This window comes from Dipodomys spectabilis, unplaced genomic scaffold, assembly GCF_019054845.1.
Source record: "Dipodomys spectabilis isolate Male_0828 unplaced genomic scaffold, ASM1905484v1 ptg000262l, whole genome shotgun sequence".
In the NCBI taxonomy this organism is placed as follows: domain Eukaryota; kingdom Metazoa; phylum Chordata; class Mammalia; order Rodentia; family Heteromyidae; genus Dipodomys; species Dipodomys spectabilis.
Genome location: NW_024870939.1, coordinates 459913 through 586511, shown reverse-complemented (window position 1 = coordinate 586511; position 126599 = coordinate 459913). Strand labels below are relative to the sequence as shown.

At 45.9% G+C, this 126599-nt stretch overlaps 4 protein-coding genes across 4 annotated transcripts; 1 reads left to right on the top strand and 3 right to left on the bottom strand.

Annotated features, from left to right (window-relative positions):
- The first annotated feature begins 29059 nt into the window (after positions 1-29059).
- Tex261 (testis expressed 261) lies at positions 29060-37271 on the top strand. The gene is made up of 6 exons (XM_042699740.1): positions 29060-29235; positions 30163-30242; positions 31491-31644; positions 33448-33515; positions 34326-34428; positions 34598-37271. Exons 1-6 carry the CDS (start codon positions 29166-29168, stop codon positions 34711-34713), a joined length of 591 nt encoding a protein of 196 aa, XP_042555674.1. The 5' UTR covers positions 29060-29165; the 3' UTR covers positions 34714-37271.
- Positions 37272-37485: 214 nt separating this feature from the next.
- On the bottom strand, positions 37486-43861 carry Ankrd53 (ankyrin repeat domain 53). Its single transcript, XM_042699717.1, has 7 exons — positions 43638-43861; positions 43326-43455; positions 42870-43069; positions 42601-42608; positions 40966-41221; positions 40423-40543; positions 37486-38506 (listed from the first exon to the last, which is right to left on the bottom strand). Exons 1-7 carry the CDS (start codon positions 43859-43861, stop codon positions 37835-37837), a joined length of 1611 nt encoding a protein of 536 aa, XP_042555651.1. The 3' UTR covers positions 37486-37834.
- A 4664-nt stretch (positions 43862-48525) lies between these two features.
- Atp6v1b1 (ATPase H+ transporting V1 subunit B1) lies at positions 48526-76825 on the bottom strand. The gene is made up of 14 exons (XM_042699752.1): positions 76615-76825; positions 70097-70152; positions 56898-56996; positions 56609-56702; positions 56003-56080; positions 54987-55126; positions 54016-54117; positions 53359-53456; positions 52191-52314; positions 51845-51995; positions 51554-51636; positions 49884-49988; positions 49567-49696; positions 48526-49492 (listed from the first exon to the last, which is right to left on the bottom strand). Exons 1-14 carry the CDS (start codon positions 76730-76732, stop codon positions 49329-49331), a joined length of 1542 nt encoding a protein of 513 aa, XP_042555686.1. The 5' UTR covers positions 76733-76825; the 3' UTR covers positions 48526-49328.
- Positions 76826-81692: 4867 nt separating this feature from the next.
- Vax2 (ventral anterior homeobox 2) lies at positions 81693-104250 on the bottom strand. Its single transcript, XM_042699791.1, has 3 exons — positions 104004-104250; positions 85394-85581; positions 81693-82171 (listed from the first exon to the last, which is right to left on the bottom strand). The coding sequence occupies exons 1-3, from the start codon at positions 104248-104250 to the stop codon at positions 81731-81733; spliced, it is 876 nt and encodes a 291-aa protein (XP_042555725.1). The 3' UTR covers positions 81693-81730.
- Between the last annotated feature and the right edge of the window lie 22349 nt (positions 104251-126599).

The following is a 126599-nucleotide window of genomic DNA, read 5'->3' as shown; positions in this document are numbered from 1 at the left end:
TGGTCCTAACTCACCTCCTTAGGGAAGAAGTTCCCTTGACTTAAGGAAAAATTGTATACCACCATCTGATTGTTGCTCTCAGTGCCACCCAGTCCCAGAGGAGGTTCTTATTCTTCCAGTTTAGACAAAAGGAAATCCCTGGGTCTAAATCGTTAGACATTTCCTTCAATGTTCTTTTCATCCAGACATTGACAGAATGCCAAAGGGTAGACTACCACAGATCTGCTCCAGCTTCCCTAACTCTGACCTAGAGCCTGACCCACTGGAATTAGTACCCGTTGGACTTACTGCTAGAACTACATCCTGGACTGATAAATCAAAGGGATCATAGTGGTCCTGACTATGAAGGCTGGAGAAAATAAGGGCCTACAGGACACATATGATATCTAGGACAAGGCAGATGGACCAAAGAGATAAGTTCCACCGGAAAGATATAATCTTGAGGGAATGTATATTTTTTTAACTCTTTTAAGAAGCCCTATTTCAGGTATAGGCATAACAACTGGATCAGGACATGAAGAAATCAGTAAAGGGTCTCATTGTCACCATTTAGGGAACTCAAAAAATATGAGGATGAGTTCTGTGATACTACTGCTCACCTAACCCTCCCAGGTATGGGTGTGAGGTGCTTACACATCCATGAATTCAAATTAGTCAAGGGACACTTTGAACTTACAAGAGATGGAGAAACTAGTAAAGGGATGGCTTTCTTTTCCCCTGTCTTTTCAGATGGTTAACCATCATCTATGGCCTACATTCTACTGGGGTAACTAGCTATTTCTCTACTTGAGAAACAAGGATTCCTTTGACTGAACCCCTAATATTGCTCTGTACCAGAGCGTGGCCTGAATACTAAACTGGAGGATAGAGAAGTTTGTCCCCTGAAGGAAGCATAATATTATAATACCAACCTACAATTAAATTTATTTTGTCACAGGAGGGGAACAGGTCTGAAGTTCTATATGTACAGGTCTTTTTGTCTTAAGGGATAACCCTAGTTTCTGCCAAGAGTATAAACCTGATCTAGCCCTTTTGGCAATAGTGTCTGGCACCCCAGACACCAGACCAAGGATCTCTTCACCTGAGAGAAACCAAAAAGGAGGAAGCTTCAAATGGCTACTCCTCCTGAACCTTTATAGCCACACTACCAGAATCCCTGACAGAAATAAAACTAAAGGTACTACCATATAAACTTGATGTTAATAGGCATAGGTATTAGAAGAAATCTATTCCCTCCTCTTGCCAAGACCTTCAAACAATTGGGAGGGTTCTTTGGCATAACAAAATTCTGCAGGTTATAGATTTGGATATAAGCAGATAACCCCTCCCCTATATCAATTAGTGAAAACTCATGACAGGAGCTTGCTTCCTGGAATGGGAGCCTGACACCTAATAGACATTTACCAAACTTAAATAGGCTGTAATCCATACCACTGTTCTGAGTCTCTTGTTAGGAAAATCCTTTAATCTGTATGTCACTGAAAGAAAGGAAAGGCTCTGGATATGTTTACTCAAGCTGGAGGCCCCACTCAACAATTACTGAGTATCTAAGTAGAGAACTTGATGTATTTGGTAAAAGATAGCCCAGTCTTCAAGCAGTAGCAGTAGTAGCCACTCTGAATTCCCAAGCAACTAAATTTAGTCCGGGAGGGGACATAACAATATTTATTCCTTACAAAGTGATAGGACTACTTTCCTACAAAAGAGATCTATGGCTCTCAGACAACTGTCTCCTCAAATATCAGGCATTATTTCTAGGACCAGCCATCCAGCTAAATATATGCCCTTCTTTAAGTCCTGCTAGCTTCCTCTCTGAAGTGGGAATAGAAACAGCATAATGGCAAACAGGTGATAAAGGATACTCCTTTGGGGGACCTCAACCTGAACCTCTTCATAGACAGTAGCTCCTTTAGGAAACAGAATCCTTTAGAAACAGGATTCATCATGATTACTTTAGAGGCAACCACTGAGAGCTCATCCCACCCCTTCTCTCCTCAAATATGCCTTTTTGGTTCTTCATGCTCATAATGTCATTTGGAGGGACAGATGTTTTCTGACAGCTAATGGATCCTCTTCTAATACCACAGGAGATTGCTCAGTGCTCTTCTTTCCTCCCAAGGTAGAAGTCATACATTGTAAGGGTTGTCAAAAGAGACAGATGAGCCATATACTGTTGACTTACACTTACAATCCTAATTACTCAGCGGCTTCAAATCTGAGAATAACAATTTAAAGTCAGCAGGACAAACTAATCCAAAAACTGCTCCAATTAACCAGAAAAACGCTGAAAGAAGAGGCATGGATCAAGTGGTAGAGTATGAGCAAAAAAGTCCAAGTAAGGGTGCTGGGATTTCAAGCCCCAATACACACACACACATACACACACCATTTCAGAAGGCAACAAATTATCAAACCTGGCCTAGGAGCCAAGGATTCCTTGATGTCTGAAGCAATAGAAGCCTTCCTAATTTGGAACAATTCCTTCAGGGAGATATGACCCTAATTTACTCCAGCCCAAAAGGAATAGATTCTCTCATGAAGAGATATCCCTCACTCCTTGGATGGCTGCAAACAGAAGAAGGAAAGTTATTCACACCAGTACTTAGCCAAAGGAAGGTCATCAGCACTACATCACTTAGGAAAGGATAAAATATAATAAATAATTCAGAATATTCATGGAGAAAGCAATTTGGAAACCATCAAATAGATTAAATTCGCCAGAAAAAAATCTGCTTCATAAGAAAAGTTTTTCCCTGTCATCCAAATTTTGGCAAATAGACTTCACCCACTTGCAAAGGCTAACACCATGCAATATCTCCTAGCATAGGTGGGCACACTTACTAATTGAAATGGAAGCCTTTCCCTGTTGAACTGAAATTACCCCAAAATTTGGATTTCTTAGTAACCTACAAGTGATGATAATCCCTTCGTCAAAGCTGCAGATATCCAAGGAGTGTCCAAGACATTGGAAAATACAATATCAATTGCATTGTGTTTGGCAGAAACACTCTCCAGAAAGGGAGAATAGACAAAAAATTATCCTCAAGAGACACCTTAGAAAACTCAAGAAACTCATCTCCCTTGCCCACTCTTTTCTCCATAAATTTGCTAAAGATTAGAAACACTGCCAGATCTGCCAGATGCCTGTAATCCTAACTACTCAGGAGGCTGAAATCTGAGGATTGAGGTTCAAAGCCAGCTAAGATAGGAAAGTCTGTGAGATTCTTTTTTTTTTTGGGAGGGGGGGGGTCCGGTCCTGGGGCCTGGACGCTGTCCCTCCACTCTTCAGCTCACGGCTAGCGCTCTACCACTTGAGCCACAGCACCACTTCTGGCTTTTTTCTTTTTGCTTATGTGGTGCTGAGGAATCGAACCCAGGGCCTCAGGCATGCAAGGCAAGCGCTCTACCACTGAGCCACCTTCCCAGCCCTGTGAGATTCTTATCTCCTGCTAGCCACCAAAAATCAGGAAGTGGAGCTGTGGCTTGTGTGGTAGAATGATAGCCTTGAATAAAAAAAAAAAATAGCTAAAAGACAATGTCCAGGCCTTGAGTTCGAGCTCTGGAACTGGCACACACATACATACAAAGCAGTCAATGGGGGCTGGGAAGGTGGCTAAGTGGTAGAGAGCTTGCCTTGCATTCATGAGGCCCTGGGTTTGATTCCTCAGCACCACATAAACAAAAAGAAAAACAGCCAGAAGTGGTGCTGTGGCTCAAGTGGTAGAACGCTAGCATTGAGCTGAAGAGCTGAGGGACAGCGCCCAGGCCCAGAGTTCAGGCCCCACGACTGGACCAAAAAAAAAAAAAAAGAAGTCAATGGGTAGTTTTATTCAGGCATAGCTACTGTATTAGTTTAGGAATACAGGGACCTAAAGGCACGTATATATGTGTATATATATATATATATATATATATATATATATGTATTTGTATTTGTATTTGTATATGTATATGTATATGTGACTCATGTTGTGTTTCTGTTGCACTACATTGTTCTGTTTTGTCTCCTATCTATCCAGACCAGAGTATTTAAAAGTCAGAGTCCCACATCCGAAATAAATATTGGCTGTATGACTGATTTAAAGAAAAAATTAGCACAGAATAAAAGACCAATAATAACATATATGTTTGTGTTGCTTATTCTTTAAAGCTTTCTGTACCTTTATCACTAAAAACTTGGTAACAATGACAGATTTCTAATTACACATTACAAGACTGAGTCTCTGAAATCAAAGCAATTAGCCAAGACTTGGACACATAATAGATGTTGCTTATTATGGGTATGGGTAGTTACTGGGAAGAGAAGGAAATAAAGATGTAGTAATACAGGAGGTGTTCATGATTTCTAAATTGCTTTGTAGACATTTAATGCCCGTTTGCACTGGGCTTGCAATGTCCTAGCAGCTGTTCCCATGATATTCACGAGGTAGGTAATGTTCTGTAAGAATCTGCTAGCCCAGGTTGTTTTTTCTGCCTTCCTTGCTTTGCCCTCTGGCCTCATGGAAGCCATAGTGGTAGAGGAGGCAGGATGAGAGTGGTAGGAGAAACAGTAGAAAAATATCTCCCATGCCAAAGTTACTTAGGGGTTTGGGACACAACTTGTGGCCTCAAGGTTTCAAAAATGTATATTGATTTAGATCATAGAACAGACACATCTATTTTTTTTTCTCACCACTGTATTTCCTGAGGTAACCTCGGGACCAGACAAGTGGTAGGAGCTTTTAAAACCGGTGTGTGTGTGTGTGTGTGTGTGTGTGTGTGTGTGTGTGTGTGTGTGTGTGTGTGTGTGTGTGTGTGTGTGTGTGTGTGTGTGTGTGTGTGTGTGTGTGTGTGTGTGTGTGTGTGTGTGTGTGTGTGTTACACAAAGTCTCTATCCTGTATAGCCTAGGCTGATCTCAAATCCACAATCTTTCTACCTCTGTTTTCTGAATACTGTGATTATAAGTGTCTATCACACTCTCAACTTCTTTTGAGGTGCTGATAGCTGAAGTCAAACCATAAAGCACTGTGCTACAGACACAAGGAGTGCCACATGCCCCACTGTGATCTAAAGGGGAGAGCAAGCAAACTTCATGGCAGAGACAATTTGCAGAACAGACTGGAGCAAGGAAGACATGGAATATGTAAAATTATGAATTGAGGGGGCAAGAGTTGGACAGGTAGTCAGGAGGACCTCAAAGGGATCTAGCCCTAAAAGTTATACTGACATCCAGACATAGTTGCTCATGCTATAAACCCAGGCACTTGGGAGTCAGAAGTTCCAGGCCCTAAACTTAAATTCAATTTTCACAACCAAAAAAAAGCAGGGGCAGGGTGGGGTGGGGTGGGGGGGAAATGGGCACAGGCACTGATGGCTCATGCCTATAATCTTAACTACTCAGGAGGCTGAGATCTGAGGATCACGGTTCAAAGCCAGCCCAGGCAGGAAAGTTCGTGAGACTCTTATCTCCAATAAATCACCAGAAAACCAGAAGTGGTGCTATGGCTTAAGTGGTAGAGCGCTGGCCTTTAGCTAAAGAATTGAGGGTCAGCACCCAGGCCCAGAGTTCAAACCCCATGACTAACAAAAAAGCCGGGGGTGGAGGGCGGCTGGGAAGGTGGCTTAGTGGTAGAATGCTTGCCTAGCATGCCTGAAGCCATGGGTTCAATTCCTCAGCACCACAGAAAAGGCCGGAAGTGGCGTTGTGGCTCAAATAGTAGAATGCTCACTTTGAGCAAAAGTAGCTCAGGGACAGTGCCCAGTCCCTGAGTTTAAACCCCAGGACTAGCAGGGGGAAAAAAGAAAAGAAAGAGAATGGAAGACAGAAAGAAAAGGAAGAAAGAGAGAGAAAAAAGTTGCCAGTACAAGTATGACATTAGCAATATGCTTTAGAAAATTAATCTGGCAGATTCCTTATTATCGGTACACTTGCTCACTTGGAACTGAAAAACAGAAGACTGGGAAATGACCCCAGGCTAGAGCTGAACAGAAATGATAAAGGCTCTGAGCACCTGTGGCTCACATCTGTAATTCTAACCACTGGGAAGGCTGAGATCTGAGGATCCCCGCTAGAAGCCAGCCTAGGCAGCAAAGTCCATGAGACTCTTATCTCCAATTAACCACCCCCAAACCAGAATGGGCTCTGTGGCTCAAAGTGGTAGAGCCCTGAGCAAAAAAAAAACTCAGGGATAGCGCCCAGGCCCTGAGTTCAAGCTCTACAACTGACAAAAAAAAGGAAGGAAGGAAGGAAGGAAGGAAGGAAGGAAGGAAGGAAGGAAGGAAGGAAGGAAAAGAAAGAGAGAGAAATAAAGAAGAAAAAAAGAAAGAAAAGGAAGGAAGGGAGGGAGGGAAGGGAAGGAGGGAGGGAGGGAAGAGAGGAAGGAAGGAAGGAAGGAAGAGCGGAGGAAGGAAGGAAGGAAGGAAGGAAGGAAGGAAGGAAGGAAGGAAGGAAGGAAGGAAGGGAGGGAGGGAAGGAAGGAAGGCTAGCTGTGGCTCAAAGTGGTAGAGTGCCAGTCTTGAGCCTTGAGTGAAAAGCTCAGGACAGTGCCAAGACCCTGTATTGTTCAAGCTCCAGGAAGGAAGGAAGGAAGGGAAGGAGGGATGGAGGGAGGGAGGGAGGGAGGGAGGGAGGGAGGGAAGGCTAGCTGTGGCTCAAAGTGGTAGAGTGCCAGCCTTGAGCCTTAAGTGAAAAGTTCAGGAATAGTGCCAAGACCCTGTATTGTTCAAGCTCCAGGAAGGAAGGGAGGGAGGGAGGGAAAGAGGGAGGAAGAAAGAAAAGAAAAAGAAAAGGCAGAACTGGAGCCGCTGAGAGGAATGAAAGTGGGAATCATGCTGACATCGGATCTGGGATATGTGATCATTACTGATCTTGGAAGACAAGAATGAAGAGAGAGGGGTAAGCTGCTGCCTTACTGAAGGTAGTTATGGACCTTGAACTGGTAACTGTGAAATAAAAGAAGAGCTATTCAGAAAAAAAAATGGAAAGGGGTGCGGTCTATATGTGCAAGAGGCAACTTAAAAGATGCTTTCACTGGGTTCTATGAATTAACTAAAAGGTTCCCAACTTTATATCTGTGCCCTTTGGTCTGCTGCCATCCCTTTGCAATAATCTTGGGTAGCAAGAAAGAAAATTCACTGATAAGCTTCTTGTGGGGAAGGCAATCTTTCCCTCAAAGAGGCCAGGCCTTCTTATCATCTAAAGGAAACCACTGAAACTAGAGAGTCTACCTGCCAAGCAATTTGTTCCTGTTCCCATTCCAAGGTCAAACTGATAACAATTCTCCAAAAGCCCTCCCAGAACAAAGATTGAGATAACTGTCAACCATACCTGTAATTTGGAATCATTTTAACTATGCCTATCCTTCTAACTCCCTGCCCCCATTCTCCTTGTTTAATTTGAAGCCAATGTCTGCACCCCTGAAGATGACTGAAGATGTACTAAAGTGCTGGCTTCCCATGGTTTCCATGTAATAAATATCCTTTCTCTGCCTTTCACTATATTTCTTTATTTGGCATGTGGGAGCAACTGGCCAGACTAACTTGAGACTCCTGGATTTGGGGCCTAGGGTATAAAACTCTGGTTTCATAGGGATGCTAGAGTGCAGATCCATGTGGAACCAAGTGGCATAAATATTCTGCCCTTCAAGTCTCCTTGAAGAAGAAAAAGAAAAGGGGGCATTTGATGCTTTGATCTGAAGTTGTTCTGAAAAGTGTGGGCCCCAGACCTGGGCATCAACCATAGAAAATCAAATCGATTTCTTTCTTTTTTTTTTTTTTTCCTGAGCATGTGTGAGTTCATATGGGTGTCTTTGTCTATGTCAATCGATATGTAGTTGTGCACATCTTTTTTATGTATATTTGAATTTGTCTTTGTTTCTAAGTGACTGAATATGTCCACAGATGTATCTACAGGTTATCTACAGATAATATCATTATGTAACTTATGTACTAACATGACTATGGAATTAGAATTACCATTCCAATTCTTGAGGGAATCTAAAAATCCCTGTACATCTGCTTACCTTTGGGCAGGTGCATAATTTGTACAGACATGACTTGGGTTGAAGCTTCAGTGCAGTGATAGAACTGACTCACATTACCTTATAAAAACCCAATTTCACCGTATCTTTTCTACCTCCCATTCAGACATCATACCAGTAGCTACTCATCAATGTGGGGCATATATATATATATATATATATATATATATATATATATATATATATCATAAATAGACAAATAATATATTTGCTGTGTATGTTTTCAAGAAAGCTGGCTGTTAAACATTAGCCAACATACTACCGCATGTGTTGTTTTGAGATTATTTATTTATTTACAAGTGTCTTACTATGTCAGTTAGACTTGCTTTGAACTCCCAGACTGAAGCAATCATACTCTCTCAGCCTCCTGAGCATCTGGGACTATAGTCACATATCACTGTGTTCAATGTAAAGAGCTTTTGTGTCCATGAGAATCTCAGTGGTTTGTGTCTACATATACCAATGCATAGTACTCATATGAAAGAGTATGCCTAGGTATTATTGGTGGAACAGATCATAGGAATTCACCTTTCCCTGGGGTACTGAGAAAGAGCTGAGCCCTTTTAAGTACTGTTAAATAGCATAAGTATGGTTTAGTGCTATTAGAATTGTAGTTCTCTGTTGTGCTTTTTAAACATCTTTGCTGTGAATTCTCATTGAATCCTTTCTGTGAATTATTACAAAGACTAAGACTAAGCTATCTAACAACCTTGAGTGAAGAAATGTAAGTCAAGCAGCATTTCTTTGTTAGCTGTCTAGTCTGCACTCAGGGCAACGCTGATGCTTTGAACACTATAATGCCTCAGGGAAGCTACACTGCAACCACAGCAGCTTGCCACCAAAAGCACAATTCCCTCTTCAGAAGTACTAGGCAGGTCATCATCGCCTCAGACATCTGGGCCAGACTTTCTGCTATCACAAGCTTCTGTGAACTCTAGTAGCTACTTTCACCCAGGCCAAAGGAGAAGCATTTTCTCCTGGTAGCCCAGCAAAAGGCCTGTGACTAGTGCTAACACAACCCTTTATTCTCATGAGGGGCTGTGATTGGCACAAACAACCTTTCCACACCCCCTCTAGCTATATAAGCAGGCTGTTGTTCATCTCTTTGTTGGATTAGCTCTTGTTGTGCTACCTGCTTTTGCAAGATTGGACCCATTAAAAGTTTCTCTCGTGCTTATTTTGCAACACATGTACTGAAAAGTTTCTCTCCAGCTGGATACCAGGTGGCCCATCTGTAATCCTAACGACTCAGGAGGCTGAGATCTGAGGATAGAAGTTCCAAGCCAGCCTGAGCAGGAAAGTCCAAGAGACTCTTATCTCTAACCACCAAAAAGCTACAAGTGGAGCTGTGGCTCAAGTGGTAGAATGCTCACCTAGAGAAAAAAAGCCCAGCCACAGCACCCAGATCCTGAGGTCAAATCCACACACGCGCACGCACACGTGCGCTCGCACACACCCACACCCACCCACACACGCACACAGTTTTCTCTCCAATGTTTGTTATTTACTTTTGCTCATCATTACAGTAAGCTAAGCTAGTAACAAGAAGGGGAGACAGTAGCACAACAGTGGGAGCAGCAGCATGGCAATGGGAGTGATGACTGCAATAGCTGCAAGAGTGTGACTAAAGATTCTCAAAGAGTAGCTGGAGGTGGAAATGATTGTCCAGCAAGGACACCAGGGAGAGAGAAGTCTAGGAGAGGTGAGAGAGGGCAGAGGAAGGAAAGGCAAGAGAGGCAAGACTTAATGGCTAGCCACTAGAAGAGTTCCAGGAGCAGTCAGCCTTATGTACCAGGGATTCTGATACCCTAGGTCTGAGAGTTCTATACTAGCTTCTGAAGAGCAGAGGTCCTAACACCTTATGCTCAAGAGCTGGAACATCAACCACTATTGCAGCGGAGAGTCCCAACACCCAAGGAAGGCCTGCCCAGGAGCTATATCACTAGCAGCCACTGCTGCTGGTTTCTCATAGCTACTAGAAGCCAAATGCCCACCCCACTCAGGTTAAAGCTCAGAGTAATGGGCCTTCAACACAAGTACCTATAGCCATAAACCTCTGGCTTTGAAAGCCTGGAGCAATAGGCTCTTCAATGTTAGAGCCTGGAGGTTGGGTCAATTTTTTTTTAAATACTTTACAAACTCAGGCTGCAGAGATGTAGCTATTTTCCTACCACTAACCTTGATTTCTGTCTCAGTATTTCATTATCCCTAGCAAAAGAATGCTTAATCTAATCTCAGGTAAACGTGGGACATTTCCGTTGCAATTTAAGGTTGTATGGCCGGGTGTGTCTCCTTCCTCCTGAGCTCCTGGCCTCTCCCTCCAGGTATCAGAAAAAAGAAAGCAACATTATATCACCTGGCTATAAAATACTCAATAAGCTGTATGCCCATTTTACAAAGGCAGACCTCTTCAGAGGTTAATAAAGATTTAATAAAGGGAAATGCTAAGGGCTTAATTCAGTTCTCTCTTTGCCATGTCACCAGACTACCACAATTTGCTATAGATTGTGGTCATGTATGATGCACTTTTAATTGTGATGGATTAGGACTAGTGCTCAAATAATTATAGAAGTTCCAATTCTGTGGGGGGGGGGGGGAGCTTGATCTTAGCACCTAGGCACTCCAGGCTGGTGCTCTACCACTTGAGTCACAGCTCTACTTTCAGCTTTTTTGTGGTTAATTGAAGAGAAGAGTCTCATGGATTTTCCTGCCTGGGTTGGATTCAAACCCTGACCCTCAGCTCTCAGCTTCCTGAGTAGCTAGGATAATTATATTTGTGAGCCAGGAGCACTTGGCTTAGAACCTCCAATTCTATCACTGGAACCCACAACAAATATCTCTCCTGATACTGTGGTATAACAGGAAACTCAACTAAAAGTGTACATGGATCAAAGGCTATGAGGTTGAACAGAATGATTTCTATGTAAAGCCAGTGAGATAAATTTCACAGAGTTGCACTCCCTAGCCTGTTCCATTCTTTTATCAAGATTTAGCTCTCTGGCCATAGCCTGGATACACAACTTTCTAAATTATGATATGAACATTGTGTCTTCTGGAAGAGGAAGGCAAATATATGCCGAAAGTAAGGTGCATTCTCTTAGAACAAACCTCTTCTGGAACAGTCCCAGGGAAAGAGGGGCCAGAAGAGGGTGAGAGAGGAAGTGCTCTATCTCTCCTAATCTCCTACTTTGTTCACTAAGAAACCACAGTCCTTTAAAAAAAATGTTTTTCCTGTGGCATTAAGATTTGAACTCAGGGGCTGGGAAGTTGGCTCAGTGGTAGAGCGCTTGCCTTGCATGCCTGAGGCCCTGGGTTCGATTCCTCAGCACCACATAAGCAAAAAGAAAAAAGCCGGAAGTGGCACTGTGGCTCAAGTGGTAGAGCACTAGCCTTGAGCTGAAGAGCTGAGGGACAGCGCCCAGGCCCAGAGTTCAGGTCCCATGACCGGACCCAAAAAAAAAAAAAAAAAAGATTTGAACTCAGGACCTTAGGCCTGGTAGACAGGTATCCTACCACTTGAGCCACCCTCCAGAACCATAGTCCCTTTATATAAAATTGCATTTTATTTTTGCTAGAGTCTGAACTGAGAGCTTTGTGCATAATGGGAAAGTGTTCTTACTCCAGAACTACATACTTGGCCCTTAGTTTTATTTGGTGGTTCTGGAGTTGGAACTAGGGCTTTATGCTTGCTAAGCAGGTATTCTACCACTTGAACCAAGCCTCCAGACCTTCTTGCTTTATATATTAATTAATTTATTTTCTGAAATAGGTTCTTACTTTTTGTCTCAGCTGGCCTGGTCCTCAAGCCTCCTATTTATGCTTCTTGCTGTAGCTGTAGAGAGGCATGCTGCAACACCCAGTTTTTTTCTGTTGATTATGAGGTCTTTCAAACTTTTTACTAGGGCTGGTCTCAACCATGCTTCTCCTGATCTCAGCCTCCTGAGTAGCTAGGATTATCTGGAAAATGAGGAGAAACTTGTTAGGTAAATTAAAGTTAGGTAGGTTTTATTAAGTAGCGGACAAAGAGAACACCACATGATATTCAGGCAGGAAGAGTTTGCCCCCATCATGTATGGTGAGACCACTTGGTCAAAAGGATAACCCATCCCTGGGCCAGAACTTATCTAGGCCAGCGATGGGAAGAGGTGTAGCCAAGTGGGAGAAAGGATCCAGATGTGATCCCTGGTCCCAAGGGAAGCATGGAGGGGGGTAGGGATGGTCCAGGATGTGACCTTGGATGAGGCTGGGGTGTGACTGCCTCCAGGTGTGCCAGTTACCTAGGTAACACAGGTACTGTGCAAAGATTGATGTAGGAGGTGGGGAGGCCAGGTCCCACATGGCCCAGGGCAGACCTAACAAAACTGTTTGGTATCAACTCCTGAGCTTTGTGGGTGAGGATCCCTCTGCCATGAGAGAGGGTCTACTGAGAAAAGAGCTCTAGGTTTCTGTGGTGTGACCTGGTGGTGGAGGGAAGAGATAAACTGGGCTGACAGCAGACTCATGTTGTCTGGAGCATCTCTTAGGCTCAGGCATGTGGTGGGGGAAGACAAGCAGACACTCTTGGAGGAGGCTAGGCAGAGAGACCCTTTTGGGGTTGCCACCTCTCTCTACACCAATTCAACAATCACAAAAACAAAACAAAGGCCATAAGTCTTTCTAAGTTGCCAGGTACCTTACACTGAGGCCCCAGGATTGGACTTTGTTTCCTTCTGGATTGAACCACAGCAGGTAAGGATCCATTTCTGAAAACAGCACATTGCTGTTGGTGGCCCAAGGCCTGATAGCAGCAGAGAATGAGATGGACACCCCTGCACCATTACTTCCAGAATCCTACCCCAGTTCCTGTTTCAGTAAGACTTTGGCTTGCCTCCACTTTTTCTGTCCCTTAAGGAGGAGGAGAAAAGTAACCCAGAACAAGAACACCAGACAAGGCCTAGGTTCCATCATAGCCTCTAATGTGAGTCCTCTAGCAGATATCAAGGAAGACACAATTGGTTTGTTTTCTGCTTATTTGTTTGGTTTTGTTTTTCTCATGATGCCCAGTAGGCATGCTGTGGGGTAGAAGCATGCAAAAGAAGCAAAGGACAGCTGGCCGCTCTTGCCTGCAATCCTAGCTACTCAGGAGACTGAGCTCTGAGGATTGCTGTTCAAAGCCAGCCTGGTCTAGGAAATTCTAAGAGCCTCTTATCTCCAATTAATCACCAGAAAGCCAGAAATGGAGCTGTGGCTCAAAGTGGTAGCCTTGAGCAAAGGACTCAGGGACAGTGTCCAGGGCCTGAGTTCAACCCCATGACCACACACACACACACACACACACACACACACACAAAAGCAAGCTACAGTACAGTCTAGATCTTCCCTGGGCTCTGCAGTGCTTTGATTGGGGTAGACATAATTTTCAAGATGAGGCAAGGATGAACTTGAAAACTTACTTCTCTGGGTGATGTCATGTTCTAGCACCTAGTTGCCAGAATGTTGTACCCACCCAGTTGTAAGAATGTGACCTACTGGGGTTGTTGCTGGAATGTGGGGTGGGAGCAGACTAGGTGGGGCCATCTGAAGCAATTGTGGGAATTACACAGGCATTTTCTTTATTTTTATTTTATTGTAAAGATGCTGCACAGAGGGGTTACAGTTACACGAGTAAGGTAATGAGTACAATTCTTGTCAAACGTTGTTACACAAGGCCTTATTTTAAAAAATAACAATACAGGGGCTGGGAAGGTGTCTCAGTGGTAGAGTGCTTGCCTTGCATGCATAAGGCCCTGTGTTCTATTCCCAGCACCACATAAGCAGAAAAAGCCAAAAGTGGCGCTGTGGCTCAAGTGGTAGAACGCTAGCCTTGAGCTGAGGGACAGTGCCCAGGCCCAGAGTTCAGGCCCCAGGACTGACAAAAAAAATATAAAATAATAAAAAATAATATATAAAGAGTAGTAACAAGATGGTGTGGTTTCTGGACAACTAGAAAGGAACTGATCACCCTTCCAGAAGCTGATATCATTCAGCCTGATCTTTTGTATGTGTGATTAATGCCTATTTTGTGTAACCTATATAAAATCCAGGGTTTCCCCTCCCTCAGAATCTTTTTAGTGCTAGCATATTTAGGGTCTCCTTTATCCTTGCTAAAAAGTGTTCATGATCTTTGCTGGTCTGCAATGCCGTAACAAGGACAGCAGGAAGGAGACTGCCAGAAGGAGGCAGGCTTTCAGGATGGCTTGGAAAACATGCACTCTTTTTTCTAGTCTTAGACAAGAAGAGGATTTTGGGTCCTTAAAATTCTTGGACTCTGGCCAGGAGCTGGTGGCTCACACCTGTAATCCTAGTTACTCAGGAGGCTGAGATCTGAGGATTTGGGGTATTAGCCAGCCTGGGCAGGAAAGTCCTTAAGACTCTTATCTCCAATTAACCACCAGAAAACTGGAAGTGGCGCTATGGCTCAAGTGGTAGAATGCTTGCCTTGAGCTGAAGAGCTGAGGGACAGTGCCCAGGCCCAGAGTTCAAGCCCCACGACCGACCAAAAAAAAAAAAAAAATTCTTGGACTCTGATAAGATTGGAATGGAAACAAGAGAAGTGGGAATAGGATGCTCAACACTCTACAAGCAACTAAGCCTTGAACTTTCTCATGGTTCAGGCTTTGGGTACTCTCCAACCCCATTGGAACGTCAGATAAACCAGTCTCATCAGAGGTCAACAGAATCTGAGGCCTGACTGAAGAAAAGCCATTTTACCTTCCCTGCAACTAGTTCTCAGAGATACAGTGCAATGGCAGAGACACAGAGGCAGCTGCTTTCTACTCTGGAAGCAATCCACTGATAACTTGTGGCCTCTGGAGTTGAGAGGTACCACAGAATCAAACTTACAGACCTGACAGACAGATAACCATAAGGAAAGTCAATTGTAAGAGTCCAGTTACTAATGTTTCCTCTTCCTGCCCTTCAGAACTCTACCCTCTCTTGTCCTGCTCCCCCAGTTGGTGATGGTGGGTGCCCTTTAAGAGAAACTCTGAGAGTCAAGACCAATCCTTCTAAAAGTGGTAAGTCAGGCACTGGGTGGTAAGTCAGACACTGGGTGAGTTTCTGTGCAGATTTGGGCCTACCTCAGACTCACACCACAGTTAAGGCAACTGCTAGATTGAGGCCAGTCCTATTTGCTGATTTATCTCTGCTGTCTTAGTGGGGCGGGGACCACCATCAGGAGGGCTCACTGGCTCAGTTGGTCCCACGTGGCCAGGCATGTACGGTTCAGCGGCCCGTTGAAGCCTAAGCAGAAGGGACAGTAGTGCCTTTCCTGAGACAAGTGGGAAGAAGGTATCAGCTATGGCTGACCGAGCGGTGACCCATGGCCCAACACAGAGCCAATTAGCAGCCACCACAATGGTGGTGGGCTTGCCTTAGCTTCCACAGGAGGCCCTATGTGCAAGCAGCATGTCAGGCCAAGTTAGCACCAGGAGGGCTGAGTGGAGTCCAGCTGGAGGCTGCTTGGATGGGGGAATGTGGGTGATAGCAGTTCTCCTGGGCTCTGGAGACCTGAGCTATGTGAGGCATGTGACTACACACGTGCCTGCTCACGAGTGCATGTGGGAATATGTGCTGAGTGTATGCTTGTGCATACAATTGTTGCTTTGGTAGGACATGTGTTTAGTTAGCACAGTTAGTACATGCCTGCTGTGTGCACTATGAAATCTGGGACTGAACAGACCAAAGTCACTGCCCTGTTGGAGCTTTCAGCCTTGTGGGACAGATAGGAAATACGCACACATCGGTTCTTGGAAGAAATGTAATACTGGAGATGGAGGGGGGAGGGAGGGAGGTAGTTATTTAGCTAGTGTAATTGGGAGACCCTCATGGCCAGAACTGGATATCTGGAGATGCAAGGCTTAGGACAAGGCCAAAGAGAGAGGATCCAGAATTGCATTCTTTTGTTGGGGTGTACTGTAGACTAGAAGGAAAGGAAGATGCCAAAGCATCATTGTGGTTTCTGACAGCCAGAAGGGACATTCCTTAGTAAGAACTTACCCAGCTTACAAGCCGGGCGCTGGTGGCTCACGCCTGTAATCCTAGCTACTCAGGAGGCTGAGATCTGAGGATCGCGGTTCAAAGCCAGCCCAGGCAGGAGAGACCGTGAGACTCCTATCTCCAATAAACCACCAGAAAACCGGAAGTGGCGCTGTAGCTCAAGTGGTAGAGCACTCGCCTTGAGCTGAAGAGCTGAGGGACAGCACCCAGGCCCAGAGTTCAAGCCCCACAACCAACAAAAAAAAAAAAAAGAACTTACCCAGCTCTATTCTGAGGGTGAGCTCTCACCCTATCCAAAAACCTAGCCCTACTACCCAGCTTATGTGGAGAGCACCTGCACTGTCCCCAGCGGGTACCCTCCATTGTGTGGATCCAGTTGCATGCACACAGCACACAGCGACAATGGACACCCATTGGAACCATCAGAACTTTCACAGGTAGCCAGAAGTGCCCTGACTGATAGGAGCCACTGACAATGGTGGGATAGGTTACCCATACTTATGAAAGGGATTCTAGAGACCCTTAACCAGGCTGGCTGGCTTGTTTGCTTGCTTTCCTTCTTTCCTTCTTTCTTTCTTCCTTTCTTTCTTTCTTCCCTTTTCCTTCCTTCCTTCCTTCCTTCCTTCCTTCCTTCCTTCCTTCCTTCCTTCCTTCCTTCCTTCCTTCCTTCCTTCCTTCCTTCCTTTCTTTCTTCCTTTCTTTCTTTCTTTCTTTCTTTCTTTCTTTCTTTCTTTCTTTCTTTCTTTCTTTCTTTCTTTCTTTCTTTCATCGGTTGTGGGGCCCCTGAACTCTGGGCCTGGGCTCTGTCCTTCAGCTCTTCAGCTCAAGGCTAGCACTCTACCACTTGAGCCACAGAGCCACTTCCGGCTTTTTCTGCTTATGTGGCACTGGGGAATCGAACCCAGGGTCTTGTGCATGTAAAGCAAGCACTCTACCACTGAGCCACCTTCCCAGCCCTAACCATGCTTTCTCAACCCAGATTTCCCCTCAAGAGCTAGAGCCCTGACATGGTGTCTACTCCCAGGAAATTCAACAATCAGAGTTAGGCCTTTGGAAAGCTGGGAGGCTTTACCTGCCCTCATGTACACTTTCCCTATGCATGGAAGGCCCTGTTCCAGCCCCTAGCAAAAGCATGGAAAATTAGCTTCTGATTTTGACCTGTTTCCCAAGTTTTATAGCTATGGACAAAGAGCCTCTTTTTTTCTCTCTCATGATCTTGCTTGAGTTTTTTTTTTTTTCAAGGCTGGCACTCTACCACTTGAGCCATACTTCCAGTTCTGGCTTTTGGAGATAAGATTCTCATGGACTTTCCTGCCCAAGTTGGCTTTGAGCAGCGATTCTCAAATCTCAGCCTCCTGAGAAGCTAGGATTACTAGTGTGAGTCACAATGCCTGGCAAAAGAGAGCTTTTTAAGTCCAAGGAAGGACTAGAGAAAGAGAGAGAGAGAGAGAGAGAGAGAGAGAGAGAGAGAGAGAGAGAGAGAGAGAGAGAGAGAGTAGGCTAGCCCCATCTCAGGTGGTCTCCAGGAAAGGTGGAGAGCTGCAAGGAAAGGCAGGTGGCATAGGGTGGGAAACTGATGACACTGTGCCAAGCAAGACAAAGACTTCCTTTGACTAGAGCTTGATTTGAATGACTCACTTTACATTTCAGGTGAAAAGCCCTGCCTATGAGACTGGCTGGGTCCTGTGTCTGCCAGGATGGTCCAGCAGCATCTTCATGGATTCTAAGTCTATGAGCAAGTCCCATGTGCCTCTGCATCTGTGGCTCCCAGAGAATCCTTGTGGCCCTTGGATTGTCAGCTGCGGGATGGGGGAGGGCTGGCTCTCTGTGTACGTGCCTTTCTGGGGAACCATGTACATGAATGTCTTGAAGTTTGTCACCTGTCAGCCTATGAAGTCTGTAATACCCTCTTCCCTAGCTGGCCCGCAGGCTCTTGGGGGAGAAGCTGCCGGCTCTACTCTTGTCAGGGCTTCAGATGGCCACAGCAAGGAGACATGAGCAGCTCTCAGGAGATGCTATTTTGTGCTGTTGGTTAGCAGCTTTGCACTTAGCTTTGCCTTTGCACACACACATACATACACACTGCCATACAGCATACAGCTAGACAGACCAAGGCTCTAAAACCACTCACACATTGCCCCTGGCCTCCTAGTGACCTCTGACTGTGGCTTCAAACTCACATCCCTGTTGTCCACGCTGAGGGTACAGGAAGGACAGGCCAACCAATAGGCTGGAATAGGTGTGTTGTGCCCAGAAATATCAGATTTCAGTGGAATTAAGAGATCGTCTAGGTCTGAAGATGTGGCTTAAGTGAAAAGAGTACCCACCTAGCAAGCAAGCATGAGGCTCTGTGTTCAAACCCAACTACTGTCTCCCCACCCCAATATTAAGAGGACTTGACTAAGCAGGCACCAGTGGCTCACACCTTAATCCTAGTTAGTCAGGGGGGCTCAAATCTGAGGACCAAGGTTTGAAGCCAGCCTGTGCAGAGAGGTCTATGAGACTCTTATCTCCAATTAACCAGCAAAAAGTCAGAATGGAGATGTGGATCAAGTGGCAGAGTCCTAGCCTTGATCTAAAAAAAAGCCAAGCATTTGTGTGAAACCCTGGGTGTAACCCCAGAACCACCAGCACACACACACACACACACACACACACACACACACACACACACACACACACACACACACACACACCCCGGTAATCTAATCACATTCCCCATCAGTGCACTGACTTCTCAGATAGCTCTTGAGCTGTCTGGCCAGGGTGAGGGTAAGGTGACATGGGGCCTCCCGCACTGGCTGGTGATGCAAGAGAATCACAAGGAGACCACAAGTGAGGACAGTGAGGACAGTGGGCCTGGTATAAAGAGGAAACCAGGGAAGGAAGGGATTCAAATGGATTGGAACAACCAGGAGGACTTCCTGGAGGCAGAGATGGTAACTGAATACTGAAAGACTGGCAAGAGAGCTCAGCAGTAGAGTGCTTCTCTAGCATAAAAAAAGGCCTGGGTTCAATCCCCAGAAAATGAAAATTGGTAAAAATTGGATAAGCAAAAACAAAAGATGAAGGGCCCTTTGAGTGAAGTAAATATGTGGGTAGAAGAGGGGCAGATGAGGGTAGATGAAGGTAGAGGCAGAGTCTGAGCTGGACAGGGTGCTTTAGGCTTCAGAGCTATGATTCAGAGTGTCTTGCATGGGATTAGGAAGCTCCAGGGGCTGCCTTAGCTGGGTGGAGGCTAGCAGGAAGAGACAGAAGTGCAGGGCTGGGCAGGGATTTCATGCATGTAAACTCCTCCACCAAGAACATATCTGCAGCTCTTCCCGAGAGGAGCAGTTATATGCAAGGCTCAGGATCCCAGTGGCCTCTTGCATTCTCTCTCCCAAGGTGAGAGAGAATGGTTTCCATCCTGGTTGTCCTATGGGAAAGGGAACCTGAGCACCTGCAAATGCTGGACCTCATCTCAGAGAGTCTGCTCAGTTGGTTGATTATAGCAAGGCTAGCAGTTGGACATGAGTTGATACATGTAGGCATGGCCCACATTTCAGGCCAGTATTTGTTAAGTCCTGGAGTGTCCTCCTCTAGGGCAGTTAGAACTCATGTGTTGCAAGAAACAGTCATTCTGGGTTGCCCCTTAGCATCAAAGATGGGAAACAGGAAGAACAGAAACTGTGATCAGGAAGGCAAGGACCACAGTCACACTCTACTCACTAGTGTATTAGTATACACTAATAATCTAAGGAGGTTTATTATGATGGTGCCATCTAAACATGCAATATACTTGGAACAAGCTCACTCTAGTGTGTTCTCTTTAGCCTCCTTCCCTCTCTTTTTTGACCAGTGTGATATCTTTATGTACCTGTAACATACTTGGATTTTCTTCACCTGCCAGGACCCTCTTTCCCCCCTCTATCTTCCCACTGACTCCCAACCCCAAAAGATCCTGAAAACAACATAATCTCATTTTTAAGTACATGCATCCAATTTTATATGAACTTAGCATACTTTTATTGTTATGATAAAGGTTATATACAGAGGGGTTACAGTAACATAAATCAGGTACAGAGAACATTTCTTTTTGGACAAGGTCACCATTTTGTTCTTTTTTATGACTGAATAATACCTTCTTGCTTATATATACCATATCTTCTTTATCCATTGATCCGTTGTTCAGTGCCTTGACTGAATCAGTAGGTTGGCTATTTTGATTAGCGCTACATTAAACATAAATGTGCAAATGTCTCTCCTTTTTATTTTTTAGCTGGAATGAGATTTGAACTTAGGGCCTTGAGGTTGCTGGGTAGGTGCTATTACCACCTGCAACTCTACTTTTTTAACCTTCTTTTTTATCCTTCACCTTTCTATATTTTTTAGAAATACTTATTTTTTGAGTAGTGTTACAAAGGGGTTTCCATTTCTTGTAAGTACAATGCATCCTGATCAACGCCATCCATTTTTCTCCCCTAGCTCCCCCATCCCATCCCTACCCTCAAGTTATATAGCTCAATTTTTACATAGTGCACATGAAAAATAATGACTGCATTTGTGCACCCTTCATCCCTCCATTTGTACATCGCCCTCTTTCACTGCCCTTTCTGAACACATTTCATCCAAAATGAACATTATATTCATTTTGCTAAATGGTTCATTAAGTTTGCTCAAAGGAATTATACCATTGTACTCCTTCACTAGGCATACTGCTTTTTACTCAATTTGTTTGTGTACACAAGCATATAATCCTTACATGTTTTCATGTATGGTTGTATTTTAGATCTAACTTCTATTTTCTAGGCATTTTTGAAATAAGTCGGACTTCCTGCCTATGTTGTAGCTAGGATAACAGGTGTGTGCCACCACATCCAGCTCTTCATTGAGAAGAGGTCTCGTTGCCTTTTCTGCCAGGGCTGACTCAAATGGACATCCTTCTAACCTCAGCCTCCCAAGGTAGGATGACAGGTATAAGTCACTGGCACCTAACCAGATGTCACTCTTATATGCTGATTTATGCTACTTCAGATATATATATTAGGTTCTAGAATTTTGATTTAACAATATGCCAGGGTCTTAATCCCTCCTCCTAGTTCTTTTTTTTTGGGGGGGGGGGGGTGTCCGGTCATGGGGCCTGAACTCTGGGCCTAGGCGCTGTCCCTCAGCTCTTCAGCTCAAGGCTAGCGCCACAGCGCCACTTCCTGCTTTTTTTTCTTTTTTTGCTTATGTGGTGCTGAGGAATCGAACCCAGGGCCTCAGGCATGCAAGGCAAGCGCTCTACCACTGAGCCACCTTCCCAGCCCCTCCTCCTAGTTCTTTCTTGTCACCTTTATCCCCACATTTCACCTTATGGAGTTTTGTCAGGCCTAGCAATTTAGCTGAAGACAATTCTGGGACAATGAATAGAACCTTTGAGGATGTGTCACTAGAAAGCTCTTAGCTCAGGCACCTGAGCTAGGGCCCCAAACATGTGACAGAGACAGGGGAAGGATTCCAGGAACAGCATCAGAGCAGCTTCTTGGACAGGGCAGAAGTGTAGAGTAGACACAGAGCCTGGAAGGGGGTTAGACTAACAAAAAGGGTGAATGAGGAAGAATAGCATAGTTTTCATGAATAAAAATAGAACAATGAAGCCAGTTGACATCATTTTAGGAAAGAGGAAAGAGAGAAAGGAAGAAGGAAGGAGGAGGTGAGGTTGCTAGGAATACATTGTATATATGAGTGGAAATGTCACAGAGAATCACCTTGAACTTAGGGCTTTGAGGCTGATAGGCAGGTGCTATTACCACCTCCAGCTCTGCTTTTTTTTAACCTTCTTCTTTTTTAATCCTTCACCTTTCTATATTTTTTAGAAATACTTGTTTTTGAGTAGTTGTACATGAACTAATGCATACTAATTTTTAAAAGGAAGACAGAAACAGTTTAGAAGCTATATATACAGATCATGTGGGCATAGAAGCAGGGTTCCTCATGGTTTGTGCTTTGTTTCTTACTAGGTCTTGCTCTGGCTAACTTGCTAGAGGATACTGGACAATAAACTTGCAGACTAGTGCACTGTTATGAACCCCCACCTGCCAGACTGTAGGGACTTTACAGTGGAGTGGAATGGGTGGGAACATGGCTCTTTAAGTCTTCCTATTTCAACACTGCTTCTATGAGGCCTGGGGAACTGTCAGGGAAAGGAGATCAAATTGAGACACCCATTCTCGCAAGGGGAGAGAAACCTGATCTAGGCGTTCATGATGACTTTCCTGCAAGAACTGTTGTTTGCAGCATGTCCCACCAGGGGGCAACAAAGACCCAGAGGCTGAGGTGAAGCCTCTGCAATTTGATTGTGATGGGTGTGATGTGGGGTTTGTGTGTGTGTGTGTGCATGCGCACACACACACTTTCTCTAGTTGGTCCTCACTGTAAGACTGGGATAAGGCCCTCAAGTATGTCTCCTTTCAAGTGTCTTTCTGGATATTTCCTTATGTGTATGTCTGTCTCTCTCTCTCTGGTCTATCTCTGAGTGTGTGTGTGTGTGTGTGTGTGTGTGTGTGTGTGTGTGTGTGTGTGTGCGTGCACGCACACGCGCTCATGTTTGTCTCTCTGTGTTTCTATCTCCCTATGAGAGCCCACACACTCTGCTAGAGTGTGCCTCTACCCTTCTGTTTGTCTCCTTTTTTGTCTGTTTGCCTGCTTCTTTACTTATTCCATAAAGCTCTGCCAAGTTTTCTTTTAAAAAGGGTCTTATTTCACACACTGGGCATCTTCCTGCCCCCAAATAACCCACAGTCCCCAAGCAGGGTGTGCCACTGGAGTTGCAAATTCCAATAACTTCCTGTCCCCACTATGGGCACCATGAATGTGTTACGTCTATGATAAGGCGAGTTAGTGAGGACATGGCAGAGGTCCAGAGTTGACCAAAGCCAGAACCTTAAGCTGTATTCAATAATCCATACAAGGATAACTATAGAAGGTGATGAGAAAAAGTCCACAAAATTGACTGAAAGAGACCAGAGCAAACCTTATGGTTTCTATTGCCAGGCAGGCTGACCCAATTCAAAATGGAGCTTTTCCAAGTATTAGCTGTGTGGTTCTGAACAAAATATTAAGCCTTTCTGTGCCTTGGATTCTTATCAGAGATTTAGACAGTAATAGTTCTGCTCCAACACTAGATGTGTTAAATGGGTCAATTCATCCAAATCCCTTAAAGCAGTGTCTTGTACAGACATAACATTTAATGTCTTCTGTCGTTGATCTTAGCTAAAAGGCCAAGAAAACGTTCAGTCATTGATTTCTGAGGAAGAACTCCCCATGATGTTGAAATAGCTACTAGCTTTCCACCGACTTCCCTTATGAGACACTTGGAAATTATTCCCCATATACAGAGGCATTAAATGAAATCATATCAATGTGTGTCTGAGTACAAGTTAAAGGACTATGTGTAATGTTGAAATGAGATGTAGTTTCCCATGTCTGCTAATACTTAAGTCAACAATCTGACCAGCCAGCCATCTTTGCCTCCATAAACCCTTTCACTCTTTATTTTTTGTCAGCTGTGAGGCTTGAACTTAGACCCTGGGCACTGTCCCTAAACTCCTTTGCTCAAAGCTAGCATTCTACCATTTTGATCCATAGCACCACTTCCCAAATCCTTTCATTTTTTCTCTCTCCTTCTCTCTTTCTTTTCTATCTGGTTGGTCATGGGCTTGAGTTCAAAGCCTGAGCACTGTCCCTAAACTTTTCTGCTCAAGGATTAGCACTCTACCACTTCGAGCCACAACACCACTTCTGGCTTTCTGGTGGTGAATTGGAGATAAGAGTCTCATGGACTTTGCTGCCTGGGCTGGCTTCAAACAGCAATCCTCAGATCTCAGCCTCCTGAGTAGCTAGGATTACAGGTGCAAGCCATCAGTACCCGGCCCTTTCACTTTTGAAATTATATACTCAGACTGAGTGCAGGACCCTTGTGTTCCCTCTCACATCTCTTTCAAGGTTGGCCTAGGATTGCCCTTGCCCTCCCTGGCCCCCTGCTAGGCATGGTACCAAGGAGCATCTATCTGGTGCCTTGTTCTGTCCTTGGCTGGGTGGAGTAGACTGGAGCCAGTGCCTGTCACCTCTTCTAGCTACTGGTTTCTCATGGCTCTCAGGAAATTGTAGCTTTCCCTATCTGCTGTTGGGAATTTCAGATCCTCAGCTTTGGCTCTCCAGGGCACTAACCCTGTGGGGAGGTGACATTATGCTCAGCTACAGATAACAACACTGGCTGATCAAAAGTAAAAGTGCAAGTCAGGTGCCAGTGGCTCATGCCTGTAACCCTAACTGCTCTGGAGGCTGAGATCCGAGGATCAAAGTTTGAAGCCAGCCTGGGGAATGAAGGTCTGTGAAACTCTTATCTCCAATTATCCACCAAAAGCTGGAAGTAGGGCTATGGCTCATGTGGCAGAGTATTAGCCTTGATCAAAAAGCTAAGGGACTATGCCTAAGCCCTGAATTCAAGCCCCAGTACTGGCGCAAAAAAAGAGGGGGTGTGCTTAGCCTTCAGGGGAGCTCGTCTCCCTTACTTCAATTCTGGAGATAGGTGTGGATACTTAGATTTTCTCCATTTCTAGGACTGAACCCAGATTTTCTCACATGTAAACACATGTTCTACCACCCAGCTATACTCCCAGGCCTCTACATATGTAAGAAAAAGACTAATTAGCCACGCGCCGGTGGCTCACATCTGTAATCCTAGCTACTCAGAAGACTGAGATCTGAGGATCACAGTTCAAAGCCAGCCCCGGCAAGAAAAAAAGAAAGAAAATTGTTCTATTCTACTCTTGAACCCCATCTTCTTAGGAAGCAAGCAGTTACTATTTTCTAATGTATCCTGCCAGGGATATTCTATATAAAGAAATATATACATATGGTTTTTTTTTTGGGTCCGGTCGTGGGGCCTGAACTCTGGGCCTGGGCCCTGTCCCTCAGCTCTTCAGCTCAAGGCTAGTGCTCTATCACTTGACCCACAGCGCCACTTCCGGCTTTTTTTTTTCTTTTTGCTTATGTGGTGCTGAGGAATCGAACTCGGGGCCTCGAGCATGCAAGACAAGCGCTCTACCACTGAGCCACCTTCCCAGCCCTATACATAAGTTTTTTAACCCTGTCCCTTTGCTCTCTTTAAAAAAATAGTCCTCCATGGGTACATAAAAATATCCTCATTTATTTTTGTTTGTGTGACATGCCAGGCAGATGCTACACTGAACTACACCTCCAGTCTCTCATCCTTTTTTTTTTTTTTTTCTGGTTGTGGGCTTTGAACTCCAGGCCTGGGCACTGTCCATGAGCTCTTTTGCTCAAGGCTGTCACTCTACCACATTTTTTTTGAGTACCTATCCCTTTTATTTTTTATTATGTATATTTTTATTGTAAAGATATTGTACAGAGGGGTTACCATTACCTTAGCAAGGTAATGAGTCCATTTCCTACCGTCACTCTACCACTTTGAGCCACAGAACCACTTCTGGTTTTCTGGTTGTTAATTGGAAATAAGAGTCTTATGGACTTTCCTGCCTAGGCTGGCTTTGAGATCCTCAAATCTCAGCTGCTTGAGTAGATATAGGCATGAGCACCCAGCTCTCACTCATTTTTATTGTTTCTTATTAATATATATGTAGGTTGTTTTCAGTCTCTCATGGTGTTGAAGTTATGTAAATGAGCATATGGTCAATTTCAAGTCCTTCTTGATCTTATAGAATTTTTCCCTTTGTTTGAGATGATTTATTGATTCTTTTTTAGGCTCTTAGAGATGCTATTGGAAGACAATTTGGAAGTTACTTTTAATACTGTTTCAGACAGTATTGATGAGCATCCATAGATCTACTGTCCAGTTTGATACATAGATAGTCAGCCTAAGAGTGAAAACTAGGGTGCCTCTCCCCAACTTCATTTGCCTCACTTTCTGCCCAAGTCCCTAAACAATTGTTGTATTGAACATGGTTTTATCATTCCGTATTTGCATTTCTTTTTCTTTTTGTTTCCATTTCCTGGAGCTCATTTCAATAATATTATTTTATATGATCAGAAGTACATAAGCATTGTGCTTTTGTGTTCCTCTCCTAAGAATATCCTCCCAAGTCTCACTGTGTGTGAACGCCTAGAGTCCTGTATAAGTTATCATGTCCTGATGTATTTAAAACATTTTTTTTTGCCAGTCCTGGGGCTTGAACTCAGGGCCTGGGCACTGTTCCTGAGCTTATTTTGCTCAAGGCTAGCACTCTATTACTTGAACCACAGCACCATTTCTGGCTTTTTCTGTTTATGTGGTACTAAGGAATCAAACCCAGGGCTTCATGCACACTAGGCAAGCATTCTACCACTAAGCCACATTCCCAGTCCATCCTGGTGTATTTTAGATCTAGTTTGTCTCTCTGAGTTTGGCTTACCTCATTTAACATAATTTGTTCTAGGTCCATGCATTTCTCCACAAATGACATAATATTATTCTGTTTAAATTCCATGTGTATAGGTACCACATTTTCTTGATCTACTCATCTGTTGTAGGCACCAGAACCCAGAATACCTCTTAGAAATCAGCAAAATTCAGGAAAATAGACTCAAATCAAGATGCCTGGAAACCTGGAAAGGGTAAAGTTTTCATTTTTATTTGCACTAGCTTCTAATTGGATTTATTTTTTGGGGGGGGGGTCCAGTCATGGGGCCTGAACTCTGGACCTGGGCGCTGTCCCTCAGCTCTTCACCTCAAGGCTAGCGCTCTACCACTTGAGCCACAGCGCCACTTCCGGCTTTTTGCTTTTTGCTTATGTGGTGCTGAGGATCGAACCCAGGGCCTCATGCATGCAAGGCAAGCGTTCTACTACTGAGCCACCTTCCCAGCCCTTAACATTTCTTTTACTATGAACTCACAGCAATCTGCATTTTCTGTAACCCTTTCATCTCAGATGATGTAAGGCATTTTGCAGTTTCATTACACTCATCCTCATTTGTCATTATGGAAGGTAGTTATTAGATTTTTCACTAAATCTGGTTATATTATATATTAATAAAGATTCATACATTATTATAGTACACATTTAGCTCACTAAAATATGTAGATACTAGCATTTCAATGTGATTGCTTTGTAATTATATATGTGTGTGTGAAAGTATATATAACACATACTTTTATTGTCTGAATGGACCTTAGGTTTATAGAATAGTGACATTAAGTACATTCCCAACCATCTGTTAAGTTTTTAATCTTCTGGAACTGAAAACTTCTGCATCCATTAAATTATAACAGTTCCCCATAAGCGGCTGCTTCCGTTACACCTAGCAACCATCATCCTACTTCTGTCCCTATAATTTTGTGTACCAGATACCTACCTTGTGATTGGAACCATACGGTATTATTTCGCTTAGCATAGTCTTTTCAAAGTTCACCGTTCAAGTAATTGGTTCTTGCCATTTAACGTCAATGGTTTAGCATTGTCACAGTTTTCTTTTTAACAATAAGTAAGATTGGTTGTATTTATTTGCCAAATTTTGCTTATACTTTCATTCACTGATGGATTTTTGGTTGTTTCCAATTTTTGCTTAGTATGAATCTTGTTGCTATGAACATTACGGTGCAAATATCTCTGCTCTCTCCATTATGTGTGTGCATGTTGGTCCTGGGGCTTGAACTCAGGCCCTCAGACTCTTGCTTTGCTTTTTCACTCAAGGCTGGTGCTCTACCACATGAACCAAACCTCCACTCCTGACTTTTGGTGTTAACTGGAGAAAAGAGTCTCACAGATTTGTATGTCTGGGCTGGTTTTTGAACCCAAATCCTTATATCTCAGTCTCTTTAATAGCTAGGATTACAGTGTGAACCACCAGCACCTCCCAGGTAGCCTACTTCAACCTCCTGAGTGCTGGGCTACAGTTGTAAACCACTACCCTGGCTTACTTTCTCATCTCTTTCAGTTATATAGTCAGGAGATGAATTACTGGATCACATGGTATTTCTATGCTTGTTTTGGAGGAATATTAATTTATTTTTATTCATAAAAAATATGATTCTGGCCAGTCATGATGAAGCACACCTCATATCCTAGCACTCAGGAGGCTGAGGCAGGATGATCTAGAGGTCAAGGTCAGGCTGGGTTACATACACTACTGTAACCTGCGCTAAACAAAACAAACTAGGATTTGAAATAAGCCTGTTAGAATCCTGTTGTGCGTACTTTTTTGTCTACTAACTTTGGCCACTAGATGGGGGACTTCTCAACAAGAAGTGGGTCTTTCCTTGTACTTCCTCAGTAACTCTTAGGGGTGCTGTCTGCGCCTAAGGCACTCCCTAACTGAACTCAGGCCAGGACTGAGACAAGGCTAATAATTAAAGGCACTTTGGCCGGTTGCTGGTGGCTCACGATTGTAATCCTAGTTACTCAGAAGGCTGCTAGCCAAGGATCACAGTTCGAAGCCAGTGCAGACAGGAAAGTCCATGAGATTCTCATTTCCAATTAACCACCCCAAAACCGGGAGTAGAGTAAGTGGCTCAACAACACTCAGTGGCAGCCCTGAGTTCAAGCCCCAGGAATGGGAAAGAAAGAAAGGAAGAAAGAGAGAGAGAAAGAAAGAAAGAGAGAGAGAGGGAGGGAGGGAGGAAGGAAGAAGAGATGTCAACTATCCCTTGGTGCCAACTTTCCCACGCAGAACAATATTCGCATCGTCGAATCGATTTCCTTTATGCACTTAAGAGTATGATCTTTAGCAGGGATGGTTACCAGTGATGGCAATAGGAAGGCCAGCGCGCAGCCTGCACTCGGAGCCTGCGTAACAGAGCCCCGGGAGGAGGCCGGGGGTGGAGCGCCTCTCTCCTCGGCGGGGACCGCCCCTCGTTCAGGACACCGCAGCTGCAGACACCCTTTGTGCCCCGGGTGGTGGGGGGGGCGGGGGGGGGGGGAATTTGGCGAAGGCCCGGTAGCAGCGCTTGGTCCTCCGGGCCGGACGGCGGCGCTAGGGCGAGCCCGACCGAGGGCGGCGCTCGGGCCGGGCTCCTCTCGGCGGCGGCGCACGGCCGGCGCCCGTCCGTGGGGCGGGGACGCGGTGGCGGCAGTGGCGGCTCCGTGTCGCCGGAGCCCGAGCGCGCAGGCCCGTCCCGGCGGCCAGGGGGCGGGCGGGGCAGGGGCGCCATGTGGTTCATGTACGTGCTGAGCTGGCTGTCGCTCTTCATCCAGGTGGCCTTCATCACGCTGGCCGTCGGTGAGCGTTCGCGACCCGGGCCCTCGCGGGATCCCGCCCCGGCAGGCATCTGTGTTTCCCGGGGGTCGCGCCGCGGGCGATCGAGAGCGAGTCGGGACCCCCGGCCGGCGCTCGGGTCTCTGCGCACCCCACCCGGTGCTGCCCCCGCTGCAGAGCCCAGCAGCCTGGCCGGAGCGCGCCTCCTGCCTCCTGTCACAAAGTCCTCCTGGCAGAGCCCGGGGGAGGCTGACTTCAGTGTCCGCCGGTGCCCGCGAACCGCCAACCGCTCCCACTCTCGGGGGCCCCCGCGCCTCGCTTTTCCCTGACACCTCCGGCCGCCCCGTCCCCCTGATGCTTCGTACTCGGGCTCGCTGCCTTAGACACCCTTCCCCGATTCAACCGCAGCTGAGCTCCCACCTCGGGGAAGCCCTTCGTAGGAGTTTGGTGGCCGAGCAGTTTCTTCCTCTCGTCGCGGGGTAGCATTGTCTCCTCTGGGATTGCCCGACTCCCCTTCCTGCTGGTTCCCACCACCCATCCTGGGGGGGGGGGGGGGAACAGGGCCCTTGTCTGTCTTGTTCTGCTGCACTGTCAAGCCACTTGGCCCATACTAAGTGCCCTACAGGTATTGATTGAATAAGTGAATGAGATCGCGCTTTCTAGACCAGACGCGCTTTCTAGACCAGAGGTTAGCTTTGTGTGGAGAAGTGAAAAGCTTGACTTCCATTCATTTCTATAGTTTTTTTTTTTTTCTCTGTAGGTGCCCTGACCAAGTTCTGCCTTTCCACATTTGGAAAGGCAATGCAGAGATTGTTTGGTTTCTTGTTGACTTTCTGGAGTCTGTGAACAGTTGATGGGGATCCAGCTCCCTAGGAGGGAAGGGCAGGATGAAAGGAGTGACCCTGACTGATGTTCCTTCCCATCCTCCCATTCCCCCCCCCCCCCCAACAGCTGCTGGACTCTACTACCTGGCAGAACTGATAGAAGAATACACAGTGATCACCAGCAGAATCATAAAGTACATGATCTGGGTAAGTGGCAGCTTTCCTCAGGATCATCCTCACTCTTTTGTACTGCCTCAAGCAGGAATTGGATGCAGTTTGGCCTGGATGATGAGAACCTTTTCTGGGCTGTTTCCTCCTGCTATGGACCAGGGCTTCCCTGTCCTGAGCCCTGGCCCAGATCTTCCCTGCCTCCTTACCCAAGCGGCACTGCTTCACTGCAGACCTTATGCTGTTACTTAAGATGCAGCTAAGTGTACATTCTCTGTTAACAGGACCATGGCTTTGCCTTTGCTTGCTTGTCTCCCACATTCTATGCTCCTAGCCCTTAGAGGAACCATGAGCACAGTTCTGAATGCTTGTTCATCACCCTCTTTCTAATAGGGTTTATTGACTCCTTCCTAAAGGGAACCTCGTCTCTGGCCCTGCTCTCCTTCAGCCTCATGAGCAGCTTCTCTTCCTGCATACAGCACTTGCAGTTGTTGTCAAGGCCATGGGATTGATTGCTGGAAACCTGTCTAGATTTCCACCAGCTTCAGGGAGGGGTGAGGGTTGGGTGAAAGTGAGTATGGACAGAAGGAGTCCATTACCCCTCAATGCACATAATATCTGCAGCTACTTTAACTCTGGCCTGCGTTTGGATATTAATAGTGAGACAAGATAGTAGCTCCAAGTCTGGGGTTTTGTTGGAAAAGGAATTTGATCTTCCTTCCATGTTAAGTGCTGATGACCATAGGTCCTTCGGAAGTATTTTCCAAACTGTAGGCACGATTTATTATTGATATATAATTGATTCAGTAAGTCATATTCAGCTTTTTTTTTTTTTTTTAGTGGAACAGGGTGTAGGGTGCAGCTCTGCAGTAGAGCTTCTGCTTAGCTTAGCATTAGTATGCATATGGCCCTGGGTTTGATCCTCAGTACCCAAAACAAAAAAAAATTTTAAAAGACTAGAATTGAATTTGAATTCTGATCACATATGTATATGAGTGTTGTATGTTGGGATCATTATGCAAAATATTTTCCAAAACTATGGGTTGCTGTCAAAAATCCTTGACAAAATGATGTTCAGAGATGATGCCCTTACTTGCCTAGCCAGTACAAGGTCCTGTGTTCAAACCCTAGTACTAGGGGGGAGAAAGATATTTCCCTTAGGTTATTGAAAGTCTAGCTGAAATGAGAAGACAGAAGTATGAACTTAGTGCTGCTGAGAGAGGGAGGGGCAGGGAGTCTAGGCAGGTTCCCAGAAGTTCACGGCACCTTTGCCTCTGGTTGTTTCAGTTCTCCACAGCTGTGCTGATTGGCCTGTATGTCTTTGAGCGCTTTCCCACCAGCATGATTGGCGTGGGCCTCTTCACCAACCTCGTCTACTTTGGCCTTCTCCAGACGTTCCCCTTCATCATGCTGACCTCACCAAACTTCATCCTGTCCTGCGGTGAGAGGGGCAGGGTTGGGGAGGAGGGGTGGGGAGGCAGCTGACATGGATGTGTCAGCTCATCCTGGGCACTGAAGGGGATACAGAGGCGGCAGCAAAGCCAGGAGGTTCTCCAGCCTGACAGGCTGGTGGGGATGATGGACTTTCTGACTCTTTAGGATCCTAGCACCTGCCTAGAACTTGTTGGGATGAGAGACTCAGGCTGGAAAGCCAGTTTTAAGGAGGGCTTGGGAAGGGAAAAGAGGTTGTGGGTTGATGAAGCAGGGTCTCTGGCTGATTAGTTCTAGTCTGTAGGAAACCACTTGACTCATGATATCTGAAGTCCTTTGGCTTCTCATCCAGTCTTTTGGTTCAAAGTCATAGTCAAAAGTAGAGCCTAAGGGGACTGTGAGGCCCCTGCAGACACTGACTGGCACAAACACCTTCTGGCTGGCTTTTTCTAGTGAGTTCTCAGCACTCACAGCTCCCTCAGGGATCAATCCAAGCCTTCTTTAGCCCATTTTCTGACACCATTTCCCCTTTCTAGGCCTTAGCTACTCCAGAAATATCAGAGAAGTTGTTTCTGACAGGATTATAGATATTTGCAGATATAGTGAAGGTTTCAGAAAGCTTTTAGTCACAACATTGCCTTTTCTCTTGGTTAATAGCCAACCTATCGGTGCAGGATACAGATGGAGTAAGGGTGTTTTAGAGATACTTTTCTATATCTGGGGATGGGGAAAACCAAAAAAAAAAAAAAAAAGAGATTATGGGTAGGAGGCTATAGTTGAAAGTTTGGCTGGCCTCTTTCCCTGAGGGCCTGGCGTGATTTCATCTTGTGTAGGATTTGCATTTGTGTAGGATTTCCTCCCATGGAAACTAGACTCCTTCTGTGTCCTTCCAGGAAGGACCCCCCTGTATTCTCCTCCAAGCTCCTCTCTCTAGCTCTCTTGTCACTCAACCCTTTAGATGCCTAAGGAAGTTTTTCAGAAAGATCTTGTGGGCATCATTCACCAACATGGCTTCAGTATCCTTTACCCTTAGTATGTGGCTAGGTATAGCAGGGCTGTAGTGTTCATTTAAAGAGTTGAGTCACGTGGGAGAAAGCCATGGAGTTGCTGTGAGGGGTCAGATGCAGTGAATGCATTCTTCCCAGTGCCTGCTCTCATCCAACTTGGAGAATGAGCAGAGCTGACTCCCTCTGTGCTGCCTGTTCCCAAAATCTGCACACTTGTTCCTTTTTGTAAATGTACACACTGAGGAGGAGCATGTGGGACCAGAACATACCAATTCAGAGCCTCGCTCTGGGTACAATGTGGAAGGTCTTCCACAGTATTTTGAGGAACCCTAGGACTGGACTTTCTATTCCCAGGGTATGAGAGTCCCTTTATTTGATGAGGCCTTCTTCCTGCTGCCCAGTTTTGAGTAAAGTCCTATAAGAGGTTGTGGGGGAGGGAGGAGGGAGTGGAGTCTAGTCAGCTTACCTGTGACTTTCCTCCATCTACTGCCCATGAGTGAACTTTACATCCAATAAAAAGTAGGCTCATTATCACAACACTTTGAATTATGTAGCAAGGAAATTTCACTTTATAACATGCCAAAGCTTTCTTACCTCCCATCTAATTTTACTCATAATGCCCTCTGCAGTAGGCAGGTTAAGGCTGATTCTTTCATCTTGACAGCTGGGGAACTAAGTTGTAGATAGTTCTGTACTTGACTAGAACCATACTCTGATTTGGTTCCAGCTCCCCAGGGCCTTTTGAAATTTAAATGGCCAACTTTGCATTGAATCCTCCAAACTGACTGCCTCTATTCTCTCCACAGGCCTAGTGGTGGTGAATCATTACTTAGCATTTCAGTTTTTTGCAGAAGAATATTATCCTTTCTCAGAGGTAAGGTGTGGGGTTTACCTTGAGAACTTAGCTATGATCTGAAACTCAAGCCATTTGAAGATGATATATAGTATATTTATATATGTGTGTATACATATGTATGTTTGTGTGTATATTATATATATACATATATACGTTTTATATATATATATATAAAATGTATGTGCATGCCAGTCCTAGGGCTTCAACTCAGGGGTCTGGGTACTATCCTTGAGCTTTTTTAACCGTTAATTGGAGATAAGAGTCTCATGGACTTTCCTGTCTGGGCTGGCTGACTTAAAACCATGATCCTCAGATCTCATCCTCCTGAGAAACTAGGATTATAATCATGAGCCCCTGGTGCCCAGATAAGAATCATATTTTTAAAAACATGGAACATAATACAAATGATTTCTGAAAGCAGTGTGGCTGATAGGGGGAAGACATTGCTTCCATTATCCCAGTAAGTCCTTTGAGTCCCCTCAAAGGGTTACAGGGCTGGTCTCACAGAGCAGGGTGGGCTGTGGTCCTGAGCCTCAGCACCCCTCAGTGGACTGCCAAGGTTTCTTTTGTTTACTACACCTTATTATTCCAGTTTGAAGCCTCAGGGAAGAACAGTTTCCCTTCTTTTGGGAATGTGGTCACATTCATTCATCCTTATTGTCCATCTTTTTCCATTGAATTATCTGCATCTGAAAACGTCCTGTTTCCTATGTTCCAGTCCCTGTAGAGATGGGGCAGACACATGAGCACCATTCACCATCTCTAAACCCATAGTGACATCCCCAGCCCACCCCTGGCACCTTCAGGACACTCTTCTCTTGTTGCCAGGTCCTGGCCTATTTCACTTTCTGCCTGTGGATAATCCCGTTTGCATTCTTTGTGTCACTTTCGGCTGGAGAGAATGTCCTGCCCTCCACCATGCAGCCAGGCGGTAAGAAGGGGTTCCACATTGGGGAATAACAAGGCCCAAGTCAGTTGGGGGAAGCAGAGCCTAGCCCTATGATGAAACACTGGGACTCAAGAAAGGGTAAACAGTGTTTATGTGTATAAACACACACACACACACACTCTCACTCATCTTCCTGCCTGTGTCTCCACAGATGACGTGGTCTCCAATTACTTCACCAAAGGCAAGCGGGGCAAACGCTTAGGGATCCTCGTTGTCTTCTCCTTCATCAAAGAGGCTATTCTACCCAGTCGTCAGAAGATATACTGACCCCCTTGGGGAGGGTATGTGGGGACAAGATCAGGAGAGTTGGGCCCCTGGGCCTCTGTGCCAGTAGTGGCCAGGAGTCTGGAGGGCACTACTGCAAGCCAGGGCTTCCCTCCCCTCAGTTCTGAAGCCCCATCCCCACCCTCCTTGGGGCTCAGCTTGGCTCGGATCCGATGCTGCCAGGGGCTGCCAAAGGGCACCTGGAGGGTGGCAGAGCCTACTTAGCCAGGAGGCCATGTCCCTGGCCCTTCTCTCCCCCTCCAGTAGGGGCAGCAGGGCAGGGTCTATGAAGCTGGAGAAGGCTGATGATAACTTCTCTGGACAGATGGCCATAGGGACAGCCATGGCTTGGCATTTCCAAGAGAAATGGTTTTTTGCTGTTGAACTGTGATTTTTGTCTAATTGCTGGTTCCCATTTGAATAAAGATTCTAGGTGGCATTGTTTGCCTTAATACCCCAAAAGTTCATCTTCTTTTCTTCCCGCTAACCTTCTGCCTGGACTGGACCAGCTTTATACTGCAGGGTCTCCTCTTCTGGGCCTGGGCTCCCCCTTCCAAAGAAGCCCTTCTTGTAGCCCTTAGTGAGAAGGGAGCAGAGCTAAGCAGCAGAGCCTGGGTGCGGAGTGGGGTGGAGGTAAAGGCAGGCTTTCTCATGCACCTCCCCCTTCTTTCAGCTCTTCTTTCCCCAAGGCTCTGTGATTATCACACGCTGGGAATAGGAAAGGAGTCAGTTTAGGACTGGGCCTTCAGATGTACATGTACAGTATTCTATTTATGTCTTTATTTGAGGAAAGGGAGTGGTTTCTGGTAAAATTCTCTCTCAGGCTTCAAGAAAAATTAAAATTGGCTTTCAGGCAGCCTGGGCTATAGCCTGGTTTTTAAGACATGGAATTGTTGGGCTAGGCTGTTTGTCACTCTGAGCACACAAAGTCTCTGTTGTGTGTGCTCCTGGCTCCTGATATGAGAGCCTGTGCCACCTAAAAAGGCAGGCTACAGCATTTGTTGACCTTGCACTTACAACTACAGTGCCTTGTAAGTACTTAACAAACACATTAGAATGAAGTCTCCATGACAGCCGTCATCTGCCGTGTCCTATACCTCACAGTAAGGCTGGTAGGAACAGAGATGGACTGCACACACATGGCACCTTTAAGCCACTGGAAAGATGCGTGTGCTTGAAGATCTTCTGTGTCATGCCTGAAGTCCCTCCATGGCCCTTCAACTTTTCCAATTCTGTTCCCTTAACGGTTCCAGCCATCCCCTTTCCCTGGGAGGACTGGCACATTTTGGTCTTACAATGGGAGTGAGATTGCCAAGCCCTTTTCTGCTATGCAGAAAGGAGTGGAGAAGGTAGAGGGCACAAAACGATGGTGACAGTGGGCTGACAGTTCTCCTTTGCTGTCCTTTTCTTTGTTCTTCTCTCTGGTGGTGTGGTTTCACCCCTTACCTTCACTCTACCACCAGTCAGTGCTCCCCCATGACTTTCTAGAGACTTTTGTGGGCTAAATCCAGTGGAGTCCTACCCTAACCCTACCTGATCCCAACATCAGATGACATGTCTTATTACTGCCTGCTTCTTGAATCGTACTTTCCTGGTACTTCTGTGGCTGGCTGGCCCTCTACCTCTGGCTGTCCTTACAGTCTCTTGTGCAGGCTTCTCTCCTTGCCCCAGACATACTGGGGCCTCTCAGGGTTCTGTTTTGGGTCCCTGGGGAAGACCATCAATGTTGATGGCTTCAGGGACTCTGGAGGAACACAGCATTGACCTCCAACCCCAGCGTCCTTCCTGTCTTTTGAATCATAGTTCTGTCTCCTGAGTACACAGATAGCTCTCATCCATGGCCCAGACAGCATCTGCTGCTGTCCTCTACAACCTTGCCCTTTGGGGTACCTACCTTGACCCTACTATCACTCAAGAGCCAGATGGAGCATTTGCTTTCTATCCTCACATTCTGTTTCATACAGCCAGTTTCTGAAAACTGCCAAGTCTATCTTGCTAACATCTCTTGATTTGAGCCATTCCTACAGTCATCAACTTTTACCTGGTTTATTGAGGTACCCTCCTGTACTTATCCCATGGCCAGCTGGAGTTATCTTTCTAAAATGTACACTGACCAAGTCACTCCTAGTCTAAAACCTTCTATGGCTCCCACTGCAGGATAAAGTCCCAGACCCCTTAGCATGGCTTGAGACACATAGCAGCAACCCTGCTTACCTCTGGCCTTATCAATTGCCTTTTTTGCTTTGTGGGTCATCTTCTGGAATATAGATATACCATGGTTCTCTCTTGCAACTTTGGTTCTCCTTTCTACTAATCACATTGGTACTTTCTCAAGTTATGACTTAGATTTTACTTCCTCCAAGAAGCTTTGAATATCTCCTATCCCCACCTCAGTGCACCCCACAGATCATTCCAGGCTCACTTGCCTGCTTTATGGTCTGTCTCCCATTAGACTGTAAGCTCCTTGAGGGCAGGAACTATCCTTGGATTTTTTTGTATCAACAGTGCCTAGTTTGTCACTTGGCGCATGAAAAGCACTCAATAAATGTTTGTTTAATGAATGATCAATGATGTGTACAAGGGGACTACAGTTATCAAGGATGACTTCCTGGAGGAAGTTTAAGTCACTTTCATCTTTTCCTCAAATATACATGTTCTTCCGCCCTCTCCCCCAGATATGATGCCCATGCTTCCCTAACCTGCTGACCCCCCCCCCCCATGGCAGCTAGGAGCAAGGGATGGCACCCATAGTAGCAGGGGTGCTCATGCCAGGGTGACAATAGCTGTCCTTCATGCTGTATGGATATGTAGATGAAGAATGAGGCTTTGAGCCTACAGAAGGACATCCTGAACACAGGGCAGAATTTTCCCTTGGTGCCTTGATCCTGGAAGCCTTATCCCCATTGGGCTGGGAGAGGGGTGGAGGATAGCGTGCTGTGTAAATGTGGGAGCGCTGCCCTAATTTGTGAAGGAGGGAGGCCTGGAATCTGGGTTTGGGGGCGAAGGTTTCCTGTCCTTGAGCTTAGAAGGGAAGTCAATGGACACTGGAGCCTATTGTTTTTTTCCCTACACAACATGAATTACCACATTTCCACTGCCTCAGGTAGAGGCTACCAGTATAACTTTATGAGGACTGTGGAGGAGAGGGCAGCATTTGAGCTTGCAGTGCTAGCAGGAAGGCTTCGTCAAATGTCTCACGCAGGTTCATAGTCACACTGTCAATCCAGGTATCTTGGCCCACCTGCCGCTTCTGTGTCAGGTTCAGTACGCTTATAGGATGTAAGCCCTCGGGCACCTTCATCCTGTATGGCTGAGACTTTGGGAACAGCGAGTCAACTATCACCTTGAAAGGCAGCTGGGGCAGGGGTGCCACCCAGTGGCCATCCACAGTGTGCAGACTCATAAGGCCATGGGCATCCTGAATCACCTCTAGGAAGCTGCTGAAGTCGTGTTCCCTGTGAGGGTCTGGATGCACACCCAGGCGGATGCCCTGTGGGCAGCTGATGTCAGTGGGAGGGTGTGTAGCAGGGTTACTGCTATGATTCCATGACTTGGGCCGCTGATGGATGAGGAGTGGATTAAAGAGCTTAGGCAATATCTTAGGCTGCAGCAGTAAACTTTGCAGGCGTGCCTCCACAGTGTGGCGGACCCCCTTGGTTCCTGAGGTTGTTGAGAGAGCAAAGAATTGAGGTTGGGCACGAGCCTGTTGCATGGAGCTGGAGATCGGGGGTTGGCATTGTTTCTTGGAATGGAGCCACTTGCTGAACTCAGTGTCTCTCTGAATGCTTTGTTCTTTCTGCATCAACAGAAGGGGTAGAGGGCTGTTCTTGTACTTGTGTGAAGGAGGCCCTGTGGCTATAGAGAACCCTGAATTTGATGAGGGAAATGTCTGCCTTGTGGGAGCCTTGGAGGAAAAAGCCCTTGCTCTGAGGAAGCTGCTGGGCCAATGGGGGAGACAAAGCTTCACACCCTAATGAGGTGTGACCTCTATTGTCCTTGAAGAGGAGGGAGAAGCCCTTCCTGCCTAGGAATATACCAAGCTTTGTGAGACATCAAATCTTCTCCCCACAAAGGGATTCCTAGTCTGGTAATGAAGACATGTCCTGAAACAAGAGATTCTGGTTTGATGTGGGCAAGTAAATGAGAAGTACAAACTATTCCTTGACCCCAGAAGGAGAAAGTAAAAAGTTTGGAAGGCCTGGAGTTGGGGGAAGTGATGATCCTTGAGATATCTGGTGTGGGAGGATCCAATCAGTACTGCTCCCAGGCTGGGTGGTAGGTAATGACAGAGTTCTATCCTTGCTTCTACCTCAGTGAAACTTCCACCTGCCCCCAAATCTCTTCACCCTACTGTCTCAAAGTGTCTCACTTCCAGACTGTTGCTAAGCAATCAGGCTTTGGAGAGATTGACCCAGCTTCAGGAGCAGTTTCTGATTAGGCTAAGCCAATCATCCTAATTCCATCAGCCTTGCCCTAGACATGAGTAAATCAACATATGGCTTTCCAGTCATTGGAATAGAGTGGACACATTGGATACAATTGAGGCCATCGGAGATTCCCTAGCCAACAAGAGATTGAGTAGGTATCTGCAAGGGGCTTCTGAGAAGGGTTAGGGCCACAGGAAACAGATGGGCTTTGCCTCTTCTGGACATGTGTGTGACTATTAGTTTTGTGACAGAGTCATGGAATCCATGCAGAGAAATGCAGCTAGAATACAGCTGGAGTTGGGGAATAGTCACACAGTCCTAGAGCCCTCTCCACATTGAGACCCACTTAAAGATTGCAAGTATCTGTCTGGGTTTTCTGGTTGTTTTAGTTTGCATCCTGTGTAATTGTACTTGCTTAAAATCCATCCCAGTTCTAGTCAGTCTTTCATTAATATGAATCCCTGTCCATCTCTTAACTCACATCTGTGTGTGAGTGCTGGTGCTGGAGCTTGAACTCAGGCCTGAACACTGTCCCTTAGCTTTTTTTTTTTTTCTCAAGCTTGGCACTCTACTACTTGAAGCACAGCTCTATTTCCAGCTTTTTGGTGGTTAATTAGATGTAAGAGTCTCACAGACTTTCTTGCCTGGGCTCGCTTTCATCCATAGTCCTCAGATCTCAGCCTCCTGAGTAGCTAGGATTACAGATGAGAGGCACCAGTGCCCAGCTTCCAACTTCCATATGATCCCCAAGTTTGCTGTTTTCACTGCACATTGTGTTCCCATGTTCTCCTATGCCTTTCCACATGGCTTTTACTTCCATCAGGCCTTCCCTACTTTGTATTGCCAACCCACGAGGCTGCCGATACTCAAAGACCTGTAAGCATCCCTTCCATCAGAAGAGGGATCATGTCTTACTTTCTCCCTTGCCTCTAAGCTTCTTGAGTTTAGAGTGAGTGCTAAGTGTCTGTGGAGACATGAGTTCTAATAATAGGCAGGGCCCTGGCCTTATTAGAGGCTCTCATCCTGAGTGGGCAGTATCATCAGAAAGGCCTCATGAATACTTACTAATTTAGGCTGCTTTTGCTTTCTAATGCTACACAAGACCTTTGACCTAAAGAAGGAAGGAATTTCAGCAGAATAGAAGGGTGGGGTTCGGTGGAGGAGAGAGCTCCCACTCTGGGCATGAGTGCTAACCACTCTTGTCACTAGAGCAGGTAGGTCCCTACCTCTATGCCCACATGCCTGCATAGCAGCAGTGCCTGGCCCTGCCCGGCTTCCCTCTTACTTGGTGTTTTATCAGGTAGTTTTGCTCCATGGACATCAACTTGTTCTTGAGGTACTTCAGTTTCTCCATCTCACGGGCAAAATCCTTCTTATCATGTTTCCACATGGCATCTTTCAAGAACCTGGCACCAGGGTGAGGACATGTCACCACACAGGTATAGAGCTTCTACGCTGGTTAGGAGGACTGGTGGCTGCTGAAGGTATGGATGGTATGGGAGGAGCTACCAGAGTAGGGAAGAGCAAGATGACCCACTGACCAGAGGCCCCCTGGCATATTATATCCTTTGGAGAGAAAGAGGAAAGTGTCTCATGGTCTGATCATGACCCTCTGAAGGAGAAGCCTTAAGAATAGGACAGAGGGTGATGTTCAACCTCAAGAGTTAAAGCCTGGCAAAAGTCCTGCCAATATCTTGGGTGTAGAGCTTCCTCCACATGTGGTTCTCCAGACCTTCCTCATAAAAGGCTCAGCCTTGGGTGGGGTCTGGGGGGAGAGGGAAGCGGGTGGGGAGGGTTGGCAGGCTGCTGGTGTTTCCCACACCCTCACCGGGCACAGGAACGGTGGTTCCATATTTTGCAGTAGTCGATGGGCTTGCAGCCTGTGGCATCTCGGGCATGGACATCAGCACCATTCTGCACCAGGACCTTCATGCATGTCAGCATGCCATCACAGGCTGCCAGGTGCAAGGGTGTGGAACGGTTGTGTGTCACACTGTGGAGGGTCCCACCATGAGGAGAGAGGGCAGAAAGAAGGACAAAGGTACCTGGCTCATCAGATAGGCGGGTGAGCAAGCTTCTAAGGGCTCACTCCAGCACCACCTATTAGATGACCCTGGCCATGTCCCTTTACTTCTCTGGACTTCAAGTTGCTCTATGGTAGGAAGGATTAGACTAAATGAACAGGGAACATCTTTCTTTAGGAGGCATGTGACAGTTCAGAACTGCTGGAAGGAGACCTGGGTCAGTTCAGAGCTACCAACCTCATCTAGTCAAATAAGTCTGCCACATCTGCCCCTTCCCCTGGCTCTCAGGCTCTGCAGACCTGGGCCAGCTTCTTCCTCCAACTCATCCTCTGATCATGCCCCACTCACTCCCAACACATAGCCTTTGACTTGATTTTCCCTCTGCCTGGAACACTTTCCCCAGGTTCTTTGCATGTCTGGCTTACTCAGACTTTAAATTAAAATTTAAACACCTTCTTAGAGGTGATTAACTCTTCCAAAATAGATCCTCCCCACTCCATCATCCTTTTTATGCCTTTCACTGACCACATCTCATGTTGTATGAGAATTCTGTCCCATTACTTGTTGCTAATTTTCTGTTTCTGCACTTAGAATGTCAAGTCCCTTCATGAGAGAAGGGACCAGTACTGTGTATTAACTGCTAACCCGCAATTCTGAAATAGTATTTATTAGCTCATAGTACATAGTGTATACTCCATTTTTGATAATTTTAAAGGGATAGAACAGTTTATTAGGAATACTTGTTGACCCCCTCATCCCAAGTTTGAACTTGGCCTGGGCACTGTCCTTGCACTTTTTTGCTCAAGGCTTCCTGAGTACCTAGGGTTACAGGTGTGAATTACCAGCACCTGGCCCCAAAATGCACTTTTAATAGATAGCAGTGGGTCATTTCCATGGTGAGAATGACCTTTTTGATAAATATTTTAAATGAACACAGTCCATTATATGTCATGTATTTTCTCAGTTATCCTAAGAATTTATGCAATAGGTAAATTTAGTTGGGGACAGTTAACTGGGAATTAGAAACACCTGGGTTTCTTTTAAGAGTTCCAAAGCCCAGGACAGGAAGATGCCAAAAACATTAAGTCACAACCTTTGGAATGAAACACTAGCATTGATTTTGTTGTTGTTGTTGTTGTTGTTGTTTTGTGTGTGTCCGTGTGTGTGCACATGCACACATACTTGCCAGTACTGGAGCTTGAACTCAGCACCTCACAGTCTCACTTGGCTTTTTCACTTAAGGCTGGAGCTCTACCACTTGAGCCACACTTGCTTCTAGCTTTTAGTGCTGGAAATTTTAAATTTGAGATAATCTCATGGACTTTTTCTGCCCAGGGTAGCTTTGAACCTTGATCCTCAGATCTCCACCTTTTGAGTACCTAGGATTGCAGGTGTAAGCCACCAGCATCTAGCTAGCCCTCAAGGTGATTCCAATGTACGCATAGGCCTGGAAAGAGCAGTGAGGTTGACAGGTTGGGTGATTTGGCTAATGTCTTACTGTATGCTAGTAAATGGCAAAGCTGGAGATATAAACTGGGTATTTCTACTCCCAAAGCCCAGGATCCTAACCATGATACGACTGTGGGCTCCACTGCATTATATGGAACCAAATCCCTGTTCCCTTCCCCACTCCCCATCTTCCATGAACCTGCCGCTGGCCTGCCTGCCCAGGCTCCCAAACCTCCCTCCTGAAGCAGGCTGGACTCACGAATTGATGGCTGCCCCTTTCTGGAGCAGGTAGTCAATGCAGGGGACAGCCATGGTCTTGTTGTCCTTATGGATGACGAGGTGCAGGGGGGTCCGGCAATCGTCGGTGGGTAGATCGACAGGAAACTTGTATTCCTCTACCAAGACCTGTATACATGACAGCCTGGCACGCTGGGCCGCCAAATGGATGGCTGTGAAGCCCTGTGGGATTCGGGTTGGGCAGGAGAAGGCTGAGCGGGACGGGGGCCCGAAGGCCCACAGCCTGTGCCCGAATAGCTCATGCTCCTTTCCCACTCCTGCTGGGTGTCGGAGCACCCACCCCCTAATGGGCTTCCTACTCAAGGTGAATCGGAGCTCCACGCGTGCCCCATCTTTGTCCGGCGACCACAGTAGGAGGAACTCTTTTCGGGGTGTGCGGGAGGGACTTGGTTCCTGCTTCCACACTTCAAGGCGTTACCTTGTCATCGGCCAAGATTTCCTGGCGGTCCGGATTGATACAGAACCGCAGCCATTCTACGTTGCCCACCGCGGCGGCGAACAGCTCGGAGTACTTTCCAAAGGTGTGGTAGTCGGACAGCTCGCCGGGGCTGAGGGCGGCGCGGGGCGGGAGTGAGCGGGGCCAGGCCCGGCGGCCGGAGGAGGGGAGTCCGCGCGGCGAGGGCGGTCACCCGGCCGCAGCCCCGGAGGTGAGCTCGGGCCGGGCCGCCCCGGGGCGCAGCACCTGCCCCACCCCTTCCAGGGGCGCCACGCCGGGGGCCGGCCCGCCCACCTGCGCTGCTGGCTCGTGGAAGTACTCTGGCTCCACGTGAGCCTTCGCGGCAGCGAGACGTGCCGAGTCAGCCGCCCCTCCCTGCCCGCGAAGACAGACCCATCCCAGGGCCACGCCGAGGCCCGGCGGCTGAAGCTCCTGCCGTGCGCCCCCGACTCGGAAGGCAGCCGAGCGCGTGCGGCCGCATCCCCGGGGGGCGCTCCGCCGCCGCCCGCCTTCTCCATGGCGCGGACTCGGGGCCTCCGAAGGGGCTCGCTCGGCTCGCGGCGGGATGGAACCCGGCGCGCCCCGCGCCCCTGCCCGCCTCCGCGTGGCTCCGCGGGCCCTCTGCCCCGGAAACCGCAACGGCGCAGCCGGCGGCACGGCGTTTATTCGGATCGCCTAAGTAGAAAACAGAAAAGTTCAATGCGGAAATCACAATCACCGCGTCGCCGCCCACAGCAACCGGGGTCTATTGCGAGGCCACACGCATCGCACACATTTTCGGATCTCTTGGTCCTTTAGCGTTGTGTTACGAGCTAGCTCTCACTGCCATTCTATGTACCAAACATGCATTATGACGTAGCGACAGCCCAGCGTCACACAGCCCATCCAGGCTGCCGTGACCCGTGCTGGAGAGAGCAAAACGGCTCGGCTCAGGTTATCTTCCTGGAATGGATTTCTGCAGATAGTAGATGGTGGAGGTAAGAGAAGGCATGCGGGACTGTACTCCCAGCGGAAGCAGGAGGACCACAGGGTAGAGGCCAGCCTGAGCTGCATAGGAAGACCTTGTCTCAAAAAAAAACAAAATATTATTCGATGAAAGGGAACGAATATTTTTGGCTATTGATTTACATTTCCAACCATATTCCAGAAGAGGTTTTTTACATGCATTTTCACTAGAAATGAAGCAGGCACGCCACCCAGTAGAAGCCGTGGCTGTGGGACAGTCACTCGACCTCTGCCTGTTAGGTTTCTGTTCCTTAACAAGATGCGGAGCTTTGGAGCAAACAGATAAGCGCTCTCTCTGCATTCACTATTGAAGAGAGAACTAGTTAAACCTTTGCTAGCATTTGGATATGATGATTTTAAATGTTTGCTAATCTGATCGTGGAAATCATATTCTAATGTGGCTCTTTGATTCACAAAGGTTATATATTTAATTATCATTTAATTCCCTTCTGGAAATCATTGATTTATTCACGATGTTTTTTAAGGGTCTCATTGTGTTTCTTATTGATATATAAAACTTATTAACTCAGTGCCTTTTTTTGTCTGGTGGTAGAAATGGGGTTTGAACCCAGGGGATCTATGTTGCTGGACAAGAGCTTTACCACTGTGCCACATCTACAGTCCTAGGAGAAAAAGTAACAGTACAGAGGAATTACGCCAGCATTCAAATGAGTCCATCTGGTTTAGGGCCCAGACATAGTTTACAAAATCTCCTAGGTAGTTGGTTCTCTTAGGCTGCTAAGATTTAGAACTACATTAAATATTCCTGCCAGTCTTCTTTCTAGGGAGGTAAGAGGCTGCAGGTGATCCTGAGAGAGGAGGTTCAGGACAGTGAGTTAGGAATGCAAGGGTTTTCAGGACCCTTGATATCTAGAATAATTTGCTATCAAATCTTTATGCCCAACCTCCATGTCTGGAATGAAAGCACCTATCTACCCAATCCCCACAAAACAACCATAATGCATGGAAACTACTTTTTTTGTTCTTGTTGGTCGTGGGTCTTGAACTCTGGACCTGGGTGCTATCCCTCAGCTCTTCAACTCAAGGCTAGCACTCTACCACTTGAGCCACAGAACCACTTCCAGCTTTTTCTGCTTATGTGGTGCTGAGGAATTGAACCCAGGACCTCATGCATTCGAGGCAAGCCTCTCTACCATTGAACAATCTTCCCAGCCCGGAAACTACTTTTTTTTTTTTTTTTGTAATTGACTGTTTTGGTGTTTTTTATTTTTTAATGTTTTTGTCCTTATGGCACACACATACACACACACTACATAGAGAGAATAAATCTACTAAATCTCCTTAATAACAGAATCTGTGGCATCTGAGCTACCACCCACTCTTTCCCTCTATCTTCAAATCATAGCAATAGCCAAAGCTCTCCAATATGAGTAATTGGCTGAGAAATTGACACATCCTCTTCAGCTCCTGAGAGAATATTTTATTGGGAGAAACAAGCTGCTTCTCTTTCTTGTGCTTTACAGGCTAAATTCCTGCTGAGCATAGCTAAAAGATTGAGGGATCCCTTTCTTTATCCCCTAATAAAAAGGCATGCAAGGCATGACATATTAAGAATATTGGGGCCCCAATCACTTGCCACTTTACTCATAGGAACTATATTAGGAGAGGCAAATCAACAGGACCAGAGGCTACCACCCCTGCCCAGAGCTCTCCCCATAAGAGGGTTATCCTGTCTTCAGCTCTACAGCAGGTACTCAAAGGTTATGCCCCATCAATTCATTAGAGCTCCAAGCCATGTGGTACAAGTCTATAATCCCAGCAGTCAGGAGGCTGAGGCAAGAGAATCACAAGTTCTAGGCCAGTTTGGACCATACAGTAAGTTCCAGGTTAGCCTGGGCTGCATAGTTACATTCTGTCTCCAAACAAAAACAAAACAGTCTCCAAGGATTTCCATCAAAGACTGATTTATTTGTAATAGTGTGGGGACATAGAGAAGGGGGGGGTCTAATGTTATTCTCAAAATGGAGATTGTTGTAGAAAGCAATTAAAAAATCTAAACTGTAGGTGAGCTAGTTTGCTACAGGGAACCAGGGAAAGCTTAGAAGATCCCTGATAGTATCACAACAAACCTTAACGACTAGCTATAAAAATAACCTTGCAAGATCAGTCTAGGGAGCAGTTGATTCCTTGGGGAATCAGAAAATAGAGCAATAAGCAGGCAATTAGTGGAGACTAAAAGCTGCGGCAAGGGCAGACAATTTAACCACCAGGGAGTCACCAGGGAGAGATAGTCCAAGAAGATCCTGCTTAAAGCACAGCCATTTAGAGTGACTATAGAATATGGCCAAGGCTACACCCTGTAGTGGTCATTCAGTGCTCATTATGGGGGTGGGGGAGGCTTCACCAAAAACAATCCATCAGTAGAACAAAGTCCCAGAGAGAAGCAAGAAAATAAAAATGTAGTTGCCAAAACATATTACCTAAAAAAATCCAGTTACCAACAAAAACTAGGAGATATGCAAAGAAGCAGGAAACTGTAACCCATAAGCAAACAATAAAACCAGGCAACAGAAACTGCCCAGGAAAAGTCAGATATCAGACTTTTAGAACAATACTTGAAAGTAGTATTCTAAGCATGTTCCAAAAACTAGAGGAGGGGCTGGGAAGGTGGCTCAGTGGTAGAGTGCTTGCCTTGCATGTTCGATTCCTCAGCACTACATAAGCAGAAAAAGCTAGAAGTGGTGCTGTGGCTCAAGTGGTAGAGCACTAGCCTTGACTAAAGAGCTGAGGGACAACTCTCAGGCCCAGAGTTCAGGCCCCATGACCAACAACAACAAAAAAAAAAACTAGAGGAAACCCTGTTTAAAAAAAAAGTAAAAGAAATGCTAGGGTTGTAGCTCGGTAGTAGAGTGCTTAACTAGCATGTGAAAGGTCTTGAATTGGAGCCTTAGCACTATAAAAAAATAAGTTCATCTTCCTCACTCTTTCCACTTTCAAGAAGCATTCAGAGTTGGCACCAGTGGCTCAGGCCTGTAATCCTAGGTACTCAGGAGACTGAGATCTGAGGATCACAGTTCAAAGCTAGCTGTGGCAGGAAAGTCCATAAGACTCTTATTTCCTATTAACCACCAGAAAACTGGAAGTAGTGCTATGGCTCAAGCGGTAGAGCACTCACCTTGAACTGAGGAGCTGAGGGATAATGCCCAGGCCCAGAGCTCAAGCCCCATGACTGACAGAAGAAGAAGAAGAAGAAGAAGAAGAAGAAGAAGAAGAAGAAGAAGAAGAAGAAGAAGAAGAAGAAGAAGAAGAAGAAGAAGAAGAAGAAGAAGAAGAAGAAGAAGAAGAAGAAGAAGAAGGAAGAAGAAGAAAGAAGGAAGAAGGAAGAAGGAAGAAAGAAGAAGAAGAAGCAGCAGCAGCAGCATTCAGGATATCCTTATAGATAGGGGGACATCACAGCCTTCATGAGCAGCAGACCTTCTGGATTTCTGGATGCCTATTGGTTGCTTTTTTCTTTTTTCTTTTTTTCATTTGTACCAGTCCTGAGGACTGAATTCAGGGTCTGGGAGCTCTCCCTGAGCTGTTTTTCTCAAGGCTAACTCTCACTTTACCACTTGAGCCAGAGCTCTACTTCCAGCTTTGTGTGTGTGTGTGTGTGTGTGTGTGTGTGTGTGTGTGTGTGTGTGTGTGTGTGTGTGTGTGTGTGTGTGTGTGTGATTAATTGGAAAGTCTTACAGACTTTCCTGTCCTGTTGGGCTTCCAGACAAGATCCTCAAATCTCAGTCTCCTGAATAGGATTACAGGCATGAGCCACCAGTGTCTGCCTTACCTATTTCTTTTCTTTTTCTTTTCTCTTCTTTTTTTTTTTTTTTTTTTGTCAGCCGTGAAGCTTGAACTCTGGGCCTGGGCACTATCCCTCAGCTCTTCAGCTCAAGGCTAGTACTCTAGCCGGTGCCGGTGGCTCACACCTATAATCCTAACTACTCAGGAGGCTGAGATCTGAGGATCTCGGTTCAAAGCCAGCCTGGGCTTATCTCCAATAAAACATTAGAAAACCGGAAGTGGCAGAGCGCTCGCCTTTAGCTGAAGAGCACAGGGACAGCACCCAAGCCCAGAGTTCAGGTCTCACGACCACCAAAAAAATAAAAAAGGCTAGTACTCTAGCAGTTGAGCCACAGAACCACTTCCGGCTTTTTCTGTTTATGTGGTGCTGAGGAATTGAACCCAGGGTCTCAAACATGCAAGGCAAGCGCTCTACCACTGAGCCACCTTCCCAGCCCTGCCTCACCTATTTCTTAACTAGGGAACTTTTATTCGCCTTCTGCGCCCATATCCTCAGCCCATATCCTCAGGTCCCTTCCAGAAGCCAGGCCATCTCCCCCCCCCCCTCCCCCGCCCTGTCTGCAGCATCTCGTGGCAGAGCCGTTTAAAGTCAAACACATTCTTTGTGGAAAGTTGTCCCTTCCGTGGCCTTGAGCTCCATGCAAGTTTATCAAGAAATCGGGAATTCTGTTATCAACTCTTTTAAGACACAAAGAGAAAATAGTAGAATCTGCTCCACCATCTGCACCTTCAACAATTATTATTATTATTATTTGCCAATCTCTTTTTCACCTAAGATAAAATTCACCTCAGTTCTTGGGGTGCATCTTTTTTGTGAGGGGTGCATCTTTTAAAATAAAAGTACAGGGTTCGGGGGTGGGGGTTAGCTCAGTAATAGATCGATTACTTAGCATGAAGGAGAACTTGAGTTCCATCTCCACCACCTCCTCAAACAGGAAAAAGGTCCCTAACCCCCAAATCAAATAAAAAACATGATGCCACCGGCTTAGTAACTTCTCCTTCGTTCTCTGTGTTGAAGGGTGGAGCTTGGGCTCCCCGGTCGCCTTCAGGGGGCCGAGGGGACGCAGAAGAGGTGAACTGGGGTGCGTGCGGGAGATGGGGAGGTGGAGGATCCGGCGGCGGGTACCGGAGGGCTGGGAGAGCTCCGGTCCTGGACCTCGCGGAGGAGCACCGCGCCGGCTAGAGCGCCGTGTCGGCCGCGGGGTCCTGCGCAGGCCCCTCGCGGGAGTAGAACTCTTCGATCACGCTCTGCGGGATGCGCTTCAGCATCTCCTTGGGGAAGATGCGCAGCAGCTTCCAGCCCAGATCCAGAGATTCGAACACCGAGCGGTTCTCGTAGGAACCTGGGGGCCGAGCGGGAGTGTCAGGGGTGGGTGGGGCGGCTGGAAGGAAGGCGGGGCGGGGACGCGCGGCTCACCCTGGTTGATGAAGTTCCTCTCGAACTTCTGCAGGAATTCCAGGTAGAGCAGGTCTTCGGAGGTGAGCGCTTCCTCCCCAACCACGGCCTTCATGGCCTGCACGTCCTTCCCGATGGCGTAGCAGGCGTACTGAGGGACGGGGTACGGGGACAAGGGGGACCGGTGGGGCCATCGGAGGGGCTGATCGGGAAGCGGGTGCCCCCTTCTCCCACCCCCTCGCGCAGGCTGTGCTAGCGAGCTCCTTTGAGTAGTTTCGTCAGAATCGGGTCCACCTGGGACTCATCTCTATCTTCTGAAAACCCGACCCGCTCCTCACCAACTGGTTAGAGACATCGCCGTGGTCCTTCCTCGTCATGCCCTCCCCAATGGCGGACTTCATCAGCCTTGACAGCGACGGGAGCACGTTGATGGGCGGGTAGATCTGGAGCGCGGGAGGAGCGTGGTGGACAGCGGGCCCCAAGCTGTGCTGTCCCGGCCTTTGGCTCGTCATCCCCACCCTCGCCCCGTGCCTGGTTCTGGGGAGACTCCTAGAAGAATCTGGGAAGAGATGAGGGATCCCACTCCCCTCTCCTTTATTTCCCACGGGTTCTAGGGCTTGAAGTCTCCACGTGGTAGCCTTAGGCAGGACTGTAGATGGGGTGAACATTAGTGAAAGACTATTTCAAACCATTTGATTATGTGGACAAAGCAGATTGATGTTTCATAGCGGTAAAGAAAGAATCTGCTGTTCGAGGGTAAAGTTGTAGCTTTCTTTTTTTATTTTCTGGCAGTATGGGGGTGTTCAAGTCACGGTTTTATATTTGCTAGGCACTCTACCACTTGAGCCACATGTTAATCCTTTTTGTTTTAATCTTCCAGATACAGTCTCTTGATTTTGCTCTGGTTAGCTCTTACTTAATCTTACATATGCTTCCCAAGTAGCTAGGATTACAAATGTGGATCACCATGCTTGATGTGTTCTCTTTTTGTTGTTTTGTTTTTGTCAGTCGTGGAACTTGAACTCTAGGCCTGGGTGTTGTCCCTCAACTCTTCAACTCAAGGTTAGTGCTCTACTACTTGAGCCACAGTGCCACTTTCATTTTGCTGGTGGTTAATTGAAGAGTCTCATGGACTTTCCTGCCCAGGCTGGCTTTGAACTGTGATCCTCAGATCTCAGCCTCCTGAGTAGCTAGGATTACTGGCCAGAACCATCAGCGCCCACTTTGGTGTGTTCTTTGAAAGAAAGGGGTTCTTGCTAACTTCCCCACCCCCCACCCCCACCCCAGACTGTCCTCAATCTGCAATCTTCCTAAATCCTCTTTCCACTTTTTTCTCCAGGCTATACTCAAACCACAATCCTCCTATGTCTTTTTCCTGTATAACTGGGATTAGAGGTGTGAGCTTCTGCATCTTGCCCCTGAGCACAGCCTTTAGCCCTTTTAGACCTGTGTGTGTGTGCCAATCCTGGAGTTTGAACTCAAGGCCTGAGTGTGTCCCTGAACTTTTCTGCACAAGGATAGCACTCTACCACTTGAGCCACAGCTCCATGTCCAGCTTTCATGACTGGCTGGCTTCAAACCTTGATCCTCAGATCTCAGCCTCCTAAATAGCTAGGGTTACAGGTGTGTGCCACCTTGCCTGGCATGGGATCAATATTTTCTAGCCCTATGGCCCTTTATTCACAATTTACTTGTTTTAGCCATTGGTTTCTGCTCACCAAAGCAGAAAAGGAAAGGAAAAGGAAGGGAAATGTTGTTATTTAGTCTCTACTAATTAGCAGCACATGTTTCTTGTCTGCTAGTTTAGTTTATTTTCCACAATGTATTGGTGAGCATTCCCTTGTCATCAAAGAACAACTCTAGGCCCAGAGAAATGAGATTGTTTTCTCAGGGTCCCATGACAGATGGGCTGGATTCTACCCAGCTGTAATCAGTTTTCCTAAGTGCATATTGCCCCTCTGCACTGTCTTTGGAGAGGAGAACAGAAGCGGGAGGGAGGGAGCAGTACCTGCCGGTTATATAACTGTCTGTCCACGTAGATCTGTCCTTCTGTGATGAAGCCTGTCAAGTCTGGGATGGGGTGGGTGATATCTACAAGAAAATGCACTGGTCTTAATGAGGATGGGTCTAGGTTTCTGCCCACTTAGGATCACTAGGATTTTAGCCCTCTTGTGAGGGCTGTGCAGCCTCACAAAACAGCATGTCCTCTCCCTTTCTCTCTCATTCCCTCTCCCTCCCCTCACATCTGGGTGAGAAAGGGAAGGAGGATTCTGGAGGTTGGGGGCTGCAAGAAGGCTACCATCATTGGGCATGGTGAGGATGGGTATCTGTGTGATGGATCCTCCTCGGCCCTCCACGCGGCCTGCTCTCTCATAGATGGTCGCCAGGTCTGTGTACATGTATCCTGGGAAGCCTCTGCGGCCGGGCACCTCCTCTCTGGCAGCTGAGACCTGCAATACCCATGGGCATTGAGAGTAAGACAGGAGATAAGAGGTGGAGACTAGGAAGGGGGAGAAGGATGTCTGGAGTGGAGGGATGGAGAGGAACAGCAGGGTGCAGTAGGAGAGCTCCCTTCTTCAGGGTGACCCCCTGGATTGTGATGACTAGGAAGACAGCAATGGACCTGACACTGTCAGCCAGCTCACCTCCCGCAGGGCTTCTGCATAGGAACTCATGTCCGTCAAGATGACCAGCACGTGCTTCTCACACTGGTAGGCAAGGAATTCGGCAGTGGTTAGTGCCAGGCGTGGGGTGATGATCCGCTCAATCCTGGAGGCAAGGCATGGCCAAAATTTAGAGATCTTGGAGGTCTAGGCCTGGAGCCCCCATGTAGGCCCAGGGAGAGTGCAAGGTGAACTGGGAAACAGGTTCACATATAGCAACAGGGGATGGAGAACTTGGGCCCTTGCCTCCAAGCCCCAGGTCTGGGCCATTTTCCAGGGAGCAGGTACTTGCTAGCAAATCTGATTCCCCTTGCTACTACCTCTCCAACATACAGAGGGGTCAGAGCGAAGGCCAGCATGGGAGTTTCTTAAGAGGGCCAGATTTATTTCATGATGAGAGTAGCCTTGTCAGATGGGGTGAGAGAAAGTGAAGGACTCTAATGTGTTACCCTCATGAGTGGCCTGAGGCAGAAGCACCTGCTCTAGTACCCTCTTAGCCCAGGGCACCCTGAGTTTGGGTCCCTCTTTGTCTTTTCTCGGATCCCAGTGCACACTCGTGTACCCTTCCCATCTGAAGCACCTATGAGCACTCTTCTTTTGACTCAGCCACTCTCAATCCCTAGACTTGCTTAGGCTTTTGGTTCCCATCCTTGGTAGGAACCAAATCTTGGCCTCTACAATTGTATTACTTAGTTTTTGCAGCAGCCTCAATACTGAGGATAGTTTATTGGAATTAATTTTGCACCTGATCCCCAGATCTTCAACTTCTACTAAGTTTTCAAAACAGTGATTTCTCTAAGAAAACAGCAAAGTGGTGACTTTCTGGGAGTGGCCCTAGGATGGTGGGGCCCTGCTTTAGAACAGTGGCTGCATGTAGGTTGTGGGAGGAACAGAGGCACCACAGGTGGTAGGAAAGGCCGTGCTCTGGCTGCCTGTGTCTCTCAGTAGGCTTTCTCTAGCCCTTCCCAGGCCTCATTCCCCCCCCCCCCTCCGTGCCCCTCCACCTCCCCCCATCTGTACAACCACAATGTTTTCTCCTAAGTCTGGCTTATGGTTGTGGTACTGGGTCACCCTGAGCCTTTCGACTTTGAGTCTTGGAAGGAGAGAGGGCTTACTCCCTGAGGGCAGTCTGGGCATGGGGAGGGCTCACGTGGGGTCATTGGCCAAGTTCAGAAAGAGACAGACGTTTCCCATGGTTCCATTCTGCTCAAAGTCTGACTTGAAGAACCTGGCTGTCTCCATGTTCACCTGCACACACAGCAGAGAGGGTTAGAAGCAGTACCCTGCAGCCTGAGGGCAAGCCTAGCCCCTCCCAGCTCTCCTCAAAGCCTGTGGATTGACTGGCTAACAGTTGCTGGGGTTAATAGTCACTGGGTGACTCAGGCTTGATCAGGTCCTCTAGAGAAGGTCAGACTTTTTCATCTTGAATTCTACTCAGTGGCATCACTGCCCCCTTCTTTGATGAACTGCTTTCCCTACAACTCTCTGTCTTCCTCCAAAGGCCCTCTGAGAACCCCTTCCTGTAGCTGTCTTGTCTCCCTAGGATCCATGGTTTCCTCCTTCAGACCACACTGGGCCTTATCATATGGCTGTCATAGCCTTTGGGATGCCTTGTGTGACCAAACTGATTTGGTCATGTTCTTGCTCTTATCTCTATCACCAGACTTGCCTGGAGTTTGATGGATTGTCACCTAGAAGCAGGACTGTGTCTCCCCCCACTCTGATCAGGTGGTGCCAGGGTCTGGGATCAAGATAGGCCTGCCTGATCACAGCTTCCAGAACTTGCAGGTCCTCTCAGCCTCCTTACCCCCATAGCTGCAAAGACAATGGCGAAGTTGTCCTCATGATAATCAAGCACTGCCTTGGATTTCTTCACCAGCCCAGCCTGGCGGCAGATCTGGGCAGCAATCTGTGGCAGAATGGGTGAGGAGAGAGGCCATGAGAGCAAAGCCCAGAGCACTACAGAACACAAGTGAGAATGGACAGAAATCTCCAGTCTATCCTCCCCCCACTGGCCCAAGCCCTTGGGTGTCCAAACTCAGAGAGGTTAAGGGTCTTCCTTGGGCTCTACAGCCTTTCTTGGGGAGATGGGGTGGCCTGTTCTGTGGTTACTGAATGTCTGACGGTGCCCATCACTAGGAGCAGGGCAGAGGAATGAATGGTCCCCAAGAACAAATCACTGAGTATGGTTTTGAGCAAGTTGGCTCAGGGCAGTTAAGCCTTTCAGACCCGCACCTCCCACAGCCTGCTGTGATTCTGTGTGTAGAGTTGCTCCGGGCCTGCAGTAGGAGGGCTTGCAGACCTCATGTACCAAACTAGGATATGTGTATGGATGTGTGGAAGGATGGAGGCGCTTAGCCATCTGGTCACAAACACCATTTTGAGAGTGAGTGGGGAAAGAGTGACTAGAAACCTTGACACATCAGCTACTCTAAGAAGCTGCTGTCCCTGCCTGGTGCAGTGAGCAGCACAAGAACTAGCAGGGAGAGGCTGCAGCCGATCTGGCAGCGCTTTTGACACTAGGGGATACTTAGGTGCTCTCTTGAGCCAGTGAGTTACCCACTCACTTAAGGCAGTTGGAAGTCCTGCTGTGGAGCAGTGACACTTGCTGTATGCCAGGTCTTAAGTAGTCCTGAAGCCCTGAACTTCCAGGGGATGCCTGCTAGTCTGGATGCTGGTGATTCCCACTTCCTGTTCTCAATAGGAACCCAGCTTGTTGGCTCAGCAGCCTGGGCCTTCACTTTGTCCTTGCGCCTTGGTTATACCCCACAAGCTCACCTCATTGTGAGGGAGCCCTGCTGCAGAGAAGATGGGGATCTTCTGACCACGTGCAATGCTGTTCATGACATCAATGGGAGAGAGGCCTGTCTGAATCATCTCCTCTGGGTAGATGCGGTCATGGGGATTGATGGGCTGGCCTAAAAAGGAGCAGCCATGAATGCTCAGGGGTTGTAGCCCTTCCCTTCCTTCCCCACCCATGCCCCATCTCCAGAGAACTTTCTGCCATGGTAGAACTGTGCTCTATTTGCACAGCCCTAGCCATGTGGCTATTGCCATATGAAATGTGGCTTCCAAATGAAGCCTTCTTTCCTATTGGTTTAAGTTTAAACAGTGACAGGACCTGTGCTACCTTGGACAGAGCCACTTTAGAGTTTGGAAGCTGGTGGTGGGAACTCAGGCTGAGGGTTCCTTGGGCTAAGACAGTTTGCTCTTCATGCCCCAGACCCTTGTGTGGGGTTCAGAAGACCCCAGGGTGACTCAAAGACCACTTCTCTGAGCTGTTGTGTGCTCTGTGCTCTCGCATCAGCTTCCTGATGGCTTGGGCAAGCTACTGGCAACCACAGGGCTCTGTCAGTCCCTCCATAGACTGAGAGGTGGGAGTTGGAGGACTCAGGAAGAACTTCAGGATGTCTCAGAGCCTGGGTGGGGCTTTTGCTGCTGCTGCAAACCATGTTAGCCTTGGCTTTCATGGTGGCACAGGAACTAAAGGTGCGGAGGGATGACTTGGGAGCACATGCAGAACACTGAGCAATGCAGTGACATTTTACAGGGGTGAGACGTGGCATGCTGAGGGCAATGTTCAGCTTCAGTGGTAGATCTAGAGACAGAGAAGCCTTTGCTTCTCGGACATTATACTGTATCTATTTGTTTGCTCAGCCAGCCCAAAGGCCATCACTGGTCAGTCATTCTGACTTGTGTAGGTAGAACTCCCAAGGACAGAATGACAGAGATGACAGTGGGGGGAGGGTTGGAGACTAAGTCCTATAATCCATCCAGAGCCTCCCCTCACTCACCATTGATGTCCAGAAATTCCTCCGCCATGACCACTGGCCCTTTGTCAATGGGTTTGCCAGAGCCATTGAAAACTCGACCTGAGAGTGAGAGGGGGTGTAGAATGTGTTCAGGGCCAGCCCTGGGTCTCTCACAGATCTCATCTCCTGCATCACCCCAGGATCCTCTCACCAACATCCCATTGTGTCCGCACCTCCTCAGAGGCTGTCCCAGGAAGATGACTATAGGAACTGTCACCCTGAGAGTCCTCATGTCTCTCATGGAGACCTTTATGGGCAAGGTCTTGGTCTAGGACTCTGATTCTAGTAGGAGGATTCTAGGGCTGCAAAGAGGGAACTATCAGGCAAGGTGGGTCTTGAAATAAATTTTTGGGATATGCACAATTCAGCCTAACCTCAAATAAGGTACCTGCTGTATCTCTAGTTTATTGAACTTGCTTTGCTCATTGAATACTTTCTGTATGGCACGCCCTGAGCTGGGGTTGGGAACCAAAGAGAGAAGATATCACCTGTGGCCTCAAATTGCACACAGGTAAGACAGGCATGTAAACAAGCAATACAATGTGGTATGTAAAGGCCCAAGAGGGCTCTGCCCAGCATGTCCCTCACCCAGCATGTCCTCTGACACTGGAGTCCGTAAGATGTCCCCTGTGAATTCACAAGTTGTCTTCTGGGCATCAATTCCAGAGGTCCCTTCAAACACCTAGAGGACAAGATATAGTTCCTCTGATAAAGGCTTGCTGGAGAGATTGATCTCCACTCCAGGCATTATTTGTGCCCAGGTTTGGGCAGGCCAACAGGGAGGTAGGTAATTTCTTGCTTGTAAGAGAGTGTGGTAATTTTGTGAGCTCATTTGTGTATTCACTCGGCCAAAAGAGCTCCCAGTGACACCACCTACCTGAACAATGGCTTTGGTCCCAGCCACCTCAAGCACTTGGCCACTCCTCTGAGTCCCATCCGGGAGGGTGAAGTTCACAATCTCTGCATACTGTGCAAACTGACAGGGAAAGAGAGAAGCCCAGGATGGTAGTAAGACCAGAGGCAAAGCCCAAGCCGCCTCCTCCATTCCTTTCTGATCCAGTTGCAAGCTACTATCTGTGTTCTTGTGCCTAGACACTTTTAGAAATAAACTTGAAGGGCTGGGATGGGGACATTTGGATCCTGCGTGGGAGGGAGTATGACAAGGCATTTAGAGTCAAAGACCAGGTTAAAATGCGAGCTCTTTTACTTAGCTGTGTGGCCTTGCACGAATTGCTTAGTGATTTGTAGCAACTAATTAAGTATTTAAGCCATTAACTCATGAGACTTAGTTTTCTCATCCTTAAAATGAGGGTAAGAAAAAGATCTATTCCACAGGGCTGCTGTAGTCAGGAAGTGAGATAATATAGATGAATCTGTTAGCATGGCACCTTATAAAAACTTAATAAAGTAGAATAGCTGTTGTGGGCACCCAGATCTTCTGGAAGGCCCAGTGCTTCAGTTGGTTAATGGGAAGTACACTGACAAAATGCTTTCCTTTGTCCAAACTCCAAGAGAAAGACTCCCTGCTCTTTGATATCTCTATGTAGGGACTTTTCTCAGCCATGGGGTTGGTATTGATTTATGTCAGGAAATTAGGGAAAAGAAAAAAAAATAACAGATGAATATCCAGAATACGCAAAGAACTCTTACAGCCAGATAAAAGATTTGAGGATGATTGATAGACATTTCTTCAAAGAAGATATATGAATTATCAATAGACATCTGATAAGATACTCAGTATTATTAGACATTAAGAAAATAAAAATTGACAGGCAACAGTGTCACATGCTTGTTATCCTAGCTACTCAGGAGGCAGAGCTCTGAGGATTGCAATTCAAAGCCAGACAAGGCAGGAAAGTCCATGAGACTCTTTATCTCCAACTAACCACCAAAAAAGTTGGAAGTAGAGTTGTAGCTACAGTGGTAGAGTGCTAGCCTTGAGGGAAAAAAAAAATCTAAGGGACAGTGCCAAGGCTCTAAGTTCAAGTCCCAGGACCACAACACACACACACACACACACACACACACACACACACACACACACACACACACAAATACATGTACATGAATGGGCACAGCATGGTCATAGTAGCAAAGAACTGGAAACAAGCCAGTTGCTGGTGGCTCATGCTTGTATACCTGAAGATCATGTTTCCAAGTCAGCCTGGGTAGCAACCTCCCTTAGACTCTTATCTCCAAAAATTTACTCAGACAAGATTGGGGGCATTCAGAGTGGTATGGCCATAGACAACTCAGAAAAAAGCCAGAAGGGGCACTAGGGCTCAAGTAGTAGAGTGCTTGCCTTGAGCAAAAGAAACTCAGGTCAGGGACAGCTCCCAGGACCAAAGTTGAAACCCCAGGACTGGAAAAAAAAAGTGAAAACAATCAAATTAGCTGCCAGCTGATGAATGCATAAATAAAATGTAATATTCACTTGAAAAATGTGACATTTATGGTATGTGAATTATAACTAAATTTAAAATCCCATCAGGTTGTCACTTGAAGACCAGGTAGGCAGGTAAGACTTCTTCCTGGGAAATCCCTAAACTCTGTAGTCTTTAGCCACATCTAAGGAAAGCTATAAAAAATACTAATTCCTCACTTCTGAGTTTGGTTCTTTGAAAAGTCTAATAAAATATACAAATAGACAACATAAGAAAACAATGAAAGCCATGAATAAAATAACTGTTGGAGCTGTACTGATATATTAAAGAGGAAATAAAATGAATTATAAATAACTTTATACTGCATATAGAATTTAGATGAAATGAGTAAAGTTTTAGGATAATATGACTCAAGCTAAAACCAATGAAAAATTAATAGAAAGTCAGAGTGATTATATAGTTCAAAGATATAGAATAAATAGGTTAAAATTCACCCCCACAGAAAAGTGCCAGTCTCACATAGCTCTACAAGTGAATTCTAGCAATCCACGGGGAAATAATTTGAAATTTACTTAAGCTCTTCAAAACCCCAGAAGAAAAGGTTAATTCATTTTATGAGGCAAGCATAACCTTATACCCAAATAAAATAGTTATAGACGGGGCTGGGAAGGTAGCTCAGTGGTAGAGCGCTTGCCTTGCATGCCTGAGGCCCTGGGTTCGAGTCCTCAGCACCACATAAGCAAAAAAGAAAAAAGCTGGAAGTGGCACGGTGGCTCAAGTGGTAGAGCACTAGCCTTGAGCTGAAGAGCTGAGGGACAGCGCCCAGGCCCACAGTTCGGGCCCCACGACCGGACCCAAAAAAAAAATAGTTATAGAGAAATTATAGGTAGTTTCACTCATGAATATGGATGTAGAAATCCCACATTATATATTAGCAAGCCAAATTCAGTAATGTGTAAAAAAGATTGTTAAAAACCCAAATAATAAAATTAAAAAATTATGTATATCACCTTTATAATAACAATTAAAAATGCAGACATTAAGAAGATGTCACGTTTTTCTATTTTTGAGTCTGTGACTCAAAACTCAGAATTAACTTTTTTTTTTTTTTGGGTCCGGTCATGGGGCCTGAACTCTGGGCCTGGACGCTGTCCCTCAGCTCTTCAGCTCAAGGCTAGCACTCTACCACTTGAACCACAGCACCACTTCCAGCTTTTTTCTTTTTTGCTTATGTGGTGCTGAGGACTCGAACCCAGGGCCTCAGGCATGCAAGGCAAGCGCTCTACCACTGAGCTACCTTCCCAGCCCCCAGAATTAACTTTTTTAAAAAGGAACTGAAAATACAACCATGAACATTGACAAATGCATAAAGACCTTATAGGACCAGAAAAAAGGTCACAAATAGAAAGTAAAAAATACCAAATTGAAACTGTTCAAGGAATTCAAGGTTAGTCTAATATTTGAAAAAAATCTATTGATACAGTTCAACTTTTTTTAGTTCAACTTACTAATAGAGCAAGAGATCCAACCTATAACCATTTCAAAAAATTTTTGGAAGAAATTAAAAATTATCTATAATTATATAAAAAGATCAAAATTATTCTTTGAAAACAAAGAATAAAAGGGAAATTTCTTTTTCTTTTTCTTTTAAAGGTGATGTACAGAAGGGTTACCGTTACCTAAGTCAGGCAATGAGTACATTTCTTTTTGAAGAGTGTCATGCCCTCCCTCTTTTTCGCCTAGTTTTTTCCCTCCCTTTCCTCTCCCCATCAAGTTTTATAGTTCATTTCTAACATAGTATCTAATGAGAATCACCACTGAATTAGTTCACCCTTTATCCCCCCATTTCTCTATTTCCCGTTCCCCTCCTAAAAGGGAAATTCCTTAATCACCAAGTGAGTGTCCTTAAGAAGCCTACAGATACTTTTTCAATAGAAATATGCATGAACACACACACACACACACACACACTTTTTTGTTGGTCATGGGGTCTGAACTCTGGGCCTGGATGCTGTCCCTCAGCTCTTCAGCTCAAGGCTAGCGCTCTACCACTTGAGCCACAGCATCACTTCCAGCTTTTTCTGCTTACGTGATGCTGAAGGATCGAACCCAAGGCTTCATGCGTGCAAGTCAAGCACTCTACCACTGAGCCACCTTCCCATCCCTGAACATATATTTTTCAATATGAATATGAAATATCCTATTCAATGACATGATGTATAAAACCTTCTCTTTAAAATTAGGAGGCAAACAAGAAAACCTGTCATCACTGTTTGATAAAGCACAGTACTGGACAATAAAAGGAATCAATATTAAAAGGAAATAAAACCATAATTTACAGGAAAATAGATGAAAGTGGAGATCATGATGCTAAGAGAAGTAAGCCAGTCCCATGGAGGCAAGGATTGCATGTTTTCTCTATTCTGTAGGATATGGGGGTGGGGGCAGGGGAAAGGCAAGGACAGAATGGTAAAAGAAAGGCTATTAGGGATGTAAAAGGAGTAAGGGAGGGGCTGGGAAGGTGGCTCAGTGGTAGAGCGCTTGCCTTGCATGCCTGAGGCCCTGGGTTCGATTCCTCAGCACCACATAAGCAAAAAGAAAAAAGCCGGAAGTGGTGCTGTGGCTCAAGTGGTAGAGCACTACCTTTGAGCTGAAGAGCTGAGGGACAGCGCCCAGGCCCAGAGTTCAGGCCCCACGACCGGACCCAAAAAAAAAAACCCCCCCAAAAAAAAAAAAAGGAGTAAGGGAAAAGTCAGAGGGTGGATAAAAATATAATAGAGGGATGGATATAATCAAAGTAAATTATATGCACATATGAAAATGTTATGAAATTTCCCTTTGTAAAATTAACATTAAGAAAAACTCATTTGGTAAAAAAACAAAACAAAACAAAAAAAACCTATGTGCTTAAAAGCTCTGCAATGCCCAAGTCAAAAAAAAGAGTACTCCAACAAAAACCAGAGACTAATTTCTCTTACAAATATGGCTGCAGAAATTCTTTTTTTTTTTTTTTTCAGGTAAGGGGTAGGTTTATTCAATAGACCTGCTGGGACCAGGCAAGATTGGCACTCCACACGGCTGGCAAAAGGCCAGAGAGAAAGAGCTGGGAAAGAGAATGTTAGGTTTTTAAAAAGAGGTAGCCGAGTAAGAACAGTACCATGCACGATGGCCCTCCATGCGGCTGGGAAGAGGCCTGGGAAAGAGGTGGGAAAGAGCTGAGAAAGAGCTAGAAAAGAGAAGAGAGAGCTGGGAAAGAGAAGAGAAGGAAAGAGCTGAGAAAGAGCTAGAAAAGAGCAGAGAGAGTGGCTGCAGAAATTCTATTTGTTCATCTAATCAGGCTGCAAACATGTGAATAATTAGAGTTTGTTTCAATAATGTAAGGCTGGAACAATCATCATCAGGAAATTTGTCAACATTTGACATAATTTATAATAATAGGGAGTTGGTCAACAAAAATGCTCAACAATAATAAGGAGTTGGTCCACAACAACAACAAAAATCCTGGAATAGAAGAATCCCTTCATATGAATAGAAGCAGAAATGCTTTTGATAACATTTCCAAAGCAGCTGTGACTAATATAGTTCTATGCTAAACAAGAACAAGAAGCAACTGCCTGAACACTTTATCAAAACCAGCATCAGCATCCGTATACATGGGGAAATGATAAAGCCCTTTTTATTTCTGCCATACATCAGAAATACAGATATATATGTCACTATTGTTAGTATTGTTTTAGAAGTCTTAATTTATGCAATAAGAAAAAGTATTTGAATATGCCAATAAACTTAAGTGGAAATATTCTATGTTAAGGAATAGCAATGGAAGAAGCTATATTATTTGAAAATATCAAATAAAAGCTATAGGAAAACATTCATAAATCATAGAAAAATATTGATGATCAAGTGCAACCCATAACTCTAGGTTAAATCCTGTTCTGGAGGGGAAAATGCTGTGAAGACCTTATTAGGAATTGGAATATGGGCGGTAGATAAGAGTATTGTATCAAGTGTAAATTCCTGAAGTTAGTAACTCTATTATGGCTGTGTAAGAGAATAGCTTTGTTCTTTGGAATACAGGTTGGGGGCATAATTCACATGTGAGAGATTCAGAAATATATATATATTTATATACATACACAGAGCAAGTGGTAAAACAAAGGGGATAAAAAGTTAACAATTGTATATGTGGATGGTCCTGATACTGTTTTTATTTCTGCATAAAGCAGAAGTAATTGGGGCTAAAGGTGTGGCTCAGTGGCAGACCAGTTGCCTAGCACATGTGATGCCCTGGGTTTGATGTTAGATCTCAAAACCACAAACAAAACAAATAAAAACCCTAAATTGTCTCAAAATAAAAGCATGTTGATGTAAAAAAGACATACCTCTTTTATTTGTAGATGAGATTGTAAATCTAGAAACATTGAAAATAGCTCTGCTTAAAACCACACACACACACACACACACACACACACACACACGGATAGATTTGAGAATTCTGAATGCATTATAAATATATAAAAATCAGTTGTTTTCCCCCTATTCCAATGATAATCTTTAGGAGAGGTAATAGAGAAAAATATAGTTTCCAATATTTTATAGATCTTATATTTTATGGGGCCCAAGCCTATAAGATATCTGGTAATAAATATAACAAAGAAAGACATACAAAAGAGAATAAAGAATAAAGTCTTATTGAAGAGCATAAAACAAGTTGTACAAAATGGGGAACAATATTTCCTTCCAAGGCAGAATGGCTTATTATCATAGACATGAATTCTTTCAAAAGTGTATAAATACATCCTCCATGGATTCCTATTTCTTTTGGAATATAATAAAATGATCTTTAAGTCCATATAATGTTTGAGAATAGCCAAAAACAGATATGGAAAAGATCAGAAATAGAGATTTTGCCTGATTAGATAATAAAACTATCTAATTTTTTTTTAAATCAAGCAGTATATTTTGTAAGGTAGACAATGGACTAGTGCAACAGATGAGAGAGCTCAGGAACAAAACTCAGATTTTACATGTTATGGTAACTCACAGTGGAAAAGAATCTATTGCATAAATATACCAACACTACTGGGTTTCAAGATAATTACATCATAAACACAAGTATACCAGAGCTATATAAAATGCATAAATGTAAAGCCAAGGCAGATTCTAAAATTTCTGCAAGAGCTTTCCCTCTTTCCTGTTTTTCCCCTGAACAAGCTAGTTGGCAGATGAGAAGTGTCTCTAAGGAATTTGAATCCACAACACACAAAAAGTAGAACTAGACATTTGAGAGAACTGTATGCCAAAGACACACAAAATAAAGAGCCAGATATGGAGGATGAAAAGGAACCCCACAACTCAGAATATAAGCGTCCATATGTGGAAAAATTTCAAGGAGAATGAAGAGAAATATAAATGTAAAGAGATAATCATCTTCATTAGTCATCAGGGGAATTTAAATGAAGTCAGAACTCACGTTCATATAGTTGATGTGCAACATTACAGGAGAGAATATATTCAGAGTGGGAAGAAGTATTCTCATCAGTGGATGAGAATATTCTCATGAGGGGATGAGTTACTGCAACCCCCCCCAGCCCCCGCTTTTTTTTTTGTCGATCGTAGGCCTGAACTCTGGGCCTGGGCACTGTCCCTCAGCTCTTCAGCTCAAGGTTAGCACTCTACCACTTGAGCCACAGCACAACTTCTGGCTTTTTTTTTTTTTTCTGCTTATGTGCTTGAACCCAGGGCCTCATGCATGCAAGGCAAATACTTTATCACTGAGCCACCTTCCCAGCCAACTGCAACCCTTCTGAGCAAGCAAGCTTCTCCAAATTATCTATCTATCTATCTATCTATCTATCTATCTATCTATCTATCTATCTATCTATCTATCTATCTATCTATCTATCTATCTATCTATCTACCTACCTACCTATCTATCTATCTAGTTGGGATGAAATATACAGCTTTGTGTATGGTAAGCATACATTCTATCTCTGAAATACCTCTCCAGACACTTTTTTTTGGTGGTGGTTGTATTGGGTTTGAATTCAAGGCATTATGCTTGATAGACTGGCACTCTACCAGAGCCATGCCTCCAGCCCTGCCTTTTGCTAGTTAATTGGATAGAGTCTCAAAGCTCTACCTGTGCTGGCTTCAAACCTTGGTCATTCAGGTCTCAGCTTTCTGAGTAGCTAGGTTTACAGACACAGCCCACTGATGTCCAGCTCCCACATCTAAATTTATTTGTTTACTTTTTTTCAGTTCTGGAGTTTGAACTCAAGGCCTCTCAGTTGCTTAGCTTGCTTGCTCACCTAAGCCACTTTTTTATACCACTTAAGCCACACGTCCAAACTGGCTTTTTGCTTATTAATTGGAGATAACAGTCTCTGTATGTGGTCCAGCAATTCTGCTTCGTAAGATCTCCTAGTAATAAAAATCCACTTAAAAGGGATATACATTGCTATTTCTAGTAGCAAAATCTGCTGAGACTACTGAAAAAACCACAGTACACCTGCTTTAACCCACGATGTTACTACCTAAGAAAATGATCAACAATGTGTGTCTAGGGACCTGGAGGGAACCCGTGACATCAGGAACCAGCACCAATGTGCACCCTGAACATATGTGTTCACCTATATTAAGCCCATTCAGCAGAGATCATGTTATCTCAGGGGCTTAGGTTAAGTTCTAGGGACAGGTGGTTAAATGTGTTTGCTCTGTATCCCACTAGTTACTAGGAATGTGTATTATTTTGTAATTGCAATGTAGGTAGCTATCCTCATCATTTCTATCATTATAGCCTGTGGTATCCAAAGACTAGGGGAAAGGGTAGATGGCCCAGTTCCCCAAGAAAATGTCTCCAGAGTACAGACCACTCCCCTAAAGCACTCCTGCTGGATTAAACCTAAGATCCCTCGTCTGCAGCTCTGACTTTACTGATGCCAGCTCCAGTTTGGGTCCCTCTTGTCCTAGGAAGAAGCAATCAGGAAGATGTCCTAACTACCTGCAGTCCCTACAGGTAATGTCTTTAAGAGCCCTGGAATCGGGCTCCTATGCATGGCAAATACCTAGCCTGCTTGGGTTTTCAACCACAAGGGGGAGCCCAAGAGCAATGATAGTAAGAATTGGGAGAATGAGTTCTCTGTTGTGGGGCTGGGCTCTATCTGAAGCAGCCAGTGGTTTCTTCATTTATCATCCCACTGCAGGTGAATGTGGGCTATTAACTTTAGGAGGAAAATGTCTGGATTACATAGGCAAGAGTGAGGTCAAAAGAAATCAGAGAGTGGGTTCAATAAAATTAAGTAGTGGGGTGAGACCAAGTGCAAATCTCTGTGTGGGTAGAAAGAAGGGTAATGTATGGTGTGTCCCTGAAGGAGGATGTCAGAGCAAATAAACTTTTAATTTTGACAGTATTGGGTTTGAACTTAGGGCCTTGACCTAACAAGTGCTCTATTACTTGAGCCATGCCCTCAACCTGGAATAGGCTAAATAGCCTATAAGAAGAACTATCTATCCTAACAATCCCTGGCATGGAAGGTACAGCATCAAGAATCCTTTAGGAAGAGAAAGTCAAGCTCTCTCTCTCTCTCTCTCTCTCTCTCTCTCTCTCTCTCTCTCTCTCTCTCTCTCTCTCTCTCACTCTCTCTCTCTCGCTCTCTGTAGGAGAAATATTGTTCATTGCTAGTTATAGCAGTGACACAGGGGGACAATTCCTATAGCAATTGTGGGCTTATACACCAAGAAGTCCCATTACCGAGGTATAAATGGAGCAAGCTTGATCCTACCAGCTCTCACTGTTGGCTACTCTTAATAGATTTCAGGGAGAGGAGATGATTCAGTGCAAGCCATCACCTCTGCTAGAGGAGAAGAATGACTTCTCCATCAGCCAGGACATAGGCAGGGAGGCTGCTGGGTCCTTGTGGAGGACAAGGAATTTCTGAGCAAACCTGCCAAGACTGAGCTGAGGCCAAGGCCTCATCTACCTACAAGACAATGTGGGAGGTCTTCTTAGAAATTACCTTCCAGGCTGATGCACAGTCCCTTGAAAGCAATCTGAGATATTTGGGATTAAATCTGGTGGATAAGATGGGTACTTAGTCCACGTTTCAACAAGGACCAATTTAAATAGTGGAACACAGGAGATGGAAGATCATCTATATCAGTAGTTCTCAACATGTGGTCTGCAGACCAGTGGCAGCAACACCTGTGGATTTGTTGCTCTTTGGCTCTACCCCAGACATGCTGCATCAGAACTTTGGGTGGAGCCAAGCCTGCATATTAGTAAGCCCTTCTGGGGATTCTGACAGGTGTGTTTAAGTTTGAAAACTAATGCTTTCATGAAATCTCTCCAGCCTACCCCAAGCAGTTAGATGCCTAACCTCCAGATCCCTCTGTAATGCTTGCTAGTAACTGCTGTGTAAGCTTGAGAGACTATGGGCATATAAGAATGTGTTAGTATGAGTATGTGTGTGTGTGTGTGTGTGTGTGTGTGTGTGTGTGTGTGTGTGTGTGTGGAAATGTGTGGGCTTCTAAGAATATGTGCATGTGAATTTGTTATGTGTATGAATGAACATGTTATGTGTACTTTTGTGAGCTCAGGGCTGGGATGTGGCTACCTCATGACTTAAGAGGGTTAATCCTACGCTTTTGGGAGTCACAACCTCTAGAAAATCAGATGAATCTAGAAAATCTCCTCCAAATGTGTTAGTTTGACTCCAAAATTAATCTTTTGTTGTGATTTATTTAGATGAGTTTGAGAATGATGGTTATCTTGTCTCTGACAGCAATATCCTATTTATATTCAAAACGGTCATTTGTAATGCTGTTCATAAATAGGTACTCACTAAGTATTGGTTAAACTGCTCAACAGTTTGTTTTCTTCAGTATAATCTGAAAGAATAAAGCATGTCCACAGTAAATAAAATGTTAGTTTGTATGTGATTCAAGAGCCTTACTCTCTTGGTGAAGAACTGCTGATTGACAATTTTTTTTTCTCTAACATGATTTAATTTTCCATTTGAAACAAGAATAAATTTCCCGTGTAATTCAATGTGGACAGAAGGTGGCACTGGAGAGGTAGAATTGTAACAATTTGCAGGACCTCTGGAAGAGGGAGAGCAGGTGGGCAGCGGAGAGGGGTGCAGAAGAGTTTAGAGGTTCCTAACACATAGGAATAATAATATTTTAGGAGATGGAAATATTACCTACTCTGATCTGATTATTTTTGATTCTAAACATGTGTTGAATTATAATACTACCCCCCACAAATAAGTTCATACTGTATATGCCAATTTTAAAAAGCCAAATGTTGAATCTCATATAAGAACAAAATTGGGAGCTGGCAGCTTACACCCATAACAGGAGGCTGAAATACAAAGGATCAAGGTTTGAACTCACCTCAGGCAGGGAAGGGACTCCATCTCCAAAGTCAGGACTATAGGCATGGCTCAACTGGTAGAGTAGAGTACCAGCTGAGCAAGCAAGTAAGCTGAGCAAGAACGAGGCCTCTGAATTCCAATGCCAGTACCACCAAAACAAAGCCACCAACTTCTTGTCTTTTTTTAATAGTAATAATTAATTACAATACCTATTATAATAATTTGGATCTAAAAACCAAATTGTGTTGTGTTCCTTGTCATAATTTAAATAATAAAAATATTTAAAATAAACAAAACTCAAGAGGCCTGATTCTTCAGGGCTGGGTGTGGAGCTACATGCCTAGAAGTTCTGCTACTGGGGAGGCACAGATAGGAAGATGGGGAGAATAGAGGAGGACAAAAGTCAAACAAGAGGTCTGAGGCTGAGCCCCGATGAAGACCTTATCTGGGGGAAAATAGAAAAAAAAGACACTAGGGATAAAACAAGGGCTTAGGTAAATGCTAGAACACTTGCCTGGCAAGTGTGGGTGGTGAGTGAAAGAGCCCCATTACCAGCAGGGAAAAAAAAGTCTGACTCCTTGACCCCAGTATGCCCTCAAATTATTATCCACCACAATTCCTTCTATGACATCTCTTACACTATTGAGCCAAACAGTAGTGTCCATCTAAATTGGGAATCTATGTTCTAGTGATAACGTTTTGCTATGATCTATATCAAGAAAAGCTAATATTCATTCATTATTCAACCATTCATTCATCTCAAGTCATTCACCTTCCTTTAAACTAACGTAAACTCAGGACCTACTATGATTTAGATGTTCATTAAAAACCTGGTCTCTTGGGTCCTGGAACTAAGGATTAAATAAAATACAGTGCCCAATAGGAGGACACAATGCAGGGAGCAGGGAAGAGACTTGTGACAAGCTCATGACCCACAGCCTCAAATGTTTATTGTCAATAAGGCTACAGAAAGTGGAGAGGAGGAAGGCTGATGCCCAGGAGGCTAAGGGAGGCATCCAGGGGAAGGGGAGCTCTCAGTCCCAAGGATAAGTCAGAAATAGAACAGGGTTAGGGTGGCCTAGGAGGCAGGGGGGAAAATAAGTGCTAAAGTCCAGGGGCATCATGAGGTAGCTGTAGGCAGAGACAGGTGGGTTTCTAAATGGAAAAAGAGAGTGGAGACCACAAGAGGAGGCCTGTGAGAAGGGGCTGGAAGCAAAGAAGTCCAAGAGCTCAGGTCTGAATGCTGCAGGTGGAGAGAGGATGGGAGGGCCCAAGATTGAGACTCACGGGCCAGTGCCATGGCGAGTATTGGTGAGAGAGATGGAGCTGATGAAACGTGGGCACTGGCAGAATGGGTTCTAGGATGAGAGAGTTCAAGAGTGGCACTCAGTTCTGGTTTGCTCTGGTTTGCTGGGGATGAGGTGGGAGGTCTGGGTTTGGGAATCAGTTGACTGAAGAAGAAAAGCAGTGTGCTGAAGATCACTTTGACCTCCGCCAGGCCCCTAATCACTCCACTTCACTGGAAATCCTGCTGGTGTCTGCCCGTCTTTGCAGTTCCTGAGGGTGGGGGAGGATAGCTTCCATCCCACTGGCCCTCACTTCCCACCCAAAGGGCTGGCTCTGACACTGAGATGGTCCAAAGGCCACCAAGCTCCTGAGAAGTAGACCAGCCTTAGCCTCTTCTTGCGGGGAAGAGCCCAGCTGTCAAGGAAGTCAGGCACAAGTAATACCCTCTAAATGAGGCACAATTAGACCAGGTTAGCCCACCCATCAGGGGAGAAGCACATTTCCCAAGACCCAGAACTATTGCTCTACAATGATGTGTGTGTATGTGTGTGTGTGCACACGTGCACATGCACGTGCTACTCCTGGAGCTTGAACTTAGGGCCTGGGCACTGTCCCTTAGTGTTTGTGCTCAAGGCTAGTGCTCTACTGCTTAAGTTACATCTCCACTTCAGATTTTTTGATGGTTAATTGGAGATAAGAGTCTCAGACTTTCCTGCCTAGGCTGGCTTTGAACCACAATCCTCAAATCTCATTATCCTGAATAAGATTATAGGCATGAGCTGCCAGTGCTTGGCTATTTGTGGTTTTTACAGTCTCTCTCCATCCACAAAATTGGGAAGGAGAAACTTTGGTTACCTGGGGGCATAGGCAGGGCAGGAGAATGTGGAAGTGGGAGATGTGAACGGGGCCAGGAAGATTGAGACAGTCCTTGTGGGCTACCTAGGGGAAGGCAGTTAGGAGAAATCCTGTGAGGAGTGGGGGTCTTGGAATTCAGCCTTGGTACTAGGAAAACAGCACAAGAGTCTTACCTTGACCTGGTCCAGCACCACCAGAGGCCCATTGACACTGCACACAGTCCTGTAGGCTGGGGGATTAGAAAGGTAATGAGGGTCTTACCTATTACACCCCTCCCAGTTCTGACTCCAGAGCACATGTGCGTGCATACACACACACACACACACACACACACACACACACACACACACACCAGCGAGAGAGAGAGAGAGAGAGAGAGAGAGAGAGAGAGAGAGAGAGAGAGAGAGAGAGACAGAGGTATCCTCTGCCATTCCTCCCTCTACCCACCCCTACCTCCTCCCTAGTTTGGGCCATCAGGGTCATTAGCTGTGACAGGGCCAGTCACCATTGCTGTAAGGGTCATGCCCCTGCCTGCAGGGCCCCTGCTGCCTCTGGACACCTGCAGGAGGCTGGGGGAGGGTGGGCAAGGGCAGAGGCCTCCTCAGAGACCTCCCCAGCCCTGCTGAGGCCCTTTTCCTCTTCATGTGGTTTCCCCTTTGGCCTCAGCACATCCCCCACCCTCCACCCCGCCAAGGCCTCTCTGACTTATATTTCCTAAAAGCTTGTTGGTTTCAGATGTGGCCAAGTGCCCTCTTCTGCCCCTCTCCAGATCCTCCTTCCCCCCTGTGCACTCATCAGGTACCATAGGGGATGAATACACCAACAGGGCCTCTGTTGTCACCACCAGGCCCTGGTCAGGCAGTGGTGAGGAGGCTCCCAGACTCCCTGGCTCACTGGGTTTTCCCAGTAAGGAGAAGAGAAGGGAGGGAGTGAAAAGGAAGGAGGAAGAAATGTCCACAGATCCAGTGCCTGGAGAGACGCACAAATGAGAATGAGCTCAGCTTACAGTGTTGGATTAGCTTAGATATCAAGAAACATTGCTCTGTGAGAGGCAACCATGGGTTGGCAGCCAAGAAGCCTAGCTCTGGTTCTGCCAGGGACTAGCTGAGAGAATTGGCATGGCCCTTTGCCTGTAGCATTGGGATCCCCTAGTCTTTCCCTGGGGGGTTGTAGCTTACCAACAATACAACTAAGACAATGGAATTTACAAAGGGGAGATGGGCAGGGTACTGGGAGGAGCTGGGTCCTTCTACAGATGTAACACCACAGAAGGAAGGGAAGGAAAATGAGCATTAGCCTGGCCCAGGGTCAGCTTATGGTAGAGATGGAGCTGGGTCCCCATCTTGGCTTCCCATGAGCCCATACTGGTTCAATAGCTCTCTCATTCTTCTGCTTCTGAGCATACCTGGCCCCAAGCCACTCTGTCCCAACAGGAACTCACACCCTTCTTGGCCAGGACCTCTGTAGCCCAACCCCTTACTTTTGTCTGATCTAAGCTTCTTTTACAGGATGTGGAACATGAAGCCAGACTAGGAAAGATGACCCCTGCACAGAGCTTTATGAGGATTGACAAGTGTGAGGACTGTTTGCAAAATTCAGGGCCCAAGGAGAGCATGGGGAGATGTTCCTTGCCTGAGTATCTCACTACAGACTCAGTACTCACAGCCTCCCTCTCCCCTTCCTCTGGATTCCCAGGGAGGAGGCCCCATCTTTGTCTTAGGCAAGTCCGTCCCCTGCATCAAAGTCTTTCCCACTCAGGGTTCTTATATCCCTTATCCTCCAAAACCTCTTAGCTGGCTTTAGAGACCAGACCTTTGGCTGGTCTCTAACAATTTTCTTCTCTTCCCCACCTCCTCCCCTAGTCTCAACCCCTTCCACTCTTGGCTTCCAAGGCCTGCTTTCTTTCTAAGCCACCATTGTCAGCCAATGGATTCATCCAAGGTGGCCCTGACATGCCACTTGAGGCCGGGTGCATTTTTCTCTTCTGGGGAGGCCTCTCTCCTCCTCAGGCTCCATGGAAGACACCCCCCCTCCCCCCGCCACATCCCTCTGTAACATCCTACAGTTTCTATTTTCTCACTTCTCTTTCCCTCCTGGGATCTGCTTTCCTTCTTCCCTCCTCCTCTCTTCCTGTCTTCAGGCACTTTGCTCAAATCTATTGCATGAAATAAAAGTGATAAATCGAATTTGGAGCTTTCAATCTGAAAAAAAAATAGCGGAAGGTGCTAAGAAGAGAAAGAACAGGAAGGCTGAGAGATGGACCTGGGACAAGACTAGGTGCTCCAGAAAGAAACTTGGAGGGAAAGGCCATTCTAGAGCTCCCTGCTTCAGGAGAGTTCTCCATGCAGAGCGAGGGTGTTGGGGTCAGGGCACAGGAAGCATAGAGTGCAGCTCAGAGGTGAAAGGACCTCTCACTTGGTGCACAGCCTATGACACACACAGGCTGGCTTCAGTGCTGGAAGACGTTGTGGAGAGATCTGCTGTGGAGCTTACCGTCATACCTGCCTTCCAGAACACAGCTGGCAAATGGAAAGCATTCAAGAAACACTTGTGGGATGACTTATGGAAGGCATTGGCTGATTCCCTCTGTTAACTTCACTAAATCCCATCAGCATCCGTGGCCCCTCCTTCCTGGCCCCCAAACCAAAGGAGGATCCCGTTGGCCAGCCTAAGGAGCCACACTGCTAGTTCTTGCCTACTCTGTGACAGAGAGGTGGGAGAGATGAATATCATGCATAGTGCTAGGGGAGGCGGCAGGCCCTGATAGACCTCGGGTGAGGCGGAGTGGCTGACAGAGACCGGGCATCCCCAAGTCTCAAGGTGGGGAGGGGGGATCACCAGGCTCCATCTATTCCCTCCTGCCTACATACATGGTGTTTTGATCAAATTGCCTGGATTTTGAAGACTCTGCAGGTGAGCCTGGCACAGAGAAAATCAGAAGCAGGATTAGGTTAACACAGGAGAGACCTGCACGTTTTAAAGCATCACAAAGAGCTGGTATTTTGCCGGCCTCATGGAGAAAACTCCAGCCAGAGGAGAAGAAAGGGGAGGTGGAGGAAGAAAGCAGTGAACCTGGGTAAAAAGACACAGGGTGGGTGGGCCAAAGTGAGGGCCCTGTGGGGCCCTGTGGAAGGGGCCCCAGGAAATCACTTCCAATTTCACCACCAAGGGAGACAGGTCTTTCAACTTTTCCCCTTCACTCATGGCTGTGCCTCTACTTCCCAGTCTTTGTCACATGAAATCCCAGTTTACCCAGTGCCCAGCAAGTCTCCCCAGAGGGAGGGCAAGGGAGGAGGTGGTGGAGGTTATGGGATTAAAGGATCCACACCCTTTCCTCAGGAGGAAAAGGAGCTGCTCTTTCTTGCAGGAGCCCAAGGGCTGCTGACTGGTGCCTGTGGCCAGGCTCAGATGCTTCCACCAGCCCAGATCACACAGTGGCCAGCAGGAGGCGCTCTTGTGTGAGCTGCTTTCCCCAGCTTCAGCTGCCCAGTGCCCAGCTCTAGTGAGGATTCAGAGTGGCTGGAAGAGGCCATTGTTCCACAGTCTGGAGCCTTCATTGCAGAAATGCCCCTGTTGGGCTCAGCACTGGACTGTTCACATACATAAGGCCTCATCCCAAACTGTCTCTTGCAGCCTCTCTTCCCTATCCTCTCTCCTAAGACTCAGCACCACAGACTGGTACCCTAGAGGAACAGACACAGTCAGCTAATTGACACAGGTTAATTATTTATCCAACCTAGCTAGACACAGATAGTTCCATTGGTTGTAAAACTCTGACCTGGTGTGTCCATTGCATGGAGAGGCAAACTGAGGCTCTGAAATTTGGCTGATTTCTCCTATGTAATTCAGGGCAGTATCTTGTGGTCTTAAGGGACTATGGTCACTGCCCAGCCCCCAGGATGTCCCCCTTGACCCTAGAGAGGGAAGGGAGGGTGCAGAGCTGTCTGCAGAGAGTTGGGCAAATGACCTGAAGGGCACTCCCTCAATGGGCTTTCTCCAGACTTAGCAGACACTCCTCCCAGCTGCTCTGTCCACCCCCTCTCCATTGTCCTAGCTGACACTTTGGGTTGTGCTTTGGGCTGCTGGCTGGCGGAGCCTTCCCTACCCCCACCTCCCTGCCGCCTTCCCTGTCAAAGACGCAGCAGGGCTCCAGCAAGGCCCACTAATTAGCGCTGGCCCAGCCACACCTGCAGCGTCTGGGAGCAGGCGCCCCTGCGTGAGGCCAGGGTGGGGGTGAGCTGGGGGCAGCAGGTCCTCAACCTCCTCTCAGCTGGAAGGATTAGGGGAAGGAGGGCAGGCACTGGAAGCTGGGGGTCTTCGAATCAGCCCATGATTCTGCTGATGGGGACTGTCCTGGAACTTCCTCTCCTTTCAGTTTAGGCAACCGGCAGGACAGCAAAGCCAGTGGCATGGTATCAGCCCCTAGAAAATCTGCCTTGGCTCCCTGCTTCCAACCAGGCTGCCAGCGTGTCCTTCAGAACCTTTGCTCAGGCTCAGTTTCCTCATCTCCCTCAGTCCAGCAACCTTGCTCCAGCCATGAAATGAGACTCCAAGCACCTTCTCCCAATTGGGCCAATCCCCTGAGGGAACCTCATGGGAACAAAGGGGACCTTTCTTTTCCAGGATGGCTATTTATTGAGCCATCCTCCATTTTAATTCTGTGCTGCTCCTCCTTTCTGGCCACTCCTCTCTCTCAGCCACAGGGCTGACATGGTTCTTCCAGCCTCTGTTAAGATGAGTCCACCTTCTCTGGGAGTAACAAGAGTTCTCTAGCTGCTCAAGGCTCACTTCCACCCAAACTAGCCTGGGGCCTGGGCCCTCTGGTCCCTCAGCAGGCCTCCTGGGTTAGGTCTCTGGATTTCTCAGCCTTGGGGAGTGTTTAAGACTCCCAGGATGGCAGAGAATATAAGGCAAGAGGTCAGAAAGGGACATTAGTCTCCTTTTATGCTGAAGAGTATAAAATAGTGATGGGGATCACATGGAGCCATCACTTGAAGCCTCCATACAAGAGGCCTGCAAATGTGAGGGTTAGGGCCTCAAACCCCTGCCCTCCGGGCTCCCCCCCACCAGTTCCAGCTGGGGTCAGCATCCAGGGTGTTGACTGTAAATAGGAAGCTGGATGGGAAGAACTGGCTGGAGGCTGCTCCTGGCCTGAGCACTCTGCCTGGAGGAAGAGGTGGGCCAGTGAGGTGGTGTAGGCTGGATCCCAGCTAGGGTACATTCCAGAAGGAAGGCAGAACCTGTAGGTCCAGACCACTGCCCCTCCCACCCTATGCCATTCTCCTATGCCCACGGGTGGGACAGCTGGGCTGAAGGTTCAGTTATCATAGGGGTCAGCCTCCCAGCTCCCACTCCAGGCCTGAGCTCTGGATACAATAGGGTCTCCCCAGCTCCATGAGTACTTATTACTGGGACTTGAGACCCCAGCATATTCTTGGTGGGGTGTCCAGACTTCCCCCCCCCCCGCCCCTCTACAAAATAGGGCCTGTGGCCTGGGTTTCCTTGAAAAACCCAGTCCAACCTTCCCCAATTCTCTCCCCCACCCCCCACCCCGTCTCATTTTTCTCTACTGGAATTTGCTCTGTCCTCCTGCGCCTGTCAGTTTCAGCAGGAGCTGCACGCACACCCATGTCTTTCCTTCCTTCTGCTTGGGCCAGCTTGCTGGGTGCTCTGTGTTCCCCTCAATGTTCACCCCCCACCATGGGAGGCAGGAACTAGGGGTGGCTATGTCAGATCCACCCCCTCTCACCCCCAAACCCCATTAAGAGCCTCTGGCTCTGCTGAGCAAGGGCTGGTCGGGCTGGTTTACTCCAGTGAACTGGGCCATCAGAATTAACCAGGCCAGAGTGACCTTGGACAAGGAGACACAGAGGGATACTTCCCCTCCCTTTAGTCTTCTAGACATTGGCATGATTTCTTGGTCTCTGCCCCCAAACATCTGGCCTTGGGCCACCCCTGCAGAACAGGCACAGGAGCAACACACAGGGGGTGCATATAGGTGTACCTACACATTACATTGTAAGCATATAGGTGCTGCGACACTTACATACACATACTCTTATCCCAATTTTACACACACCCATACAAGCACCCACATGCACACACATACACACTGCTTAGACATGCAATATTGTCTGACCAGTAGCTCAAATGGACTCCCCTTGAATACACACACACTCAAGCACACTGGACATACCCCGTCCCCCCCCCCCCCGGCTTCACCCTTTTTATATACTTCCTCTCCCCAAGGGCAGTGCCTGTACCCACTGCTGCCCACAGACATCCTTTCTGTCCTCACATAATATGGGCAGCCATTGGCACACAGGGCACCAAGAACATGCCAAGAACACTCATGTGTTCTTCACTGTCCCACACAGCACCACATTTGATCAGATTCTTCCTCATGCTACGTGTTCTGGTGCATATTCCTCTCACATATGGACCCACACACACTCATGCACACTCGGAGCACGCACACATACACTCTTTCACTCTATGGAAGTTCCTTGAAGCTTTCTCAGCCCAGGCTGAGAGCTCCATCCTTCCACCTGCTAGGGTGGCTATTGTACAGGCCGTCCCAGAGCCCTCTGGTCACCTCAGGTCTCCTTTTTTTCCTGAGGCAAGAAGTGTGAGTCCCAGCCTCCCACTCCAGCTTCCCACCCCAGGCTCAGGGCTGGTCTCTCATACTCACTGATGCGGGGGTGGGTGATGTAGTTGCGAGTGACGGCTTGCGTATGCTCTCGGGCCATGCTTACATCACAGCTACTGCCAGGGAGGCCCCCTGGCCTGCTGTCTACCTTCATGGCCATGGCATGCAGTAGTCTGGGACTCAGTGCCTGGTGTCCAAGCAAGCTGGTGGCAGTTATAGGACTTGAGGCCCAGCTGCAGCTGGAGCGGGCTGCCCAGCCTGTGTGCCTGTGGCCACCCCTCCCCTTTCTTCCTTCTCCTCCCTTTCCCCCTGCACTCCTCCCCTAGGTTGACTGTAAACAGGGAAGCCCAGGGCTGCGTGCCAGCTCCAAAGCTTTCTCCACATACAAGCTGGGCAGACTGGAGGTAGCCGGTCATCAGGCAATTAGAGGCTGGCAAGGAGAAGAGCAGAGGGGGGAAATAACTTTCTAACCTTTATGCGTGGCTGCCCTGCAGCCCACAACTCCCTCCAGCTCCTCCCCCTTCTCTCCTCAGTGTCCTTCCAACCTGTCCTTCCTCTGCACCCCTTTGCCTGCCAATACCTGGCTATTCCTTATTCCATCGTCATCTGTGAAGCATCCTCCGGTCAACTTCTGTATCACCATCATCTCCTACAGGAAGTCTTCCCTGGATCCTCCTCTAGCCTTGATTCAGGATTCACCATGCACCTGACTCCATAGGGCAGGTAGCTGTGCCATCCCTCCCCCTCCCCCCATGAAACCTGTGTCTCTCCTATCACCCTGGGTCTCCTTAAGCCTTTGTGCCGTGTGTTAGTGAGAACTTTCTGAGAAGCAGGGCTAGTTTCTCTATCTGAACCCAGTCAATGAAAATTTCCAGTTTCTCTCCCTCCCTCCCTCCCTCCCCCCCCCCTCTCTGGACCCTGAATTACTTTTAAAAAAATCTGCAAGGTCCCCTACAAGCACCTGACATTCTCATCCCAGTATCATGTATGTAAATATTCTGAGTTACTGATCAAGCTATGTCTGTGCCTGAAGCCTGGACCCCACCATGGCTTCCCAGAACCCTCTTTATGCTGGGCAGCTAAAGTGGGATGCTTTCATCAGGGCTAGTGGAGCATAACACAGGTGTGGCAAGCAAGGCAGAGGGGAGGCTGAGATGGCTGGACAAATTCCACAGCCACCCTGTGCCTCGCCTACACTCGAGACGCCTGCATTTCTAAGCACTTCCCCAAACTATGCCACCATGCAGAGGGTTGGGTGCAGCACGATGATGGAGGAATCACTATTCCCTACATTTCCATTCTGAGTGACCCAGAGGGGGTGGCCAATCTGAAACCCAGTTGACAGCTGTGTATTCCCAGAGCACATTGGAGCTGTCGGCAGTGCTTGTCTTTTCCATCACAGTCCCAGCTTCATCTGGATTCTCCAGCTGAGGATCCATTCTAAGTCTTGGATTTAGGTCCAAGACATCTCCTGGTGATGACTGGGAGTGTTGGCTCAGCCTGTAATCCCAGCTTCTCAGGAAGCAAAGATTGGGAGGGTTGAGGATTGAGGCCAGCCTGGGCAAAAAAAAAAAAAAAAAAAAAAGGGCGACCCTATCCAGAAAAATAACTAAACCAAGAGGTCAGGGGTGTGGCTTGAGAAGTAAAGTGCCCACTTAACAAGGCAGAGGCTCTGAGTTCAATCTCCTGTACCACCACCAAAAAAAAGGCAGGGCAGGAGTTAGATGTGAAGGGGTACCACTAGGGTGCTATTTCTTTTCTTTTCTTTTTTTTTGGTCCGGTTGTGGGGCCTGAACTCTGGGCCTGGGCACTGACCCTCAGCTCTTCAGCTCAAGGCTAGTGCTCTACCACTTGAGCCACAGTGCCACTTCCAGCTTTTTTTCTGCTTATGTGGTGCTGAGGAATTGAACGCAGGGCCTCATGCATGCAAGGCAAGTGCTCTACCATTGAGCCAACTTCCCAGCCCCACTCGGGTGGTATTTCTGTTGAAGCAAAAATTCTACATCTTGGTAGGCACTGGTGGCTCACCCCTGTTGTACTAGCTACTCAGAAGATTGAGACCTAGGCTTCAAGCCAGCCTAGGCAGGAAACTCCATGAGACTCTTATTTCCAATTAATCATCCAAAAAAGCCATAAGTAGAGCTGTGGCTCAATGGGGTAGAGCTCTAGCCTTGAGCAAAAAAACAGTCAGGGACAGTTCCAGGTTTGGCACAAGAAAAAAAAAGTCCTGCATCCTGAGTACATGATGATTCCATAAATCAACACAAGTGACAAAATAACATGGAACTATGTACTATGCAAAGATCTGTTTCCTGGTTTGATTTTAAGCTCTTTATGGAGTTGCAGCCATTGGGAGAAATTGAGTGAATCTTTGCAACTTCCTGTACATCTATGCAATAAAAGTTAAATGAGGGCTGGGAAGGTGGCTCAGTGGTAAAGTACTTGCCTTGCATGCATGAGGCCCTGGGTTTGATTTCTCAGCACCACATAAACAGAAAAAGCTGGAAGTGGCGCTTTGGCTCAAGTGGTAGAGTGCTAGCCTTGAGCTGAAGAGCTGAGGGACAGTGCCCAGGCCCAGAGTTCTAGCCCCATGACCAACCCCCCCCAAAAAAAGTTAAATGAAAGTGTCTTGAGCCCCCTAAAAAAGTTTTTGAGTACTGGTGTGGCAGTGTTGGCAATGGGCAAATACTAGAGCCTGGGTTTGTTTCTCTTTTGGATGTCTTCTCTCCCACTCTAGAATCTGGTCTCATCCTGCATTGTCCACCCTCTTAAAAGATTAAATGCTCCCTTCCCCATTAAGATTTTTTGTCAATTTTGGGGCTTTAACTCTGGGCCTAGGCACTGTCCCTCAGCTCTTCAGCTCAAGGTGAGCATTCTACCACTTTAGCCACAACACCACTTTCAGTTTGCTGGTGGTTAATTGGAGATAAGAGTCTCATAGACTTCCCTGCCAGGGCTGGCTTTGAACGGTGATCCTCAGATCTCTGCCTTCTGAGTAGCTAAGATTACAGGCGTGAGCCATCGCTGCCCAGCTTAAGTATTTTTGTTTGTTTTGTGCTGGTACTGGGGCTTGAACTCAGGTTCTGGGCAGTCAGTGTCCCTTAGCTTGTTTTTGCTCAAGGATGAAGCTCTACTACTTGAATTACACCAGAAGAGTCTCAGACTTTTCTGCCTGGGCTGGCTTCAAACCTAGATCCTCCTCAGGATTACAAATGTGAGCTACTAGTGCCTAGCTTCCTTCCTTCCTTCCTTTTCTTTCTTTCTCTTTCTTCCTTTTCTTTCTTTATTTCTTTCTCTTTCTTTCTTCCTTCCTTTTTCTCTTTCTTTTTTTCCTGCCTTCCTTCCCTCCCTCCCTTCTCTCTCCCACCCTCCCTCCTTCCCACCCTCCTTCCTTCCCTCCCTTCTTCCTTCCCTCCTCCCTCTCTCTTTCTCTTTCTTTCTTTTTCTCTTTCTTCCTTCCTTCCTTTCTCTTTCTCTTCTTTCTTTTCTTTCTTTCTTTTTCTCTTTCTTTCTTTCCTGCCTTCCTTCCCTTCTTCCTCCCTCCCACCTCCCCCCTCTCTTTCTTTCTTTCTTCCTTCCTTTCTCTTTCTCTTCTTTCTTTTCTTTCTTTCTTTTTCTCTTTCTTTCTTTCCTGCCTTCCTTCCCTTCTTCCTCCCTCCCACCTCCCTCCTCTCTTTCTTTCTTTCTTTCTTTCTTTCTTTCTTTCTTTCTTTCTTTCTTTCTTTCTTTCTTTCTTTCTTTCTTTCTTTCTTTCTTTCTTTCTTTCTTTCCAGTCCTGGTACTTGAACTCAGGGCCTGGACACTGTCCCTGAGCTTCTTTTGCTCAAGGCTAGCACTCTACCACTTGAGCCACAGAGCCACTTCAGGCTTCTTCTGTTTCTGTGATAGTGAGGAATCAAACCCAGGGCTTCATGCATGCTACCAAGCACTCCACCACTAAGCCACATTTTCTGTCGTTGTTGGTCATGGGGCTTGAACTCAGGGCCTGGTACTGTCCCTGAACTTTTTTGCTCAAGAATAGGGCTCTACCACTTTGAGCCACAGCTCCACTTCAAGGTTTTTGTGGGTAAATTGGAGATAAGAGTCTTGGATAGCTTATTTTTTTCTTTCCTTCTTTTTTTTCTTTCTTTCTTTCCTTCTTTTTCTCTCCTTCCCTCCCTCCCTCTTTCTTTCTTTCCTTCCTTCTTTCTTTCTTTCTTTCCTTTCTTTCTTCCTTTCTTTTCTCTCTTGCCTCTTTATTTTTCTTTCCTTCTTTCTTTCTTTTATTCTTTCTTTCTTTCTTCAATTGGTTGTGGGCTTGAACTCAGGGCCTGAATGCTGTAACTGATCTCTTTTACTCAAGGCTAGCACTCTGCCACTTTGAGCCACAGGTTCACTTCTGGTTTTCTGATGGGCAACTGGATATTAGAGTCTCACAGACTTTCCTGCCCGGGCTGGTTTTGAACTGCGGTGCTCAGATCTCAGCCTCCTGAGTAGTTAGGATTACAGGTGTGAGCCACCAGTGCCCAACATATTTTTAAGTTTTTGAAAGAGAAGCTTGTCTAGGGTAATGGTTAACCAAAGACAGCAATGTTGCATTGTGGTGGCAATGGGGGTGCTAAGGTGCATGCTCCATTGGGAGTAGGAGTTAGGAGCCTGTGGATTCACACGCGAATGTCTCACCCAGCTTGAATCCCACATTCCAGTCCCCCCTCTCATTTGAGTCCCTTGATTTAGCCTATTTTTCCTTCGCAGTGAGGGCAGAAATTGAACAAAGTTAGATGGTGCTGTGGGGACTGGTTCCTTTCTTTTCATAGTTTTCCTTTATTTCAGTGAGAGACACCCATGCACACTGCACTTACACGCATACACATACACATAAACACACACACTTGTGCACACACACATACACACGCGCGTGCGCACACACACACACACACACACACAAACACACTCTGCGGGGACCAAGGCCATTTGGTCAAGTCTCTGAGCTGGGGGCAGATGAGGAGGACATGTGGTTTGCCATCCCTCCTCTTCAGGGCCTGCTCAGTGCAGTTGGCTGGGACTGGGAGGCTGGGCAGTGCTGTGCTGGGGACTGGAGTGTCCAGAGTGTCACACACACATACACACACACACACACACACACACACACACACACACACACACACACGTGGGAGTCTTAAGTGTTAGCTTTCTTGCTGCTGCATCCAGGGCTGCCTCCTTTGCGGTCTAGTTTACTGTAGGGCTCAAAGGCAGAGGATCCCAGTTCATAACCAGCAGGCAAGTCCAGCAGTGGGGCTGTGGCAAAACAGACGGCTGGCAGAGGGGGCGGCAGTGGAGGGGATCCTGAGGCTGAGGGCAGCGGGTTGAGGCGAGGGGAGGAGTTCCTGGGGTCACCCAAGGAGGTGGCCCTGTGGACAGCAGACAGGCCAGACAGGCCAGGGGTCAGTGCCAGGAGGCTGGGGGCCCTGGGAACAGACAGCAGCCGGCCTTGCTCCAAAAGCCGCAGAATGTTGGAGGTGGCGAAGGCCTCGGAGGCAGAGGATGATGCCCGCTTCTCTTGGTCCCTGCTCTGGTCTTTCTTCTGTTTGGTGCGGCGGTTCTGGAACCAAACCTTCACCTTGGGATGTCAGGAGGGGAGAGGGGGACAGCAGAGCAAAGTGGACAGGCGGAGGAGACAAAGAAAGAAGTGGAGGGATGGGAGGAGGGAGACACATGGGGTGAGAAGGAGAAAGATTATCATTAAGGTCTTCTCACAAGCAGCCTGCTCAGGGGAACTGATTAGGGACTCTCATCCCTAAATTACGGACATCCCTTCATTGCTGAAGTGGATTTTGGCCTAGGATGAAGAGATGGATTGGCAGACAAGATAGGTATAATTTATGAGTTCAACATCCCTTCTTGGTCTACCTATTCTGTTCTTGGGCATGTTTATGGCCTTAGCCACCATTTATGTTCTGATAATTCCAAATTTCAGCTGAGACTCAGGCTTTTTAACTGAAGTCTATGTCAAGAACCCCATCAACTGGTAGATATCATGTAATGGGGTTCTCCAAAGTGCCCCTGGCCATATTCACACAGTAGCTTAGATGGAGTCTCCACAGGCTCTCCTTATACCCCTTCCTCCATGATGGCCATCTCCATCCCCCCAGCCCTCTCCCCACTGCCATACAGGCCCTCTTCCATGCCCCAGTCCCCCCCATCTCTATGGCAATGCCTCTTGATCCTGGCCATTCATGAGAGCTACTCAAAGAGCTTAACCTTGAACATGAATCACCCAGTCAGAAAGGGAGATAGCTGGGATCCAGGCTCAAGCAGTTGCTACAACTCACCAGGTGATTCCAAGTTGAGAAAAACAGTGCTCTGAAGGTCTAGGCTCCAGCTGCCAACTCTAACACCTACAGGAGCAAGAGGCAAGGTGGGAGCCTCTGGCTCATGGTCCACCTTGACTCTGGTATATATACAAAGGGTGCCTGAGCTCATTCTTACTCTGCTAACAGTATCCATTCCTGCTGCCTTCCCACTGAGTTTTGACTTTGTTCATTTATTTACTTATTCTTTTCTAACCAAGTATGGTCTTTTTTTTTATTTTTGTTTATCAGTTGTGGGGCTTGAACTCAGGGCCTAGATGCTGTTCTTGAGCTCTTTGGCTCAAGGTTAATGCTCTGCCACTTTTAGCCACAGTACCACTTCCAGCTTTTGAGTAGTTAATTGGAGATAAGAGTCTTCATGGGGACTTTTCTGCCTGGGCTGGTTTGGAGCCGTGATCCTCAGATCTCAGCCTCCTAAGTAACTAGGATGATAGGCATGAGCCACTGGTTTGACTGGTAAGTATGGTCATTTGTACAATGTATAAAACAAGATGTATGGAGTATAAAATGATATCTGTGATAAGAATAAAAATATGGTAGATATTAATGTGTTAATAGTATAAAACCAGAGAGCATTTTGAAACAAGAAAATAGCTAGTTAAACAGTGTTTGTGGACTACTAAGTAGCTCTGATTTCTGAGTTGACAGGTAGGTATTTGATGCTGGCCAGGCTTTCCAGTTGGAGTAACATACAATACACTAGCTCCTATTCAGAGATTTACAGTTTAAATCTTATGTAAGAGGCTGTGCAATTTCACCAGGGCCTGTGGTTCTGAATAATGGCTGTGGTCTGTCCTGGGAAGGACTGCTCCGAGAGAGTCTGAGGCAGGGAGTACAAATGTCACATGCGAGGAATTCTGGAATCTTATCCACCTGGACAGTGGACTAGAAGATGGGTGCAGGTTCTTGGAGGGCATCACTCCTGGGCTTTGACAAGTCCCCACATGGAAAGGCACAGCCAGAGGACACAATAGATCTCTTTGAGACACTTAGCCTCAGACAGGGTCTGTTGTTGATGGTGTGGGACTACATGCCACATTTGGTACGAGGAACCTCTCACATCAACCCCCAAGGTTATGCTGAGGACTAAACTAGTTAGGATAGATGAGCCCCCTAGGAGAGAGCCGGGTAAGAGAGGCCCCCAGGAAAGTTTACCTGAGGCTTATGTATGCTATTGCATAACTCTGGCATCAAGGAAAGACAAAGGAGGGTGTGTTACCTTCCTGTGAAGGTGACAAAATGCCAAAAAAAATCAACTTAAAGGAGAAAAGTTATTTTGGCTCACAGAGGAGAGCACCCAGGGACAAAATAGGGTCCCCAAGGATGACTCCTATGGACTTATTCCCTTCAACTAGATCATACCTGTTAAATTTCCATCACTTCTGTGTGTGTGTGTGTGTGTGTGTGTGTGTGTACGCGCGCGTGTGTCCTGGGGCTTGAATTCATGTCCCCCAAGCATGAGCCATTATGTCCACGTCCAGCTTTTATGGTAATTGGAGATAAGAGTCTCACGGACTTTCCTATCTGGACTGGCTTTGAACTGTGATCCTCAGATCTCAGCCTCCAGAACAGCTAGGCTGACAGGTGAGAGCCTAAGCAAAATCTTGACTTGTCTGTGAAATGGGAGGGATTCATCCACTAGCATGCAGAGCACTTTGTACCTGATGCTGATAAGTACTAAGCATCATTTTTACTATTATCATTTTGTGGTTCTGACACCAGCTTCAAGTGTCTCCATTTACACAGGGCAGGTACTCAGTTTATGAGAGGACCTTCCTCTGGGTTAAGTACAGAGGGTGGGAAAGGGTCCAGAATGGCGAAGAGATCCCTAGCCCAAAAGTGTCACATTTCATCTCTCTCCAGAATCATTTGTTTGTTTGTTGATCTGGAGATAGGCTCTTGCTCTGCTGCCTAAGCTGGTCTTGAAATCCTGAGCTCAAATGATTCTCCCATCTCCCACATGCCTAGGATTACAGGCACATGGCACTGTACGGGGCACCTCCCCAGTTCCTTTGTTTCCAGCAAGCCAAACCCTTGCTATCCCTTTCTGAGGTTCTACCCATATCCAACATTCCCCTAAGTCAGTCTCTGCACCTGAGTGTCTCCTTGCCCCATTTATCTGGCCCTCTCACATTGTACCCAAGTGCAAGATGTATTTGAAAGGCTTCTTCTGTTGGCCTCCCTCTGGCTTCCCTCTCTCATTATATAGCCCAGGCTAGCCTCAAATCTGAGATCTTCCTAGCTCAGTCTCTGGAGTACTGGAATTACAAGTGTGCGCTACCAGGGCAGGTAAGACTCACTTGCTGACAGTGTGCTTGCTTAGTCTGCTACTTACTTTATACCTACCACTCATGCCTATTTGAACTCCTCTAGTCAAGTCTCCCGGTGGTAACACATGGCCTCATACCCTAAGTAGTTCCCAGACTGCCACTCCTCTCTAGGAGTGAAGAAATCGAGGCCTGGCCTTTTACCTGTGTCTCTGAGAGGTTCAGCTGGCGGGCCAGCTCTGTGCGCTCACGGCCCACCACGTACTGGCAGCGCTGGAACTCCATCTCCAGGCGGTATAGCTGCTCTGCAGTAAAGGAGGTGCGAGTCCGCTTGGGCCGGTCCAAGTCCAGGCCCTTGGGCAGTACAATTTCCCGGATGGTTCCCTTGGCATCTGTGGGGTCCATGAAGGGAGCCAGGTTAATTCGCTAGCTGGGTTACATCACCAGCAAGTGTTGTTGTTGAGACAGGGTTTCATTATGTAGTAGGGAAGACTTATTGGAGTTGCCTAGAAGCCAGCCAGGTCCTAAGCTGTGTATGTATATGTGCACATGTGCATGAGTGAGCCCTTTGTCTTACCGATCCTTCTAGGGTCCACTGGGAGGCTAGCTGCTGGTGCACAGGGGAACAGAATGTGTAACTGGGATCCCCAGGAGCAGCCCAAGGACAACTCCCATGTGACAGGAGAGCAGAAGTATGTCCAGGCTCTGGAACAATATTCTTTAGGCCCAGCATTTCCATAGTTTGGAACTTAATTAAGAGAGAATGTGGCTTAGTGGTAGAGTGCTTACCTAGCATGCATGAAACCCTGGGTTTGATTACTCAGTACCACATAAACAGAAAAAGCTGGAGGTGGTGCTATGGCTCAAGTGGTGGGGTATTAACGTTGAACAAAAGAAGCTCAGGGACAGTGTCCAGGCCCTGGGTTCAAGCCCCAGGACTGGCAAAAAAAAAAAGAGGTTGAAAACCTTGGCACACATTTACCACATATAATCACTTAGTATCAACACAACATGTCAACCATTTTCCTGAACAAAATGGTTAGGAAAGTAAGTTATCAGCTATAACTGTAAGGGTGGAGATGATCTGAATTTGAGCCATCAGATGGTAGAAATATGCAGCCTCATGTCCTGTAGGATTTACCCAACAACTCACAATAAATAGTGCTTCCAGTAGTGAAAGGAGATTAACCGTAACTTGCCATAATAGAAGAACAGCAGCAATGGAAAGTTAAGCAGTGCAGAGCAGTCCTGATAACCAGAGCAAAGCAGCCCTGGTAGGCAGAGCATCAACACAACCTGCACAGCTGCAGGAATTCCAATATCCACCAGGGGGAGCACAGTTGGCCTTTGCAGTATGATAGAGGCTAACATTTTAGTCTTAAGGTCACATTTCTGTAATAATTGCTTTAGGCCAAAATCTGTTTTTGTATTGTAACCTTCCCAATGTCTCAATGGAGTTGGAGCTGCAACATGGAAATCTCATTTTACTGGTGAAAAAACAAGAACACATTTTAAGCAACTTACTCATGGCCACACTGATAGTGTTCAACAAACTAAATACACCTGAATTTTACGATGCTTAGTACTATACACCTCTAATCTCAGCACTTGGGAGGTAGAGACAGGAGGATCTTGAGCTCAAGATCAGCTTGGGTCTCAAAAACAAGGACTGGCAATATAAAGCTCAGTGGTAGAGAGTTTGCAGAGGTATGCCAAAGACCCTGGGTCAAAGGGTGGAAGGGTAGGAGAAAACCACCTCATTTGAATTCATGAATACCTTCTTTGGATAATCTTATTCTTTTATTTGACAGGTTACAGTAAAAAAAGATTTTAGCTGAGCACTGGGGCTCACACCTGTCATCTTAGCTACACAAGACGCTGAGATCTAAGGATCACGGTTTGAAGCCAGCCCAGTCAGGAAAGTCCATGAGACTCTTACCTTCAATTAACAACCAGAAAACTGGAAGTGGAGCTGTGTCTCAAAGTGGTAGAGCATTAGCCTTGAGCAAAAAAAGCTTAGTAACAGCTCCCAGGCCCTGAGTTCAAGCCCCATGTCAGACAAAAGAAAAAAGAAAGAAAGAAAACTATTTTAGTTATGGTTTCAAAAAGAAAGGAGTCTTTTGAATGGGTTCATCCTCCTCCTGGAGTGAATGTGAAAGGAGTTCTAACAGGATGTGCTGCTCACCAAAGAGTGTCCTTGTGTCAGGGTTAACTTCAATCTTGCACTCTAGTCCCCTGCCCCACAAACTGACTCTTGAGGGTTCCTGCCTATGCCAATGGCTCCTCCATAATCTGGCTCATGATTCCTGCTCCTGACCTCAGAGGTTCTCAAGCACCTTCCTGTTCACAGTCATTCCTAGGAAGAAGGCAAGCCACTGCTCAGCAGGATCCCTTTCTCTGTCTTCCTATATTCCAAGCCAGCCCAAGTCCTCCCCTGACACCAGACCTCATCAAATGCATGAGGGCCTTGTTCTTGAAGTATCATAGGAACCAAATGCCTCTGGGGAACTCTTGGTCCCTCAGCTCCATCCTTTGCACATTCCAAAAAATATAGGGTAATATGTGTGATGACTCTGTGATGGAGCTCATCTTCCTTACCTGAGTTCTGCCATTGTCAATTGTGAGACCAGCCTGAGAACTTCCTTACAATACCCAAGTGGCTCCATCTGCAGAGGCACCGGCATAAGGTAATGTGTCTGTCCCTGCGGGGTATGGTCAGGAAGAGATGCTGTTGCATCTGGTCCTGAAGACTTCATACTCACTCCCTAAGACAGTCTACTTGAGCCCGCCCCTGAAGCACTTGAGTCTGAGCACGAGGTCAAGACAGACATAAACTTCCCTTTCCTCTTCCAACAAGCACAAACAAGGTCAGCTCTCTCCCTCTGGGTACACTATCCAGGAAAGGCAATCTCAGACTTGCCACTGGACACTACAACATGCCACATAACCACAGCTTGGCAAATGTTTTCTCATTAAGCTACATCCCAATTACATTTTGTTTGTTTGTTTTTGGTCCGGTCGTGGGGCCTGAACTCTGGGCCTGGACGCTGTCCCTCAGCTCTTTAGCTCAAGGCTAGTGCTCTACCACTTGAGCCACAGCGCCACTTCCGGTTTTTTTCTTTTTTTGCTTATGTGGTGCTGAGGAATTGAACGCAGGGCCTCATGCATGCAAGGCAAGCGCTCTACCACTGAGCCACCTTCCCAGCCCTACATTTCACTTGTTAATGTTGAATTTCTGTGCTATTTTTAAACCGATTTTATTTTAAAACTCTAAAAAATGAAAATCTCAAAATTAAACTGCCATTTAGACAAGCACACAAGATGTCCCTTCTGGAAATAAAGGAAGAGGTGACACTGTCATCCAGGAAGCTACTCATCACCTGACTCATGAAATTGTAACTCCTTTGTACAACTTCCTAATAGTGACAATAGCATTTTTAAAGTTGTCCTGCATCACTAGCCACCATATAAAGACAAATTAGAGCTGTGATGAGAAATACCTATTAGGATGGCTAAAGGTAAAAATATTTAAAAGTCAGTGTGGTGGTTCACACCTATCTTTAGTTCAGTTCTTCAGCTCTGGTGGGTTATGGCACAGAGGGAGAATTTGACCACGAATGAGGATGAGGAGGAAGCGCCTCTGGGATGACACAGTAATTCTGTATTTTGGTGTAACTGTGGTTATATGCATCTGTGGTTATATACAGATCATATAGAACTATATGCAAGAGAGGGGGCGGGGAGGATTGGGGGGGCGGAGGGAGGCTGGGAAGGGATGGGAAGGGAAAACAAAGGAGGAGACTACAATGCTTGATAAGAAATGTACTCATTATCTTGCCCATGTAATTGTAACCCCTCTGTACAGTATTTTCACAATAAAAAAAATAAAACTTAGGGCTGGGAAGGTGGCTCAGTGGTAGAGCACTTGCCTTGCATGCCTGAGGCCCTGGGTTCGATTCCTCAGCACCACATAAGCAAAAAAAGAAAAAAGAAAAAAGCCGGAAGTGGTGCTGTGGCTCAAGTGGTAGAGCGCTAACCTTGAGCTGAAGAGCTGAGGGACAGTGCCCAGGCCCAGAGTTCAGGCCCCATGACCGGAGACCCCCCCCCCAAAAAAAGTCAACAACAGCCAAAACATGCCTCGAAGCTAGAGTGCCCTGTTGTCCCCTCAAAATACACAAATTCACTAACGCAAAGAACTCACTACCAGTTTCCTAGGTGCCTCAGCCTGCCACTTGCCGATTGTGAGATGACTTTCTAAATGGCACAAGATAAACATTTGTCATTTCAAAAGTTGTGTGCTTATTTAATGTTTATTAGAAAAAAATTAAACCCATGATTTTACATGCTTAGGAGGAGGCTAAAGTGAGTATTTAATTTTAAAATGCATTGTGGTAAAATATCAAGTAAATAAATGGATTTGGAGATGGTGCTCAAATGATGGAACAATAGTAGGCAATAGAATGAAGGTTCCAGTACTGAATACAAGCACATACAGCAATCTATTTCAAGAAGATGGCACAAAAAAAGAAATGTACTCTTTACCTAATTTATGTAACTGTAAACCCTCTGTACATCAACTTTATAATAACAAACAGACAAAAGATAAAAGAGACAGCCAAAAACTGGACACATGCTAGTCAATAAGTGGAGCTGAGTAGGTTGGTGACCATAAATTATCTACTGGGAATAAAATGAAGTACCACTCTTACACTATAAGTAAGATACTTCAAGTAAATCTTAAAGCCAATTATAGAGCATAAAATGATAAAAACATTATAAGAAAATATAGGGGGATATTTTTGTAACCTGAGGTTTGTAAGGAGCTTTCTAAGCAAACTGGAGGCCATAAAGGGAGCATAAATAATGCATCTAACCATGTTAAAGATGCAAACTTGTGTATGAGACAATCACTGATGCCAAAGAAAAATGCTGGAAACACTGTGAAGGGCCAGGTGCTGGTGGCTCACAACTGTAACACTAGCTACTTAGGAAGCTGAGATCTGAGAATTGCAGTTCAAAGCCAGCCCAGGCAGGAAAAACTGTGAGACTCTTCTCTCCAATTAACCACCAGAAATCTGGAAGTGGTGCTGTGATTCAAAGTGGTAGAGCACAAACCTTGAGCAGAAGAACTCAGAGATATTACCCAGGCTCCACAACCAACAAAAAGCAAAACAACAACAAAAAACACTGTGAAAGAAATCCTTGTAAAAAGATGTGAAGAAATGATATCCAGAATAAACAAAATACAATTATAAAAGAATTTTTTTTACTATTTTCCTTCCTCTCCTCCCCTCTCCCACCCCTCCCCTTTCCTCCTCTGCCCTCTTCTCTCTCCTCTTCCTCTGCTTCCCCTCTCTTCTCCTTCCTTCCTTCCCTCCTTTGTTCCCTTCTTTCCTCCTTCTCTCCATTTTTTGTGGTTCCTTGGAATCCAACCTAGGGTCTTATATATTACAGGCAAACATTGTCAGCTCAATAAATAATATTTTATAAAGGAAAAGCTGGGCAGTAGTGGCTTATGCCTGTAATCCTAGCTGAGGTCAAGAGGATTGAAACTTCAGGCCACTCTAGGCAAAAAAAAAAAAAAAGTTCACGAGACCAAGTTTCAATCAATAGTGGTGATGGTGATGCATTCCTGTCATCCTTGCTATGACAAGAAGTGTAAATGGGGAAATCTTGGTCCAGGCCAGGCCAGGCAAATATTGAGACCCTGTTTTTAAAATAACCAGAGCAACAAGAATTAGAGGGGTAGGTCAAATGGTAAAGCACCTGCCTAACAAGGGCAAAGCCCTGAATTCAAATTCTAGCAACAAGAAGAAGGAAGCAGCCTACCAGAAAAAAATGCATAAGTAATTTATCTAGAGCATTCGCCAAAAAAACCCTATAAGATGGACATAGTTTTGTAATTATCAGGATAATGCAAGGTTAAACAGCAATCAAAAGCCACTGTCACTGTAAGCTGGTAAAATCACCTATAGGTGATTAATAAAAGAATAAGGTACTTTAGAGAAATCATCATCTCATATCTGTGTAGGACCATAAATATTACAGCCTTTTTTTCTTTGTTTGTTTTGGTTGGTCATGGGCTTGAACTCAGAACCTGGGTGCTGTTCTTAAGCCTTTCTACTCAAGGCTAGCACTATATCACTTTGAGTCACAGCTCCAGTTCTGTTTTTTGATGGTTTATTGGAGATAAGAGTCTCATGGCCTTTCCTGCCTAGGCTGGCTTTGAACTGAGCTCCTCAGATGTCAGCCTCATGAGTGGCTAGGATTACAGGTATGAGCCACCAGTACCCAGTGTTACAGCTTTTTAAGATTGCATTTATCTAGGGCTGGGGGTATGGCTCAAATAGTAGAGCATGTGCTAGCAAGCATAAAGTTCTGAGTTCAAACTCCTGTACTACTGCTCAAAAAAGACTTCATTTATTAGGGCATAGATTAGGGTACATTTGAACTACAACATATCTTAAAGCAATCACAATTAATTGGAATGAAACAATAATTTTATGAACTGATATTAACTGTGAGAAAATAACTTAGGAAACAGGAGCTCTGGTGACTCACACCTTTTAGTCTTGCTACTCAGAAGGCTGCAATCTGATGTTTGAAGACAGTCTAGGCAAAGTCCATAAGACATTTATCTTCAATTAAGCTCTCTCTCTCTCTCTCTCTCTCTCTCTCACACACACACACAGACACACCCACACAACTCATGAAATAATGTATAGCATTATCCATATTTAATAAGTACCTACTAGGTGTGAAGTGACATTTTTTAGAGTCTGGGAATATAGAAATGAGAAAAATAATGTTGTTCTTAAAAGACCTCGTGTGCAAGAGGGAGGCTGTTAATGAATTTTAAGTAACTTATTTTAAATAAAAACCAGTTTTGAAATAAGAACGTTTACAATATTCTGTAATAAATAATGTTTTGTAATAAAAGTGTTTTTATACTAAAAATTACTTTTAATAAACAATTTAAAACCGGGTAAGACTTGGAAAAAATTATATTAAGTGAAGTAAGCCAGGCCCAAAGAAACATAGGTCCCATGGTTTCCCTTATTTGCAATATGTAGTATATGTCTGAGTCAAGCAGAAAAGGTCAGATAAGGTGATGTTAGGGAAATGAACCCTAAGCTATGTATTCAAATGTTTTTTTCTTTCATGCGATTGTTTCTAACACGTTTATAAGATGATTTCTTTGTTGCTTTGTATGTCCCTCCCCCACAGTATAACCCCTGCTTTCACTGTATTTGATGTCAGTATAATTTGTGGAGGGGAAGGGAAAAAACAACGGAATTTAACTCATCCATTAGAAAGAATGATATTGCATCATTTGCAGATAAATGGAAGGATCTGGACAGTTGTGTTAAGTGAAAGGAAGTCAGACCCCAAGAAACAAAGGTTACCTGTTTTCTCTCATATGTGGAAGCTAGAATTAGTGTATAAGTAAAATATAAGTAAATACTTTAGGTAGTATATAAGTGTACACAAATGTAATAACTGAAAAATAGTAGGCTCAGGAGAGAACTCAAACAGTGTAATGCTCTAGAAAGGCTAAATCAAAGGTCAACAAAATTAACACCAGAAAATGGGTAGTTGAAAGGGGTGGAGTAGATGAATGAAAACAAGTAGTGCGGTGGGGGGGGTGGGGGAGGAAAGACTGGAAAATGCAGTTAAAAAATTCAATGCATAGCAGCCATTAGAAATGACAAAATAATGGCATTTGCAGGGAAATGATGGAGCTAGAAGGAATCATGTTGAGCGAGGTAAGCCAAGAGCAAAGAGACAAACGGTACATGGTCTCCCTGATAAGTGGATGCTAAATCCAAAATGTTAGGTGATACGACAAAATTAGCAGGGCTTAAGAAACAAAGAACTTCCACTCATCTGGTTGAACCACTACTAAATAACCCCATGCTGCTGATCACATGTATGGTGTATATGTGTATACCGTTATATGTTATAGATCGTGATAGACAATTTGCTCCAGGAAAGTTAGAATGAACTTGTGACTTTAAATGAGCATCATTATTCCACAATACTGTGAAATTTGGGAAATTATGTAATCACTTAATCACAATTTAAAAAAAAAGAACCTGGGGAAGGTAGGGAGGGAAGGGATGGTAGGGAGAAAAAAATGGAGGGGGTAACAATGCTCAATAGGAAGTGTACTCAATACCTTGCTCTTGTAACTGTAACCCTCTGTATAGTATCTTTACAATAAAAAATTTAAAAAATATATATTGACAACTTGAAAAAAATTCAATGCATAGCCTACAAAATTAAGAAAAGTGAGGGAACTAGGGAAGAGATGGGTTAGGAGGGATGGGTCAGAATGTTGAAATTGATCAAGGCATATTGCATTCATAAACTGCTTTGTTAAATGGCAACTCCTTTGTGCAACTACTTAAAGATAATAAAAATATTTAAAATTCTTATGGATAATTCATTCTCCAGCTCATTGGTGAAATTAAAAGTGGAAGAATAGTTAAGAAAAAGTATTAAAGAATGAGGAGAGAGTGTTATTGCCACACAGCAAAGAATATTTTAAATCTACAGCAACTGCAATGGTATGATGCTGGTATGAGAGTTATGAAATAAATCCATGCATCTAGGGGGATTTAGAGTGTTCTGTGAATATAATATTCCAAATTAGTTGGAGAAAAGCCTGGATTATTAAAGACATAGCTTTTGGAAAATTAGCTCATTAGTAGTGTTTCTCACACTGCATGTAAAAATAAGCACGTCTATCTAACCCCTAAGTAAAAAATAACAAATCTCAAAAAAATAAAAAATAGAAAAAATAAAGGGAAATAAATGACAGATTTGAGTATCTAGAAATAAGAGCTTCTGTATCATGACAGATGGCTAAAAGAAATGATAGATTGGTAGAAAATATTCATAATAGATGTCTAGTACAAGCAGCTTTGGCAGACCTGGAGCAAAGTCAAGCAGCCCAGTGGAAGTTATCCATAGAAGAAAAATATAGGTGGCTAATAAAAATGAAAATATACTAAAATCTAGGAGTGAATCAGAGAAATAAAAGTGAGACCAGCAGAGATATATTTTTTGAGACGTCATATTTTATCAGACTAGAACTATGTGCTGGCCAAGTTGAGAGCATGTTTTCTCAATCTCTGCTAATATTCACATAATTTGATACAATTATACATTATGAAGGACAATTTTATAATAAACAAATAAATAAAAATGGCACAGATGATTTGTCTCAGAAATTTTATAGAGATTTCTATTGCAATACTATCCCTCATTGAACCCAGGACCTTGTCTATATCAGGCAAATGACCTGTCATCAAGCTATACTTCTAGCCTACCCTTGAAATTTATGGAAACAAGGTGTGTGTATGTATGTGTGTATGTCCACTTCCATGGATTCAACTAACCTCAGACCTAAAGTACTCAGTTAAAAAGTGCATTTCTACTTATTATTAAAAGATTTTTCTCCTTATTCTCTAAACAATACAGTATAACAATTAATTACATAGCCTTTACTTTGTAATAGGTAATATAAGTCATCTAGAGATGATTGAAAATATCCAGGAGGATGTCTGAGGTTAAATGTAAACACTGTCTGAAACATCTGAGAATGTGTGCATTGGAATGTGTGTGGGGGAACACTGTACCAGATACTGAGGGATTTGTGTATATGTGTGTGAGGGGGGAGGTATTTTTACTTTGGATAGATAAAACTTTTCTAATTAGGAACTAAAATCTAAACCATAGAAGAAACCAATCACCTACACATGATGATTATTTCCATTTCAATTTTGGGGGAGGGAATTTTACAAAGTTTAAATAAAAATGTGTTTGCAACACATGTCACAGTGTTTTCAATTGTAAGAAAACCACAAGCAATACAATAGAATAATGGCTAAGTATAAATAATTCACAGAAAATAAAATTAAATGGATAAATATATTAAAACAATAGTCCTCAATTGTAATTGAAAACTGAATTTTCTTATTTGAAAAAATTTTATCCTACAAGTTAGAGTATATTCTAGATTAGAAGGATATATTTACATATATATGTGTATGTATACTTTCATTGCAAGAAATAGAAATGAGTTTTAGCACAAATTGTGGAAATGTCTATAATAACTTTAAGTGCACATACTTAGATTGCTAAAATTTCAGGAATTTATTCTCTAATTATGATATGTATGTATGAAATGACCCTTACTATTTTAAACATTTTATTACAAATGTTAAGCATAAATTAGAGCATAAGGAACTATGATATTCAATTTTCAACTTTAAATTTTATCAACTCAGGAACAGTCTTGTTTCTTTGGTACTGACACAGTTTTAAGCACATCACAGACATTGTATCATTTACCCACAGAAGATTCCTTTAAGAAATATAACTACAATACTATTATCACAACAAAACCAATGTTTCTTGGCATTAAAATATCCCACTTGTTTTTACATTTTCCAAATTGTCTCATGAGGTCTATTTTTAAACTATTTGTTCAAGTTAGGATGCAAAGATGTTCACAACATTATTCATGAAAAAAATGAAAAAAATAGAACCAACCTAACTCTGTCCACTAATAGAAAATAGTTAAATAAGCCGGGCGCTGGTGGCTCACGCCTGTAATCCTAGCTACTCAGGAGGCTGAGATCTGAGGATCGAGGTTCAAAGCCAGCCTGGGCAGGAAAGACCATGAGACTCTTATCTCCAATAAACCACCAGAAAACCGGAAGTGGCGCTGTAGCTCAAGTGGTAGAGCGCTGGCCTTGAGCTGAAGAGCTGAGGGACAGCGCCCAGGCCCAGAGTTCAAGCCCCACGACTGACAAAAAAAAAAAAGAGAATAGTTAAATAAATAGTATAATACCTGTGTAGTGTGATACTGTGTTGCTATTCAAAAGAAACAAGTAGTTTTTGATTTCCTCACTCTATTGGTTAAATGGGTAAAAAATTGTGTGGAGAAATGAGCATTTTCTGCTATTGCTGGAAGCAGTGTAAACTGCTCCCATTGGATGGAGGACAATTTGGCATTATGTTCCAAATTATAAAAACAGATACCCTTTGACCCAGTAACCCACATTTTAGGAATTCTTTGACAGAGATACCCATTCACTTGGAAATAACCAAGGAGCAAATTTATTTACTGCAGCATTACATATAACAGTAGCAGGGGCTGGGAAGGTGGCTCCGTGGTAGAGTGCTTGCCTTGCCATGCATGAGGCCCTGGGTTCGATTCCTCGGCACCACATAAGCAGAAAAAGCTGGAAGTGGCGCTGTGGCTCATGTGTTAGAGCACTAGCCTTGAGCTGAAGAGCTGAGGGACAGCGCCTAGGCCCAGAGTTAAGGCCTCACGACCGAAAACAGAACAAAACATGTAACAGTAGCAGAATTATATATATAAGCTAAATGTTCACCACAGGGCACCCAGTTACATATATCATGGTGTGTCCAACCCTTATAAAGAGAATAGTATGCATTTGTAAAACAAAAACAAGTTCTTTCCATGCCAAGATATAATATAAGAAAAGAAAAAGTGGCATAGCTACACTAACTTGCAAGAGCAAAAAAAAAAAAAAAAAATTATGGGGTAGGGCATTTTAGAAAACAATAAAAATGGCTGCCTTCAACCAACCGGGAGGGAACTGGGGGATGGGGACAGGGATAGGTTTTTTCACTTTGTACTTAAAAACAAATTTTGATATATGTATGAAAAAGATGGATGAATTTCTACTTTACAATTATGTGAAAATATTGTTAAAACTGTGTTCATTAAACCTTTTAAAGAATCCAGCATTTACACTGCAAGAAATTTATTTCACTGTAAGGTCAAAACGGGCAGAAAACCTCTTCTTTGCTTTGGGAGTTCATTTCACAGTGTATTTGTTTTTAAAAAACAAAGAGAGAAAAAGAGAAAGAGAAAGAGAGAAAAAAGAAAGGAAGGAAGGAAAGAAGGAAGGAAGGAAGGAAGGAAGGAAGGAAGACAACAACCAGAAGGTCCTTTCTTTAGGGAAATTAAGTATTTCCCAACTATGATGTTGATTTACAATCAAAGAGCCAGAATGAACTGATTAACCTGAAAAAATGCCCAAGGCAGATTTAAAACAAAACGTTTTAAAGGTAAGTTGTAAGCATCCTGTCTAATACGAGTCTCTTCTGTGCATATGTTTGTATAAGGGAGTGGGAAAATGGCCTGTCAGGGTACCAGGAATGGTGGCTTATTTTAGGGGAGCCTTCGACCGCTTCCGGTTTTGTCTTTCGTCTGGAGCACGTGTTACTTATTGAATTGTACTCAACTATTTACAGGTTCACATGGTAAGTGTGATCTTGGCAGAGGCTAGACATCGAGGGATGTGTTTCCCTCCAGCCCGGCTGGGCTCAAGCTTGGCGGGTGGACGCTGAGCGCGCGAGCCTTAGGAAGGAACAAGGATCCCAACAAAACGCAGAGCCAGCGCCTTCCATTGCCCTGATTTTTCAGATTCCAGCCTCGGGCTGCAGGACCGCGCGACGCGGGGAGACAGAGGCTCGGCTTTAACCCGCGGTTCTTTCAACTCAGGCTAGTTTTGCAAAGGACTGCGAACACCCAGCCTCCTGCCCTGGCTCTCCGACCCTCGCGCTCCAACCGCGTCAGCCCTGCCTTCCTTGGTGGTATGATCATTGTGAAAAAAAACATTAATTTAAAAAATTTGGGCTGGAGGCGTCTCCGCGGTATTGCTCCTGCCTGGAAAGTAGAAGGCCCCGCCTTCAAACTCCAGCACCTCGAAAAATACTTTTAAAGAGAAATTTGGAGGTGGAGTTGTGGTTCCAATGGTAGAGGACCGGCCTCGAGGGGGGAAAAACGCTAAGGATAGTGCCCAGCCTCTGAGTTCAAGCACCAGTACTGGCACCAAAAATAAATAAACAAAAATTAAAAGGTAATTTAAGTTATGCACATGTATGAGACTAGAACAATGAAATCTGTTGAAATTGGCTTCAGAAGTCACAGAAGGAGAGGAGAGGAAGTGACAGGTGAGATTGATCTGGATACATTGTACGTCTTTATGGAAATAACACAATGAAATCCCCTTGTGCAACTAATATATGCCACTAAGATGGAAAAATAAAATATAAAATAATCGTAATGATCATTTTAAAGGTTAAGGTTTTTCAGGATTTTTCTTTGGTTCTCATAGTTGCAGAATTCAAAAAGTAAGGTGTGGTTAATGTTGTATTTTAAAAATACAACATCCCATGACTACCATTTCATATACTTTTAAATTGTAACGTCAAAAAAAATCTCAGAACATATGTTCTAGGGTGGGGGACAATTTGCTGCCTCAGACCTAGGGAAATGTGTGGACAGTTTTGTCTCCTTTCATGTATTTGCCAAATTAAAAAAAAATCTGTGAGACCCTACTGTACGCTAAGGGCACATCTGTGTGGATGGAGGTCATAGTGCCCACCTCCCACTTGGTTCCTAAAGTGGCGCGGAGGGAATCTGGCTCCCGCAGCCTTGGCGTGAACACCGGGCTCACTCGGGCCATCCCCCGCCTGCCATGGGAGCATCTCCAAGCTGGGAAGCTGCATGCGGGCAGCCCCCGCTAGAACCAACCTGGCACATACAAAGCACCCTTACGATTTCTAAGGAAATCCTGAAATGAGAGAAGCTAGGCCTTGAGAGAAGAGGTCTCTCCCTGGTCTCTGCAGGCACCTGCTGGGCCTTGCAACGCCTTCTCAGCCCAGCATGGTAGCCAGCACGCAGTCTTAACTGGGTGTTCTCACTATTGGCTTTAAGGGCTGATTCCCTCCAGCTACCTCTTCCACCGTGGCCCAGGCCACCAGGACACAGAGGAGGTGTCCTGGAAGAGGCCAGGAGGCTCCTAACCGCAGCAATCCCGGATAGCAGAGGGCAATAGCTTGCCTAGCTCCCCACCTTCTTGAGGATCTCCAGTAGGTTTCCACTGTCTCTGCCCCCCACCCCACCCCCGTCTGATTTCTTAAACTGGGACACAGAACCCGGCGGATGTACAAAGAGAATCGGCTACAGGCTCGCCGAGAAGACTCAGTGCAATCGTTATTTTATATGAAACAAAAAAAAAAGAAATCGAAGGCAAAATTTACATGGTCTTCTTTCCGTTGAAAGAAAATTATCCAACAAGGGGAAAGTTTGGAATAGGGAGCAAGCGAGGAAATGGCGCCTCCTGGGGCTATATTACTAGTAGGTACTTTTTATCCCCCAAAGATGGGGCAAAGACCGAAGACTAGAATCAGCTGCGGGAGATGGCCCCGGAGTGCAGGCTGGAGCGGTTTCCTTTTCTGTGCGCCAGTTCCTATCCAGACCTTTCAGAGTCACCTGGCTCTCTCTACCTGGGAGTCGGTGAGTGGAGGTGTGTGTGAGCAGTAAGTGTTGTCAGAGTGGCAGGAATATCAAGAAAGGAAAAGAGCCATTTAGCGCTCCCTCCACGGTTCCCTGAAAATGAAGCCTGAGTAGAGAAGACACATATTTGGCTGGGGGTTGCTGCGGTTTATGTGGGGGGGGGGAAGGCTAAGAGGGGTGGTGAATAACTAAAGGGGAAAATAAAGCCCCAAATGATGGGGCTTGATAGACTTCAGCCAGCATGTGTGGATCTCCTGCCAAAACAGGAGCAGCAAAAGGAAAAAAAAATATGCCATTAAACAAATCCACCCCAAGAAAATAAAAAAGAAACACAGTCTCCAAAAACACCAAAATTAGTCAAATTAATAAATAAAGCCAGGTATGGTGGGGCATGCCTGTAAACTCCGCGCTGGAGAAGCGTAGGTAGGAGCATAGGGAGGTGCCTGGGCTGCATAGCTAGACCTTGACTCAGAAAAACAAACCACGAACCACTCCTAACAACAAAACCAACGTAAAATTCTTACAGTGTGGTCCCCGAACGAGCCCTGTAGCGCTTGGAGAGTGGACCTGGTTATCAGCTCTATTCATAGATTTATAGCAGCAATGGCAGGCGCCCCATCTTTGTTGCCTGCTCTGCCAAGCTAGGCCTTCAGCCTGGACAATTCTCTTTAGGCCCAGTTGCTGGCCGGAAATGAGCGGCAAGGCGGGGCTGAGTCCTCACCAGGCTGCTGGGGGTGAAGGGGTGGGGGTGTCTATCATCCCAGCAGTTAGTTCCCAGCCAGAGCCTCTGAAGTCCTGGCCCCTTGAGTGGCAGTACTATTGGCAATGTCTGTTAGGAGGTAGGCCCTGAGGATTGCCCTCCATTGTGCTGTGTTTGTACACAAGGGAACAGGAGTCCCCACTGATTACCACTAAGGCCAATTCCCATTTCTCCCAACACCCTTTGGCAGCAATTTCCTAGCCATCCTTCCCCCCCACCCTCCCTCTGACACCAAGACTCTGGGACTGCCTGTCTAGTTCTCTGGTGAGAGCCTTGTGGTTTTTTGTTTTTGTTTTTTTTTCTTGCTGGTTAATTAATGAGTTACTTCTCCCAAGGATCCTGCCATTATTCTGCCCTCCTCTTCCAGAGGGACAGGAAGCCAAAGGTGTGCATTGAATGGATCTTTGAGACCCAAAGCAGGGAGGCCAGCTGGAAAGGGGTAGTGGGTGAGCAAATACTGTAGTCATGCATTATCCCTAGGGAGACACATTTTAGGCTCTATCAAATACCGCTGTTGAAGTCACATCTGGCTTAATTTGGGAAGCACGTAGGCATATCTGAGGGAGCGGATGGGATGCCAGCATGGATTGGAAGATTATAGGAGTTTTGAGCTATACTTTTCCTTGGTCTTCAGCCTGCCGGCATCCCAGCTCCACCAAAATCGCCCTGCTGCAATGTTAAGAAGTTAACCTTGGCTCAAACTGCCTATTTTTTCCCAATTGATTCCTGACCATGGTTGTCCTACTCTTGCCATTATAAAACAAAAAGACCCTCCTATCTCTACTTCTCCATGACCAAGGGCTGAGCACACAGGGTGTGCTGCTTGAGGCCTGGGAAGAAGCCTCACTGTGTCAGAGGTGAGGTGGGAAGTACTGGTAAGCACATGCATGGTAGCTTAGTGGCCTTGCTTATGCCATACGAAACAGCCTCCATTTTGAATCCACTAAGGCAGAACAGTCAGCCTCCCCTGGTCTCTCAGCTGAGCAGAATCAGCCTGAGAATTAAGTCATGGGCCATAGTCCCACCAAAGGAACTAGGGAGGGCTATACTCTGGTGTCTCCAAGGTGACACTGATTCTCCTTTTACCACCACTAGCGGGTTCTTGACCTAAATGCTGCTCACTTTCCAATGTCACCCAGGTATATGTGCATGGGATGGGGGTGAGTTGGGAGGGACTTTTGACCATCATGGCCCACTGCTCCACCTGCTAGAAATGTTTTGTGGGCCACCCCCTCCTTCTACCAATGAATATTTATGAGACCCTGCTGGGTGTCAGTTTACCTACAACAACTCTGATCCTTAGCAAGCTTAGGACAGATGAGGAAATGGAGACAAAGGAATTGGTTTAGGTTCAGAGGGCTGAAGGCCAGTATTCTAAACCAACTTTGTGTATCTGTGCCGCCTGAGCCATGCTACTTCCCAGTGCCAAGGGACCCTCTCAATAAATTGCTAGCCTGAGATGCATTCTCCGTTCTCCAGAAGGGAAGTGCAGAATGAAAGGAAAGCTGACAAGACCCAGAAAAAAGGAACTCTCTCTTTTGAGGGGAGTTACCCCAGCTGCATCCAAGACTGAAAAGGCAAATGCCACTGCTTCACATTTTAATGGTTTTCTTCCAAAAACACTTTGGGGGAATATGTCCTCAGAAATCGAAGGCAAAATGTACGTTGAGCCTGTGAGAGGGCCAAGGCTTGGCAGACTTCCCTTTGCCAGTTTTCAGATCTCTTCCATCTATCAGTTTCCACTCTGAGCCATGGTGGGGCTGTGAGTGACTGACACAGGTGACCCTGAACAGGAGGGATTAGTGGTAAATGACATCCTGGGCATTTTAGGCCTATAATAACCTCCTTGTCATTAAATGGGGAAGGGCAGAGGGATTTATGAAGGATCCATTTTCCTTTCATTTCTGTTAGGTGCATGAATATATTGGTTGTGCTTTACAGCTAATATTTCCCTTGTATTTTACAAATGTAATGACTTGGTCACGAAGCATGTACATTTATAAAAGTTCACTCCCAAAGATGTAGGCAGGCTTCCCTACCTGTGTGTTAGAACATCTCTGCCTGGCTTAAGTGGCCCCACCCTACAGCGTGGAAGTTCATTCCCACTATCCAGTGTCTGCACTTGAAGAAGGTTGCATGGACAGCTCTATGTGTTCGTTCTATACAAAAGTTAAGAAACAGAAACGGAGCAGGAAGGAGCTGGGCTCGGAATGCACCGCTCCCTGTCTTGGCCAAAGGCAATGCCCATCTCTGAATGCAGTGCAATGTGATCCACCACAGCCAGAGACTTGAGGTCTTACCTACAGATTTTCTCAGTGAAATCAAACTGTAGACCCCTTGCACTCACAGCCGATAAAAAAGGATTTGAATTAATTCCAGGTGCCTTATAGGTCCACACAATTGTTGGAATTTCCGTTGGCCTTTACTCAAGATTGTCCCCAGAGCGATGGTGACCCTCCAATCTCAGGGCTTCACTCCAGGTTCCCTGAGTTTCCCTCGGTTCCTTGCTTTCATGTTGGGCTGCTTCCCTGCTCTGCCTTGCGCCCCATCTCCCCTCTTGAGTTATTCTCAGAGGCTTCAGGGAGCTTCTGCCACTCCGCCATGGTATTCCAGAGCTCAGAGCAGAGAAACTCGGGGCAGAAGATGAAGAAATAATGTCTGGCCAGTCGTGCCTAGAGGCCCAGTGGATTCCAGGATGGGCGCTTTGTGAAAAGAGGCTGGAAAGAGGCTGGGAGAGGAAGACAAGCCAGCCGACAAGCCAGCCGAAGGGGCTACGGCAGGGAGTGCTCCATACTAGCCTTTGCAGGCTCCGGGTTGGGGAAGGGGGGAGGGGGGGGAGTAACAGACTTCATGCTCTAGTGGCAGCCTGAGAAAGGGGTGAGCACAAGATCCCCAAGACTCCTTTTCTCCTTTCACATAGCGTGGGAGGCCCAGATGTAATAAAAGCGGAGCACCCGGCTTCTCAGAGGAGCAGAAAACCTGCCCTGGAGACCTGGGACTCCCCATCCCCTACCTCGGTTTGCTTGCAGAGAGTGCTGGGAAGGCGCTGAGAAATGGTCGGGCAAGAAGAGAAGAGAGGGAAGAGTAAGGGAGAAAGTGAAGAATGCCAAAGAACAGGCCGGGAGAAGGAAGCTGGGCCAGCTGGGCCCAGGCCCCGCGAGGAAGTGGAAACTGGAACAGTGAAGCACGGGCTGGGGCGCTCAAGAGCATGCTATCTTCCAGGACCCTCGACCGAGAACGTCTTGTGACGGTGCCGATTGCTGGGGACAGGGTGGGGGGAGGGCAGGGGGCGAGGGAGGACGGGGCCTCCTTCAGACGATACCCACATCCTGGTCTCTGTGGAGCGCGCGGTACACTTTTCTCCGACCTTGCCCTAAGAGACCAGGGACAGTGACCTAGCTCTCAGCATTCTGTCGCTATGATTGTACCCAGCCAGATGGGCCTAGGGTGAGGGGATGCGCGCCCAGAGGATGAGAACTGGAAGGCGGAGGAACGGAGGCTTCTTTCATTCGCTGCTTTGTCCCCTGCGCTCAGCTCAGTGTGTAGCACACAATAGGCATTCAAAAATAATATCTGTCGAACGAACGGCTGTGTGATGAGTGAAGGAATATATGGATCGAAAGGTGAAGGCTGCGGGGAGGTCGGAAGCCCCAGTCTGGATAACGCGAGGGCCCAAGGGAATCGAAACGCCGGCTGTGTCCCCTTACCTCGTACCAGGATACGGCGGCAGTGGTCTGCCTCGCCGGGCCCGGGCTGCCCATCACTGTCCGCCCCGCTTTCCCTGGAACCCGAGGGGCTGGAGGCTGAGGTCCTGGCAACCTCCCTTGGACTTTGGCCACTCGCATCAGCTCGAAATTCTTCCGTTTCTCCGTGATCCCGGTCGCGCCCACTGCTGCATCCAGACTCCGCCCGGCGCGCCGAGCCGCGGTCGCGTTCGGCGCCCCCATCGCCCATGCCGGCCGCCACTGCCGCGTTCTCCCGGCCCAGCCAGCCTGGGCTGGCCAAGCGGGCTGCTCCCCGCCCCTCGCGCCCCCTCCCGACTCCTCTCCCCCGCGGCCCCGCCCCAGCCCGGACGCTCCGCCCCTCCCTGCTGATTGGGCCGGAGTCAGGGTGCTGGGCCTGCCGAAGCTTTGCGCCCGGCTGGGGAGGAGGAGGGAGAGGGGGCGATGTCCACCCTCCACCCTTAGTCCAGCTCCACCCAGTGCCCCGCAGAGGGAGGCTGGGGCGGCCCTGGGGGACTGAAGAACGCCGCACACTGCAACCCCCACCCCCTTAAAGTTTGTCAACCTCCTCTCCCTCCCATCACTTCCTTGGCCAACTCTGCTCCCCGCTCCCCCGGTCCCCAGGGAAGTACTGCTAAGCGCCTCCCTCGGCTTCAGCTGGATCGATACCCAGAGTGCGAGCGGAAGGCGACCCCGCCGAGACCAAGCCGAGAACTGGAGGTTGGCCGCGTCGCGGAGGGGTGGGTGGGGTGGGGACAGGGGTGCGGGTCCGGGGTTCAGTGAGCCACTCAAACCCACACCACACTCAGGAACACAGAACGAAAGCCTCTTTCTGGCCTCCGGGGAGAGCCTCATTTACTCCTTGTAGTAAAGGAGCCTGATCGTGAGGCTAGGAGATCCACGGACTCACTCTGGAAGGGCGCCTGTGTGGGGGTGAAATGTAACGTAGGGACTGAGAAGCGGACAGACAGCGGGGTCCCGAAGTTCACGGTGAGGCCAAGATCTCGGCAAGGAGCAAACACCCGACTCTGGAACAGCTCTGAGGCCTTGACTTCAGTGGCAGCACCTTGAGATAGAAACTGAGCCCGAGCATTTCTTTGGGTTTTCCCTCCTGGAGCTCCCCGGCAGCTCTGTCTTTCTCTGTTGTATCTCTGTCCCTCCCCTCCCCGACTGCGCCGGAGTGCGTGGCTGGATGCCGGGGAGGGTAAGGCAGGCTATGGAAGAAGTTGAGTGGGTTCCCGGGTCCAGCACTCTGCCCTCTGAAGAGTGGGCACAGGCAACACGCATGCTTGTTCTGGAGAATCTAGCCAGGAGGTGCCAGAACTAATTGCCTTTTCTTTGACTGTGCTTTAAAGAGGCATGGAAGAAGGATTGAGAGGGAAGATACGTGTGCAAATGTGCAGGTTTACTAGAGCGCACTAAAGTGCTCTAATCCCAGGGGTTGCTTTCCTTCTCACCAGAGGGGTGAGGCAGGTGCCAGTGAGGATCCTTTAGGCTGTCCGAGGATCTGATGAAGTGGGTCTGTGAGCAGGAGGCTATGGATATGCCGTTTTAAAAGTCAGTGGCAAGATGATATCCCTAGCACAATCTCCACGGAGTCCTGTAAGGGTGAGTAGGTATGTGAGTGTGCAGATGTGTGAGTGTGAGGAAACCTGGGCACTTTAGCCTGTGTCCAGTGTGCATGTGTACAAATGTATGTAGATGTGCATATCCAACTCAAGGTCTCTAGCCAAAGGGAAGCAGGCAGGGGTGCATGAATCACTTAATTGTGTAATTACACACTTCTTACTGACTCCTGTAATTGTTTGAGACCCAGGAAAAGAGAAAGGACAAGAAGGCCAGGGAAGAAATCTTGCTACAATGAAGGAGGAAGGAAAGGAAGAGAATGAGGGAGAGAGCAGGAGGAAGAGGAGGGAGAGGGGAAGATAACCACAAAATTATTTGAGTGGTTAGCTAGAGAGATGAGATTGCACCCAGGGTGTGGCATGGGCAGAGGGCCAACATATGGACCATCTGTAGGTGCTGAGAGTTCTTGGCACCTGGGGCTCAAGGGTGTTAGAATGTATCCAGGGATGATAGGTGAGAAAAGTCTGCAGTTACCCCAAGGGAATCCAGCTAAAATGAAGGGTTCTGGCAGCAGTATGGAGGAGGCCTGCCCTTGGCCTTGGAAAGCGTCAGAGCTCCTCAGTTACCTTCCTGCAGACCAGCTCCATTCCCCAGTAGAACACTTGTTGCCTTGTCATTGGTTCCTCCACTCTGCACTTTAGGAGTTTCTCCCCCATTTTGGCTCTCTCAAGCTTATTTTTATCATTCAAGTAAGATGTGTCTATTGTAGAAAAATACATGCAGAAAATGAATAGTAGGCCAAACCTCCCCACCCTCAGATCTTGAAGTTCTGAGGCCTGGTTTGAACAGCACTTTCTGGGCCCTGCAGTGCTCTGTTTTCGTGTTTCAATGTTATTTTTATTTTATATTTCTACATTTCACTAATGACAGTGATGGCAGTGTCCTCTTTGTGGTCCATGGCTGGGCTTTGGGTGCACTTTCCAGTGAATCCAGCCATTCTGCACATCTAGTAGAACCCATACCTCCCACAGAGTCCTGCTCCAACAGGGTCAGCTTGCTTCAACTCTTGGGAATTCTCAGCCTTCTTCTTTACCTGGTGATTCTTGATTCATTATAGTGGTATAGCATTTGACTTCTGCAGAAGTTCTGGCTTTCTTCTCAGCAGGCCTCTTTGCACTTGCACCTGGGAATGGACTGAGGATGCCTGTGCTTCTGCACACGGAGGTGGCCAGGTGCAAGTGCAGGTACATGTGGGGAGGGGGGAAGGCGGAGGTGGAAGGAGGGACTGGACCTCCTGGCCAACCACCTGCTCTGGCTTGGAAGGCTAGGTGCATTTGTGCCTGTGTTCCACCATTAGCCATAGAGTGATGTTAGCCTCTTCCAAATGTATGTATGGGGGAGGGGGGTGGACATATTGGGGAACTTCTGGATCTAAAATATTCTTCCATCGCAAGCATTAGAGAGTTACAAAGTGAGTCTGCATGGTGCTAGTTCACTGGGACAAAGATTTCTTATCCAGTATTTTCAACCAGACTAGAGAGCCACTGTCATATTCCTATTGCACAAATTTACAGCCTACACAGTCAATAGTCACCTGCAACCTCACTGTCATCCCAAATTGGGCCAAGACCCTTAGGATCCAGAAAGAGTTTCCTCCACCTCTCTACTTTCTCTCTTTAAAAAGCAGTAGTATTGAGGAATCTGAACATGGGGGTTCTGAGAAGATTCTAACAGCCAAGGGAACAGGGAGATGTTCTAAGCTCAGCAGCTCCTGATAGTGGTATGAGATTTGGCAGGCCCTGCTTCTGGCTCCAGTATAGCCAGACCCCAGGTGTGGACTGGGCATTTCTGTGTTCCACATAACAACACCCTGGTATCAGTCTCTCTGACTCCATCAGTCAGAGGACCAAGTGAGCTTCTGACTTGAATGATGAGCAAGTTCTAGCCCCAATCTGTGTCCCAGGGTGAAGGAGAGGGACTGGCTCTACCATCAGCTCCTCCTGTTCAGAGGTATCCTCCACTCTTGATGAGAGTCTTCAAGGAAGAGTAGCAAGAACAGGGACTCTGCTCCCAGCAAATACAGTCAGAAACCCCTTTAGATTAAGTCATCTCAGGGATGTCTTTAAAGATAAACATAATTTGAAGAATGTGGCCAGCTTGTCTGGCCTACCTTACTCAACATCATCTATCATCCTCCAGTTCCTTTTCAGGGTATGGGCCTGCCCTTATTTTTTTTTTTGGCACTTTAAACATTTTTATTAAAACATTCTGCATATGCTTTCTATATGATTTCCAAGCTTTTAAGTGAAATGTCTGGTTTTCAAAAAAGTAAAAGGACCTCTAGAGATAGTAAAAGTTCATATTTTCTTATGGTTATAAAACTTCTTTCTTTCTTTTAAATTAGCTTACATTAATACAGAAGGAGATTTCATTGTTAGAGTTAATATGCATTTACTATATGTCAATCTCACCACTGCCTCTGTCACTTCAAAATATATTTCTGTATAATAAATTGCTAATAGGTAGGCATTTCAGATGCTAGTAATGGCAGCAAAACAATGAGGAAAATATAATGACTGAGAAGCTGTAATAAAGCCATACACATTCATGTTTGGATATAAAATATACTTAAATACAGCCAATGCTCAACTAGGAGGTCTGGGCCTCATATCTGTTTTCTTATTTATTGTTAAGAGGGGTTACAGTTATATAAGTAGGTTAATAAGTACATTTCTTATCAAACTCATGACCCGTTCCCTCATTTTTCTCCTACCTTCCCCCCCCCCTCCCCCAGGTTGTACAGATCATTTCCAACATATTGTCTTGTGTAGTTCTGTCCATTTCCCCCCCTTGACTTTTGGCCAGCCAGTAAATGGGACGGATTCGTGTTTTCCAGCCTCAGCTACATGGAGAGCTGGGTCTGGCTACCTGTGGATAAACAGCATTCATCTACTGCAACCCAGAGTCTGTCCACTCTAGGACAGGAGATGCTGGCCTGGAGCTAGGGTAACAAAGGTGTGGAGGTAGGAAGATATAGCTTAGTTCTAGAACCTCTCTGCAGACCCAGATGGTCCTCCAGTACTTCTCCTAGCTGCTCCAGAATCTCTTTATTCTTCATCTGCATCCTACAAGATGCTTCGAGAGGTGTACCAGGCTAAATCTCGTGGACCTAGACCCAGCTCAGCTTTGCTTCTTCTTGCTGGTTTATTTTCTCTTGGTGAGAATGGAGTGAGGCCTCTCTACCCTACCCTCAGGCAGTGGATTAAGCATGCAGGTGCTGCTATGATGCCTTCCTGGGTTCCTACATCCTTCCTAATCTCTTCGTGGGATTGAAATGTACAGAACAAGGTGGAATAAGAGGTTTGTGAGCTCATAGACAGTTCTTTGTGATACTAGGAGAGGTGCTGGGAGCGTGATGAGAAGCCTTTCATTCTGCTGCTTAGACTCCTCCTGGATCACTGGCGGCTTGCAGACTCCCTGACTTCTTTCAGGTAGCATGATGTCATAGACCTATCTGTGACTCTGGAGATTCTACAGGGTTGTAGGAGCATGAGGGTGGGTAAGGGAACGTGAGAGGTCACTCCTAAGGCAGGAACAGGAAGCCACATTAGTGGAACTAGGACTTCCTGGTCCAGGTTGAAGAGGCCAACTACTCTGGCCACTGAGTCACTGCTGGACACATTGTCTATTTATCTTTATCAGTGCTCAGCTTCAGGCTAAATTGTTTCCAGTAGTTCCTTGCAGGGCATCCACATGTTTAACAGGATGTCTGCTTGAGAGCCACAGATTTGAGATGAACTATGTGTGGCAGAGACATGAGCTGCTGTAGCAAAGTTCTGGAAGTGGTCAGCATGGGGTACCTTAGGAACTGAGATGGCAATGTTTTGGGGTATAGCCAAGGAAAACAGGCATTCCAGGGGCGAAGGACTTGGGAGGTGTGGGACTCCAGACTTGGTGATTGTCTTCCGTCACTCGGATTCCTCCCAGAGCTGTCTCTTCTTCCTCCTCCCCTCAGTTGTTTTTTTTTTTTTCAAATCTGAATCTTCTTCTTTTTCTTCCTAGGTTTGTCCCCCTGTTTCTCTTCCTCTTTTTCTCCTTAGTTCTCTGCCCTTCTATGCCATTTCAATCTTTCCAGACTATCCAAGTGTTTCCCTCATAGCCTACCTGACCTGTGTTCTTACTTTTCCTCGCACTGCTCTTCAACCCTCTCCTTATTGGGGTGAGAGCTCCTTCTTTTATTTGTTCATGTCCAGAATTATAATCCTGCCAGACAGGGAATTTAAAGAAACTAAGGAGTCAGAAAATACTAGATAGAATTTTATACACAGTTTCCTCCTTTCTTAAAATCCTTATACTCCATCAGCATTCTGATTGTATAAGGATCATCATCAAAATCATTTCCTTCTGCTTTAAGCAAGTCATATGCTGACTATGTGTCCACAGCTGTACTAGACTCACCATTTTAGGAAATAGATGACTTTAAGATGGAGATTCGGTTGTCTATTTTGAAGGGGAGGAAACAAAGGTCAGGTTCACACAGCTGGTTTGCATTTATTCTAGTCTAGATATGTGGATCCAGTGGTTTATCAAGGTGGAAATCTATTCCCTTCCCTCTAATTTCACTATGAGAAATGTCCCTCTAATTTCACTATGAGAAATGAGCTCTCTACCTGAGCAGGTTCTGTTCTTTGCTATACTCACACTGAGTGCAGCCCAGGAAGGAGCATATAATTGATAAGATTGGGATCTGATGGCAATGTGGAGGGGAGCTGTGAGCTCTGTAGACACAGAAGGAAAGCTGGATTGATAAAAGCTGAGTACTGGCTTCAGGTCCTACAATTATGTACATATGTGTGTTTTAGTTACAGTTTTATTGAGATATAATTTTCATTTCATGTAGTTTACACAGTTATTAATATTACCATTATTTCTTTTTTTACTTTTTTTTTTGGGGGTCCAGTCTTGGGGCCTGAACTCTGGGCCTGGGCATTGCCCCTCAGCTCTTTAGCTCAAGGCTAGCGCTCTACCACTTGAGCCACAGCGCCACTTCCGGCTTTTTTCTTATGTGGTGCTGAGGAATTGAACCCAGGGCCTCAGGCATGCAAGGCAAGCGCTCTACCACTGAGCCACCTTCCCAGCCCCTATTATCATTATTTCTATCATCAGAGTTGGGGATTGAACACAGTCTTGTGCATGCTAGGCTGTCATGCTAGGCTGAGCTATATTTCATCCGTTCAGTTTACCCATTTAGAATACAATGATTTTTAGTATACTTCCAGACATATGTAACCATCGCCAACATCTATTTTAAGACTTTTTCTTTCGCAGAAAGAAACTATTATTTTCAACTTCCCATTTCCTCTCTGCCTTAATCAGACATTAATCTTTGTCTCTGTAGATTTGCCTGCTTGGATATTTCATATAAATGGAATTATATGGTATTGGTACTTGCTTGTCTTTGTTCACTTAGTACATCTCAGGGTATTAATGTTTCATTGTCTTTTTTTTCTTTTTGGTCAGTCATAGGGCCTGAACTCAGTGACACTGTCCCTGAGCTCTTTTACTCAAGGCTAGTGCTTTACCACTTTGAGCCACAGCTCCACTTATGTTTTTTGAATGGTTAATTGGAAACCAGGGCCTCATGGGAATTTTTCTGCCTGGGCTGACTTCCAACCCATCCTTAGATCTCAGCCTCCTGAGAAGCAAGGATTACAGACATGACCCACTGGCATCTGGTACTTGTCTTTTATAGCTGAATATCCACTGTACTATATTTTGTTTATTCATCCATTACTGGTGGACATTTGAATTATTTTTATTTTATGTGCAAGTGTTTGTGCCTTGAGTATCCAGCCTGACAGGTCTGCCAGAAAGGGATGACTTCCTGCAGCAGTTAGAGAAACCTAGAGAGGCTCTGTGTGTACCTAGTGTGTCTAATGGGAGGGTTTCTCAGGGCTACTAGTCTTGTAGAACTTGCAGTTCTTGTCTAGGTTGGGTTCAAATCCTGGCTGTGGTACTAACTAGCTGCTAATGGGCCATTTAACTTCTCTGGACCCCAACTCCTCACCCATTAAATGGAAATGATATTAGTAAATTAATCTATGACGAACATTTTTCTAGTACCTGTCACTCAGTGCATGCTGGAAGAGAAACAAGCTCCTAACATTTTGGGCTTAAAGCTGAGAGCATACTAAAACATCAATTTGTCTCTCTCTCCTGGCCAGGATAGATGAAGGAATAAAGATTTTAGCCACTGATTGCATTTAAGGAACAGTAGGAGAAAGGTTTTAGTCATAAGATTATGAACTAGATTCTGAGCCCTGGACCTTGAATCCTTAGGTGCCTCAATGTCTGACCCAGGTGGAGGTACAGGAGAAACTCTCTGAAAGTAAATGTACCAGTCTGGCCCAATCACTGCCACCCGAAAGTGGAGTGCAGACTCAGAGGAAACAGTGAGCTGTGAGGGCCAACCTGGAATCCTATTTTCGATCATCCAACGTGGGGACCCGATAAGGTGCTGCTGAGCATTTATAGTTCTTATTCAGCTTCCTCTTGAAGGCTGCATTTTGCCCTTCCCCTGGTTGCCTTTCTTAAGGCATAGGAAAGAACAATCCTGGGGTGCTGCCAGGACTCAGTACTCTGGGAGGCAAGGGAGGTCTGGACAGGTAATATCAAAACCCCACCTTTTCTTAATATCTCCACATAGAAAGTGCTGGCAAGAGCAGGCTTGAACTTCTCCCACTACTCCACAGGCTACCTTTGAGGAGGGTCTTGGAGGATAGCCTGAGTGACCTTTAAATCCTTTGATAGTTTTAAATTTGTGGAGTTCCCCAGTTCAAGTGAACACAGTAAAGAAACATCCTAAATGGCAGAAGACAATTTGTGAATTTTGCATTTTGTTTCTACTCTTCTGCTAAAGGATGGCTGCATACATTTCCTCTGACTGACAGCTTGCAGTATCTTCTGTCTCAGAGCCTTTTGTCTTTGCTGTGCTTTCTGCATCCACTGGATGTTCAAGGTTACTAATTGCTCTTCTCTAATCCTCAATACTGACCCACCCAAAAATGGTTGCCCACAGGCAGATCTAGGTTGAGCTTGGTAATGGCAAACTGAAAAGGGAAGTGTCTCTAGCAGTTACCCGGCTCTGGGATCTCCCTTTCACCCCACCATGCTGGAGACTGCCTTTTGCTGTAGCTCCAAAGGGGGTCTATGTTAGATTATTTGGACTTTGCCAGAAAACCATGCAGACATCCAGGTACAGAGAACAAAGAAAGGTTTATTTCCAGGAAAGGGGCCGGCAAGACCCCTTCTCACAAGGGAGAAGTGAGAAGACGCACCGGCTATTATCTGAGGTGACCAATATAACCTAGAAGGGGTTAGCAGGTGCAGACCCTGGGGTGTACATGTGGGCCAGGGGCTTTATCATGGTAGACTAGGATTTATGGCTGCTGTCCAACTAGTAGGTAAGGGGTCCTGCAGCTGCCCAGATCTGAAGGTCACTCTAAGGGGCTCTTGCTGCTTTATTTGGTGGTAGTTGCCCCAGAGAAGTGCCATCCCGAGGTAAAGGAGGTTGGAGGCTGATTATTTACTGCCTTTACTAAATGGGCTTAGTGTTGCCTAGGAAGGGAGCATGCTAAGCTGTGGAGAGGGGAAGGAGCATGCTAAGCTATGGGAAGGGAGCTCACATGGCTAACAGTGAAGATCATGGTACTTTTTTCCTTTCAGCTGTTTTGTTTGTGCCTGGAATGCAGGGCAAGAATTTACCAAGGAGTTTTATTCTGCATTTACCAGAGCTGGAGACTGGGGGAAGAAATAGTGAAGGAATTCTCCATTTGCCCCTAGAAAGAGATTTCCAAACACAAGGTGGGGGAACCATGCAACTATATTGGGTGACTGTAGGCTTCTTTGGGAATACTTGAAGTATCAGATCCACTTAGGGATTTATGTTCACTGGGAACAGTTCTCTAGAAGCTAGGAAATGCTTATGAAGCTCCTCCTGAGCCCACCAGGCACTAGGGGACAGTTGTGAGCTAAACAGACTGTGTGCATGCATATAACATGGAAGATGGCCAGCCTTCTCAGGAGAGGCAGACTCCAGTGTTGGGGCAAGGTGGTGTAGGTTTTGATACAAGGGGACCACTCTATGTGGTGGTTCACACAGATATGCACAAGCCTGCTTGTTTTCCTGCCTAGAAAATTCCTTATAAAGAATTATTTCTGTGAAATACAGTCTTGCTTTGCTAGGCAAGAACCAGAAGAAAAAAAAGCCCCACACATCACCCCATCTCATGGTCAGTTGCCTTACAAAACAGAGCCAAATGTCGACACATCTACTAGGCCTTGAGCAGGGCATTTTATGGAGTGAACCAATGTCATCCACGTTACAAATATGAATCTGTTTTAGCTTTTTTATTAAAAGAAAACACACCTCTGAGAAAAAAAAATCTAGATAGCATAAAGGATTATAAAATGACAAGTGTTTCTTCAGATTGTCACTCTCCACACCCCCACCCCAAACCCAACTTCATGCTCCATTTCTGACCTTTATAAACAGGAATGAAGATGTGCATGTTCCATCTAAATCTCTTGCCATGTGGTCTGCACTTTGGGACTTAGTAAAAAGGCCACCTGGAATGTAAAACCTCAGCCTTGGAACACAATCACAAACTGATATTAATCTCATTAATTTATAAGTTAAAAACAGGAATTAAGTCACTGGCCTCTGTTCTGTCAGCTTTTTCCACCTTTGCCGAGTCTTGGCATTGTGCTAGGGCTGCAGACCTCCAGCAGTGGTTTCTAGGCCGTGGTAGCTAGCCTGCTGTGTCCAATCACGGTATCCCAGCTTAGGGTGTGACCCAATATTTTGATCTTTGTGAGGCGTATAGGTTTCTTGATGAAACAGGTGAATTAAACTAGGGAGAACCTCGAGAAAGCAAGAAGACAGGATGTTTGTAGCTACAGGATGTTTGCTCTGGTCTTGAGCAAACGAGTGTGGGTTGTGAGCACCGAGGGGTGGCCCCGCGCGTGGACCAGGTCACACCCGCATTCAAGAGGAAGCTCTTACCGGGGTTCAAAGCTGAGCAGGCTGTGAGGCCGGAGAGGCCAGGAGGTCAACGGGAATTAGTGCGCTGGGCCAGGCGAGGAATCGCCTCTGGGCGAGAGTTCGGGATGGGATTAGCGGGTTCAAAAGCAGGTCAGGGAGAGCTAAACGTGTCGACCTGGTCCGGGCGAGGTCAAGGTCCGCAGGAGGGGCGGGAACCGCTGAGCGCGCAGTGCAGTCCGAGGCTGGGCTAGCTCTGGAGGCCGGGCTGTGTCCTCGGTGGCCTCCGGGCAAGGACATTGCGAATCCACCCCGGCCTTGGACAGCGAGAGGAACCGGCGCGAGAGTCTTCTGAAGTGACCGCGTTCCTATCCGCAGTACAATTCATCTACTTCTTTCCTCTTAAAAAAAAATAGCATCTCGCCCCTCTTTCTGGCAGGATAAAGCATCTCAGCAATAACTAACCAGTTCACCCAGACACGCACCGGTGTGTGCAAAGGAATTCTCTGCTCAGTGGCTAGCCTTTCTCCCTCCTGGTAACAGTGGCTTCCTGGCCGAACAAACTGGGGATTGTGATACCATTTGTGTAAAAATAATCCCGGCCCTCTTTCCACCCCCTCGGTGCGTTTTGTTCTTTTGCAGAGGGGGGGCGAGGAGGACAGCAGACCCTGCAGACGGGAAGCGCTCTTCCTGGAAGAGCGAAGCGTGCGGGCGGCTACGAGCCCCCGAACGTTTTGTTTTGGACATTCATCGTGTTCCTTGAGTTCTTGTCCCTTGCGTTCTTGTCCCTCTCTCATCGTAGGCTCCTGGATATGCAAAGAGGAAAAAAAAAAAATCTAGGATCTGGGAACCCAAATGGATGCTCCACGTCGGAAACTCCGGCCTTGGTGAACTAAGCTAAGGAAAACTCAAAAGGCAGTGGACTGGAGAGAAGAGCACTTTCGGGTGGCCCCGCCCCACTCGCCATCCCGAGAGTCCCCGAGTTCCATCCCCCCACTCCTGCCCCCCAGGCCACCCTCCCCCCCTCCCTACTCCCGGGTCTCAACTCCTCCCCCCCCCCCCCCCCGAGGAAATGGAGCCGGGATTCTCAAACTAGACGCTGGGTCTCCCCAAAAGGCGACCCATCTGGAATGGGGCTGATTTTTTTTTCTTTTTCTGGGAGAATCAGTCTGTTCTGCCGGGGCGAAGTTTGTAGATTTACGGGAGTGGAGATAGTGATGGGGGTGGGGGGGGAGTCTGTCTGAGGAAGGACTGGGAGAAAGAGGCCGGGTGAGAAGTGGAGGACGTGAAGACTGAGCGCCTGGAGGTGGGAAAAGTGAGCACGGAGGTCCCAAGAAAGGGGGCTGCAGACTGCGAAGGGGCGGAGCCGGAAACGGAGGGCTCCGGGGGCCACCCAAACAAACAAAGCCGGGCCGCCGCCCGGGTCCGCTCCGCTGCGCGGTGGGCGCGCGCAGCTGTCGCTGAAATCCTTGCGGAATTCTTCCATTTTGTGGGCTGGAAGGGTTGGTCTCCGTGGGGACCAAGGGAGTCGCTTCAAGGAGGAACCTGTCCCCGGGGCCCGATAGATCCCTAAGTCAGCAGATCGCTGGAGAAAACCCGCTCCCTTCACCAGCCGACGCTTGGCTCCACCCAAGTAGATTTGGGTAGCGGCGTGGAGTGCACGGGTGTGGGCGCGGGGCCCCTTTCCTGCCCGCAGCTCCAGGTGTGCTCTTCCTGGCCCCCTCCCCCTGGCCCCTCAAGGTGCTGGAGGATCCTCTCTTCGAAATGCATTCTCCCGGTCTGAAATACGTTCTCTTGGCTCTCAAACTGTATGAACCACGACGAGACTCTTCTCCAGGCTGTTTCCAACCTTTTATACACCCTTCAAATAACAAGAACCTAATAGAATCGGAAGCAGGGAACAGCCCACTGTCCCCCCACACACACTTTGCGTCGCTCTGTATAAGTGCCTTCTTCTTCCGCGTAATTCTGGTTTGGGCGAAGGTGTAGCTTTTTAATCCGCCTTTTCGACTCGAGGTCATACCTAAATATTTTTCGTGTGCTTTGATCCTCAAAAAAGACACTTTCAGCTTCTGGTTAATATCCGTTTATATTTTATCTTTTACTTAACAATTCAGTTGCCAGACCTTTCCGTGTATTCAGCATTGAAAGAATGCGCCAACTAAACTCTTCAGGTATATAGTTTTCTTCCTTGGGGAGTGTTATTTTGTTAGGATTCTTATTGGTTTAAAAAGACAGGAACGTGTTTGTTTGTTTTTTAAATTGCTACTTATTTTCTGCGAATCAGCTTTCCAACGCAAGTGGCCTGGGTTTTTATTTTGCAATCATTGTGGACGGAGCTCGGTTCTAGCCTTCAGAAATAAAGTCACTTCCTACCTTAAAACATTTTCTGTACCCTAAGCATTACTAGGCAAAGTGGGGGGCCTTCTAGGGAGAGGGGAGTAGGAATTGTTCCTTTTTGGGCCTGGAGAAAGTCACAGTGTAGGTGACAGTGCAGGGGAGCAGATCCAGGCAGAGAACTGTTGGGTAGACACCGTTGGACCGTCTTGGCGTGCATAGGCCTCCGGGCTTGTTGGATCTGGAGAGGAAATCCTGATAGAGGCTCATACATTTCCCGAGTTTAATTGCAGGGGAAAGCTTAAGACTTGACCTCCTAGTTAGGGAATTAGAAAAATACAAACTTCATCATCAGGTATTTAATTATTTCAAAAAACATAGAGGTATCATGACACTATTGTATTTTGTGTTTTGTTGAAAGGGAGTTATACTTCCTTATCTAAAAATACTAACTATCCTGCAGGCAAAAATTTTTTCTCTAAGCCACAGAAATATATATTTTAAAGTGATAAAAGCAATGTATATATTATTTGAGCTTTGCCACAACGAGAATACACTCATGTACTATAGAACACATCTAAGTACTAAAATCGATTGACCCGTCGACACAAGTCCATTATCTTAATTCTCCTTCCAGAAGAATCATGACTTATAGTTACAATGGTGCATATGCAAACTTTATATTATGCATTTTTGCAACCATGATTTATCCTATTCCACCGCTCTGCAAAATATCACCCCCCCTTGTCCGCCGTCTATGATCTTTGCAGACGAAGCTCCATTTCACTATTTAATAGTTATCTACAATGAATTATACAGAGATGTCACCATTTCCTCTCTACTTTAAAAGTTAAATAATATGTGAATGCATCTGACATCCTAAAATGGAAGCAGTGCTGAACTATGGAGCTCCTCTTCATGTTGGTCTCTACTCCTACTCCACTGCTTTCCTCAGGAGTTTTAGGTGAGGGGACTGGGGATGCAGCTCAGTATGAGGGTGCTTTGAACTCAGGCTCTGGGTCCCATCACAAGTGCATGTGCAAGGGTGTGTATGTGAAGACACACAGAACACAGAAATTGGGTATTGTGAAGTTATTCTCTTTAGTCTAAACACTCCTGTTATTTTTCTTCTTCCCTGTCTGCTCCCCGGAAACCAATGGGCACATGCTTACTCTGTTGTCTTTGACTTTTATCGTCTCATAAAATGTGCACTGTTTTGGTGCTTACAGTTTTAATTTATGTACATAATATTGGGTCTTAGGTTTCATTTCATTTTTAATATAATTAAAATCATTTTAAACAGTTTCAATTTTAGGGTAAGTTGCAAATATAGTAGAAGGAACCCCACTATATTTGTCTGTTAACTGCAGCTGATTTAGCATTTCTTTTCTCTGCAAGCTTACAAAATAATCATTACTGACACACTTGACAGTAGGTTACAGACACCATGCTCTTTTACCAGTGTATACTGCAGATTATGTTTCTTACGGACAGCCTTCACTTACAGGGCCACAATGCAATGATTTAAATAGGAGATTTAACATGGATAATATGTTACGATACAATCTTCAGAACTTATTCAAAAATTTAAATCAATTTCCAATAATATCCTTTATATTGATACTATTTTTTAGCTCAGGATTTAATCCAAATTTATTCATTACATTTAGCTTCCAAGATCTCATTAGTTTTTATTTTTAAAAATAAAGCTGGAAACAGCTCACTGACTTCCTTTGTCTTTGTAACCAATGTTTTTGGAGAATATAGCCTACTTATTTTGTATACATTGTAGTTTTGGTTTTATTTTAAATAATCTGACACAGAAAAGAGCTGTACAAAGAAGCCCTTTACTGACCTATTTGAGCATAAGTCGCTAATACAATGCCTTTTTTGTATTTCTAACAGACATTCTCTCTCATAATCACAATGCAGTTATCAAAATTAGAAAATTAATACCATCACCATTGACTTCTCAGACCTCATGAAATTTTGCCATGTCCTGAAAATGTTCCATACGGTATAAAAGGACACAGGAAGATTATGTTTTGCATTTAGTTGCTATGAAATTAAATGCATAGTTAACTAAACATTTAGTCACTTCCAGTTTGTGAGTTTGTTCCAGTTGTTGCTTGATTTTCCTGACATGTTCTGTACCATGTCCTCAAGTTTGGATTTGCCTGAGGTATCCTCAGGATTCAATTCAGATTATTTAGTTCAACAATTCAGATTCAGTTCATTGGTAGGAACATCTCAGATGTGATGCTGAATTTTGCCCACTGCATCCTCTTAGATGAGACACGATTTTGATTTATCCCTTTATGGTTAACTATGACCATTTGAGTAAGATGATGTTTGCCAAGTTTCTCCCTGTAAAGTTGTTGTGTTTCCCTTTTGTAATTAATAACTAACTTTAGACTATACAAATATCCCACTTCTCATTGAACTTTAATGCATTATTTAATCAATACCAACAAATAGGTTCCTATTTTATCAAATTAGTGAAAAATGTGTTACTATGGCCATCTATTTAGTTGTCTCAAATGCAGGAGTTTCTTAAGGTAGTTTCTTATCATTTTGTAATGTTACAGGTTTATTGAAGTATAATTTTCATATAATACCATTTACCTATTTAAAGTGCACTACTCAGTAGTTTTTAGGACATTCACAGAGTCATGAAACCAGCTCTACAATGAATTTCAGGACATTTTTACTATCTCAAACAGAGACTCTAAGGCTAGGAAGTAGCATAGTGGAAGGGTATTTGCCTAGCATGTTTGAAGCCCTTGCTTTGAATCCTAGCACTGAATAAACATTCCTGTGTCCTTGTGTCACGTCTCTATCATTCTTTGGGTATTTCCTTGCTTTTTAGCACAAGACACATCAATTTTAGTGTACAGTTTTCATGCTCAAGCTTTTGATACAGCCATTTCTTTCTCCAAAATAATCATGGTTCTCTTAGTGGATAATGTAATTTAAAAGGCAAGATTGTTATATCAATAGTATTGTGGCTTGCTGTACAAGATCATCTCAGTGAACAAAGCCAGAATGTATGTCCTTTTATGCATTTGCATTTATGCTTATTGAGACTCATGTATTCACACAGGTAACTATGGTCCCAACTCAACCACAAGGGGTGTGTGTGTGTGTGTGTGTGTGTGTGTGTGTGTGTGTGTGTGTGTGTGTGTGTGTGTGTGTGTGTGTGATTTTTCTTTTGATGGTGGGAAACCTGGCTTCTTTTGTCTTTGATATATTCATTTGACCAGTTCTCTATTGCATAATCAGATTCTTGTTGCTGCCCCATTCCATTTGTGGGGTGTATTACACAATGTCACCTGACACAGAACACAGATGAGGACTGAAAAAAATTAATCTAAGTTAAATTCTTACAGAGGTGCTGCATGGGTTAGCTGTACTCCTACCTCTGAGCCACAAGGGAGATGATAGTGTTCATGGCTCCCTGATGTCAAACTAGCCACCTGAAGTGGCCTAGGGAAAGGTACTCAGGATCTGTCACCAGCTGTCTTCTTTTGAGGAGGAAATTACCCTTCTGAGTGGTTCCCCAGGGAAGGGGACCCCATTTCCCTGGGCAGATGTCATCCTATTCCCCTGAAGGGGATTGTGTGGAGGGCAGAAAGGTAGACTCCTCAACTGTCTTGATCTTCCAACTTGTTCTTTGGGGAGTGGGGGAGTAGAAGTTTATCAGAGATGGTGTCACCTTTCTACTACTGAAATCCACAGCCAAAGTGACAACCACAAGCAAGGGACAGACATGGATGGAGACCCTGAGCTGACATGTGGCTGAGGAGAATAGTCACTCCTTTTACACAGCAAGGAAGTCGGGCTTCAGGGGTTTCCCTGGGGCTGGAATCTGAGGGCACCCAGGTAGGGTCCAGGGACCTATTAGGTTTGAGGTCTGAGCCAGTAGTTCTGAGGTCCGTTGTGGAACCTGGACAACCTTCACAGCACCTCACTGTGCAATTACTTCGATGATGGATGTTGCTGGGCACTGCCATAATGACTGGCAGGCGTTACCTACCTGCGGGGCGGGGGAGGGAGGGGCACACAGATAGGCAGTGGACTTCTCAGACCGTAGGACAGAAATTACACTCGTGGGTAAAGATCCCCAAAGATATTTTCCCATAGGTACCTGGGGAAATGTGTGCAAGGAGAGGGGCACAGACAGTTGTTAAGCGCCTACTTGCTGTGTGCTTATGAGTTCCATCACTCCATCTAATAGATGGGCAAGGTACAGTCATGATGAAGCTTGTTTCTTTGACTTTTGCTCCATACATCCCCTTGGTATGCCTTCCTGGAGGAGAAGGGTGCAGGTAATTACTCTGCCCAGGGTGCCAGGGACAGTAGGGAGTGTGCCAGACCAAGCACTACTGGCACTCCTCAAACCTTAAGGTAATTTGCCTTCCATGGCTCCCCCTTGCAGCGTGTGACTGCTCTCCAGCGTGGCAGCTCCAGCCAGCTCCAGGGAAGCGGCCTTATGCTGCCCCCTCCTGACTGCAAAGTTGTAGTGCCAGGGAGTTTGGCTCAGCTGACTTCCCGCGCAGGCGCTCTTGGTGATGGGCACCGCGCCACTCGGTCCCTTCTCTGCCTCCAGGAATTCAAGCAGGGGGTGTTGAGTGTAGGACGCCGGGCGCGGGGCGTCGCGAGACTCCCATCTCTACCAGCCGTGCCGGGATGGGGCAGGGTTGACTGTCCCTAATTCTGGTTCATATAAGCGGGGGCGGAGAGTTGGAGATGGGCTGGACCAAGATCCCCTTAGGGAGATCCTTCCAGAAACATCTATTGAATACTATGAGTACTAGGATGGTGAAAAATGGCAGCTCCCACTCCCGGCTACTCTTATAACCTGACATCACCGCTTTCCTACACCACCCTATTTATTCTTCCCTCTCCCCTCCCCTCCTTCCCCCCTCATCCTCATATGACCTGAGTGCAGCGTCCTGCTCCCTCCCACATTCATATATTGAAACCTAAGAGTGAAACTGGTGGTATTCAGAGATGGGGCCTTCAGGAAGTAATTAGGTCATCATGCTCTGCCTTCATGAACGGGATTACTGTTCTCATAACCGCGATCCCCCACAAAGAGCTCCATGTGAGCATGGATCTCACCAGACACCACAGATGCAGGTTCTCTGGACTTCCCAGCCTCCAAAGTGTGAGAAATACGTGTCTATTATTTATAAGCCACTCAGTCTAAGTACCTCTGTATGGACCAAGATTATTCTTAATCTGGCCACTTTCGACTGTTAGTTTCTGTGGCTTGTTTTGTTCACATATGCAATATTGGGGACAATGGTCTTTGGATATTATTTCATTTGTTTGTCTGAATGTAGGACCCTGGTGTTCCCCAATTTATGGGCCCAGGACGTGGTGGACACCTGTCCAGGACAGTGGCTACTGGGGGACATTTATATGAACAAAATGGACTTAAAATGCTTCTAGAGGTTGCCATTGAACTAATACTTTATTTTTTGTTATTTATTTGTTTTTGTTTCCTTTTATTCTTTTTACATTTTTTTTTGGACTAATACTTTAAAATAAACTTGATAACTAGATTGAAGGAGAAGAGGAAGCAAAGACACCAAAAACTAATACTTTATTTTTTGTTATTTATTTGTTTTTGTTTCTTTTTATTCTTTTTACATTTCTTTTTTTTTTTTTTGGACTAATACTTTAAAATAAACTTGATAACTAGATTGAAGGAGAAGAGGAAGCAAAGACACCAAAAAGGAAAAAAACGGGAATGCTGAATGTGAGCAATACAATAATTAAAATGGAGAATATAACAGGCTGGGGGTTAGGGACTCACCTCTGTAATCCTAGTGACTCAGGAGGCTGAGATCTGAGGATTGTGTTTTGAAGCCAGCTCAGACAGAATAATTCTGGAGACTCTTATCCCTAAGTAACCAGCAAAAAAAAAAAAAAAAAAAGCTATACTGGCAGTGCAGCTCAAGTGATAGCATCTAGAAATGAGTGAAGAACTCAAGTCGGAGAACAAGGCCCGAAGTTCAATCCCTGGTATTTCTTTAAAAAATTAAGGAAGAATTTAACAGGACCAATGAACATTAAATAGCCTCACGCCTCTGTCACTCCTCCTTACCCCTTCTACCTCCTTTTAAAAACAACTTCAATTTGTTTCATTGTGCTATTTTCACGCATAGAGTCCTTATACCACAGTCACCCTCTCCATTCACCCACCACCCTCCCCTTCACTGATGGCTGCTCCTCCTATATAACTCTTATTTATGTCTTAGTTTCCAAGGGCTTCAACAATGCAAATATTCTTTTCCCCTGAATAATTTCCCTCTATTGCTCCCTTTCCCATATTGTATTTTTAAAATGATTTTTATTACATACATTAATTGCACAAGATAAGAGTTTCATTGTGACTTCTCTGCACACAATCACACATACACACAAATATAACAAAAAAAAATCACATTACATTGTGTACATATATAGAGATGCCAAAATGAAGCTAATGTATGCTAATAAAAATCTTTTTAAGCCCGGCACTGGTGGCTCACCCCTGTAATCCTAGCAACTCAGGAGGCTGAGATCTGAGGATCATAGTTCAAAGTCAGCCTGAGCAGCAAAGTCTGTGAAACTTCTCTCCAATAAACCAGCTGAAAACCAGAAGTGACTCAAGTGGTAGAGCAATAGCCTTGAGCTGAAGAGCTGAGGGAAAGCACCCAGGCCCAGAGTTCAAGACCCATGACCGACAAAAAAAACCCAACCAACCCCCCCCAAAAAAACCTTTAAAAAACCACACGTATGAAATAAATAGGAATGGATACAGTTGATAATTAGTTGGAAGATAAAATTAAGAAATGTCTCAGGAGGAAGCACCAGAGGATAAATCAGCAGGAAAGTTTTGGATAAAAGTCAAGGATTGTAGCTGCACACCAGTGGCTCAAGCCTGTAAACCTCGCTACTCAGGAGGCTAAAATCTGAAGATTGTGGTTCAAAGCCAGCCCATGCAGAAAAATCTCTGAGACTCTTATTGCCAATTAACTACTCAAAACCAGAAGTGATGCTGTGGCTCAAGTAGCAGAGTGCTAGCCTTAAGCACAAAGAGGCTTAGAGACAGCACCCAGGCCCTGAGTTCAAATCCCCCAACTGACCAAAAAAAAGAAAAGTCAAGGATTATGGCAGAGGGAAGTACAGAATCCAGATGACAGGAGTTATAGAAAGAGAAAACTAAATAATCAAAACAGATTAGTGTATCTTTGAAGAAATTATAAAACTAATTGAAGTGATTTATGGCATATCAAATGGAAGATAAGAAAAAACTCACACTTAGACATGTTATAATGATTTTCCCGCCCTGTTTATGGCTGGTACTCTATTTGAGTCTTACTTTTTTATTGATTAATTGGAGATAGAGTCTCGCAGACTTTTGTGCCCAAACTGGCTTCCTTTGAACTGCAGTCCTCTGAATCTCAGCCTGCTGAATAGCTAGGATTACAAACCTGAGCCACCAGTACCCAGCTGTTAAAATGAAATTTAAGACAAAGACAATGATAAAATCCTGAAGTCTTCCAGAGAAGAGATTACCTCCAAAGAAACATGTTGTTGACATCAGACTTCTCATTAATAACACTGGATGTCAGACAATCATGTAAAGTGTCTAATACATTGAGAGAAAAGAAAGTTGAAATTAGACTTTTGTATCTAAGAAGATTACCATTCAAATACAAGGATTAATGAATATTTTTCTCAATATATACTAGAGAATAAGCTACACTGAAAGCACTGTTGGAGAATGATTCAGATTTAAATAGAATTGAAAAAGGAGGCAGGAAGGAGCATACCCAGGAAGAACTGTGTAGAAGCCAGGCCGGTGGGTGAAGAACGGACCTGCAGGGAAAACCACCCACTACAAGTGGAGGAAGAAGAACTCTTGAAGGCTTCTGAAAAGGAGGAGTCAGATAGGCAGATCATCAGGGGCAGGAGGCACCTTAGCAACCCAAGGGCAGAGGGTGATTTCAGGGGACAGGAGAAGGGAAAGATACTGAAAAGAAATATGAAAGACCGGAAAGTGCCTGCTGAATTTGGAAAACAGGGTCATTTCACATGTCTTTGGGAAGAAAGCTTTGGTGGAGCAGGGGGAGTCTTCCTGCTGCCTGACAGAGGAACCTGGCATATCTGGGCATTCCAGATTCTCAAGGCAGAAATGGCAGGGCTTGGTGGCTCATAGTCCCTGTTATGAGGTTCTGAAGACAAGAGCAATTGACTCTGATGGCCTTCCATGAAGCCTCCACTTGTCTCTGTAAAAAGACTCCAGAAAGATTATACATTTGCTAAAGTCTCATAAGCTCTAGCCCATGGAAGGACAGTTATAGATGGGACTACTAGTATTACTAGTTACACATATTAATATCTGAATTTCTACAAATATGCAAGGATATCACACACAGGGGGCTGGGAATGTGGCTTAGTGGTAGAGTGCTTGCCTAACAGGCATGAAGCCCTGGATTTGATTCCTCAGTACCACATGCACAGAAAAAGCCGGAAGTGGTGCTGTGGCTGAAGTGGTAGAGTTCTAACCTTGAGCAAAAGAAACTCAAACCCAGGGACAGTGCCCTGGCCAATAGATAGATAGATAGATAGATAGATAGATAGATAGATAGATAGATAGATAGATAGATAGATAGATAGATAGATACAATTCATACACAGGTGTCCAGTGTCCAGGCTGAGGCAATGGCGCCATCTAGGGGCATGATGTCTTTATTTCAGGAATTGGATTCTGCCCTTTCTGTGAGTAAATAAATTGCTTCAGCCAGGCATGGCAGCTCATGACTATGATTCCAGCATTCTGCAGAAAGAAGTAGGAGGATCACAAGTTTCAGGTCAGCCTAAGCAACCAAATAGTCTAAAAATGTATGAAAAAAGGTTGGAGCAATTTGTGAGCCTGGTATGCTCTTTAGCCACAACAGAGCCCAGTGAGAACGCTGAGGCAGGACACTCGGGAGACAGGAGATGAAAAACTCCTTTGATAGATAACTTCAGATGGAAGGCTCCCTTTTTGTCTCGAGGAATACCCCGTACACAAATAGCAATCTAGGATGGGCAGGTGTTTTTTCTTTTTATCTCTCCCTCACTCTGGCAGGCCAGTACGATGGTCCAATCTCATGGCTGTTAGCCTCCTCCAGATCTCTGCAGATTTCCTCACACACATATCTCCCTAGTGAATGCAGTATTATACATTTTTATGAAGTATTAGATTCTCAGAGGACCTGGATAAAGAGCAGAAGCCTTGTTAAAGAGCAGAAGCCTCTTTGGGTTTTTGTTTATTTGTTTGTTTTTGTTATTGTTAGTTGTGGTGCTTGAACTCTGGGCCTGCACACCAGCCCTGAGCTCTTTAGCTCAAGATGAGCACTCTACCACTTGAGCCACAGCAGAGCATTGGCAACACACATACCATAATAAACTATGAACATACTTAAAGGGACTGAATTGAGGGGAAGTTTTGAAAGCCAAAGAAATCAGGAAGATTACATCATATATTTTGAAAGAATCATCCTTGGCTAAAATAAGCATTAACAAGAGTGGTATTAGAGGTTGAACAGACAGCTGCTAGGAAGATTTTCTTGTAGAAATACTTTGTGTATAAGATT

Coding starts and splice junctions, on each gene's coding strand:
- Ankrd53 (XM_042699717.1), bottom strand. CDS start 43,861: ATGGAGAAGGCGGGCGGCGGCGGAGCGCCCCCCGGGGATGCGGCCGCA. Junction 43,070..43,325: donor AAATCTTGGCCGATGACAAG/GTAACGCCTTGA, acceptor CGAATCCCACAG/GGCTTCACAGCCATCCATTT. Junction 38,507..40,422: donor ACTACCTGATAAAACACCAA/GTAAGAGGGAAG, acceptor CTGTTGATGCAG/AAAGAACAAAGCATTCAGAG.
- Vax2 (XM_042699791.1), bottom strand. CDS start 104,250: ATGGGCGATGGGGGCGCCGAACGCGACCGCGGCTCGGCGCGCCGGGCG. Junction 85,582..104,003: donor CCGCCGTATCCTGGTACGAG/GTAAGGGGACAC, acceptor TGGACCCCACAG/ATGCCAAGGGAACCATCCGG. Junction 82,172..85,393: donor TGAACCTCTCAGAGACACAG/GTAAAAGGCCAG, acceptor TGACATCCCAAG/GTGAAGGTTTGGTTCCAGAA.
- Atp6v1b1 (XM_042699752.1), bottom strand. CDS start 76,732: ATGGCCATGAAGGTAGACAGCAGGCCAGGGGGCCTCCCTGGCAGTAGC. Junction 70,153..76,614: donor CATCACCCACCCCCGCATCA/GTGAGTATGAGA, acceptor CTAATCCCCCAG/CCTACAGGACTGTGTGCAGT. Junction 55,127..56,002: donor GGAATTTCTGGACATCAATG/GTGAGTGAGGGG, acceptor GCTCCTTTTTAG/GCCAGCCCATCAATCCCCAT.
- Tex261 (XM_042699740.1), top strand. CDS start 29,166: ATGTGGTTCATGTACGTGCTGAGCTGGCTGTCGCTCTTCATCCAGGTG. Junction 29,236..30,162: donor CTTCATCACGCTGGCCGTCG/GTGAGCGTTCGC, acceptor CCCCCCCAACAG/CTGCTGGACTCTACTACCTG. Junction 33,516..34,325: donor AATATTATCCTTTCTCAGAG/GTAAGGTGTGGG, acceptor TCTTGTTGCCAG/GTCCTGGCCTATTTCACTTT.